The sequence below is a fragment of the Moschus berezovskii genome, chromosome 7, assembly GCF_049115385.1.
Source record: "Moschus berezovskii isolate FMDL1 chromosome 7, NW_MosBer_1.0, whole genome shotgun sequence".
Taxonomy (NCBI): Eukaryota; Metazoa; Chordata; class Mammalia; order Artiodactyla; family Moschidae; genus Moschus; species Moschus berezovskii.
The window spans coordinates 108,095,183-108,239,361 of record NC_142466.1 but is presented as its reverse complement, the minus strand read 5'-3'; the positions used below and the strand labels follow the sequence as shown (position 1 = coordinate 108,239,361).

The 144,179-nt window shown below is 41.2% G+C and overlaps 2 protein-coding genes and 1 pseudogene across 4 annotated transcripts; 2 read left to right on the top strand and 1 right to left on the bottom strand.

Annotated features, from left to right (window-relative positions):
* Positions 1-280: 280 nt before the first annotated feature.
* ZNF483 (zinc finger protein 483) lies at positions 281-14,615 on the bottom strand. Its single transcript, XM_055427733.2, has 6 exons — positions 14,563-14,615; positions 12,382-12,905; positions 11,836-11,924; positions 8,971-9,097; positions 8,489-8,584; positions 281-1,845 (listed from the first exon to the last, which is right to left on the bottom strand). Exons 2-6 carry the CDS (start codon positions 12,767-12,769, stop codon positions 281-283), a joined length of 2,265 nt encoding a protein of 754 aa, XP_055283708.2. The 5' UTR covers positions 12,770-12,905; positions 14,563-14,615.
* On the top strand, positions 3,722-6,111 carry LOC148777496 (large ribosomal subunit protein uL15 pseudogene; annotated as a pseudogene).
* Positions 14,616-31,670: 17,055 nt separating the features above from the next.
* On the top strand, positions 31,671-142,679 carry ECPAS (Ecm29 proteasome adaptor and scaffold). Of its 3 annotated transcripts, XM_055427577.2 has the most exons (50): positions 32,247-32,552; positions 40,824-40,927; positions 57,384-57,514; positions 66,500-66,616; positions 68,134-68,252; positions 69,552-69,701; positions 72,433-72,601; positions 75,238-75,377; positions 80,106-80,187; positions 82,462-82,581; positions 89,557-89,642; positions 89,878-89,956; positions 91,769-91,818; positions 92,832-92,898; positions 92,993-93,115; positions 95,881-95,984; positions 96,378-96,501; positions 97,968-98,048; positions 99,046-99,271; positions 99,701-99,792; positions 102,537-102,671; positions 103,461-103,623; positions 104,065-104,237; positions 105,730-105,831; positions 109,297-109,420; positions 111,147-111,292; positions 111,714-111,768; positions 112,693-112,807; positions 113,369-113,437; positions 114,152-114,269; positions 114,550-114,717; positions 118,542-118,621; positions 119,290-119,395; positions 120,191-120,238; positions 121,785-121,906; positions 123,585-123,735; positions 125,647-125,712; positions 127,018-127,107; positions 127,871-127,937; positions 128,633-128,724; positions 128,804-128,870; positions 129,156-129,347; positions 130,237-130,445; positions 131,296-131,339; positions 131,438-131,630; positions 133,131-133,269; positions 135,776-135,881; positions 136,087-136,175; positions 138,784-138,855; positions 142,381-142,679. In XM_055427577.2, exons 2-50 carry the CDS (start codon positions 40,906-40,908, stop codon positions 142,518-142,520), a joined length of 5,523 nt encoding a protein of 1,840 aa, XP_055283552.1. In that variant the 5' UTR covers positions 32,247-32,552; positions 40,824-40,905; the 3' UTR covers positions 142,521-142,679. The 3 variants fall into 3 exon arrangements, with proteins under 3 accessions (XP_055283554.1, XP_055283552.1, XP_055283551.1); XM_055427579.2 differs by lacking the exons at positions 32,247-32,552; positions 40,824-40,927 and adding an exon at positions 31,671-31,930; XM_055427576.2 differs by lacking the exon at positions 40,824-40,927.
* Positions 142,680-144,179: the final 1,500 nt, after the last annotated feature.

Here is a 144,179-nt window from a genome sequence, read left to right as displayed (position 1 = left end):
CTTTCCACAGACTTTACCAACCCTTCATCACTCTCTACCAAAAGTTGACATCCTTGCAAAGAAGAAGGGTAGATGACAAAAAGATACTTTTCCTAGCTGCCAACCCACCAAAGCTGCAGCTACTATACAATGCTGTGGCAGTATACACCCCAGGTTTTTAATAAGGGATCACTGTGACTAAATTTCCTATTAATCAATGTGGTGGTAGTTTACACCCTAGGTTTTTAATGAGGGAGAATTGTGTAAACCCACACCCCACACCTTACTATATTTCCAAGAATTACTCTGCAGAGTGAAATCCCCGATGCCTGATGAGGCCAGAATTACTTTTGAATGTCTTCTCACACTCATTGCATTCATACTCCCTTCTTCCAGTATGAATTTTCAGGTGTTCTACAAGGATTGAGCTCCGGCTAAAGGTTGCCCCACAGTAGTTGCATTCATAGGGTTTCTCTCCAGTATGAATCCGATGGTGTTCGTTGAGAGATGAACTCTGACTGAAGGATTTTCCACAGTCCTTACATTTATAAGGCTTGACACCTGTGTGAATTCTCTGATGACGGCTGAGGAGTGAATGGGTAGGGAAGGCTTTCTCACACTGGGTACACTTGTAGGGTTTTTCTCCTGAGTGAAGTCTCTGATGATAAATTACAGATGTAAAATGGCTAAAAGTCATCCCACAGTCATTACACAAGTATGGTTTTTCTCCAGTGTGAATCCTCTGATGTCGTGTAAGGCAAGAATTCTGCCTGAAGGCTTTCCCACACTCACCACATTTATAGGGTTTCTCCCCGGTATGAATCCTCTGATGTTTGGAAAGGGATGAGCTGTGACTGAAGGATTTCCCACAGTTGTTGCATGTGTAGGGTTTTTCTCCGGTGTGAATTCGCTGATGCTGAATGAGAGATGAACTGTCACTGAAGGGCCTCCCACAGTCTTTACATTTGTAGGGCTTTTCACCAGTGTGAACTCTCTGATGTTTAATGAGGTGGGCGCTTAGGGTGAAAGATTTCCCACAGTCATCACACTTGAAGGGCTTCTCTCCACTGTGAGTTCGGTGGTGTGGCGTGAGAGATGAGCTGTCACTGAAGGCTTTTCCACACTCGTTGCACATGTAGGGTTTCTCCCCAGTGTGAATTCTCCTATGCTTGGTCAGTGAGGCGCTATAGCCAAAGGCCTTTCCACATTTGCTGCATTTATGGGTTCCTTCTCCAGTCTCAGTTCCCTCATCTTTATCTACGGCTGCATCTTGACCTAAACCTTTCCCACATTTTTCACACGTAGAGGAGTTTTTCTTACTGAGGGATGAGCTTTGAGTAAAGGCTACTCCGCAGTTACTACACTTCTGAGACTTCTCCCCCACACGGCTTTTCTGATGTTTCTGATGTTCAGTCCGAGAAGAAGAGTGACTTAAGGCCTTCCTGCCTTCGTTACATTTCCTTGGCTTTTCACCACTGTGTTCTTTGCGGTTTGGAACAAGGTCTGAATGAAAACTAAAGGGTTTCTTGCCTTCATTGTACCTTCGAGATTTCTTCTTCCTTAAGTAGACTCTCAGATGTTTAATTAGATCCGAAGGTGGTTTGAAGCTACTTCCAAAGGGACTCCTTTCTGGATCAAATTCCTCACCCTTACTGCCTCTCCCATGAGTTTTCTTCTGTGTGATCTGTCCTTGTGAGTGTTCCCTACTGCTACAACCATCCTCGAATCTGCCATAACGTTTCCAGGATTCTCCCATCAAGTCACAATCACCACTCATTAGATACCTTTCTATTATTTTATCTAAAGTCGATTCTTCAACATCTTGACTTCCGCCAGATTCCTTCAATCCACCACCAAGTTCACACTCTGAAAGAAATAACAAACAGAGTATTTACTGTTTGCAATAAAGAAAGCTGCTGCATTTGGGACTAGGAACAGAGACAATGGAAACTGTAAGAAACAGGGCCCGGAAAATTTTCAGTCTCATAAAGCAGGGAAGGGAAAAGTGACATGGGGAAACTGGGGGAAAATTTAGGAAAGTTTAGGAAAGATACTGAGAGTTTAGGAAATGTACTGAGGAAGATGATAGGTTTGTGCTTTATAGTTAGAGAGCCAAGTTCTCATCCTTGTTTCAAATTTCTGTAATAGGTTCAAACTTACTCTCCTTACATCACTTTATTCTCTTTCCAAATAGTCATATGACAGTGCAAGTGTTTATTGAATAATTACCAAATGCCAGGTTCCATACCAAGCAATTTACTTGAATGTCACTTAATTTTCACAATAACCCTATGAAGTGGGATCTGTCATCATCCCTGGTTTATAGATATGACAACTAATCACACAGAGTGAGCATAATTAGCTTACCCAAGGTCACATGTAAGTGCTAGAGCCACCCAGTCTAACATCAAAGCCCACTCTTTTGATCCCTATACCACATTGCCTCTCTTCAAAGCAGCCTAATACCACTAAATTTATAAACAATGTTAATCACATTACAAACATGCAACACCACCTATGTTAGACTTTCAAAGGTTACCACCCATCTGGCCCTACCAATCTTGTTTAGTTGCTAAGTTGTGTCTAATTCTTTTGCACCCCATGGACTGTGCTCCTCTGTCCATGGGATTTTCCAGGCAAGAATAATGAAGTGGGTTTCCATTTCCTTCTCCAGGGGATCTTCTCAATCCAGGAACCAAACCTGAATCTCCTGAATTGGCAGACAGATTCTTTAGCACTGAGCCACCAGCCCCCTACCAAACTAGCGGATACTCTAACCAGGCATCTACTTACTGTTCATGACAGGACTGCATTTTCAGTCCTGTTTTCTCAGTCTTAATGCTTCAGACTGCCTAGAATTCAACCCCGGTGCACCTTCACTATCACAAATATAAAAATCTGGTAAGGTCTAGGGTTCAAGTCCCAGAGTCTCTAACACCATACTCTCAAGGTGTGTGCTCCTCTCTGAATCTTCAGTTCAGTTCAGTTGCTCAGTTGTATCTGACTCTTTGCGACCCCTGGATTGCAACACAAAAGGCTTCCCTGTCCATTACCAACTCCCAAAGCTTGCTCCAACTCATGTCCAGAGTTGGTGATGCCATCTAACCACCTCTTCCTCTGTTGTCCCCTTCTCCTCCTGCCTTCAATCTTTCCCAGCATCAGGGTCTTTTCAAATGAGTTAGTTCTTCACATGAGGTGGCCAAAGTATTGGAGTTTCAGCTTTAGCATCAGCCCTTCCAATGAGTATTCATGACTGATTTCCTTCAGGATGGACTGGTTGGATCTCCTTGCTGTCCAAAGGACTCTCAAGAGTCTTCTCCAATACCACAGTTCAAAAGCATCAATTGTTCAGTGCTCAGCTTTATGGTCCAACTCTCACATCCATATATGACTACTGGACAAACCAAAGCTTTGACTATACAGACCTTTGTCAGTAAAGTAATGTCTCTGGTTTTTAATATGCTGTCTAGGTTGGTCATCGCTTTTCTTTCAAGGAGCAAGCATCTTTTAATTTCATGTCTGCAGTCACCATCTGCAGTGATTTTGGAGCCCAAGAAAATAAGGTCTGAACCTTGAATTCCTTTATTAATTCCTTTATTTATCATTCATCTTGGCTCTTAATCATGAGCTTCCAGTATCAATTTCATAAGACTGATTTTTAACCAGACAACAATAAAATACAAAACGCTGGACAGCTCTGAAGACTTCATGGGGGCTTCCCTCTATGGTCTCAGTTGCTGACATGCCATCCAGACTAAGGAAGATCTGGAAACTTAAGGGCCACATGAGCCATAGGCACAGCAAACACTAGAAACCTGGAGGCCAGGGTAACACGGATGGCATGTGTCACCACAGGGTCAATTTTGACAAATATCACCCAGGTAACGTTGGGCTTCCCTGGTGGCTCAGACAGTAAAGAATCTGCCTGCAATGTGGGAGACCCAGGTTTGATCCCTGGGTTGGGAAGACCTCCTGGAGAAGGAAATGGCTACCCACTTTAGTATTCTTGCCTTGAGAACTCCATGGATAGGGGAGCCTGGTAGGCTACAGTCCACGGGGTAGCAGAGAGTCAGACACGACTAAAGGACAAATGTTACACTACACTAATTTTGGGAAAGTTGGTATGAGGCATTACCATTTATCAAGGAACCAGAGCTTTTGCCCAAATGTCAACCTGGATAAACTACGGACCTCACTGAGTGAGTTGATATGGTAAATGCTGGCAAAAACAAAATTGGGAGTTGCTCCTATCATGATGTGGTACACTGGGGCTACTATATTGAGTTCTGGGGAAGAGAAAGCTCCCAAAGCAGCCTATCACACTGAAGGCCAAATTCTTTAGCAGAAGAGCTGAGGAGAAGATTAAGAGGGGTGGGTGCTGTCCTGGTAGCTTGACGTTACATGGATGGAGGTTCATTAAGTGCTAACAAGTGCTTTTCAAAAAAAATAAAGAAAATAAAATACAAAATCCTATTACCTGGAAGTTAGCCATTATTAAAAATTCTGATTTTTTTCTAGAAATTTTCTACATATTTTAGGATAGAAAATCTATGTATATAATATGTAGTTACTTTTTTCATAATTCTATCCCATCTCATTGGTTAATTCTTCATAAAGATAATTTTTATGAGTTATAGAATAATCCATCATATCAATGTTATTACTAATTATTTCTGCATGGAATGTTTATCAAATGATTAATATTTCCTCAGAAGTGAATCATAAAAGTGACTGAACCAAAGGGTAGAAAAGTTCTATCACCAGACAATACATGATTAGAAGTACCTGATTACTCATCTCTGGTCAAATGCTTTTTCTCTAAACTTTGCAAATTTGATTCATAATAAATAGTGTTATTCTTTAAATGTAACTTACATTGCTAACCAGTGACTTGGAACTTTTTTTTCATGTTCATACCTATTTAAAGATTCTTTCTATCAGCTATTCGGGTCAGCTATCTGTTGAAGTTCTTTGCTTATTTTTCAAACAGACTCAGGGTTCCTTCCTGATCTGCATGAGCTTTTTATAAATCATAGCTATTGATTATGGCTTTGTCTGTCAAAAACTTTTTCTCCAGTAAGTTATAAATGACTTTTCATCCGGTCCCATCACTTCATGGCAAATAGATGGGGAAACAGTGGGAAAAGTGGCTGACTTTTATTTTTTGGGGCTCCAAAATCACTGCATATGGTGATTGAAGCCATGAAATTAAAAGACCCTTACTCCTTAGAAGGAAAGTTATGACCAACCTAGATACCATATTAAGAAGCAGAGACATTACTTTGCCAACAAAGGTCTGTCTAGTCAAGGCTATGGCTTTTCCAGTATTCATGTATGGATATAAGAGTTGAACTATAAAGAAAGCTGAGTGCCAAAGAATTGATGCTTTTGAACTGTGGTATTGGAGAAGACTCTTGAGAGTCCCTTGGACTGCAAGGAGATCCAACCAGTCCATCCTAAGGGAGATCAGTCCTGGGTGATCATTGGAAGGACTGATGTTGAAGCTGAAACTCCAACACTTTGGCCACCAGATGCAAAGGGCTGACTCATTCGAAAAGACCCTGATGCTGGGAAAGATTGAGAGCAGGAGGAGAAGAGGACAACAGAGGATGAGATGATTGGATGGCTTCACCGACTCAATGGACATGAGTCTGAGTAAACTCTGGGAGTTGGTGATAGACAGGGAGGCCTGGCGTGCTGCGGTTCATGGGGTCGCAAAGAGTCAGACACGACTGAGCGACTGAACTGAAATAAATTGAACATCTAAATGATACTTCTTTTACATAAACAGTTTGGGGGGAGAGGCATGAATTTATACCAATACTGCTAAATTTTACTCAGAACAGTTTTAGATTCCATTTTCAAATCTACTCTCCCAGATGTTACTTAAACATAAGAAGACAACTGCTTTCCTTTACTCGTGTAATTACACTGTAAACAGCCAAGAGGTTGACTTAAATGAAGGGCTAACAAGATGGACTAATTGTGGAGAGGGTACTGTCAGTCTATGAGCCCAGCAGGTACACGGCTCTGGCCCAAGGTCTGGTCCTGGAGGCCCAGGGCACCCCCTGCACCTGGGAATGTGGTTGGCATCTCCCCAACAACAAGATGGCTTCTAGGGATGACATCTAAGTCTTCGTCATCTTCCTATGAGGGCCAGGCAGTTACTCCTGAGGGGGTCAGCCTTGAACCTCCCTCCACTATCCCAGTTTCTCCAAGCATACGTCTCTCCCAACCCAAATTCTAAAGCTGTTTTCCTGACCTTCTTTACTGGCAATTTAACTGAAGAAGGGGGGTTTCTCTGATAGCTGAGTTGGAAAAGATTCTGCCTGCAGTGCAGGAAACCCCGGTTCTACTCCTGGGTCAGGAAGATCTGCTGGAGAAAGGATAGGCTACCCAATCCAGTAATTTGGGGCCTCCCTTGTGGCTCAGCTGGTAAAAGAATCCACCTGCAATGTGGGAGACCTGGGTTCGATCCCTGGGTTGGAAAGATCCCCTGGAGAAGAGAAAGGCTACCCACTCCAGTATTCTGGCCTAGAGAATTCCGTGGATATACAGTCCATGGGCTCGCAAAGAGTCAGACACGACTGGGCAACTTTCACTTTCATTGTAACTGAAGAAGGGGTGCCGGTTATATCCAAAATTACAGCTCATAGCAAATAAAAAAAAGGAAGATGGACTACAGAAAAGTGTTGAAGAAGGCTCTTGAGAGTCCCTTGGACTGCAAGGAGAGAAAACCAATCAATCCAAAAGGAAATAAACCCTAAATATTCATTGGAAGGACTGATGCTGAAGCTCCAATACTTTGCCCACCTGATGCAAAGAACCAACTCACTGGAAAAGACCCTGAGGCTGGGGAAGATTAAAGGCAGTAGGAAATGGGGAGGAAAGAGGATGAGATGGTTGGATGGCATCACTGACACAAAAGATATGAGTTTGAGCAAGCGCCAGGAGATGGTGACGGACAGGGAAGTTTGGCACGCTGCAGTCTGCGGGGCAGCAGAGTCGGACAGGAATGAGCAACTGAACAACAAAAAGCAAAGTAAATTATTGTTTTTTCCTGAAGTATTGATATACAGTGAAAGGGTAAGTGTTAGTCACTCACTTGTGTCCTACTCTTTGATAACCCACGTACTGCAGCCCACCAAGCCTCTTTGTCCATGGAATTCTCCAGGCAAAAATACTAGAGTGGATAGATTCCCTCCTTGAGGGGATCTTCCTGACACTGGGCTCAAACCTGGGTCCCCTGCATTGTAGGTAAATTCTTTACTGTCTGGCACTAGGGAAGCCACTATTATCATTTATTATAGTTTTTAAAAATCTAGTTAGGATTTATTATTAAAGTTTAAGAAAAAGAAGAATAAAAAATGTAATTCCTCAAAGATAACCAGTATTAACATGAATGCTCTCCAAATATTAATAGTAAAAACCCATATCTATACATTTAGAGATACATGTATATGTACGTTTTTTCTTCTTACAAAACTGGATTATACTAAACATGCTATCCACTGGATGAATTCCTACTTATTTTTCAAGATTCAATTGTTAATTATGCCCTTGCTCCTGTATTTTCCCATTGCTCCTTATACATGCCATCATTATAGCATACATCCCATTATCAACACATTTTGTCCTGATTTCTGTATCTATAATATCCATGGAAATTTGCCCTTCAAATCTCCTCTGGGGCACTTACTTGATAGTCCCTGTTGATGCTTATTGACTCCACCACAGCATCACACCAAGGCCACTTCACCAGAGGTGCTCCCAGTCAAGGACAAGAATGGCAATTACACTCGGGCCCATTTCTGCGAGGCATACGACTCTGCTAGATGACTTTGGCTGCTGCTGCTGCTGCTAAGTCACTTTAGTCGTGTCCGACTCTGTGTGACCCCATAGACGGCAGCCCATCAGGCCCCCCCGTCCCTGGGATTCTCCAGGCAAGAACACTGGAGTGGGTTGCCATTTCCTTCTCCAATGTGTGAAAGTGAAAAGGGAAAGTGAAGTCGCTCAGTCATGTCTGACTTGTAGCGACCCCATGGACTGTAGCCTACCAGGCTCCTCCGTCCATGGGATTTTCTAGGCAAGAGTACTGGAGTGGCTTGCCATTGCCTTCTCCGAGATGACTTTGGCAGGGAAGTTCATTTTTGGCTTTGCTAAAATCTTCTCAACCTGCACTTCAATCTAAGACTCTTCCTACTCAGCCTTCCTTCCTTCCCTCTCCCCGTCACAGGTATCAGACCTGAATCACATTCATAGCAATCCCAGCCTCTTCCAGTCCCTGGAATTATTCCCCCCAGTAAGTCTCTGACGCGGCCAATCTTGGCATCCTTCTCAGAGGACCCAAACTGAGTGTCTCTCCTATTAAAATGAACATTTCAGGAAGGCAAGGCAGAAATTTTCATCATCTATGTTAGCACCTAGCCCACCCAACATTTCACAACCTCTTTCAAATGACTTGGTAGGCAACTGTTTCAATGTCCTTCTCTATTTTTCACCAACTCACCTGGTCTACAGCCTTTGGAGACTTCTTTTTGCAGCAGCCGTGGTAGTCCAGCCCACTTCAGCTGGGAAACCAAATCTAACTTAGAAACTGGAAAACCTATTCAGAGAAAATAGAAAATGTCTTTTTTTTTTTTTTTTTGTCTAGAACAAAAACATTCCAACATTCATAGCCTTTAGTTTTTCAGGGAAGAGAAGAAGTTGTCAAAAATAGACTTCAGTACTGGAATTTGAGGAGAAAATTGGGGAAGGTATGGCCTTGATGACAGCAAAATGATGCTCAACATTTTCAGTTCAATGGAGCAAAGACACTTTTTTTTTTGAGAAAACACTACATAAAAGTACATTTTTAGGACCCATGCTAACGTTTACGCATATGACTCCTGCAAACTCAGACAAAACCTTTAATAGCACGTATCTTTCAATGTAAGTAGACAAAAAGATACTCAGTTTAGACACTAAATCATGAAGAGAAGATGTCTTTACCTAGAAATTCTAGGTTCCTATAGTTCTCCAGCAGCACTTCCTTATATAGCTCCTTCTGAAAAGGCTCCAGTTTCCTCCACTCTCCTCTGGAAAAGGTGACAGCCACATCTTTGAGTGTCATGGATTCCTAGAACACCAAAGACAGCCTGTGTGCATTGTGTTACTCCCAAACAGATCCTAAGAATTCAGAGATAATAGATGTGATGGTTTTCAAGTCTTTAAGAATTTGCAAGCAAACTACAAGGTACCTATTTTACGACCATAACAAGTGACATAAAACAAGATTATGACACAATCCCCTCCTTTTCTATTCAGTCCTTGGTGTGAAATGCTATACAAGGATTCTCTGGAATGACTAACATTGATCAAATTTGCCCTAACTGATTTCTAGGATTAACAGAAAATATTAAATGAAGAACACAAATTACATTTCCCAATCCCAAAATATGCAGAATCAATGTAAATTCTATAGGCTTTAAATTAAACATGGAAGAGTAACATCACTCACTACATTTCAAATTATAATTTTCAGTTGATTCTGAAAGGTTGCTGCTGAACAAAAAGACGCTGGGATTCTTCACCTCCGGAGGAGAAGAATTCAATCTGGGGCCAGAGATGAGGCTTGATCACTCAGAGCTTTTGTGTAATAAAGTTTTATTAAAGTATAAAGGAGATAGAGAAAGCTTCTGACATAGGCATCAGAAGGGGGCAGAAAGAGTAACCCCCTGCTAGTCTTCAGCTGGATGTTATATAGTCACTAAGAGTCTGTTAATGAAAGAAAGGATTGTCTTAAAACTCAGAATGGCACCAGGCCCCTTATCCATAAGATGCATTTTGGGATAATCGTGGTACCAGATGATTCATCCCGGGCCATAAAACGACTGACTTGAATCTTGTAAAAGGGCAGATTACCATACAAATAGTTTCGTTTACACAGATTCAGTTCAGTTCAGTTCAGTCGCTCAGTCGTGTCTGACTCTTTGCGACCCCATGAATCACAGGGGTACAATATCTGAGTATAACGTACTGGTTTGTCAAGTAGGTTCTGAGCCATTAGGCGGAACCGACTTGAAGACAGAGTCTGGGGTAAATGCACAGTACATTAACATAGCTTAAGACAAACATTTCCATAAGAAAAATGCATTGGTTAACTCAAGGTTTGAGAATAGTTAACTTCAGGTGAAACCAGGTGTCATTATGGCAACACAGTATTTTAAGAGAAACCTCCTTGTAAATTTGTATAGAGAAGGAAAAAAATATCACTAGTTTGTTTCCTCCTGCTGCTTAAGAGATAAAAATATCTGACACTTGCAGCCTATTTCCTCCATTTGGAGACCCTAGGCCTTTCTGCCTGTTACCCTCTCAATTCTAAGTAGCAATTACTTTCTATCACAATCAAACAAGGATCTGTGTTCAATAACATACACTTACAATTACTCTAAATTATAACAAGCACAATTAGTCATTAAAATACACATTTCATAGCATCCTCTATAGCAACACATTTTGAGAGGCAGTACAGCGGAGTGGCTGTTAGCACTTGTAGTAGCTTTCCTGTAACAAATTACCATAACTCTGGTGGCTTAAGAAAACAGAAATTTATTTTCCCAAATTCTGGGGACCAGAAGTCTGAAATCCAGCTGTTGGTGGAACTGGGCCTTCTGAGGGAGAATCCATTCCTTGCCTCTTCCAGGCTCCTTCGTTGCCAGCACTCCATGGTGTTCCTTGGTTTGCAGCCTTATCACTCCAATCTTCACCTCGCTTCCTCCTGTTTCTGTGCTCAAACTCTAAGTACACTTTAATGCCACTGAGGGCCCACCCATACAATCCAGAAGAATGTCCTCATTTCAAATCCTTATTTTATCACATCTGTAAAGACCTCTCCTCCAGGTAAAGTAACATTCTTAGGTTCCAGAGACAAGGAAGTGGATCTACATCAGGGAGATATGTACCTGACACGTGTCCACTCAGAGCCATTACCTGGTAATCAGAGCTATTACCAGGCTACTAGAGCACTATTATTTATCACTGTGAATAAGAAATTTTTTTCCTGAAAATTATTGGTATATAGAAAACACTGATTTGTAATCAGCTACTTTCTGAGCCACTAAATGAATTTCAGTACATGTTCATTTGATTCTCTGAGGTTTTCCAAAAAGACTACATTATCTGTAAATAATATACATCTTCTCTCATATCCATACTTACCTCATTTGTTTCTTATCACACTGGATTGGCTAAAATATTCATTAATACAGTAAGGTGAGACATCCTTATCTTTTTAATGGTATTGTGAGGACTGCTTTTTATTTAGCAACACTATCCAGATGTGTTTTTTTTTATCATGTTCAGGAAATATAATTCTATTTCCACCTGACCAGTCTTATGAAGAATAATTGCTGGATTTTAGTAAATAATTTTAAGCATATTAGAGTCAGTTCAATTCAGTCGCTCAGTCGTATCCGACTCTTTGTGACCCCATGAATCACAGCACGCCAGGCAGACTTATGACCAATTCTGATAACTGAAGTAAAATAGCATTTGAAGAATGAGCCCTAAGAATGTGAAGACTGAGAGGAAAAGGAGATGGTCTTAATTAGTCTAGTGTCTTTACACCACCCAGGAGGAACTCAGTGAGCATTTACTTAAAAATGAAAGGTCTGTAGCCAGATATGGTAATATATATTAAGCAGACTAACTGTGGTGGTCATTTCACAATATACACAAATATCAAACCATTACATTATATACCCAAAACTAACACAATGCTGGGTGTCAACTAGACCTCAATTTAAAAATTAACTTAAGAATGAAAATTTATGGTTAACAAAAGAAAAGAATGAAAACCAGTGAAAGAAAGCTTACCTGGGACTCCGTATTTGGAAGAACAGAAACTGCTTTATCTTCTTCAGGGTTCTCCTCTTGGGAAATAACAGACTCTTGACAGACTGGTTCTATGAAGGGGAAAAAACAAATTCAGCCTTTCAAATGGGCTCCTCAGACTAAAAATTATTATATATGTCACTCTGGAGAAAAAGATCAGATTAAACAAAGAAAAAGTTTCTCCTACACTCTTAAAACGCAGAGGACAGCCACACATACAGTTTCTTACTGAAACCCAAGCTTTCCCCTACTACCCTCTAAAATATTCTTTCAATTTCTAGGCCCACAAAATCTGATTTTCTTCATTCCATATACCTACTACTTTAATATATTTACTTTTCATAATAATCTTTAAAATATTTATGAGATGTATTAAGGTGGAACAGCATATGTGTAATATCATATAGTAATCTGCTTCTTTCATTTTGCACAAAAGTCACTTATTGAATGAAAACACTCTTCTGGGGAGTTTACTGTCATATCTTGAGATGATCTCTCCCACTTCCCCCCTTCACCTATTAATCTCACCTTCCTTTTCTTCAAGCACTTGGGTCAAACCCTCTACTAGGGTCACCACTTCCTCACTACTCTCAGGATGTTGTGATTTGACCCAAATCCTGATTTCCCCAGGCAAGATGGTCAGGAATTGCTCAAACACCAAAAGCTCTAGAATCTGTTCTTTCGTGTGGATGTCTGGTCTCAGCCACTGAACGCAAAGCTCCCATAGCTGATTCAGGGTTTTTCTGGGTCCAGCCTCTTCAGAGTAACAAAACCACCTGAACCTCTGTCTGAAAGACTCTGTGTCAGCAGTGTCTCTTCTCATGAGAGCTTCTGGATTCCCTGGAGTCTCCATCCTAAGGACTTTGTTCTGTTCACTTGAGACTAGAGTGTGAGGATCTGGGGAGACAGCTGTCATCTTGTTTAGGCTACTCCCGTTTGCAGTGTGTATCACCAACAGAAATCCAGTCTCCTTTAGACTAAATGTCAGCACAGTCCACCAACAGGCACTCTCCAGCAAAATACCACGTGTTCCAGGGATCCACTTTATGGTCCTGCAGAAACCATCAAGAAACATAAGAGACAAAATAAGTGAAGCAAATTGTGAATCCTAAAAAAACACTGTTCTTGATTTGGTTCTGTTATAGATACACACACACATTTTCAGAGGTGTAGAACTGCCCTGCCCAACTACTGTATTAAAAGAATGATTTTCTCTGTAAGTGAAAAGCTGAGAAGTTACTTGAGGGTAATTAAAGGTATGCACCCTCCAAGAAAACAGTTTCTTCAGATACTCCTCATCAGCAAAATGTATCAAAAAAGGCTCACTGCTACAAGAGGCTCCAAACTGACTCCACTCCTGCCCTCTCTTGGTGAATGGCCACAGTTTCCCACCAGTTGCTCAACTCAGAAATCTGATTTCATATTTGACTCTCAAATTTCTCAACAATCAATAACCAAGTTCTGGTGACTTTATTTCCTAAGAACCTCTCCATTCTCTCCTACTAAAATTACCTAAGGACAGCCTCATTCAATTTCAGTCTTACACTGAAGCCTAAGGGTTTCTTCTAATATGCAAAATACGATCTTATAATTCCCCAACTGTCTCAAGATAAAATTCAAACGCAAAAGTCACACATGATGATCTTGAAACCCTGTCCTGATGACCTCACCTTCAGCTGCAGCTTCCCCTGATGGACACTGCAGCCATAAAGAAGTATCTCTCCATTTCCAGTAACTCTACCCCCTTCCGCCTTTGCACTAGAGTCACTCATTCCCTTTCCTTGGAATGCTGCTTTTTTTTCCTCTACCAAAGTTACTCATTCTTTAAAACCCGACTCCACTGCCACCTCCTGTGTGAGGCTTTCTCTGATCACCAAGCATTCTTCTGCGCAGTCTGCCCTGTGTTGAATGCGTTCTCATTCCATAAATAACTGACCATCTACAACGATCTGGAACCAGGGACTGTGGATTCAGACGTGAACAGGTCAGCCGGGACCCCCCACCCTCACAAAGCACTCAAGAAATGACAATACAGTTTTAGATGTCTTAGATGCGCTGCACTGCGACAAGTGAGAACACTCTCCTCCAGCTACAACGTCAATTAATTACCCACCTCCGAGGGGCACAGAGCGCCGCACACACTATGCATGACGTCATTTATTCCTCTGCCAAATATTAAGCGCCCACCACGTACCTAGAGCCACTCTAGACACCTGGGACTCTGCAGTGGCTAAGACACTCGTCCCGATCTCCAGGGAGCTTACAATAAAGGCTCCGTGAAAATGTGACGCAGGCAGAAGGAAGTTCGCAAAGGAGGAGGAGGGGGGATTTGCCCCACGGGGTGCGTTCGGCAACGTCTGAAGACGTTTTGGTTATCACGACTGGGGAGGAGGGATGCTGCTGGTACCTAATGAGTGGAGCTGGGGATGCTGCTAAACATTCCGCAATACTCGGTACAGCCCCCCCACCCTCAGGCACACACAATGACTTTTCCCGCCCAAAGTACCAAAGTAGCGAAGTTGCAAGACAGTGGGCTCAGGGAAGAGATGGAGGAAAGCTCCATCCAGGAGTGCGCTTATCTCCCACAGAAGCTGCAGTGCTGGGAGTGCACAGCGAGACTGCCCTCGAACCCCACCCCGCCCCAGGTACGCCCTCGGAACTGGTAACCTGGCCTCGGCCCCCAAACTAGGGGCCAGGGGCAACCGCTACCTGCGTCGAGACCCGCAGCCAGGACCAACGCCACCGCAATGAGCTTCTAGAAACTGGTCCTGCAGGAGCTGCGCGCGCAAGGCGGCGGGGAGCTGAATGCGCCTGCGCAGGGGCGCAGAACTACGATTCCCGCGATGCGCTTGTCCAGCTTTGCGAAAGGTCTGTGGTTTCCATAGGCTCCCACCCCGGCCTGTTGCGCATGGTCTTTGGGAAGTGCTGGTGGTCTCAGCTGCGGAATTATTGCTGCGCCAGAGGCCTAAAGGCCTAGAGTCATCTCAGGTTTTCACATCTATAATGTTCTGTTTCCTTGGTAACCTCAAAGCATCCTTCCCCTCTTCCTTCCTTACCCTTCCCTGAAATCCAGACTGGAAAACCCCCACCGCAGAAGCATATTAGCAATGCATTCAATACAAGTCGTAATGCCGCAACTTGAATTAAACAGATATCAAATGTATTACTTTTACACCTGCCACCATGATTGTCCAAACCGCCATCATGCCTCGCCTGGATTATTGCAATGGCGTCTTGATTTCACTTTTCTTTTGTCTCTTCACATTGCAGCCAGAGAGATGCTTAAAAAACGAAAAACATCTTATGAACTTCCTCTGCTGAAAACCCTGAAAAGGTTTCCCATTTCACCCAGGGTAGAGTGAACTCCGGGAGTTGGTGATGGACAGGGAGGCCTGGCGTGCTGTGATTCATGGGGTCGCGGAGAGTCGGACACGACTGAGCGACTGAACTGAACTGAACTGAACTGAACAAGGCTGATGGACTCTGGCCACTCATAAAATCCCTGACCTCTTCCTCTACTTGTGCGTTGTCACAGTGACCTCCTCGCTGTCCCTCTGCCTCCAACCTGCCTGGTACTTACGGCTGACTTGCCACCTGCCTAGGTATCTTGTATGGCTCATGTTCCCACCCTTTCATATGTTCTCAATGAAGCCTTGGGTCAGGAAGATCCCCTGGAGGAGGAAATAGCAACCCACTCCAGTAATTTTGTGGGGGAGAATCTATGGACAGGGAAGCCTGGCATGTTGCGGTCCAGCGGGTAGCAAAGAGCAAGACACGACTGAGCGACCGAACAACAAGAACAGCAGAGTAGAGCCACTTTATGTGTTTCCGAACCTGGAACCTAGAGCCCAGATAATAAGAATGGTACCACATGTACTCTGTATATAGCTTCTTTCACCTACGTTATGTCTCCCAGATTTATCATTATTGTTGCCTGTGGTTACAAATCAATGAAAATCATTTATTTTCATTGCTGCCTAGTATTCCCCTATGACCTTTTATGTACACTACAGTTTCCTGTTCTCCCAGTCCCTTGCCCAGCTTCCAGGCCATATCTTAGATGGAAGTCAGGAGGAAGTTTGTGTGTGTTAAGGGGTGAGTCTGTCTGACTTTTCTGCTTCCTCTAAAATCACCCCACACTAAAGAAATTGAAAAGCCATGGTCATGCCTGCTTGTCTCCACCCCTAGTTTTACAGAAAATGACACCCAGTGCAGGGAAGGGGCTTGCCCAAGGTCACTCAGCTGGTAAATGGCAGAAGACTTGGCTCTGACCAGAAGCCTCTCAGGAGGAGGAAGCACATTTTCCTCTAAAGCTAGATGGAGGAGGGCAGCTGAGGCTCTGATCAAGAGTCTCAGACAAGAGTTTTGAAAGTTGTTTAAGTGCCAAACTGTATGCAGAAGGAATTCTAAAAGTGAAAGAGGAACACTCTTGATTGAAACCCTGGGTTCCCGAGGCAGCCTTCGAGGTGTCTCCTTAGGATTCTGGGGATCTCTGAGCTCCTGCAGCTCTGTCTGAGCTGCCTCAGGGATATCAAGACCTTGTTTCCAGGTGCCTATGGCCCTGGCTTAGCTGGTACTCCAAGGATTCAAGAGTCAGAAGAGGCCATGATTTCCTGTCTGGAAGTGCTGACTATTGCCTGAAAAGAAAAAAAAAAGAAAGAAAGCTCTCCTGCTTAACCAAATGTACTTAAAAAATTAAATATAGACTCACTATCGGTTCATTCATTTTAGTAGCTCACTAGTGTCCGACTCTTTTGACTGACCATACCCCACTCCTAGGTATTTACTCACCAGAAATGAAAACATATGCTCACAAAAAGAACTGTATGAGAATGCTTATGGTTGCTTTATTAATGCATATGCCCCAAACTGGAAACTATTCAAATGTGTGGCAACTGGTGAACAAACTGTCCTACATTCACATAATGAAATACTACTCAGTAACGAAAAGGAGTGAACTGCTGAAATATACAGCAGTATAGCTGAATCTCAAAAGCTATAAGTGAGAGATACCAGACAAAAAAACAGTATATCCAATGCATGAGTCCATTTACATGCCATTCTAGAGAGACAGAGCTACAGGGACAGACATGAAATCAGTGGCTGCCAGTTACCAGGAGTGGAAGGAACTCAGGGAACTTGTTGGAGTGATAGAAATACACTATAATTTGATTATGGTCATCATTACATAATTGTGTATGCCTGTCAAATTATATGGGCCTCCCTGGTGGCTCAGATGGCGAAAAATTTTCCTCAAATGCAGGGGACCTGGGTTCAATCCCTGGATGGGAAAGATCTCCTGGAGAAGGGAATGACTATCCACTCCAGTATTCTTTCCTGGGAAATCCCATGGACAGAAGAGCCTGGCCATTATATAAATAGACTTGTGCCCCTTAAATATGTAAATTTTATTATAGATAGAATTTAATTTAATTATACATAGAATTATACCTCAACATAAATGAAAGCATAATTTTATGTGACTGTTCACAGCAGCTTTTTTTGGTAATAGTTAAAAACTGGAAACATCTTAATGACCAGCAAGTGATGAATGGCTCCAAAATAAACAATAATGGGACAGCCATACAATGGAATACTTCAGAACAATGAAAGGGAGGGTTTATTGAAACATGCTACATCCAGATAAATTTGCTGCATATTGAGTGCAGCACTTTCACAGCATCATCTTTCAGGATTTGAAATAGCTTAACTGGAATTCCATCCCTTCCACTAATTTTGTTCATAGTGATGATTCCTACCTAAGGCCCACTTGACTTTGCATTCCAGAATATCTGGCTTTAGGTGAGTGATCACACCATTGTGATTATCTGGGTCGTGAAGATCTCTTTTGTACAGTTCTTCTGTGTGTTCTTGCCACCTCTTCTTAATATCTTCTGCTTCTGTTAGGTCCATACCATTTCTGTCCTTTATTGCGCCCATCTTTGCATGAAATGTTCCCTTGGTATCTCTAATTTTCTTGAGGAGATCTCTAGTCTTTTCCATTCTGTTATTTTCCTGTTTCTTTGCATCGATCACTGAGGAAGGCTTTCTTATCTCTCCTTGCTATTCTTTGGAACTCTGCATTCAAATGGGTATATCTTTCCTTTTCTCCTTTACCTTTTGCTTCTCTTCTATCCACAGCTATTTGTAAGTCCTCCTCAGACAACCATTTTGCCTTTTTTCATTTCTTTTTTTGAGGGATGGTCTTGATCCCTGCCTCCTATACAACGTCATGAACCTCCGTCCATAGTTCTTCAGGCACGCTGTCTATCAGATCTAATGCCTTGAATCTATTTGTCACTTCCACTGTATAATCATAAGGATTTGATTTAGGTCATACCTGGTGTTCACTGGAAGGACTGATGCTAAAGCTGAAACTCCAATACTTTGGCCACCTCGTGCGACGAGTTGACTCACTGGAAAAGACTCTGATGCTGGGAAAGGTTGGGGGCGAGAGGAGAAGGGGACGACCGAGAATGAGATGGCTGGATGGCATCACTGACTCGATGGACGTGAGTTTGAGTGTACTCCGGGAGTTGGTGATGGACAGGGAGGCCTGGCGTGCTGTGATTCATGGGGTCGGACAGAGAGTCGGACACGACTGAGCGACTGAACTGAACTGAACTGAAGTGGTCTAGTGGTCAGTTTTCATTCCAATCCCAAAGAAAGGCAATGCCAAAGAATGCTCAAACTACCGCACAATTGCACTCATCTCACATGCTAGTAACCACTCCAGTGTTCTTGCCTGGAGAATCCCAGGGATGGGGGGAGCCTGGTAGGAGGCTGTCTATGGTGTCACACAGAGTCAGACACGACTGAAGTGACTTAGCAGCAGAAGCAGCACATGCTAGTAAAGTAATGCTCAAAATTCTCCAAGCCTGGCTTCAACATTACGTAAACTGTGAACTTGTAGATGTTCAATCTGGATTTAGAAAAGGCAGAGGAACCAGAGATCAAATTGCTAACATCCACTGGATCATCGAAAAAGCAAGAGAGTTTCAGAAAAATATCTACTTCTCCTGTATTGACTATGCCAAAGCCTTTGATTGTGTGGGCCACAACAAACTCTGGAAAATTCTTCAAGAGTTGGGAATACCAGACCATTTGACATGCCTCTTGAGAAATCTGTATGCAGGTCAGGAAGCAATAGTTAGAACTGGACATGGAACAACAGACTTGTTCCAAATAGGGAAAGGAGTACATCAAGGCTGTATATTGTCACCCTGCTTATTTAACTTCTATGCAGAGTACAACATGAGAAACGCTGGGCTGGAAGAAGCACAAGCTGGAATCAAGATTGCCGGGAGAAATATCAATAACCTCAGATATGCAGATGACATCACCCTTATGGAAGAAAGCGAATAAGAACTAAAGAGCCTCTTGTTGAAAGTGAAAGGGGAGTGAAAAAGTTGACTTAAAGCTCAACATTCAGAAAACTAAGATCATGACATCTGGTCCCATCAATTCATGGCAAATAGATGGGGAAACAGTAGAAACAGTGACAGGCTTTTATTTTCTTGGGCTCCAAAATCACTGCAGATGGTGACTGCAGCCATGAAATTAAAAGATGCTTGCTCCTTGGAAGAAAAGTTATGACCAACCTAGACAGCATATTAAAAAGCAGAGACATTACTTTGTCAACAAATGTCTGTCTAGTCAAGGCTATGGTTTTTCCAGTAGTCATGTATGGATGTGAGAGTTGGACTGTGAAGAAAGGTGAGCGCCGAAGAATTTCTCTTTTGAACTGTGGTGCTGGAGAAGACTCTTGAGAGTCCCTTGGACTGCAGGGAGAGCCAACCAGTCCATCCTAAAGCAGACCAGTCGTGGGTGTTCATTGGAAGGACTGATGCTGAAGCTGAAACTCCAATACTTTGGCCACCTCACGGGAAGAGTTGACTCACTGGAAAAGACTCTGATGCTGGGAGGGATTGGGGGAGGGAGGAGACGGGGACGACAGAGAATGAGATGGCTGGATGGCATCACCGACTCGATGGACATGAGTTTGAATGAACTCCCGGAGTTGGTGATGGACAGGGAGGCTGGCGTGCTGTGATTCATGGGGTCGCGGAGAGTCTGACACGACTGAGCAACTGAACTGAGCGGAACTGAAGATAGCTCACATATTCAGAACCTAGCTTGTTAAGCTTTTTTCTCATTTCCATACCAGTTCCTCTACCTTGATTTGTTGTTGTTCAGGGGCTCAGTTGTGTTCAGCTCTTTGTGATCCTGTGGACTGCAGCATACTAGGCTTCCCAGTTCTTCACCATCTCCAGGAGCTTGCCCAAACTCATGGCCATTGAGTTGTTGATGCCATCCAACCATTTTGTCATCTGTTGTCCCCCTCTCTTCTGCCTTCTGTCTTTCCCAGCATCAGGGTCTTTTCCAACGAGTCAGCTCTTCACATCAGGTGGCCAAAGTATTAGGCACGAATACTGGAGTGGATAGCGGTTCCCTTCTCCAGGGGATCTTCCCAACCTAGGGATCAAACCCAGGTCTCCTGCATTGCATGCAGATTCTTTACCGTCTGACCCACCTGGAAAGCTCCTACTTTGGTTAATGATATTAGCTACTCTGTCACTTCCTGGAAACTTTCCTAAACTGGAAAATTCAGGATTAGTCTTCCTGTTCTTGAATCTATCTTGAATTGTCTCTTGAATTTGAAGCTCAATTTTCCATCTCTATTACTTTTCATCTGGAATACTGTAATAGCCGCCAAAATAGTTGCCTCCCTTTCTTTCAATTTATTTCCATTTATTAAATATCTGAGTATACAAATGAATTGGTATGTTATGAGTTCAATGCAACAGGACATTAACAATCAAGTAAATCACAATGGGTTATTTAATTCTGATTGTCTCATAAAGACAGAATAGAAGTTTCTCTGAGATTCAAACTTTTTCTTGGTACCAAATTATAGGAAAAGCTATTCCTTGGATGAAGGACACTGGAAAACATAACAGTCAATTTCTTCAAATGGATTTTCTTTTTAGAAATGAAAAAAAAAGTGAATAATGAGGGAAAGTAGCTCTGGAAGCCTAAAGCAAAGTCTTACCTTTGAAGGCTAGTGGATTTAGCTGAGCTGAAGGAAATAAGGCATTTTGGAAGGTAGAAAAACATTGAGCAGTACCTTCAAAATTATGAGGGGAAGATATTTCCAACTTAGAATTCAATTGCCATCATTCTGGTTGTTAAAGTGTAGATATAGATGTTTTCAGACATGCAAGTCCACACTGTTCACTTGCCAGACTCTTTTTTTCTCAGGAATCTCCTAAATGAGAGGCCAATTTTGAGCCAGGCTGCTGTCTTTGTAAATAAAGTTTTACTGAAACACAGCCAGGTTCCATTGTTTACAGCTACTCTCAATGTTATAATGGCAGGGTAACTCAGAAGCTGTATGATCCACAAAACCTATTTACTAGCTAGATCTTTACAGAAAAAGTTTGCCAATAAGGTGCATTTTATCTCAATTATAAATGAGAAATCTCTGGTAATGAGAGGAACAGTTGTGATCTTTTTCAGGCTAAAACGAAGAAGTCAGAATGCAAAAGATGAAAGAGAGGACTTCTTTTTACCAAAAGATGTGTTTAAAATAAGTGGACTAAAGCAAGGTATGGAGACGAAGTGACAGATTAAAGCTTTTTTGGTTTTTTTTTGGGCCACACCGTACAGATTGCAGGATCTTAGTTTAATCCATCACCCCATCCCCTCCCTGACGTGGAAGTCCCAGTCCTAACCACTGGGCTGCCAGGGAATTCCCAAATAGAGCTATTTTAAGGAGAATGAATATTTGCTCTTTAGACTAGTGGGATGTGGTTATTATTGCTTGTTTTATTATTCAATTTTCCCATTCCCTATCACAGGGTGGATCAGTGATCTAAACTAAATCAATCAACTCTCTTGTCCCAAGATTTTAAACTCGACACTGTCAAAGAAATGAATCTTTGTTTTGTGTTTGAATCAATTAAGGTGATTTTAATTTCTATGGCTATGAGAAAGAGGAATTCAGAATACCCTTGGGCTGATAAAAAGTAGCCACGGAGTATATACAGTGCCTCCAAGGTTTGTGAATTCATTTGTGATATGAATGAGAAAATTCAATTGCTTAAGACAGGAGTCTCTTACTAGGTATTAAAGAAACTATAATAACAAGAAATAGAGCTGACATATGTTGGAAATTTAAACATGATCTTTGTCCATTTAAGAGTTAATCTCTTATTCATTGTGCTCTTCTAGTCATCAGAATGTAACTTTTTCTAATCATCTCTTTTGTTATTGAGAAATATTAGACCGACAGAGTACCTTGGGTTTTTTGTTGCTTTGTTGTTTTGACTGCACCTTGTGACATGTGAGATCTTAGTTCCCTGACTAGGGATTGAACCTGTGCCCCCTGCAGTTGATACACAGAGTCTTTACTACTGAACTACCAGGAAATTCCTCAACAGAGTACTTTGGGATTCCAAGAGAATTTATGTCAACAATACATAAGTCTCACCTATTATCATTTCAACCTATGGTCTGTTTTAATTTCAACCAAGGTTGAATCAAAGTTTGGGATTTATGATTCTTATTCTGCAACATCTGGAAGTGAAAGGCTGTGTTGTTGCGGGATCATTTGGGGGCAGTTCCTTGAGGGATGATCTTCAAGTTTCTGTTATGGAAATCCTGAGAACTGCCCAGTTTCTATCCTTCGTGATGTTTAGTTTTTCTTTGTTTCTGTAAACTACTCCAGTGCTGTGTGTGCTGTGCTTAGTCACTCAGTCATGTCCGACTCTTTGCTGCCCCATGGACTGTACCCCGCCAGGCTCCTCTGTCCATGGGATTTTCCAGGCAAGAGTACTGGAGCAGGTTGACATTTACTCCTCCAGCGGACCTTCCCAACCCAGGGATCAAAGCCATGTCTTTTCATCTGCATTGGCAGGTGGGTTCTTTACCACTTGTGCCATCCAGGAAGCCCAGACTACTCTGGGACTCTTCTTCACATATTGCTGTACATACGTGAGCTTTTTTTCTGTACCAGGAGCCAGAGAAACCCCAACTGATACTACTTAGCGACAATTTGTAGATAGTGAATAAAAGTGAGAGAGAAGATAGGATTATAGGCTACTCCCAGGTCTCTGGTTTGATCAACTGGATGCTGGATCCACACAGTCTAAGGGATACCAGAAGAAGATTTGAGAAAGGAGATGGAAACTCACCTTTTAATACTGACAAACATGTAGGACATATAGGTAGAGATGACTTAACTGGAGAAGGAAATCAAGGATATTTAGTAATTGAAGATGAGGGAGTAGGGATTGCAAAGAAGAGCAGGTGGAGTGAGAAGAGGTCTGTGGTTAAAATCCCCAAAAATGGTGATTTTGAGAGGGTGGCAGAGAAAGAAGACAACAAAGGTAACTGATTAGAAAAGAATCAGGAGAAAGTGGTGAAGTAAAATCAACAGAGGAGAGTTTTGAAAGGGATGATGGAGTCAATAGTACTTACTGAGGTTGGAATGAAAAGTAACCACTGGAGTTTGCATTTGGCTGGTCTTCAAGAGATCAGTTTCAGGGAAGTCTGGGTGGTTAAGGAAAGAATAAGATGCGGCCTGGATATAAGAATGGAAAGAAAAGTATTGGGATATGTTATTTTTTTAAGGGGAGACTTGGAGACAGACTAGGATAAGAAGGAAGAACACTGAAGGTGCATTGTTCTGGAACAAGGGTCCTCTGGGAGAACATGATTTTCTTAGGATATAGAAACATGGATAGTTTTAAAAGACTCAATCTCTAGATGATATATATTCTTCCTTCAAATTGCTTTGCCTAAGAATGCCTCTAAAATCAAGGTTTCTATTTCACAATGGCCCTTCTCTCACTTTACAAAAGCAAGCCATGCCTCTTAGCCATCTCCCAGTTAACTAGGATTGTTTGCATTCAGAGGGGAACAGTTCCATTACTATCATCAAAGGGATAATTGGATATATCAAATTAGGTAATAAGGAAGTGAATGAAGGCAACTGGTTATCTTTTTTTTTTCCTGTCAAAAGTTCCTGTTTTTTTCATTGAGATACGTTTTCAATAATATTTTACTTTTTATGTTTAATAACTCAAAAGTTGTAACATTAAAAATATGTTAATCAGTAATAGTTGAAGCCTTAAAAATGTTTGTAATGTATTCATGTTGTTTTCATAAATTGTGAACTATTAATTATGATTACTTGGTCATAATAATTTTTAAAAAAACTTTAAATATTCAAATTTATATACATATTTTTGTTGAAGAAAAGGATGACAAAACAAAAAGATTTTCAAGATTAAAACTATATTGCATTAGTATAAATTATAAATTGCTTCCAATGCAGGGGATATGGGCTCGATCTTGGTCAGGGATTTAAGATCCCATGTGCCGTGAGGCCAAAAAAAATTGCTAAGAATAACAAAGTTATTCATGAGTACAGTGAGCTTTTAAAGTAAATAAAATTCCATGAGGAAATGCAATTATGTAAAATTTTCTTATTACTAGGAATATATTCATGTATTTTTTAAAACAGATGATGGTGAACATCAAATCAATATCTTATGTAGAAAAAGATCTTGTTTAGAATCTATATTTTTTAAGTGATAGAAGAGTACTCTTGCCTGGACAATCCCATGGGCAGAGGAGCCTGGTAAGCTGCAGTCCATGGGGTCTCAAAGAGTCCGATAGGATTGAGGGACTTCACTTTCACTTTTCACTTTCATGCATTGGAGAAGGAAATGGCAACCCACTCCAGTGTTCTTGCCTGGAGAATCCCAGGGACAGGGGAGCCTGGTAGGCTGCCGTCTATGGGGTTGCACAGAGTCGGACACGACTGAAGCAACTTAGCAGCAGCAGAGCTTTTATTTTAAAATGGAATTATTTACAATAGAATCCACTGTTAAAATTCTTTATTTTCAATTCTTTAAGTTATGAGAGAAAGTTTTAGCTGCCAGTTGAAAAATATGTAAATGGGTTATACTGTTTTCCAAAATTTTAGGGGGAGTGGGAGAATGTGTACAAAAACCTATGAAGTCACTCTTCTAAGGAAGTAAGAGGAGATAGACTCATCTGGTATAGGGATAAAGCCTATCCCTAGAAAATAGGTTGCCTCATTCTCTAGAATGCAAGGTATGGTATCCTCCTGGACCAGGTCAACTTTTTGCCTTTTCCCAATGGTATCTGGGAGGGAAAAATAAAGTGAATGGTGGGGCTTGTCCAGGGTTGGGATTGATTGTCACCTTCTGTAAGATAGAAACCAAGTAAAGAAAGACTTGAATGTTCTAATAAGAATTCATTGCCATAAACAGAAAGTGGTGAAAATGTCTGAGGTGAGAATGAGGATCTAAAACATACTCTATGTCCCTAAAAATAAAAGCTTAAACTAATTAGGATTTTCTCTTTCTCATTCAATAACAAAATTGGAATCAGGCTGACCATAGGTTATGTGGCAGCTCCCACAGTATTCAGGGACCTGGCCTCCTGCTATGGTTTGGCTTCAGTGGCCTTCAGTGGTAGGTACATCATGTTCATAACATGGTGGCTGGAGCTCCATCCATGTCCAAATTACCTGAAAAGGCAGGAATTAACAGAAAGGACAGGAAGCAAAAATGACATATTCTTTCTAAACAAATCATGGCTATTGCATTAGTTTCTAGATGCATGTGCTGCTGCTGCTAAGTCACTTCAATTGTGTCTGACTCTGTGCGACCCCATAGATGGCAGCCCACCAGGCTCCCCCGTCCCTGGGATTCTCCAGGCAAGAACAATGGAGTGGGTTGTCATTTCCTTCTCCAATGCATGAAAGTGAAAAGTGAAAGTGAAGTCACTCAGTCGTGTTCGACCCTCAGCAACCCCATGGACCGCAGCTTTCTAGGCTCTTCCATCCATGGGATTTTCCAGGCAAGAGTACTGGAGTGGGGTGCCATTGCCTTCTCCGTCTAGATGCATTTAGCCGTTCCACAATTGGAATTGCTTCAAATATTCCTTTCCCACAGTTTTCTATGTTCTTTCCACCTAGTCTTCCAATAAAGAAGTTTGAGGCTTCTGTATTTTCAGTTCATCTTTTTTGTATTTTCCTCCTCTTAGATTGCCGGGAGAAATATCAATAACCTCAGATATGCAGATGACACCACCCTTATGGCAGAAAGTGAAGAGGAACTAAAAAGCCTCTTGATGAAAGTGAAAGAAGAGAGTGAAAAAGTTGGCTTAAAGCTCAACATTCAGAAAACTAAGATCATGGCATCCAGTCCCATCACTTCATGGGAAATAAATGGGGAAACAGTGGAAACAGTGGCTGACTTTATTTTTTTGGTCTCCAAAATCACTGCAGATGGTGACTGCAGCCATGAAATTAAAAGATGCTTACTCCTTGGAAGGAAAGTTATGACCAACCTAGATAGCATATTAAAAAGCAGAGACATTACTTTGCCAACCAAGGTCTGTCTAGTCAAAGCTATGGTTTTTCCGGTGGACATATATGGATATAAGAGTTGGACTGTGAAGAAAGCTGAGCGCTGAAGAATTGATGCTTTTGAACTGTGGTGTTGGAGAAGACTCTTGTGAGTCCCTTGGACTGCAAGGAGATCCAGCCAGTCCATCCTAAAGACCAGTCCTGGGTGTTCACTGGAAGGACTGATGCTGAGGCTGAAACTCCAATACTTTGGCCACCTCATGTGACAAGTTGACTCATTGGAAAAGACCCTGATGCTGGGAGGGATTGGGGGCAGGAGGAGAAGGGGACGACAGAGGATGAGATGACTGGATGGCATCACCGACTCGATGCACATGAGTTTGGGTGAACTCTGGGAGTTGGTGATAGACAGGGAGGCCTGGCGTGCTGCGATTCATGGGGTCACAAACAGTCGGACATGACTGAGCGACTGAACTGAACTGAATACTTTTGAAAGACATACTTTTAGCATTCCTCTATCTCAAGTTGCTACTCCTCTAGTTTTCTGTGTCAAGTCTACTGTTTTCTTGGTTATTAAATTAAAAATAAAATTTTCAGTGACTAAAAAAATGTACTCCAAATCTACAGGAATTAGTAAAACAGGAAAGATTCTATATGGTGGTTAGAGATTGATGTTTCTGAGCTTGAGTTTTAGAAAGTGGAATGTTTTGAATCATGACATGGTTTTATGTGCAGTGAAATATGTCTTCAATCAATAACCGGCTGAAAAGAGCAAAGATGAAGATCATTAATGTTGGACCTCTGTTGGCAGATTGGATCCAGTCCCTGACTTTTTCAGCAACCTAAACGAATACCAGATGAGTCTTATTTATTTACATAGAATTTTGGTTTGTCTGGGACTTTGGGAATGGATAACTGAATCTTTTAGTGTAGTTGGATTTTCTAGATAGTTTAGAATTAAATCTTTAAGGCACTAAAATTGCTTACTTATAATCATTTTAGATGAAAATGCTTTGTAAACTATCCTAATTCCTTGATTTTTGATGCATGAAATTAGACATCTTTTTTTTTTTTTCGGCCATGTCACGAAGCTTGTGAAGTCTGTTTCCTGACCAGAGATGAATCTAAGACCTCCGCAGTGAAAGCATGGAGTCCTAACCACTGATGTGTGCGTGCAAAGTCATTTCAATTGTGTCAACTCTTTGTGTGCAGTCATTTCAATTGTGTCAACTCTTTGCAACCCTATGGACCATTGCCCGCTGGGTTTCTCTGTCCATGGGATTCTCCAAGCACGAATACTGAAGTGGGTTGCCATGTGGTCCATCCTCTAGGGGATCTTCCCAACCCAGGGAATGAACCTGTGTCTTTTATGTCTCCTGCATTGGTGGGAAGGTTCTTTACCACTAGTGCCACCTGGGAAGCTCCCCTAACCACTGGGACCACCAGGGAATTCCCTATTTCACTATTTCTTGATGTCAGGATTAGCACCATGAGCATCACTTATTCAAGTGAAATGATTTCAGGCTTATGGGCTGGGTAGCGCTTTTGGTACTTTATAAATAACCCCAGTATGCTTTGCTTTTCAAGTTCTTACAGCTTCTTTTCATAGTTTTCCTGTATCTTCCCTTGTTTTTAGGGTGTACGTTAGAACTTTTGTCATCCATGTACCTGCCCAGAAGAGTGCCCTCTAATATTCTGCTTCTAATCTACTTTGACTGACTATGGAAGCAAGTTTGTTTATGTTTACTGTCATAACTGTGCCTACATTTAGTGTGAGTAGGACCTAGCAGAAAGGAGAATGACTTCTAAGGTATAAAAGACATACATTTTTAGTTCTTGGGTTTAGTGATGCATTATCATTTTTTTTAGTGGCCTTTTCCTGGCCCCCTTCTTAATCTCCCCGAATTACTTATCTGACTTTTAAATACCATGTTAATTTCAAGTGTACGACATAGTGTTTTGACATGTGCATACATTACATAGTAAATGATCACCAAAAAAGGTCTAGTAACTACCTGTCCTAATGCAAAATTATTATATTATTGACCATATTCCTTGTGCTGCATATTATATACCTGTGCTTATTTATTTTATAACTGGAGGTTTGTACCTCTAAATCCCCTTCACTCATTTTACTGTCTATTCTCCTCCCCTCTGGCATCACCTGTTTGTTCTATGAGTCAGCTTTCATTTTTTCTTTGTTTTGCCTTTTAGATGACACATGTAAGTGAGGTCATACAGTATTTGTCTTTCTCTGTCTTATTTCACTTAGCATAGTTCAGTTCAGTCGCTCAGTCGTGTCTGACTCTTTGTGACCCCTGAACTGCAGCGCACCAGGCTTCCCTGTCCATCACTAACTGCCCGAGCTTGCTCAACTCATGTCCATCCAGTTGGTGATGCCATTTAACCATCCCATCCTCTGTTGTCCCCTTCTCCTCCTGCCTTCAATCTTTCCCAGCATCAGGGTTTTTGCCAATGAGTCAGTTCTTTGCATCAGGTGGCCAAAGAATTAAGAGTTTCAGCTTCAGCATCAATCCTTCCAATGAATATTCAGGACTGATTTCCTTTAGGATGGACTGGTTGGATCTCCTTCAGTCCAAGGTACTCTCAAGAGTCTTCTCTAACACCACAGTTCAAAAGCATCAATTCTTCAGCGCTCAGTTTTCTTTATAGTCTAACTCTCACATCCATACATGACTACTGGAAAAACCATAGCTTTGACTAGATGAACCTTTAGCATAAAGCCACCTATAATCATCCATGTTGTTGCCAATGGCAAAAAATTTTTAATGGCTGAATACTATTCCCATACACATATATCCATTTCTTTACACATTCATCTATTGATGGACACTTAGGTTGCTTCTGTATCTTGGCTATTGTAATTAATGCTTCTATGAACCTTGGGGTGCATATATCTTTGTGAATTAGTGTTTTTGTCTTTTTCAGGTAAATATCCATAAGTGAAGTTGCTGGATTGTATGGTAGTTCTATTAAAAAAAAATTTTTTTTTTGGCTGCACCGTGCCAGTTGTAGGATTTTAATTCTGCGACCAAGGATTGAACCCTAGCAGTGGTAACACGGAGTGCTAACCATTGGACCTCGAGAGAATTCCCCAATTTTCAATTTTTTGAGGAACCTCCATACTATTTTCCATAGTGGCTGCACCAATTTCCGTTCTCACCAACAGTCCATGAGGGTCTTTCTTGTCTGTTTTTTAAAATTGAAGTAAATTCTAGACAGGAAGTATCTCAAGGCTACTTTTCAAAACCAAAGTGCCTAGTAAGAGGATGATACTATTTAGTGGGGAAAATGCAGTATTAATAGTTTGAAGGGAGAAGCAACTATTAAAAAAAAAAAGCTTAGACACATTATAAACTGCTATAAAGTACAGTATATAATGAAATGTTAGAGCCATTTTCCCGCCTAACAATTCCAAGTCTACATACAGAAATGTGTGACTTCATAAAGATATAGGAATGTGTAATAGTAGCAATTTTGCAGAAACCTAAATGCTCATCAGTAGGGGAATCATTAAATTTTGTCATGTACTTATCATGAAGGTTTTCTTTTTTTTTTTTTGCAAGTCTTTGTAAAGAAGACTATCATGCAGTCATTTAAAAGAATAAGGTAGTTCTCCACATATAGGTCAGTGTGGTTAAGAATGCAAATTCTAGAGCCATGCTATTTGCGTTCAAACTCCTCCTTAACCACTTACTAGTTTCTGGCACTTTAGAGTCGTTCCTCAATCATCTTATCTCATAAAAATTCCTACTTCATAAGATCATTGTAAGGATTAAACAAATTCATCCAAGCAAAGCACTTTAAGTAGTGTCTGGCACAATTAGTTAGTATTAGCTATTATTACTAATAAAGAAGGATACCTGTGATATATTGTTTGAAAGGTAAAGTTACAGAACACACATCATAGGATTCCATTTTTGTGAGAATGAATATACCTATATGTGATTTGCACACATGTGGGAATCTGGAATTTCTACATGGGAGGAATTTATAAGTTGCTAACTGGCCTTGTTTGGAAGTCAAAATTACAAAAGACTTTTTTTTTAAACTTAGATTCTATACTTTGGAGGTCACAGAGAGTCTGATACACTGGTGATTGAGCACACACACTTATACTTGGGAGGAGGGGAAGCTTTAAAAGGATCTACTGGAGGTTTTGGGAAGTGAAAATTTCCCCATACTAGTCCTTGGTAGTCATGCTATACATTCATAGAAATGATCCGGAAAGGTTGTATACACCAAGCTGTCAACAGGAGTTATCTCCAGTAGGTAAGATGAGGGGATGGTGAGCAGGGAGGTGGGGGACAAACTACTTCATATCTTCAGTATTGTTTTGTTTGCAAATAGTTCATCGATTTTCATGTCACCATCAAATAAAAGAAGCAAAACGTCCTCAAAAAAAGGGAACATACTATGAAGTAAGTCATCAACAAAAACAGTGGTTGTGGTGTAGAGCTTTTTGAGTTAACGTGGCACAATGTTTACAGGTGAAAAACAGCGATACAGAACTTTTACCATGAATCTGAACTCCCTCCCCACCTGTTTATTTTGGGGGCTTTAGACATGTGTATACAGATACAAGGCCTTGGAGGATGCACCCTCAAGTGTACCCGTTAACCTGTAGTTTTCTCTGGGGAGTGGGATGGTGGGACGGCGCAAGGGCTTTCTTTCACTTTCAATTTTGAATTCTGAATATTTAAAATTTTTGCAAAGATCGTGTGTAATTTCTATAATAAAAGCAATAAAGGACATACACGTCTTTACTATTGTGTAAGTATCTTGTACTTGCACAAGTTACATCTGGAATGGTACGTATTCATTTTTCAAGACATTAACTAGGTTTTCATAGATTTCTTTTAGGGATAACTCATTTAGGATCTTAATTTCTTCTTATACACACAAAACCTGTACCTGATCTTGTACCTAATTTGTTCTGCCAGTACTCTCACTTGAAGTAAAGCAATTATGCAAACGCCTTAACTAAGTGACGTCACGGACAAACAAGGCGTAAAGTTTAAATCACTATAGTCAAACTCAGTCACTCGGGTTACCAAAAAGAACGTAGGGATTACAACAAAAATGTAAGAAAACAGCTCCTGTGAGCATAGAAACTTGCATTTGAACTTAGAAAATCCTAGCTTATTGAACTTTTACTTGGAGTAGTGATCTTCCCTCACTGGGAGTCCTAGTTCCTAACAGCATCAGAAACCTACACGCTACGACTGCCTTCAAGTATAAAAGCAGCCCAGCGAGCAGGGTCGTGGCCGATCGCCGCGCCGGGGCTCGCCCGGGACTGAGTCAGCGGCAGGGCTGAGAAGTTCGGCGGGAGGCGCAGGGCGGGGCTTCCTCCCGCCGACTCCGAACCCAGCTCTACTTTCCCGAGTCCACGTCTCTTCCTTTGGACGGGCGTGTTTCTCCAGGTCGGGATCAGCCAACGTGACAGCCACAGACCTTCCCAGAAACAGCTCCGGCCCGGCCTCGAGGAGTCCCCCCGGCCGGGGCAGCCCGGGCCAGATCGGCCAAGCCCCTCGCGGACGGCGGCGCGCGGCTCCCCGGGGGCCGAGCCCGCCGCTCGCCTCACTTGTGGGCGCCCGCGCTGCGGCGCCGCGCGCAGCATCCCCGGCATGGAGACCGGCTCGGACTCAGGTCAGAGGCCCGCGCGTCTGCTCCGCTCCGGGGCCGCCGCGGGCTCAGCGGGCGCGGAGGGGCGGGCGAGGGAGCCGCTGGGCCGGGCCGGCCGCTGGGCCGCCGCGTGCCGGGTCCGCGCGGGGAGCGCTCGCGGGGCCGGCTCCCGCGCGCGGGGCGGGCGGCGGCAGGTGGGCAGGACGAGCCGCGAGCGAGCGAGGGCGGGCGGGCGCGCGAGGGGCCCGGCGGGGGGGCCGCTGGGAGGATGGCTCAGCTCTTTCTAAATATAAAACCGGCGTGAGTCGGGCGAGCGCGGCGCGGAGCCGCAGAGCCGCCGCGCGGCCTGGGCGCACGGGGGACTCGGCCGACGGACGGCGGCGGCTCCGCAGAGGCGCCGGGCTGCGGGAGCGCTCGCGCGGGGCACGGCGAGAGCGACGCGAGCAGCGAGGAGGACGCAGGCGGCGGCGGGCGGGCGGGCCTCGCGCGGCCCACGCCGAGCGACCGGAGGCGGCTCCCGGCCCCCGCCGCACCGCGCGCGGCGAGCCCCCCGCGCCGCCCGCCGCGCCCTCCCCCTCCGGCCCCTCCCTCGCTCCCCGGCGCAACATGGCTGCGGCCGCCGCCTCCGCCTCCCAGGACGAGCTGAGTAAGTGCCACGGCCGGCCCGCGGCCGCGAGCCGGAGCCGGCGCCGCGCCGGGGGTGGGGGGCGGCGGCGGCCGGGGCCGGCCGGGCGGGTCGGGTCGCCGGGCCGGACGGGCGGGCGGGCGGCGGCGGCGGCGGCGTGTGGGGGGCTGGGGCGCTCGGGCCTGGTGGGCGGGCGGGCCGCCGCCGCCGCCGCCGCCGGCGTCTGTAGGCCTCAGCTTTGCACCGTCACGTTGCGAAATTGAAACCGGAGCCCCGGGAGGAGCCCTCTGTGCGCGAGCCGCCTCGGCTCGGTGTGGAGCGGGGGGAAGCCCAGCCCCCCTGCCCGCGGGGGCTGCGCTGGCGGAGCGGCCGGAGCCCCAGGGTGGCGGGCCGTGCCCACCGTCCCGCCTGACCCCTCCGTGGCCGCCTCCGGCCCTGACCGTGGGGCGAGTTCTGGAAATAGCGCTTTCGCGAAGGGGGAGAAGGTGCCGTGTTGTGACACTCTGGAAATCGGCGGAAAGGTCACGGATAGGCGGTGACCCTCAGGCGGAGCAGGAAGGACGGGAGGGCAGAGAGGGTCGCGGCGCTAGCTGCAGGGGAAGCCTCGGGGTGACAGCGCTCTGGGAGCGGAGAGCCGCTGCACACTTGACCTTAAACGCTGCAGTTTTCCGGGGGACGGCGATCCACGTTCGGGGAGAGCGGTGGTCACCCTGAATCGCAGGCCGCTCCGCCCGCCGCCCGGGTTCGCCTCGGTGCTTTGTGGGAAGTGTAGTTCCCGGGCGCCGCAGGCCCACGCTGGGGGTCAAAAAAAAAATCGAATTTTCCTAGGACCTGTAAGATAATTTCTGATTGCGTTTGGGGGTGTTTGGAGGTGAAGCTTTAAGTTGAAGTGTTGGGTTTCTCTGCGTGTCCTACAGTTTATGATCAAAAACAAGAAAGGTATTATTAGGGATGCTCTGAGTTTTAAATGGAATGAAACCTGGGACAGGTGTCGCAAGCCTTGGGAAGTTTCTGTTGTTACAGCCCCCTCTCTCAATTTCCATATGAAAGTAGCTGTACACATAATAATAATTTCTGTTTCTTTGGTCTTTGGCTGTTTAAAGCTCCTTTAATATGCATGATCTCACTTTTCCCCTCGTAACAGCCTACTAAAGCAGGTAGGTAGAAATTATCCTTGTTTTAAAGAAGAGGCGAGTTTAGAGAGTTAAATTTCCTTGCTGCTTTGACACAAAACTGGTGTAGCAGCAGTGGTGTTTGGTCATTTTGAAGCTGAAATAAAGAATTGGTGTGACCCTGGGTAGGATGCAGAGTCTGGGTAGATAAGGTCTCTTGCGGTGGTTAGAAATAGACAGGGGCTGATTATCACAGAGTTGATTGCTTGCCTGTTATTGCCAAGCTGGAGCACCACCAGGCCTTCTGGGGAGGTCAGCTCCCTGATCTTTTTTCTTCCATTTTTTGTTATTGTGGTAAAATAAACGTACCATGAAATTTACCGTCATAACCATTTTTAACTGTGCAGGCCAGTGGTCTTAAGGACATTCATATTGTTATGCAACCATCACCACCATTTACCTTGAGAATACTTTTCATCTTGCAAAACTGAAGTTCACTGCTCACTAAATCCCTCCTCCTCCTCCTCCCAGCCCCTGACAGCCTCCATTCTACTTTCTGTCTCTCTGATTTTGACGTCTCTAGGTATCTCATGTAAGTGGACTCATACAAGATTTGTCTTTTTGTGACTGGCTTATTTCATCTGGCATAGTATCCTTAGGGTTCATCCATGCTGTGCCATGTGACAGGGTTTTCTTCCTTTTTAAGGCTAATGTTCCATGGTACGTGTATATCATATTCTCTCATCCACTCATCCGTCGATGGACGCGCTGGTATGTTTTCTCTGTTGTGACTGTTGCTGCTGTGAATATGAATGTGCATGAATCTCTTTGAGATCGTGCTTCCAGTTCTTTTCTATGTGTACCCAAAAGTGGGATTGTTGTATGATGTGATAATTCTATTTTTAATGTTTTTGGGAACTGCCATCCTGTTTTCCACAGTGGCTATATCATTTTATGTTCCCACCAGCAGTAAACAAAGGGCTCCAGTTTTTTCTAGAACCTTGCCAACACTTGTTATTTTCTATACTTTTGATAGCAGCCATCCCAAGGAGTGTGAGGTGGTCTGACTTTTTAACTTGTTCCACTGCAAGATACCTGAATTCATGTTATATCACTAAACACATTAAACTGTTAATTACTAGTTGGAATGGGGAACAAAACTTGAGGAAGAATTGGATCTCGTTCTTAAGTGGCTTGATATTTTTGTATACATGCAGTGTACTCCTGTACATCAAGTACCTGTTAAGATGTTTGTAGTTCTTCTGGTTAAGGAATTTTTTGGCTTTCGCAGCTACTGGAAAAGTTAGGAGGAAGTTATTGCAGTCCTTGCCTTTTCATTGTTCTGTTTGGTCAAATCCCCAGTCATTGACCACAGATGTCTGTTGACTTGGTTTCTGTATTTAAGGAGAGATTGGATACTTGGTAGTTGATACCTTAGAATAATTTACCTTGAAATCACAGTCATACATACTGCATATATATATAAGGAACTTAAATCACTTTCAGTTTCATAAAGGCTGTAATAAAAGGAGAGATGGCTTTTAAAACAAAGGAGCTAAGTATCTGAATATTTGCTGGTTGTTATTTATGACTAGTAGATGATGTGTGTGCTGTATGCTTAGTTGCTCAATCGTGTCTGGCTCTGTGTGACCCTATAGACTGTAGCCCACCGGGGTCTTCTGTCCATGGGATTTCCCAGGCAGAAATACTGGAGTGGGTTGCTGTTTTCTTCTTCAGGGGGTCTTTCCGACCCAATCGATTGAACAGCACATCTCCTGCATTGGCACACGGATTCTTTACCATCTGAGCCACCAGGGAAGCCCCAGTAGATGATAATAAAAGCAAACTACTGGATGCCAGCATTGTTCCCTCCCCCCCTGTATTTTATTATAAAAACTTTCACAAACATACAGAAAAGTTGAAAGTAAACCTTCATATCCCACTACCTAGATTCTACATATGATATTTCTCTACTGGCTTTATCACATATCTGTCCATTTTCAAGCCACATTTTAAAATGTTATTTTAATTATTTTATTAATTTTGTTTAAAAAAAGATTGTGGTAAGATACACATACGTAACAAAATTTACCGTCTTAACCGTTTTTAAGTGTACAGTGGCATTAAGTACTCAATCCATCTTATCTTTATGCATTTCAGAGTGAATTGGAGACAGCAGTACACTTCAGTATTTCAGCACTAGCATTGTTTTAAGTGCTTTGAATATATTGTTTTGTTTGTCAATATAATCCTAAGAGGTAGGTGAAGTTATTACTGCTGTTTTATGGCATGGAAAACAGGCATTTTAGAGTCCCAAGATCCCACAGCTCGTAGGTGGTAGAGTTAGAGTTGGATCGCAAATGGCTCACGGGTATTGGTAGCCAGCCTTTAGACCGTGTACCTCGGTGTACCTTAGAGCAGTAAGCCTCCGCCTTTTGGGCACCTGGGACCGGTTTTGTGGAAGACAATTTTTCCATGGACTGGAGGTGGGGAGTGGTTTTGGGGTGATTCTCCTAAGGAAGGAGCACACTAGATCGTTTGCATGCACAGTTCACAGTAGGATTTGCACCACTTTGAGAATCAAATGCTGATCTGACAGAAGGCGGAGCTCAGGTGGTAATGTGAGCGATGGGGAGTGGCTGTCAGTACAGATGAAGCCTTGCTTGCCTGCAGCTCACCTCCTGCTGCGTGGCTGGCTTCCTAATAGGATACTGGAGGTTGAGGACCCCTGTCGTAGAGTGTTCATGCTGATGAAGAGATGAAGTCAGATGCATTCCTAAATTCTCAGCTACATGTTACTTGAATCCAGTTATCTGACTGCTTTTTAACACTGCTATGGGCGACAAAAGAAACATGAAAGTCTGCTGATGGAATTAAAATACTATTGAGAAGAAAGAGGAAGCATCCATGTAAAGAGATAAGTCAGGACCAAACTATATGAGTTGTTATAGATTATACTAGAGTAATATTAACAGGTTTGGTCCTCAGGTTTGTTATTTTGAGATGTGTAGCTGGTAACACTGCCTTTCGATAGATTTTAAATCATTGCGTTTTACCATTGCACTTGAAGTGATATGCATGTTAAAAATTTAAATGGAATCTGTAGCTGCTCTCAGTCGTATCTGCTCCCACACTCTAGGAGCTCCTGAGGAGGAGAACTGGTGGGTAGGCTTGTCTTTTACTCCTCTCTTTCTCTTCTCTTTTCTTTCTCCTTCTCCCTCTCTTTCTTTTCTTCCGAGTAGTGTCATGGAGTGGTATCATGTATGAAGGTTGCCAAAAGGTAAGCAGGATAATCTTGGGTTGGAATTTGTTAAAATTTTTTATCCTTTCACAAATATCCTGTCATTGTCACTTTGAATCAGGTGATTGAAATAGAACAATGGTAAAGCTAATGTTTATTGAGAGCTTACTGTTGTGTTCTGATCACTTTGTATGTATTAAGTGATTGAATCCTTACAACCCTGTGACTTTAGTACTATTATTGTCTGGTGGAGCTGTCCTCATATTACAGAGCCGGGGCTTGAACTCAGATTCTTTGATTCCCGAGTTTATGTTAATCCTGTGCTGCTGCTGTACTGCTGTCTCTGGAAGGGAAAGTACAGTTTATAAGAAGATCAGCATGCCTTCTTCCCCGATGCCTTGCTAGCCTCCAGAAGAAACCTCTTATAGTGTATAAAATGTTATAAGATTCTGATGTTCATTGAATATGACATAATAGATTTTTGGGGAAGATGCTGAAATAGAGAACGATTATTTCTGACTGTTAAAGGCAGTTCTGAAATCTGGTTTGTAAATTACTTAAGATCACAGTCTGTAGTTTTCTTTCTTTATATTTAAGGTAATGTAACTGTTTGGAATGGGATGAAATTCAGTGCAAGGCATGTGGACTAGTTTTTCTTCTAAAATTATCCTCTGCCAATGCATGGAAATGTTGACGTTGTAGTTATATTTTAGCAGTGGGTAGGGAGATTTCTGACTGAGGGGAGGAAGCATTTGAGACTTTTCACCTGGTCAGCTGTTTCATGGTTTCATATTTTGGCCTGTATAATTCTAAGGCATCCTTAGAACCTGCTCTTCATTGGGGTAAAGGCAACTCAGGAAGGAGCACCAGCCTGGACTCTCAAACATATTGATGCTACTCAACTTGACCACTTGACACAGCCACTTTAGTTTTCAAACATTGGCTAGATAGTCGTCATGTCATATGTCTTCTGAGAGAGTCTCTGCCAGTGCCAGGCATCTTAGTGGCTGTTTTAGGGAATGAGACGGGGAGGCTGTATGTGTAGTTGTGTAGGTGAACATGAGTCTGTGAGCCCCCGAGAGATGGCTGTTTTAATGGCAGCCATGCATGCAGCTGAGCTGAGCTGTGTAAACAGGCTAAATCAAGCTTGTGTCATCTCCGTTTTGGTTACTTAGCCAAAAAGGAAGGTTAGAATGGAAAATAACGATGGTATTTCTGCTTTTTATAACTTGTCGTTTTTCACTTCTACCTCATCTTGTTTTAAATTCTGCTTGCAGTAACTTGTAATATTTCATAAGGGCCAATGGAGGCGAGAATGATCGGCACTGGGCATTCGACTTTGTTCAGAAGATAGATGGTAAAAGTGTAGGCACTGCCAGTGGTTGATCCAAGGTGCTGATCTCTGGTTTCAGTCCTGACCAGTCTCTGCTGTGATGCTTGCTGTCTTACATGCCTTGTTTTCCCCACACATTTTCCAGTTCAATAAGCAGACTTTAAAAATGGAGTGACTAGCTTATGGTCCTGGCCTCACAGAGCTTATCATTCAGTGTAGTTTTTTTTGTTAGTTGCTCAGTCATGTCTGACTCTTTGCGACACCATGGATTGTAGCCTGTCAGGTTCCTCTGTCCATGAAATTCTCCAGGCAAATATACTGGAGTGGGTAGCCATTCCCTTCAGGGGATCTTCCCGACCCAGGGATCAAACCCTGGACTCCTGCATTGCAGGCAGAGTCTATACCGTCTGAGCCACCAGGGAAACCCCAGTGTAGAGGCAAGTTTATATATAAATGTAAATAACTGATTGGAAGTATGGAATGAAAAATGTCTAACACAATTCTTTAGAAATGTCAAGGGGTGAGAAATAGGAGTCCAGGTTAACGGAACATTACTTGAGCTAAGACACAGAGATTGAAAAATATGTATTTTTAGGGAAAGTTCAAGTGAGTCTGATACACGATGGCTGCATGAAGTTCTGGGAAAGGAGTTAAAGATTGGAGTTAAGAGACTTGGCCTTTTCTGCCTTTTACAATTTGAGATCTTGAGCAAATTGTATTACCTTACTAAGTTTCTCTGTTTCTTTCCCATAAGAAATTCAGTGTTGTTAGGCTTAATATACATGTTAATGCACAGTAAAGACAGTTACATTCTATACAAATTATTATTCTTGGTGAGGGATGGTGGTAGGAAGTAAAGCTGGGAAGATAGGTTGGGACTGGCTTGCATAGGAATGCCAACACAACTAGTCTGAACTTTGTTCTGTAGACAGTAGAGGACCATCAAAGGCTGGGATGTAACATGAGTAGATCCGTTTATAAGTTTAACAGGTGGCAGTGATGTTAACATTGATTGCAAGGGTCCAGAGACCAAAAGCAGCAAGACCAAAAGGAAGGTAAATATTACAGTAGCCAAGTTAGCGGGAGCTTAAGGTCTGAACTGGAACAGTGGAAGTGGATTCGGCTGGTAATATAATCTAAAATCCTGAAAATAGGCAGAAGCTATTGGCTGAATAGTAGGGAGTTATTCATTGGAGGAGTTAGAGATGATTCCAAGAATCTACCTGAGAGATTACAGGGAGAGAGACTGTAGCCTCTGGACAGATTTTGGGAGGTAAGAGTAGAGATAAGAGAGAAGAGGTTTGTGTTCAAGAAATAGTAAATCATTTGTTGAATGAATGGGTTAAATTATTGAGGCACTCACGTTGAGTTGTCTAGGGAGACTTGTTTTGAATAGTGACTAAAACCTCTGGCCTTGAAGTCAGAACTAGTTTTGAATCCTGACCTTGCCACATTTTATTTTTTTTTAATATTTATTTGATTGCATCAGGGCTTAGTTGCGACTTGCAAGCTTCTCTCTAGTAGCATGGCACAGGCTTGGTTGGCCTGCAGCGGGCGGGATCTCAGTTCCCAGACCAGGGAGCCAACCCGCATACCTTTCATTGAAAGGTGGATTCTTAACCACTGGACCACTGGGGAAATCCCTGCCACTTTTAAGTTTTAATGTCAAAGGACCTAACTTTTGGGCCTGGATTTCTCATTTGTAAAGTGGGATAATGGAGCTATTTTACAGGGTTGTTCTAAGAGTGAAAAGAGATGATATGTGCTAAGGACTTTGGTATAGTGCTGGGCGTATGGATTGTGTGGGAACTTTGATTCTGAGGCTTGGGAGACTGGGGGGATGTGGACACGTTGTCCAGAAGACAGCTGTCTGGGGGCTCTGCATAGATAAGGATGAGAGGAAGTCAGAAAGAGCCAGGGAAGGGGATCAAAAGTGTCAAAAGAGGGCAGAGGTTTCCCAGGGCAATGACTATCAGCCATTTACATTCTCAGTTGTTGTAATGTGTTAATAACATGTGTGCCCATCCACCAGTGCTCTTATAAAAGTATGGTATAAATCAGACACTTTGTTCTAATTTTAATGTAAAGTTTTGTATGTTTATGATCTATATGTTACACACACAATATGTATGTTTATTGGAGTTTTTTAGCCTTAATAACTACCAGTGTGTGTGTGTGTATGTGTATATATATAATATATAAAGTATTGGCGTATTACTTCTACACATTCAATTTTTCTTTAACTTAGCATACTCGATTTACAATGTTGTGTCTGGTGTACATCAAAGTGCTTGTTACACATATTCCTTTTCATGTTATTTTACATTACGGTTTATTACAGGATATTGAATATAGTTCCCTGTCCCGTACAGTAGGACCTTATTTCTACACACCAGATTTTATTTATGGACATGTTCCTTACTATCTCCAGTTTGGTGATGACTATAATTTCCCCCCTTATTCTGAATTTGTAAAAGCAGGGCATGCATCAAATTAGGAGATCTTAGCATAAAAATGAAAATTGCTTATTTTGTTCTTTTAAATGGTAGCTATAAATATAAATCTTTTAATTGTTTTTTTTTCCCCCCTGGTGTTCTAAATAATAGATTCTTTATACAATTGCATATGTACGAGTGGATGAACATACCATTGGTGATCCAGAGGATTTTTGTCAAGACTGGATAAACCATGTATCACATTGATTGTAGAGGTTAGTAGATTTAGTTCCTTAGGATGTGTGCATTTTTCATAGTAGCATTTAAAAATGCATAAATTATCAAGTAGCTTTCCCCCACAAGATCTTCATGGGTTTTTCTCCTCTGACTGTCCTGAGAGAACCAGTGAAGTTCATATTAGTTTTAATTTATGTGAAGCTTCTATTCTCTGTCATCACATAAACATTAACACTTAAAAAATTAGCAAGAAAAAGATAAAACTTAAAGGTGTTACTTAGCAGTGAGTGCAAGGAAAAGGGTATGGGTGTTAGTTCACAAGTAGTATTGTATACCACAACTATAAAAGTATGATTTTATGTGCTCCAGGAGTCTCATCATGGGTTTAATTGTTTTATTTATGAAAAGAGGTATTGAGAAAGGCATCATCATGGTAATTGGGCATTCCTAATTCTGCCACTTTGACATATACTGTGATGGAAAAGCCATTAATTCTACTTCATTCTGAGTCTGAACAAGAGTATGTGTCGGGTTCACTCTTGGGTGACATTGGATAGTCCTGTGATTGAAACTCTAAATTCAGATTGTAATTCCCTGATATTATGAGTTCAATATCCATGAGTACCTGAGATTTTGTAGCTTCAGTCCAAGGTACATTTTGTTGCTGTCTTTCAGTTTAAGTACTGGATTCCTCTTCACCCAGTTCATTCTACTGTTTCTTGGTGTATATGTTGCTGCTAATGGTGTATGATGCCTTAATTCATTTAGGTAGAATTTTGAGTGATGGAATGAATGGAATATTTTATAAACCAAAGTTCAACTTTCGAATAAACTTGAGTTTATTTTTGCTATTTCACATATTTTTGTTCCATAACAGAGAAGTGGAAAATTGAAAGGTTGGGGAAAGGGTTTAGGAGAATGAAATGAATTCATTATTTGCACCTAGATTCTTTCTTCAAGCTTTTGGGCCTACATGGATAGATGTGTTAATTACAATAGACTGAAGGCAAGCAGGTCAAACCACAAATGCTGGGATTTAAATAATGACTTAAATAAAATGCTTTCCAGAGTTTACACATCCAAGTGAGCATTGTCATAAGTAATTAACCGCTTTGGGTGGATCTCAACCAGCACACATTTGACTTTTATGCAGTCTGACCTCTTGCATAGTATGTATTGTCTCCTTTAAGGCGACTTTCATAAGCTGAACTAATCTTTCTGCTCATCAGTTTACTAACACTGATTTCTGACTGGGCCTCTGCCAGCGACTATCTCTGGGGGAAAGGGCCTCTTTGGGGGTTGGGAGTGTTTGTGGGCCTCAGTGCATCTGGAGTTTGCCACACATTCATTAAATCTAGGGTACAGGTGAGCACTGCTTTTTCTTCACTTGACCCAGCCCTGCAAAGCCAACTGTGATTTCTTCCACCCCACCCTCTTTGTGTGTGATGTTGCAGGGGTTGGTCAGCGGGGGAGTGAGGGCCTGTGTGTGTGAGCAGGGAGGGGATAGCATTGCTCTGCGCTATCATGGGTTGGTAGTGGGCTTAAAGTAGCCTGACATATGCAGATGGCTAGGACTTCTGAAGTAGCTGAAGAAGAAAGGCCCCTTTTTGCTTCCCTGGAAAGAGTCTAGTCACTAGTGCATCCTGATGCAGGGGTTTCCACATGGGAGTGTCTGCTTGGGCCCTGGGGGTATTTAAGACTGGTGGATTGGGGAACAGGGAGATGACTTGTCTGATTGCCTTGGTTCTGGGGCGAAGGTGTCTCAGCAGGGACTTTGTCAGCTGGAACCTCCTGCTCAGGACATCATTGCCTGAGAAGGTTCTTATCTACTGCCTGCTGGATTCTCTGCCTACTGCCTACTGGCTACTGCCTACTGGCTGCTCTGGCTGGAGGGAGGCAACTGCCGCAGGCACCATAGTGGATTATCTCCTTCTGGGAATGGATTCCGCACCTCCCACCTTTCCACTCCCCGCCCCCCTCCCCCCTCCCCCGCCCATCTTGCTGTATTTGTATTTACTGCTGGACTCCTTGACATTTTCCTTTTGGTACATTTGTGTTTAATGAGTTCCTTAACAAAAAAAGTGGGAAATAGGGGCAAGCCTCTCTTTAAAAACACAGAATGACATCACAGTTCTAAGCATTAATTCCCAAAGAAGTATCCTACTGACCTCATTTAGATTTTGCCAAGTATTAGAGTGACATTTGGTGACCCAAAATGGTATATAGAAATCAACAGATGTGAAGTTGTGTCTGACTCTTTGCGATCCCATTGACTGCAGCCCACTGCAGACTCCTCCGTCCATGGACTTTTTCAGGCAAGAGTGCTGGAGTGGGTTGCCATTTCTTTCTCCAGAGGATCTTCCTGACCCAGGGATCAAACCCAGGTCTCTCACATTGCAGGCAGACGCCTTACCATCTGAGCCACCAGGGAGTTTCAACTGATGATGTGGACTGTCACTGCCAGTTAGTATTTGGTTAGATTTTTTAATTCTGGTAGATTGATCTACCAGAAGAGATTGAGTATTACATACAAAATCTAGATTCCAGCTAGGGCGTCCTTGTTCTTCGTAGTTTTAGCCTTTATCTCCTAATTGCAGAGATTGTCAAAGTCCAGAGGGACTCACTGCACTACCCTTGCATTCTATCACATCCAATTTTTGTGAATTTTTTAGTTTAATTTAACTTAATGCTTTTCTTAGCTTCTGGGCCCCATTTCTGAAAAAAAGTGTTTTGGTTCCACCCTTGTCAGTTTGGACATGAGACCCATGTGTTTCGCTGGTGATACACACACAGACAGACACAGACACATACACACCCTTGTTAATTTGGACATGAAACCTATGGTGTTTCACTGGTGACACCCCCCCCCCCACACACACACAGATAACACACAGACACATAGACACACCCGTTTCCCCAAGCATTTCAGGAATTCACTTAGCTCTAAAGCAGCTCTTAACTCTTAGATGTAGTGAGTCATGGGGAAAGGCCTTGACTTTCTGCCCTTTCCTGGTCTGTCCTCCCCTTCCATCTTTCTTTTTTCCTTCTATCCTTCTCTTTGCGATAACTTCTGTACCCCTCCTTATTTGAAGCAGAACAGATCTGTCACCTTCAAACCTTCTGGATTTCTCTCCACCTCTTCTTTTTTTAAAAAAGCCTTAAGCACTTGTCACGATATTAAAAACATACAGTCCTTTTCCCAAGAGATTCTGATGTCATGTGTTAATAAGTGCTACCAATCCCTTCCTTTCCTTTGCTGCAGATGTATCAACCTAAATAGCTTTTCCAATGCATGAGGAATTAGTACTGCATACACCCAGCAGGCACTCGAGCAGCTTCTTTCTGTGAGGCACTGAGTTAAACGCTGGGATATCAGGAGCCTAAGTCACGCTGTCTCAGCCTGCGGAGTTCTGGGGACGGATGAACAAATGATTATGTGGAAGCACATCTCACAGCTGTGCGGTCTTGGGAAGGAAGATTGGCCAGCGGCAAAATGCGCAGCGAAAGATAACACGTGCAGGGGAGATGTAGAAAAGGGCTTTGAGAGTTTGTTGAGCCAGAATGGGATGTGTAAGTGTGAAGCGTGTAGCATTTGAGCTGGACCTCAAATGGAGAAGAGGTGCGTATGTGGAGATGGAGAGGTGGTCAGGAGAGGTTGCGAGAGAAGTCCTGGATGAGGGGCTAGGTCGATAACAAGAGTTGGGCAGAAAGAACACATGGCACACTTAAGCAGCTCTTGCAGTGTGGATGGCTGGTGGGGAGTAACGTGATGCATGGTCGAGAAGGTCCTTTGTGGCTGGACTGGTCCACTGTTGGGAAGGACTTCCTGTCTCCTTTGATATTCACCCCAGGCATATGCTACATGTTCTAGCTGCTACTTACTTTTTTAATGTCTTTTTTTCCCTAAGATTTTTTTTTTTAATGCCGACCATTTTTAAAGTCTTTTACTCTTACCATATTGCTTCTGTTTTAAGTTTGGGTTTTCTGGCTGTAAGGCCTGTGGGATCTTGGTTCCTTGACCAGGGATTGAACCTGCATCCCCTGCAGTGGAAGGCGAGGTCTTAACCACTGGACCACTAGGAAAGCCCGTTTTAATGTACTTTAATGGAAGTAGATCTGTTTTTTTTTTCCTCTTGGCAAAGACTGTTCATTTGCGTTTGGACCCAGTGGTAAGGTGAATTTCCCTGAGGGCTTCCCTGGTGACTCAGTGGGTAAGGAATCTGCCTGCAATGAGGGAGGCCTGGGTCTGATTCCTGGGTTGGGAAGATCCCCTGGAGAAGAGAACGGCTATCCACTCCAGTATCCTGGCCTGGAGAAGAATTCCATGGACTGTACAATCCATGGGGTCACAAAGAGTCGGACACAACTGAGCAACTTTCACTTACTTATCCGGTGGTAAGGTGGCGTAAGCAAAAATGAGATACTTACTCTAAGGAATCAGGGGGTCTTTTGGATATAAGAGGGACTCTCAGGAGGGGCTTGGAACTAAGCATTGGAGGTCCTCTAGGTCTTCCAGCTGCTCTGTACCTGAGGGGGTGACTGCGTTGGGGCCATTCCTGCTGCACTGGTGTGCTTAGGGCACACAGTCACGTTTACATAGCTGTCCAGCAAGGCTTGGTGTCATCCCAGCCCACTTTCTCCGCCTCAGCCTTGGAATTTAGCACTTCAGAAGGAGCCTTGGGTTTGCAGTTGGACCAGGAGTGTGAATCCGAGCCCTGCCACTTCCTACCTTTGTAATCTTGGTCAGCATTCTCAATGACTTCTAGGCTCTGTTTTCCTCATCTGTAAGTTGAAGTGAATATTACCTACTTCTGCTGCTGCTAAGTCGCTTCAGTCATGTCCGACTCTGTGCGACCCCATAGACGGCAGCCCACCAGGCTCCCCTGTTCCTTGGATTCTCCAGGCAAGAACACTGGAGTGGGTTGCCATTTCCTTCTCCAATGTGAAAGTGAAAAGTGAAAGTGAAGTCGCTCAGTCATCTGACTTGTAGCAACCCCATGGACTGCAGCCTACCAGGCTCCTCCGTCCATGGGATTTTCTAGGCAAGAGTACTGGAGTGGCTTGCCATTACCTACTTCAGTAAACAGTATTAAAACTTTACAGGGAGGTAGCTGTGTTCTCTTGTGCACTTGGAGGTTAAAGACCTCCCTTGGTTCAACTTGTGCCTCTCTGTCTTTAGCTTTGACCTTTGGCAAGTCAGTCAGGATCCTGAGCCCGTTTTTCATCTACAAATGCAGACAATAGCCGCTCACCTCACATGGTTTTCTGAGGCTCAAACTGCCATGTAAAACTGCTTTTTGACTGTAATATATTCTCATATATGTGAAGCAGAAGAAATTGAATGCTATTAGGGAGTCTGTCTGTTTCCTTGTGAAATTATTCTATTATAGTCTAGTGTATTTCAGTGGTAACTTGACAGATCTTTCTCAAAATATCTAGTAGTGCTGGAGTAATTGATTAATGGTGCTGTGAGCAGTGGTCCAAGTATTTTCAGCTTTCCCTTTCAATTTCAGCTTCCACTTCAGGCTTCTCAACCTTATTTATAATTTAAAATTTGCTTTCACATTCAGAAAAAAAAAATAATGTTGTTTGCAGAGAATTTAAACAAATGTAAAGAAATCTGAAACCTGTCCCCCTGGAATAACCATTTTTCTCTTTTTAATTCACACAAGTAATTCATGATCATGAAATACTGATAAATTAGTAATGACATAGAATTAAACCAGCAAGCCAGAAAAGAATCCTCTGAAATTCCACCACCTAGGGATAATTACTACCTTAAATATAGTCCTTGCCCCGGTCCTTTTGACAGTAATGCTTTTCTTGCATACTATCTAAGGAATGTTTTGATGTGTAAGTTGTCATGAAGAGGTGATTCATCTAAGGAAAGTGAGTTATTGCTTTTTCTTTTCTTCTCTCTTTTTCATTTTTTAAAATATTTTTTCCTTAAGTAATGATATGAGTGAAAGCCACCTTTTATAATTCTGTGAGAAAATAGCATTTCTTCCCTGACTCAGAGGCCAAAGTTATATTTTTTGGAGAGATACGAAGAATGAGTGATTTATCTGGACAGTTTTATTTCTCAAGGATAATGATATATTTTCAGAATTATCCATGACTAATGATGAAAGTGAAAGAGGAGAGTGAAAAAGTTGGCTTAAAGCTCAGCATTCAGAAAACTAAGATCATGGTACCTGGTCCCATCACTTCATGGGAAATAGATGGGTAAACAGTGGAAACAGTGTCAGACTTTATTTTTTGGGGTTCCAAAATCACTGCAGATGGTGATTGCAGCCATGAAATTAAAAGACGCTTACTCCTTGGAAGGAAAGTTATGACCAACCTTGATAGTATATTAAAAAGCAGAGACATTACTTTGCCAACCAAGGTCCGTCTAGTCAAGGCTATGGTTTTTCCAGTGATCATGTGTGGATGTGAGAGTTGGACAGTGAAGAAAGCTGATCGCCAAAGAATTGATGCTTTTGAACTGTGGTGTTGGAGAAGACTCTTGAGAGTCCCTTGGATTGCAAGGAGATCCAACCAGTCCATTCTAAAGGAGATCAGTCCTGGGTGTTCATTGGATGGACTGATGCTAAAGCTGAAACTCCAATACTTTGGCCACCTCATGCGAAGAGTTGACTCATTGGAAAAGACTGATACTGGGAGGGACTGGGGGCAGGAGGAGAAGGGGACGACAGAGAATGAGATGGCTGGATGGCATCACTGGCTCAATGGACATGAGTTAGAGTGAACTCCGGGAGTTGGTGATGGACAGGGAGGCCTGGCATGCTGTGATTGATGGGGTCACAAAGAGTTGGACACGACTGAGCGACTAAACTGAACTGAACTGAATGATAGATAACACTGAAATGAAGCCCTTAAACTTTTCCTGGGTTATTTCTTCCTTGAGGGTTAGGAGGAAGGAATATCCTTTTTTTCCCTTTAGCTGGAGAAATTAAAGACAGGTGAATAATAAAAATCAGAGAATTATTTAATGAAAAGTGAATGAATATATTTATTCTTTCAGATTTTTCTTTCCTACATGAATATAATAGCTGATACAAGCTAAACTGAAAGTTGTTCATTTAGGGATTTAAGAATTTCAGTGTTTCTGATCTGTTTCCTTTGATACTAAGTGGTTTTTGTAGACTTTTTTTAGGACAGTTTTCGGTTTACAGCAAGACTGACAGGAAGGCACAGAGGTTTCCCATATGCCCCTGCCCTACCCACCAGATGGTACGTATTTTACCAAGGATGAAGCTATACTGACACATCATAATTACCCATCTTCTGAAGTCTCCACCGTGGTTGACTCTCGGTGTTGTGTGTTCAGTGGGATTGGACAGATGTATGATAATACATATCCATCATTGTGATATCACAGAGTGTTTTCACTGCTCTGCAATCCTCTGTGCTTGTCGTATTCATCCCTCCTCCCCTCTTCCTCCCTGGCAGCTGCTGGTCTTTTTACTGTCTCCTTTTGCAGAACGTCCTGTAGTTAGAATCACAGTGTGTAGTGTTTTCATATCGGCCTCTTTCACTTAGTAATATGCCTTTAAGGTTCTTCCATGTCTTTTCATGGTTTGACAGCTCATTTTTGTTTAGTGTTGAGTAATATTTCATTGTCTGTGTGTACCAGTTTATTTATTCACTTGCTGAGGGACCTCTTGGTTGCTTCCAAGCGTTGGCAGTAAGGCTGAATGAATAAAGCTGCTGTAAACATCCGTGTGCAAGTTTCTATGTGGACATATGTTTTCCACTCCTTTGGGTAAACACCAAGGAAGGCAACTGGTGGATTGTATGGTAAGAGTGTGTTTAGTTTCCCAAAGTGGCTGTGTCAGTTTGCATTTCTAACAGTAAATATTCTTATTTTTGTTCTCCCATATTCTTTTAAGGCTCCTTTCAAGTTTTAAAATTCTGTAGTTTAAATTTCTTTACCCTTGAAACATGGATTCTTTTTAAAAAATTTGCTCTGTATGTTATTTTTCCTGAAAGAAATATATTTTTACTGAAGAATATTTGAACCGTACGTGAAAATATAAAGAAAAATTACTGATATATTTTCTTTTTATATAGTATCATAAAACAATTATTATGGTATGTATGTATATTCTTTGTCAACATAAAATATTTCAAGTATGAAGAAAGATACATTGAATAATCTTAGAAACAGTTATGTCCCCACTCATCTTTGTCAGATCCGTACGTTTTTTGCTGTTAGCTTCAGGTCTTTTATTTTTTAATAGGACTCAACGTCATTGATAGGATTCGAACCCCCGTGTCACCCCATACACATTTTCCTTGTTTTCTCTCGTCTCCCCTTCCCTTCTCTTTTACCTCAGGCTTGTCATTCCTGTGCAGTGTGTGTCATAGGCAACACACACACACACACTGAAAAACTTGACATGAGTGGAATTATAATGTACACATCCTGCAACTTGCTTTCTTTGTTTGGTCTTAGTTTTTGGGATTTTGTTGTGCTGGTCCATGTGACATGTGACTCTTGCTTGTTTTCGTTGTTATATGCGCCTGCCACAGTTTCTGTGTCCATTTTCCTGTTAACTGACGTTAGAGTGTTTCTGTTCCTTCGTGGCAATGAACAGTTTCTTTCTTTTTTAAAAGTTTTTATTCGTTTAGTTTTGGCTGTGCTTGGTCTTCGTTGCTTTGCACAGGCTTTCTCTAGCTGTGGCAGGAGGGGCTTGCCTTTTGTTGTGGTGTGCCGGCTTCTCCTTGCAGCGCTTGGGCTCTAGGCACGCAGGCTTCAGTCGTGGCGCGTGGGCTTAATTGCCCCGCGGCATGTGAAGTCTTCCTGCACCAGGGATCCAACCCATGTCGTGTGGTCTGCACTGGCAGGTAGATTCTTGTCCACTGTGGCACCAGTGAAGTCCCGGAGCAGTTTCTTACAGGTGTCCTTGTGCTTGTCTCTCCCTGGGAGTTTTTCTCCAGGACAGTGATACACAGGGTGTGGTCTCAGGGCTGGGGAATTATGTCTTGCAAATAGGGCACTTGTGGCAGAATGTAAATCAACTCTCACTGTTATTTTATTTAACATTTCTTATGCTGATAACACTTTTCCAGGGAAGGAAGATGTGTTCCTTCTCTCTTAGAGGGCTGGTGGACTAGTTTGACTAGCACTGCTCTAGAGTATATTCCTCTGGAGTAGGGTTGCCAGGTTGAAGGGATGTGCCTGTTGAGCTGCAGTGGAGACTGCTTAACTAGAAACTTGTTGATTGGAGATTGTATCAGTGTACACCACATGAACAGTGAGCCTCCGTTCCCCTTGATTGGTTTCCAGTCCTTGCCAACATTTGAAGATTTTTTCTAATGTAAAGTGAAAGTTGCTCAGTCATGTCCAACTCTTTGCAACCCCATGGACTATACAGTCCATGGAATTCTTCAGGCTAGAATCCTGGAGTGGGTAGCCTTTCCCTCCTCCAGGGGATCTTCTCAACCCAGGGATCGAACCCAGGTCTCCCACATCGAAGGCCAATTCTTTACCAGCTGAGCCACAAGGGAAGCCCATTTTTATAATGTAAAAGGTGGGAAATTGTATCTCATTATTGTGTTAATTTTACATATTCCTGATCAGTGCGATTGAGCATCTTTTTATGTGTTGTTAAATATATGACTCTCATCTCTGAATTGCCTGCTTATGTTCTTTTTCCATTTAAAAAGTTTGAATTAATTTGCTTTTCTTTGATTTGTAGGAGTTTTTAAAGTATGTTCTTTGCTCAAGTTCTTTTCATTTAAAAACATTGTAGCTATTTATAGCTTATTCTTTTACTTTATGGTGTGTTTTATGATATTTTAAAATCTTAACCTATTAGCCTTTTGTGCTTTGTACTTGAACTTTAGCGTTCCCTTTTCAGTTTTCTCTCTTTTATTTTTATTTTATTTTATTTTTTTATTTTAATTGGAGGCTAATTACAATATTGTATTGGTTTTGCCATACATTGACATGAATCCACCCCGGGTGTACATCAGTTTTCTCTTAAAAGCTTTAAAATCTTGCTTCTTACACTTGTGTCATTTATTTACCTGCTTGGACTTTTAAATTTTTTTGTTTTTAATACAGGCAAGCAAATTTTTTCCAGCGCTTCCTGACGAGTCCACTTTTTCTTTCCTTAGTTCTCATGGCCTCATACTCAGATTTCCTCCTGGTTTTGTGTGGTGCAGGTCCTTCCCTTTCCCAGACTCTGCCGTCCTTAAATGCTCTTGTCTCAGACCTTTTGTTGGGTTTTTTTCTCCTGCAGATACCGTGCATGTGTGCTCAGCGTGAACCCCAGCCTCGTGTCTTTCTAAGCTCCGGCCCACAGTAGGGTTTCGATTCATGCTGGAATGAGTGTGTGAGTGAACGAGTGACCTAGACACGGAGTCTGCTTCGCGAGGTGAAAGTAGCAGGGCGCTGGGCCTGGGAGGAGGAAAGAGTCTGGAGGAGCAGGCAGAAGGAGGTCAATAATAGGTGGACACATTTGGTCTTAGCTTCTTAGTCATAGTAATGAGCTTTCTCTGGTGGTGGTTTCTGACCTTTGAATTTGTACATTTTCCCATTTTCACAGATACCACCTGAATCTGGCAAATTCTTATGACCTTCCGGTGATTCTCTCAAACAGGGTTTCTTGGAGAAGGTGCAGTGTACAGGGACCCTGCCCTATAAAATACAGGTCATCATGGTAGACAGTTGCTCAGTGGTGTCTGACTCTGTGACCCCCATGGACTGCAGCACGCCAGACTTCCCTGTCCTTCACTATCTCCTGGAGTTTGATCAAACTCCTGTCCATCGAGTTGGTGATGCCATCCAACCAGCTCATCCTCTGTTATCCCCTTCTCCTCATAGGTAGGCATAGGTTTTTACACTGAATGTCAGAAGACCCCGTTCTAGTTCATCCATGGCTGTAATTACCTCTGTGATCTTAGGTGACCTTAAAATTCATGGTGCTTTTGAGTGTTCAACAGTCTTTCAGTCCTCTCTGAGTTGAGTAGAAACCTTTCTTTGTGCAAGTTTCAAAATAAATTTTTCTTCTTGACTTGGGCAGTAGTTACACAGGTGTTTATAATAGCTCAGTAAATTACACTTATATCTTGCACACATTTCTAAATGTTTTATTTCACAATGAAGGAGGTTTTAAAAACCCACAAAAGACAAGGCTTTTTTACATCCCTCATGAGCCAAAAAAAATTCAAGTTGGATTAAAGGCTTGGATATAGAAAGGAAAATCGTAAGAGCCAGAAGAAAACACAGATAAGTGTGTGTGTGTCGGGGTTGCCAGGACCACCCCCAGGCTCCGTGACTTGCTGGGATTCACTGGACTACACACTTAAACTTGTACTCATGGCTAATATTTATTACCATGAAAGGATAAAAAGCAGCAGTCTGGAGGAAACCAGGTGCACGCTTCTGAAAGTCCTCTTCCAGTTGAGGCACGTGGGACATGAGTAATTCTTCAGCAGGGAGTTAGGACAACTCACGCAAGTTATGACAACACGTGTGAAGTGTTGTGTGCAGGGGAGGTTCATTAGAGACTCATTACTGAAGGCTTTTATTTGGTGCTCTTCACATTGGCACCTTCTGCCTAACACATTCCAAAATTCCAGATTCTCAGGAGGAAAGCATGTGTTGAGCATACAGCATATTGTTTGCACAAACAGTTCAGACACAGCGAGTCAGTCTTCATCAGCCCTGGCAATGGTGGGAACCCTCCTGAAATCCAAGCTTTCCCATGGCAGCCAAGGACTGGCCTTGACTGACAAAACCTTGTAAGGACAGCAGTCTCAGGCCCACTGTGTTAACTCTTTCCTGTAGAATATAATATTTTTATAATCTTAGAGTTAAAAGGCATTTCTAAGCATGGCTAGAAACTCAGAAGCCATAAAATGAAGGAGTGGTACATTGATATGTGAAAAACTTAGATACGATAAGAAAAAAGTCACTAGGCATACTGGGGAAAAAAGTATTTTAATGTATGGGGGAACAGGCGGACATTTTTTTAATATTATATAAAAGCTTTTAGAACTTAGCAGGTCAAAAGAATAAGGAAATTCGCTGAAGAAAATATTTCGAATGACCAATAAATATTTGAAGAGGTACTTTACCTCGTAATAAAATATATATGAAACAGTGTTGTGGTTCTTCCTCATCTGTCATATTCAGCTAAGATGGATTACTTACAATCTTGGTAAGATTGATTAGATTACTCAGTGTAGGTGGGAATATAGGGAAATTGGTATTTACATGTACTGCTCGTGGTATAAAGGAGCATAAACTTTTGAAGGGCATTTTTCCAAAATCTCTTAAACTTGTCACTCCTACACTTTGCCTCAATAGTTCCATTTCTAGGGCTTTAGCTTACAGAAACCCACCCAAGTGCACTGATACACAGGGATAAAGATGTTCTTGGGAGCATTGTTTGTGGCACTGTAAATCTGGTAATAGCACACATAGTTGCATAAATCATACTGCTTCTAAAGTTGCTGTTATCGATTTGATCTTTATTTAGTGCCAAGTGACTGAACTGGACTGATGGAAAGATACTTAAAATTTTATACATATCTCAAGGTTTTTTTGGTTTTTTTTTTGGTGTAATTCTTTTGATATTAAAACCTGACCCGAATGGATGTGAGGTTCTTTATAATTGACTATCCCACACAGTAAGACATATCCGTATGTCTTACTGCAGAAATCTGAATGTATCTAATTATAAGAACTGCCCTAGAACACACAATGCGGTTGGGGTTATTTGAAATACAAAGCATATACACTTTATTTTAATTAAAAAATCTGAGAAGCCCTGAGACATGCATTACTCCATGTGTTTGTGTTAATTAAAAGGAAAAAAAGACAAACTGTAAAATAGTATGTGTTATATTTCCAGTTTTTAGGTTAAAATAATAGTTTAGAATATATTCCCCACATTGAACAGTGATGATCTGAGGGTATGGTGATGTCAGTGAAATTAAGTCAGTATGGGTTTGAATAAGAGGAATAACATCACCGTTGATGGAACTTGCTCTTGACTCTAGAATAATGTCTGTCATACCTCAGATGCTTTGGTGATGACCTGGAGGATCTCAGTTCCTACAGCTGAACACTAAGTCCTTGCGAAGGGTGAACTTGAATGTTAGATTCCTCTTGAATTTTCAGAATGTGTGGTTGCACTTCTTGTTTCTGAATAGTCACGTTTGGGGTTAGAGGCCTGTTTCTGAATAGGCACGTCTGGGGTTAGAGGCCTGTTTCTGAATAGGCACGTCTGGGGTGAGAGGCCTGTTTCTGAATAGGCATGTCTGGGGTGAGAGGCCTGTTTCTGAATAGGCACGTCTGGGGTTAGAGGCCTGATGCGGACTGTCACTTTCACGGGGCTCAGTGTCCAGGGTTGAGGGGAAAGGCACAGGTTCTCCTCCTCTTGCGCCTCTGACAACAGGATTCAGCCTCCATCCTGTTGCCAAATGTTTCCCCCTATGTTGTTGACTTTGTAGGCTGAAAAGATCAGTGGTTGATTATATCTGCATTTTTATTTACATTTCTTTTCATAAAGTTGAACACAGTTGATGATGGTTTATTGAAAGTACCACTGTTACTCAGAATGATGCATCTGTGTGACACTGACCTCCTCGAAGGGTGTACAGGCTTTGCCTTCTTAAGCGTGCTCGACTTCTCTAACAGGGACCCCCATGTGATGTCCAGTGCCCTTTCTTTCCATTCCCACATTCCCATCAGCAGCAATTTTACTGTGTAGGGATGTTATCTTTTCCTTTCTAGTGAGGGAGAAAGTGTTCAGTGCTCTGCTGGGCATGCAGAAGCAGCACCCACATGAGTGTATGAAAAATGAAAGGGACCAGACGTTACTTGATTTTTTTTTTTTTTAAGCCTTTGGCACAGGTTCTGCAGATCAGTTTCTTATGAAGAATCTAGCCCTGCCTTCTTCCACAGAACAGTTCTAAGTTTTTGTAGCTCAGATCTGTAGTTTCCACTGCCTGAGATCTCCGAGGCTCTGAGGCAGGGCAGAGACGCCTTATCTCTGACTTCCACAGATACTGTGGATTGAATCCATTGTTCTTAAGCTCTTACAGCAGTGTTTCAGCTGCTAGCAAATTGAAGTTTGCTCTGCTCATCTGAGTCAGCGTGCACACCTCTCCTCTAGTCCTTCCTTTACGATGTTAAAAGCTGAACTTGAGACTTTGTTTGGATTTCACCAGTTTTTCCACTAATGTCCTCTTTCTGTTCTGGGATCCAGTCCAGGTTGCCACACTGCATTGAGCTGTCACGTCTCCCCAGACTCCTCTGGTCTGTGACCGTTTCTTGGTCTTCTGTTTCACGATCTTGAAAATCTTGGGCAGTACTGGCCATGGATCCTGTAGGATGTATTTTGACTTGGTGTTGGTTTGTTTGTGTTACCCCATGTCTGGATGGAGGTCGTGAGTTTTCAGAAGGAATACCGCAGAGGTGAAACGCCCTTCTTGTCACGTTTGGGGGCCTGATGCCCACCATGGCCTCACCTGGTTATCCAGTTGTACCACTGTGGAGTTAACGTCTTCCTCATCCTCTCTTCTGTTCTTTGGAAGCAAGTCGCTCAATCTAGTCTACCCTGCAGGGGTGATGGGTAGAGGCAGGAAATAAGGTCTGTCTCCTGTAGGGGGAAGTACCTACACATATATTCGTTGAAATTCTGGTAAGAAAGACTTGTCCCTCTCCCTCCGTGCGTGCAGCCATTCAGTCGTTTATTTATGTCACTGGGTCGTGTGGATTTCGTTTATACTTTGGGCTAGAATCCAGTACTGTGTTCTTAGTTCCTCGGTGTGTTCCAGCTGTGACTGAGCCGGAGCTCTTTCAGGGTGGTTCCTGCATCCTTCTGACTCATTCCAGGCCCCCTTTCCTATCTGGCCCCCTTTCTTTTCTGCAGGATGCTTCGGGTCCACCTGGTTTTTCCCTCACCCTGGCCCTAGAGTTGGGCTCCTTTGCCTCGAGAATGTTTTTAAAAACTAAGATCTGGGTCCTGGGTGTGCTTGTTGCTGCTAGATTGTGCCAGGTTGTCATTGCCTCTAGGCTCCCCATGGAGATACATATCTGCATATCTATATTTATGTATCTGTATCTTTGTGTGTGTGTGCGCGTGTATATATAGATAAATCTTTCTCTGAAAATTATTATGGAAATTTTAAGTATACACTAAAGCACAAATTCTCAGTATCTATCCCATAGCTTATACAGTTATCAACTAATGACCAATCTTGGTGTCATTTATATGGCTTCTCCCTATAGCTCACCCCAGCACCCCCAATTATTTATTTTAAAATGAGGACTTGAATGACTATTTTTATTCATTTTTACTTTTTGAAATAATTATATATATTTAAGGTGTACAACATGATAATTTGATATACATTTACATAATGAAATGAATAGTTCAGTCAAGCCAATTAAAATATCTTTCTCACAGCTGCCTTCTTTTTTTGGTGAGGTAAACACCTGAAATTTACTCTTTCAGCAGATTTCCAGTACATTCTCGATTATTTGATGTAAATCTAAGTTGCTGTTTTATTTCACTTGTAGATATTTCAGTCTTTATCTCTGGAAGGAAAGAACTCTTAAATTTTTAAAATTTTTAAATAACTTTTAAAGTTGAGGTATCGTAGAGACAGTAGAAAATATAGAGCTTGTGACTTTTTATAATATATATCTTTGTAATCACCACTCAGAATGTTAGATGTAGGACATTTTCAGCCCCTTCAAAGGCTCCCTAATCACTACTGATCATTTTTATATTAACCTCTCAAAAAAGAAACATAACCACAATACAGTGATAACATCTAAAAAATGAACACTAATTAACAGAAGTCAAATATCCAGTCATTTGCCGTTGGTAAATTCCCCTTTCACTTCTCCCCTCCCCTGCAGCGTATTGATTGAACAGATGTAAACTTTGAGTGTGTTAGTTATTTATGCTCTACTTCATCACAGACTGGGTTTTGCTGAAAGCATCCCTATGGTGTTAAGATGTTTCTCAGTGGCTTTCTTGGTGGAAATTTATCTTTCACTGTCTGGTTGGCTAATTCCAGTAGGTAGTGGGCAGTGATTCTGTCTTTGCAGAAATTGCATTAGTAAGAAATGGTTTGGTTTCACCAAAGATCTGTTATCCCTGGTATGTGATTAAAGTTCTCCTCTCTCTTATCTAGAAGGTTTCTTAAAAACTTTTGTATCTTTTCTGGTATCCACATCCTTTAGAAACACTGAATAGTTTTGTAAGTAGGAGAGAAATTTAGCCTTGTTTTCTTCCCTTCTAGAGGTTAAATGACCAGGACAGTTCTAAGACAGTATAATGAGCTAGTAAACCTTTTTAGTGTTGTTTCACAGTGGGGCCAAAATCATCCACAGGGCTAGCTATGCTTAAAGTTCTGACTGAAGGATCTGCGTATAGAAAAAAGGATTAAGCAAGAAAAGTGACTAGTCTCGATCCTGTTTGATTTGCTAAGTTCTCCTTTTTTCTTTTTATGTTATAGATCAGCTTGAACGAGTCTTTTTACGACTTGGACATGCTGAAACAGATGAGCAGTTACAGAATATCATATCTAAATTCCTTCCTCCTGTTTTGCTCAAGCTGTCCAGCACCCAAGAAGGCGTGCGCAAAAAGGTAAGCGTGCTGGGACTCTTGCAGGGGAATTAAATGGGGAATACATGGATGTATTTTATGAAGTGAGTTTTCTGTTCCTATTATCGAAATCTAGCTTCATGAACCCAGTTAAGGCCTTTCACAAATGGACAGTAAGTCCATAACCTCCTTCGGTGATTTCAGAGTACCTTTTGAATGCTTAGCACAGCTACTTTTAGCTCCAGCTGTAAACTTGGCATCAGTAGTAGATAATAATAGTTGAGATAATTGTTCTGGAATGTATGGAGGCCTGATCTAAAATCCATGCTCTTGAGTCCAGTATGAAAAGTGGTGGTTGTTCAGTTGTTAAGTTGTGTCCAACTCTGCGACCACGTGAACTGCAACACGCTAGACTCCTCTGTCCTTCACTATCTCCTGGAGTTTGTTCAAATTCATGTTCATTGAGTTGGTGATGCTCTCTAACCATCTTATCCTCTGTTGCCCCCCCTTCTCCTTTTGCCTTCAATCTTTTCCAGCATCAGGGTCTTTTCCAGTGAGTCAGCTCTTTGCATCAGGGGTGCAAAAATCTTCTTTAATCATTGGCTATGAATATGAGCTTAATTTAAAGGGATTACCAAGGCACCAGGGATTTCCTGGCGAAGGGAATGGCAACCCACTCCAGTATTCTAGCCTGGAGAATCCCATGGACAGAGGATTCTGGTGGGCTACAGTCCATGGGGTCACAAAGAGTCAGACGTAACTGAGCAGCTAAGCATGACAATGAATATGAACTTAATTTAAGGTAAGCAAAAGAGATGTTTTTAAAAGCAAGGCACTCTTGCGTAGCTCCTGTTTTAGGATTTTTGTAAAGAACTATACTAAAGGTTGCATAACTGTGACATCAAGATGTTCTTTTTTAACCTGATGTTCTACAGGGAACATTTGGACTCTTCAGTTTAAAATAGTTCATTAGTCTTCCCGTGTATTTATACTGGACTTTCAGGTTTTTGAGCTATCATCAGATTTCATCCCTTGGGCCACTCTAATTGATTGGCAGTGACCTTCCTGGAGGTCTGCCCTGAGAGGGATTTTGAGGCCTGGTTTGAGTTCAGTAGAGAAAAAGTATCTTTAAAAATGTCTGTTATGTTTACAGGAAGGAATAGGACATTCTTATCATATATTAATATTTGGCATGCCTGTTGTTAATAACTGCTTTGATGAGATAAATATGTGTTTATGTCATTTTCCTATTTAAAACTCTCCTATGGCCTTTTACCCTCAGAATAGCAAGGTATAAAAGGCTTTCATGCGTTGGTTTCTGTTTCCTTATTTAGTCTCATCATTCATTTGGCAAATATTTGCTGAGTACCTTTTATATGCCAGGTGTTAGGAATACCTTGGTGAAGGAAAGAAATGTCTAGTTAGGGAGACCAGTATTAAACCATCAGGCAAATAGTATAGAGTTAAAATTGCAATCAGTGCTAAGATGGAAAAGGAGCCTATGAAAAAATATATTTGGGGACTTAAGTTAAATGTAGGGTGTAAGGAAGGCCTCTGTGATGTGTCGGAAGTAGCTAGGCGGAGAAATGGAGACCAGTAAGGGCAGAGAAGGCCCTGTAGAGATTCTGAACTGGAACTGAGCATAAGGCCGGCAGGGAGCTGAAGGGGGCCACGGTGCTGCACCCAGCGCATCAGAGGAAGGGCTGGGAGGTCAGGCACGGGGAGTCCAGTGGCAGTTTGCCAGGGGTGTTGGCGGTAGTGACACCATCACTCTGGCTGTGGGGTGAAGAAAGACATGCAGTGGAGACCAGGAGAGGAAATAGGAAGAAGTTTTTGTGTTAGTCTAGGTTTCTAGGCTGAGTATTTTCAGTAAGGTGTTTTTTTTTTTTTTTAATTTTTTAAACTTATTTACTTAGGATTTTTACGTTTCCGTGTGTTTTTATCTTTTATAGAAAATCATTTATCTCTAACCATCTATATGTTTGGTTGTATATTGTTCACCTCTATCATACTGTTTCTCTTAATACTCTTTTACCATTCAAGTGGAGAAATTCCATTCTTGTTTCTACTTTTTTTGTTGGTACCAAATTTTTTTTTTTAAAGGACAGAGAACACCTTTTTAAAAGGAATTTGCAGTCTTTTTTTAAGAAGTACCTGTTTGTTTGACTGCATCGGCTCTTCGTTGGCGCCACGCAGGATCTTTCGTTGTGGCACAAGGGCTCAGTAGTGCTGCAGGCAGGCTGTCTCTACTTGTACCTGAGCTTAGTTGCTCTGTGGGATGCGGGATCTTCGTTCCCCAACCAGGAATTGAACCCTCGTCCTCTGCATTGTAAGGCAGATTTTTAACCAAGGACTACCAGGAGAGTCTCAGAAAACAGCTTTTAGAATTTTTTAAAAGTGTATTTTTCTTCTGTTTGTATTTAAATTATTCCTTTTTTTGTTTTCCTTTAGTATATTTTTCTCACATAAGATTTCAGTTTATATAGTAATGATAAAGGTAATTATGTGCCAGGAAAAGTGCTAATAATAACTTAAATCCTCACAAGATTATGTGAGGTATAAATATGATTTTCATTTTATAGACAAAAGTGAGACTTGGAATGATTGTCACTTGTTTAAGGTCACATTAAAAAATAAAGAAACAGAACCGAAAACGGGTTCAGCTGAAGATTTCTTTTTGATTACTCTTTTGGTTATACTCTTTGGGCTTCCCTGGTAGCTAAGCTGGTAAAGAATTTGCCTGCAATGCAGGAGACCCTGGTTCGATTCCTGGGTCGAGAAAATCCCCTGGAGATGGGAATAGGCTACCCACTTCAGTTTTCTTGGGCTTCCCTGATGGCTCAGTTGGTAAAGAATCCATCTGCCTGCTTTGTGGGAGACCTGGGTTCGATCCCTGGGTTGGGAAGATCTCCTGGAGAAGGGAAAGACTACCCACTACAGTATTCTGGCCTGAAGAATTTCATGGCCAGAGTAGCCTGGCAGGCTGTAGCATGGGTTGCAAAGAGTCAGACAGAACTGAGCGACTTTCACTTTCACTTATACTCCATTGTTATACTGATGAGCAGTATTAGGTTATTTTAATTTTGACTTAATAATTAGTTTATAAGAATATTGTTTTTAGTTTCAAAATTGTGTAAAATTTGCATGGATTTATTGCATTCTGATTGGAAACCACAGTGAGCAAATGCCCTAATCTTTTAAAGTATATAATTTCTGATCATAAAAACTATTCATAAGATTAAAAAAATAGTTCCTTTGTGTGGAATATGGGAGCTCAGTGCATGGAGAGGCCACTCAACACTGTGCTTTCATTTCTCTAGAAGCCTGTCTTCTAGTCCTGTTGTAAACTGATAGTGAATTACAGTCTCCTACTACTGTTGTAAATATTCTGATTTTCTTTTTAATAATTTCACCTGGATGCCTTTTGGTGCACAAATTGAAGATCTTGTCTTTCTTAGTAACTTATAATATGTTACATGCTTTTCTTATTTTTTAAATCCCATTTAAAGTTTTTTTTTAACCCCATTACCTCTCATTTGAGATTGGTATTGTAACCAGTGTTTTCCTTCCTTGTAGGTTTGATTGGTGAATCTTTGGCTCAGCTAGCCAGTTTAACTTTATTTACTCTGGCTGCATCTCTTCATCGATATAATTGACATGTCACTTTTTTTTTGAGGTTTGGATCGAGGGCATTTTATGTCGGTCGTTCTGGTCACTAACCTCACTCATCGCTCATCCGTTCTCAGTCTCTCCACCTCTCCCTGTCCTTCCTTACTGTCTCATCCTCATTCTCTGTGTAGGCCTTTGATCACCTGTATTCTGTTTTAATATAATGATTAATCAAACCGATCTATCCACATTCTTAACATTTCAGTCATTAATTTGTATCTGAGTAAACAAAATGTTTTACTCAGTTACCAGCAAATAAATTATTTTTTCTTGATCAAATTTCTTCCCTCTCCCTCTGCCCTTCTATTTCTTACCTCTTTGGAAAGCACTGAGGATCTGAGCTGTTTTGTGGTTGGATCCTGTCTGAAGCTTTGAATCACTTAACTGTTGTTAGAATTCTAAGCAATAGCCGCCTCTTTTCTTCAGTTTACTTTTTACATTTGTTCTCTTACTGCCTCCCCACTCCTCACTGTGTGTTCTCCAAGATATTTATCAATAAAAATATGTAGGTTAAAGATCTTTTCCAAAGAAGGCATAGCTGCTTCTTTGTTTTTCAAGCTGTAGAATTCAGGAAAAAATATTTCATTTTTATATTGCATTGTGTAGCATGTCAGGTTTTTAGAAACTTGTTAATTTGAAAATTGACCTTTGGAGCTTTTTCCCTAGAAGTTTGCCTTTGATTTTCTTATCATATTCCAAATAATGCTGACTTTGATCTATTGGTGAATTTTTCTAACCTTTTTACAAAAAGCTTAAAGGAAATATGTGAACATGTATTTACTTTGAGTGATGAGTAGTACAGGTGATTTTTTTGAAAACAACTTTGAATCCTGTGGAATATTATGCAACTATTAAAGAATGAGTTAGGTCTGAATTAAGAAGCTTATATATTTTTAACTGGAAACAAAGTGGACTCTATGCTGATGTTAATGATATATAGCTCATTTTTATAAAAAGTAAAGATGTAAAATCTAAAGATGTAAATATGTTTGTAGAAGTTTATGTGACTGCAGAGAAAGAAGTGAGGAAGAACACTGGACTGTTAGCACTGATGTCTTCGAGTGGCTGTGAATGGACTAGGGAAAAGGGATGATTATAACTGTTTTCGATTTATTGTAATAAATGGGTTTTTCTATTATAATTTTGAAAAAGCAAAATAGAATAAGTATTAAAGATATAATTATTGTGTATTTTGTTTTATATTATAAAATATCTATTTTATTTGCTTTTTTTTGCATATCATTTCTGTTGATAAAGAGGTTTTGCTGTTAAGTAAGTGTGAAAACTTCTGGCCTAAGGGAAAAGAGATTTAAGAGCTGAGATACCTGTTTACATTCTAAGCATTGTGCTAGACTCTGACATATCTTTTCATTTAATCCTCACAATGGCCTGTGAAGTGTTATCGTTTGATTTCTGCAAATGAGGAAAAGTGGTTCTGAAAATGATAATCATGCAAAGCATTCACTGCCTATGTGATCATTGTCTCTCAATTCATTACAGCTTAGTTAACAGCTCTGCGGGGTATAGATGCTCATGTTATTCCCATTTTATTGAGGAAAAAGCTGAGGCTCAGAGAAGCTAAATAATTAGCTTTGTGGTACATGGGATTTTATACCTGAGAGATGATCCCAAACTAAGTAATTTCTGCCAGGCTTTGCCTCCACTTGATGGCAAACATGTTCTTTCTTTCTCTTACGTATGAAAGTGAATTCAGTACCTGAAGGGTCAGTGAGTGAAAGCTGGGGATGAAAGAATGACAGAGCAGTAACATAATTTGCCTGCACGTTGTTTTGACTCCGGGCTTCCCTAGTGACTCAGCTGGTAAAGAATCCACCTTCAGTGCGAGAGACCTGGGTTCGATCCCTGGGTTGGGAAGATCCCTTGGAGAAGGAAAAGGCTACCCACTCCAGTATTCTGACCTGGAGAATTCCATGCACTGTTTGGTCCATGGGGTTGCAGATAGTTGGAGACGACTGAGCGACTTTCACTTTATTTTGACTCCAGGTGGTGGAGGCTTGATGTATGTTTCCCTTTTATTTGTTTTGAAGTATTAGCTACTTGGTCAGATTTTTAATTATTTTGAAATATGGCTATCTGGTCAGACTTTAATGATATGTACAGTCCTGTGCTTATACTAGTGGGCTTCCCTGGTGGCTCAGAGGTTAAAGCATCTGCCCGCAGTGAGGGAGACCTGGGTTTGATCCCTGGGTCGGGAAGATCCCCTGTAGAAGGAAATGGTGCTTATACTAATACCTTTTGCAAATAGAACCAATATAATAATTGGACTTTTGGTTATTATGTAATTGTTAATAAAGGATATAGATATTTGTCACAAATCTAGAATGCAGTTATAAACATTAGACCATTTTTATCATAAAAATAAGACTTATATAAAAGCAGAGTATTTTTTAGTAAAAGCTTATGTATAAATAGTTTCAGCATGTAAAGTTTTATTGTCAATGAAACTCAGAGTTAGTTCCCGACCAGGGATTGGATTTGGGCCATCTCAGTGAAAGCTCCTAGTCTTAATCACTGGACCAGCAGGGAATTCACAGGAGAAATAAGTTTTAGATTTCTACTGTCATATCATTAGAGTACATTTCCTGTTTTAAGGAAAATGGGATATGTTATGTAGAATTCTAGTTTTCATAAAATTAAAATTAAAACTGACCACTGCTGGTGGGAGTGTCCGTTAGTATAACCACTTTGGAAAACTGCTTGGAAATATTCTAAGGTTTATCATATGTATATTTCATGACCAAGCATTTCCAGTCCTGGGTTTATATACAATAAGAATGTATATACGTGTGCACCAAAAGACATAACTAAGAATGTTCTTAGTAACTATTCCTAATGGTCCAAACTGGCACTAATCTAATGTCTATCATGATGGAGGAGAATGGATAAATTCTGGTTTTCTTCCTAATAGAGCAGCGAAAGTGAGCAGCACGGTATGAATATCAGATTAATACAGAATGAAAACACATGAGTTCATCCTGTTTTGTTTATATAAATTTAAATCTGGTTTTGGAAGTCAGGAAGAGGCGTTAGTGAGTTGGGTGCAGGAACTTTGTACTTCTGGTGTTACAAAAATGTGTTTCCTTTGTGAAAATTTATTAAGCCATACACATTCTTAACTTTGCTCTTCAGCTATGTGTTATACTTCCATTAAAAAGTTTACTAATGAACAAATGAATTTAAATGAATGGGTAATAAGAAGAACTGATAGAGACAAAATATTATACACCCATGGCTAGTAATTCTGGAGGTTTACTGACAGGTTAACTGTTGTTGATTTTAGCTGGGGGAAGGACTGGTTCAATGGATTTCTTCATTTTTATGAGTTTATAAACGGTTCCAAGCAGTAGATAGTCACATTTGGAAAGTGAATCAATATTTAAGGTGACAATATTGCTAGAAGAAAATTGAGTAATTACTTGCCTTAAAATTTTAAAACTATGATAAACAAGAGAGTATGTAATTCTGGGCACTGTTGTTTATCTCCATCAGGGATGATTTTCCGTTGGGTCCTTATAGGAATCAGCCTAGCTTAGATTGTCGGAGGAGGGTTGTTTCCTTTGGCCTGTCTCCTCCTGATTTTTTTCCCTGTCATCCAGCTGAATCACAGATCTGAAAGGGCAGGAGGTTGGGTGAGGTAACCATGGTAATGTAGAATTCTCGGTCTTTGCAAAGTACCAGAGTCCTGAGACTGTCTCACAGTGACAGATACTTTAGATGAATTGAGCTCAATTGTCAGTGTGTCTGATAAGGTTAAAAATACAGATCCTGAAGTCAGATCTTGACCATGCCACTTGCTGTCTCAGTAAATTTGAGCAAGTTACTTCAATTCCTGAACCTCTGCTTCTTCCTGGGTCAAATGGGAGTGAAAATAGCACCTCTCCCAGTTGTTTTGAGAATCACATGAGACAAGGAATGCAAAGTGCTGTTCAGCATGGAAACTGCTTGATAAATGTCAGCTATTTTATGATTATTATTATCACTTGTTTAACGAATATTATTAGATTTGTTATTCTTAAAATGCACTTATTTCATGGTTGCTGTAAATAACTGAACTTTTGCTTTGAACATCCCTATAAGCTCTCCTTAATACTTGCTTTGAAGCTAGAGCTCAAATTTCAGAAATGATGGAGAATAGTGTAAGCCGTGCCCTCTGAAATAGTCTCACTTTAAATTCTTGAGTCTTTAGTTAGGCTTTCTATAAATCTTATATCTCAGTGCTCCTTTCTTAGTTAGATAAAGTGGTGTTATCTCACTTTTATAGGAAGACTGGGGTCATTTGACATGAGCCTTTGTAGCTTCCTTTCTTCCCATGAGAATCGTTGCTTGTTGACCTCGGTTTCTGCCGTCTTTTCCCACTTAACGGAGAGGAAGCTTGGTATTACTTACTTTAAACTCTTTAATAGAATCAGATGATCTTCAGAATAAAGTAAAAACTTGTCAGCATTTTACCCAAATCCTTTATCGCCTAAGCCCCGCTTTTCTCTCTTCCCACCTGTGTTTCAGTCGGACTCACTGCACCGTGCTCGTTCAGACCTCTTACACCTGCTTACAGCTGATCTTCTGCTCGGAGTTCCGTCTGCTCTTTGGGACTTTGTTTCCTGTCACTTTCTCCTTGAAGTCCTCCTTGATCTTGGCAGACACGGTTTCTTCTTGAAACTCACAGTACCTTGAATGTGTCTCTTTCTGTAGTACTCTTAGTCTGCAGGGGCTGCTATAACAGTATACCACAGACTCTATGACATAAACAGCATTTATTTCTGACAGTTTTGGAGGCGGGAAGTCCATGACGAGAGAGCCAGCATGGTCAGGTTCTTCATCAGGAACTTCTCATGGTTTATACAGGGCTGTCTTCTTGCTTTATCCTCAGCTGACAGAGAAAGGAAGAACTCCGATATCTTCATCCTCTTATAAGGGCATCCATCCCACCATGGGAACTCTGCCCTCGTGACCTCATCCAAACCTAATTGCCTCCAGATCACAGTGGGGATGACAGTTGCTGTAAGAGTTTTGGGAGACGCAGATGTTCAGTCTGTAGCATGGCGTGTCACAGTCATTTGCTCACCATCTTCTGGGGGACTGTGCCTCAGTATAGGCCTCTGTGGGATCTCGACTTTAATCAACTTAAAGGACATTGTGAAATACACTGCGTAGTAAAATTCTGGTGTATGATTCTTGGGGATAGCATTTTGGAACACGATTCCAATATTCTGTACTCCCTTTCTGGGATGCCAAATTTACATCCTTTACAAGAAAAAAGTAAGATAGGTAATACTTGAGAAATGAATTTGTTTTTGAAATATGATCAAGAATTTCAGCTGACGCCTTCCCCTCTTTTAGGTGATGGAACTGTTGGTCCATCTGAATAAGCGCATCAAAAGCCGCCCCAAGATACAGCTCCCGGTGGAGACCCTGCTGGTTCAGTACCAGGATCCCGCTGCAGTGTCCTTTGTCACGGTGAGTGCTGTCTTGGGCTGTTTTCTGGCCTCCAGTAAGTCTTCCTTCATAATGTCTAGTAGATGTTCGCAGTGTACTGGCCAGCCCAGAATTTCATCCCAGACTGTTTCTAAATGAAACATGAGATGTTTTTCTTCAAATGGACACACTGTTTTTCCATTGAGTATTGACCTGGAGGAAAAGGTAGGAACAGGATAACGCATGACCGTTTCACACAGGGCAAATGTTGGTGTAGTGAGTGATGAGTCAGGTATGTTGATCTATAAAAGAATGATTGATTCTTGGTAAAAGATTATGAGACGTTGGTATGAACAGAAAGAGAAGGGTTATGTAGCATAGAATAAGTAAAGGATGATAGAAGAAGAAAAGTAAAAAGGCAGGAAGAGATAGGAAGGCTGAACTAAAAATAATATATTTGATATATATATATATTATTTATTTAGAAAGATATTCTTTTTAAAAGTGGAGTAAACTGGGGCTGGTAAGAAATATTCCTATTAACTGTTTTCTTCATGAAAATGAAATGTAAAAAATATCGATGCTATGTAACGGCAGATGATGTTCTTTTCTTGGTCCTTGTGGTTCTTAGCGTTGAGGCAGAATCTGTTGGGTCTTATCTAACATCTGGATTCCAAACCTTTGGAGCCACCTGCTGGCCCAGGCATCTTGTCTATTCCTGCTGTGGGCATACAGCTCCGTTATACGTGTCTTCCTCTAAGCAAATAGGGGCAGTGTGTGCCAGTACAACTGCCAAATAGGATGTCTTCAAAGGAATAATTTTATGAAGTCTGTTCTAAAGTCCTTGAGAAAAGCAAATTTCTATCTTATGTGTAAATCTGGATATGCATTTATGGGTTTGCTTAAAATGAGGCATTCACATGGTTTGTATTGATGCTTGCACACTGACCGCACTCAGCTTCCCCTTGCTTCATCATCCATCGTTCAGATGCTGGAGTGAGGATTCACAGTGCCGCAATATACTGAGGTTATTTTAGTAATTGACCAGCTGGGAAGTGACAGTCTGGAACTTAACATGGGCCTCCTGTTAGCTTGAAAGGATTAATGTAACAAACTGGGAGATCTGTTACTGGTGTGTAGTATGTTGATTTAGGTAGGTCAAAGGATTACTTTTTTCTCTTCAGTGAAAAGTAACTGCGCATGTGAGTACCTAATTCCCCGCCCGCCCCCCCAGGTTTATTGAAACATAGAACTGACAAGTAGAATTGTATATGTTTAAGGCTTATAGCAGGATGATTTGATATATGTTTAAATGCTGTAGACTAGGTCATGCTCCCTCCTGTGAAGCCTGTCTTAAAGTAAGCATTTTGAGTAAGTGGGCTGGAGTTCTTCCTGAGACAGACTGGTTGGCCAGGCTGTAATAGGTGATAAGCATGAGGAAGAAGGATTCAGTTTCTTCATTATAAGGTAACTACCTAGGCTATCAACCATATCAACGTTTTTATTGAAATCCTTGAATATTTCTTTTATACTAACTTGCCTTTCTCTCATTGTGTCAGAATTTTACTATAATTTATGTTAAGATGGGCTATCCTCGGCTACCGGTGGAGAAACAGTGTGAACTGGCTCCTACGCTTCTTACTGCCATGGAAGGAAAGCCTCAGCCCCAGCAGGACAGGTATGCTGTCCCCGGTTACCTGGTTCCCCACCTCTGAGAGTCAGTGCTGCCGTTCAAAAACAGATCCACACGTCTGGTTTCACCCGGCCAAATACAAAGGCTTGAGTCGAACTCTTTCAACCGAAATTGCGGTGTTACCTCAACATGACTGTTTGGTTAATTTTGTTAATTATAAAATATCTTGTGAGCATATGGGAAACTGTGCAGAACCGTTAACATTTTTTTCACTCTAAATGCATTTTCAGTTTGGTCAGTTATTTTGAAGCAACTGATTTTCTTGATTGCAAAAATTAGAGCTTGTGATTGCAAAAATTAGAGTTCTAATATGCTTTTCATCAAACCTTTCTGTCTTGGAGGATATAAAGTTTCAGAGCAGTTTTCTTAAGAAACTGATCACTCGTTTGTATTCATGTGGGAATTGAAGAGCTGAAGAGGTTTAGACTGTCATCCTTAGTTTCTCGGTTTAGCCCAAAAGTTCTGTATCCTAGCCTGGTGGTGGGAAGCATGAAGAGAAGCTATGGAGGAAAGAGTTAAGTCATGTTTTCAGTTTGCTTTTCAGAGCATCAACATTTTTAAAAGATCTTAATGCTCACCTTTACAAGTGAAAAAAATTTTTCTTTGGGGATCATGTGGTAGAATCCCTTTAACGTCTGTGTGCAAGCATGTAACAGGATAACAAGGTGCAGACAGCAGTGTTCTGGTGGTAGCTGGTGCAGAAAGCCTTCCTAGAAGTAAAATTAATAGACATTGTAAGCACTGTTTGAAATTGTTTTCATAGCAACAGGTATAGTGAAAGAAAGAATTACTGAAACTGTGTTACTTAAATTCATACAGTGGAAATTTAATATTATATTCCAAATATTGACATGATTCATGTTTAATTTCTTTAGCTTTAGAATGACTTTATTTTTAATTAAACATGAAAAGGAAAAAAAAATGATTGACAGGACATATTGTCAGTTGAACTTTACCTAAGGTTTCATGTTAAATCTCTTGTGGTAATAGATACTAACATTGAGCTCATATTATATACATTTTTCTCAGGTGTTTTTCTGATGAGTCAGGTTGGCTAAAATGTCACTTATCACTCAATATACTGAGCTTTCAATAAGAAAGAAATAAGAATGAAGTCTAGGCCAGTCCCTAGACTTTGTAAATGAGTAATTTTGAAGGTGAATGGTTCTTGCTACGATTGCCATTTTTTGTCATGTGATTTTTTGTTGTTGTTTTGTCTGTTATTTGCATGTATAAAAAACCCTTATTTTTAAACAGTTGCAATAAATGTAATTGTTTTTTCAGCTTAATGCATCTTTTAATACCAACCCTTTTTCACATGAAATACCCTGTTGAATCATCAAAATCAGCTTCTCCGTTTAATCTTGCTGAGAAACCAAAGACTGTGCAGCTGCTTTTGGACTTCATGCTAGATGTCCTTTTGATGCCTTATGGGTAAGTAAAGCAAAACAAAACAAGTGACCTTGTTCTTGACTGCTTTTACTGTGTGGAGTCCAGTCCTCTTTTCAGTGATTCAACTTTCACGTGAAAATGAGTGTGTCTCAGCTTCACTGCGGTGCAGCCCTGACCTCTCCCAAACTCCAGCCCCACTGCTTACTGATCTTAACGGCCTGGAGCTGCTTTTGTGCTTTCAGACATGACCCATCCAAGCTGAAATCAATCTTTCCCAGTAAACGTAGTTTCTCTCCTTTAATTACATCAGTGCAGTGATGGTTCTCTTAGCCATGAAGGCATACAATTAGAAGTTGCCTCCAGCTTTCTCTTCCTGGTTGCTTCAGTGTCAATTCCATAAAAGCGGCTACCACTGCCTCCATGTGCCCTGGAGTCATTCCCGTTGCTTCCTGCTAGTTCTGGCTCTCTTAACCTCTCTTCACATTGCTCACCAGCTTCTCTTCTTCAGTACTGTCTACACTGCCACAGAGCTTCCTGATTTTTGAAACGCAGATCTTACCAGGTTCCACCTTAAAATCCTTGGGCTGTTGTTTTCCAGTCCTTACATGCGCTTTTGCATTTCACGCACTCTATGCCCTCGGTATCTCCTGGCCTGTCTTTAAGAGCATACAGTTCGCTCTGCTTAGAATGCTTCCCCATCACAAGAGAAAGGAAGAAGGAAAGAAAGAAAACAACAAGAAACTACAGCTAAAAAAAACCACTTTGAAAAGCCTCACAAAGGAGCTTAGACATCAGCTCTATCATCTCCGAGGTAGACCCCTTGCCCGAGGCCGAGGACACTCCTTGTCCGCATTACGCTAAGCACCCATCTGCAGTGCCACTGGGTGTTGAGTACGGTGTTGACATTCCCTCTCTCCTGCTAGACTGGGAGCTCTCTGAAGTCAGGAGCTGTTTGCTCCGGTGCCCACGTTGTGATTTGCTTCCAGCCTGCTCATTTTTAGGTTGTCCTGCTGCCAGAGATATTTTCCTAGAATACTGCTTCCATTGTGCTTCTTTGGTAGTCTACACCAGGAGCGCGGTGTGCGGGGCTCCCCACCCTCTGTCCCTCCCTCAGCCACAGGAGACTTGACGCTGTTCACTTTCCTCTCCCGTTTGTTCCCCTCCTACCCTTCTGGTTTGGCGGTTTTATTTTTCTGGACCTTCCACTACCTCTGTAATGTGTGTGCTCAGTTCGCTTATGACTCTTTGTGACCCCATGGACTGTAGCCCGCCAGGCTTTTCAGTCTGTGGAATTTTACAGGCAAGAATACCGGAGCGGGCTGCCATTTCCTCTCCAGGGAATCTTCCCGGCCCAGGGATCAAACCCACAGCTCTTGTGTCTCCTGCATTGGCAGGCGTGTTCTTTACCAGCTGAGCCACCAGGGAGGCTACCATGGAACTTGTGTCATATCATTTCTTACTTCTCTGCAGTTTCTTTGTCATCTGATAGCATCCTGTGCTGTTGCGTGTGTTGTATTGCTATTTTCTCGGCTTGCTGCAGTCGGCAGACACTCGGTCTTACACCTCCTGCTCTTCCCCTGTCTGGTGTTCGGGATGGTAGTCTACAGTATTAGCTGTTCAGTAATTGATTGGCTTACTTCCTGTGTACTGCCAGTCTTGCTGTAACTTAGAAATAAATGAAAATCTCCTTTTATAGTTGTTAAATCTGGAGGCAGCCAGAATTGGCAGGTGATGATGGCTTCAAAGTCCAACTTTAACTTAGGCACACAATATACCCAAGCCAGTGGTCCCTCACATTTTTCTTCCCAGTGAGAATTTGCATTGTTTATATATAGATATTAAAGTGGTTCTTCAACAAGTTTAAAAAAATTAGATGAATTTAGGAATGAAATGAATATGATATATAGTAATGTGGAATAGTTTACTGTGCTGTTAAGCTCCTAGTGTTTAATTTTTACTATAACGGATATTTTAATATCAAGTCTGGGAATTTGTCAGCTTAGAATTTCAGATTTCAAATGGACTTGAATCATTATTTATATCAAAATTTTCATTTTGTAGATGAGAAATGCTTAATTGGTTTAAATGTTTAACCAGTTTAATTAGTTCAAAATGAGTTTACCAGAAATCTTATTTTTAATCTATAGAAGCTAAAAATGAAATAGCCTGATAAATCAATAAGTATCTGTGACGCTATATGCTTTGAATGTATAATAGAAAAAGCTGGTCCTTATGATTTTTCTTCTTTGGGTCCTTTTGAATTTTTTCATTTTGGGGGCATTATATGCTTGTGTGGTGAGTGGTTTGGAGGTTTCAGTGGGTGTTCTGATGGAGAGATACAAGAAGTTTAAGGAGAATTGAACAGAAATGGGAATGAATATAAAATTATTCTCTGCTTTGGGTATAAAACAATAGCTTTTTTTTTTTTTAACTTCCATTACAGTCAATAAAATGTAGTGGGTTCATAGTGACTTTTAGAACAATAATTTATGGATTGAGCATGAACAGAATACTTATATTAATTATTGGTAACTGTTATGGTTCATTTGTAGTCAAATTGAGCAGATATACTCTAACGGTTAATTTGCTGAGGATGTGGATACCTTTTAAAGATACCTATCTTTAAAATTCTCCTTTATGATGAAATTTTAATTTCAAGTGTTTATTCTTCAACAAAAATTCTGTGGAAGGAAAGTATGTAATTGAATGTATTACATATGCATGTGTTCGTATGTGTTTTTATAGAGGGGCTAAATTCCCATTTCCTTTCCAGATATGTGTTAAATGAATCCCAGAGTCGCCAAAATTCATCTTCAGCACAGGGTTCTTCTTCAAATAGTGGGGGAGGTTCTGGAATACCACAGCCTCCCCCAGGAATGAGCTTTTATGCAGCTAAACGAGTTATTGGAGATAACCCATGGACACCTGAACAGTTGGAACAGGTATCACACACTGTGTGTTCATATGGAGCTTAACCCTGCACACTTGCCCCTGTGAAGTCAGTCCATGGAAGCATGTGTCAGAGAATTCCAGTCATTCAGGCTGTCTAATGAAATACATTTGAGAGGCGCGACTGATGTAATGTGCTCACATCATCATGTCATTTATTGGTTAAAGCCCCAGGGAGAGGGAGGAGTGGGAAAAACTCTTCAGTTTTTCAAATGTTGCTTCCATATATCACATGTAAAATACACCCCACTTACAGATTGAATGTCTTTAACTTCTTTCATTTTAGTTTTTAATTATAGGTGTAATGTTTAGCTGCTTTGGTGCAGTTAAAATGCAATTTACCTTATGTTATTCAGCTTTTTAGGGCTGTAGGTTTTGAGTAAAATGAGGAACAAGTGACCATGTGGGGGAGAAAGCATGACGCCCTTTTATATTTCTTCCTGGGAATTGAAAAATTGGCATTAAGAATTTTATTCTGGATTTAAACAGGACACAGATGTTCTCTGAGCAGCTTTTAAAAAAGACTGGTGCTCTACAGAGAAGGTGCCTCACTGTGTCTGTGCCATCAGGCACCTCAGGGAAGAGCAGATGAGATCAGTATGTAATTATTTTGGAATTCAAGCAACATGGGTTAGTCTTCCAATCCTTCCTTTATCTCTCCATGGCAGTCTAAATGATGTGGTCCTTTTCTTTCTGGCAATGTAAGTGATCACTGATCAAAACAGTGTTCCCAGGAAAGGGAAGAATTCAAGTGAGCATTCTTGCCACTCACAAATTTATAGAGTGATTTGTTCAGCAAGGGTTCTATGTGATTAGATTAAATCTGCATATTTTATAAATCTTTTCTCTTCTTAAACTATGATGTAAGAAAGAAAGAAAGGTAAATACTAGCTGAAGCTACTCTTTTAAGTGTGATCTCTGTGACAGGCACGATACTGAGTACTTTGAATACATTATTTCATTTAATCCTCACAGCAGAACTGACAAGGCATAGAAATTATTGGTTCTATTTTGTAAAAAGAACTGAGTTTGGAGATTCACCACAGTCTCACTCCTAGCAGGAGGCTTTGCATCTAGGTCTCTCTGAGTGCTGAAGCTCTCAGTGCTAGAGAATCACTGTTAACATTCAATGGTAATCTTACGTTGGTCATGATTTGCTAATTCCTAAGGGCTTCTGTATGCCTTTTGTCCATTTCTTGTTCGAGCCTTAAAGAGTTTGGTTTCAAGGATGAAAGCTGTTTTCCTCTAATTTTTAAATATCCCTTTTGTTTTTTACATTTTTTCTTTCAGATGAAACAGCTTTTCTTTTTTTCAAATGATAGTATTAGTGATAGTGTAAATATTCAAGTAATACAGAACATTATAACAAGAAATTAAAAATTACTTGGAATCCCACCACCCTAGTTTGTCATTCACCTTTCACCTACTCTATATATGTGTGTGTGTACACAAATGCAATTTTAAACATTACATTTATATATATATATAGTATACTATTTGAACTTCATTTTTTTAAACAAAATGTCAGGTTTTAAAATAATGTCTTTTTAAATATCTGTATTAAATAATGCATAAATCACATATGTTTTAAACTAGTCTCCTATTCCTAGACATGCATATTGTTCTCAATTTCCTTTGAACACTTTTTCTGTAAATCTTTATGTAGTGACTCTCATAGCTGCAGTGAATGCTTGCATCTTCTCTGTTGTAGCTCTTGTTGCAGGTCAGTTGTATTGAACACACAGACGGAAGGCAGGCATTTTTATGATCCATTTGTCTGCTTTTTAAAATTTATCCTTTGTCATTTTGTATTAATAATTGTAAACTTTTATCGGTCCTATTTCATATACATGAGAACTGTTATGTAACTGATTTTAAAGGTAAAATTTCATTTTTCAGGTACATTTATTCTAAATGCAGTTATTGGTGTGAAATTCATAGCTTCTTCATGTTGCCTGAAGTTCTTAGCAGAATCTAAGAATCTTTTCTTCAGCCTGTTTCATTTTAGCCAGTTAGATTGAATACTGTTTGATTAGAATTTTACTTACGTTTGAAATTCTTGCATATGTTTGAAATCATGTTGTTTTCAGTATGTAAGAACATAGAGGGCATAGTTAGTATGTTAGCAGTAGAATAGAACTCCATGGACGGTGTTTTCTTTCTTTTTGAACTGTCACAAGAATCCATGGAGTACTTCACTCCTGATGTACCACACTCTACCTAGAGGCTCCAGATTTGGACTTCAGTTCAAGGCTTCACCATTCTAGAGAGGCTTTTCACCCAAATAGGAAGGCTTTGTATCATAGTGGCCTTGGAGTCTGAGAGATTTGGGTTTGGATTGTGCCTTCATCATTTATTAAATGTCTTAATCTCTTCAGCCTTGCCTCAGTTTTCTTATCAGAAAAATGGGTGTAATGATACTCATTTCGTAGATTGTGAGGGTTAAATGAAATCATGAATATATATGGTTTAGTATGGTCCCTGGCACACTGTAAGGCTAAATAGGAGTGGCTACTGTTGTTCTATTAGTCTTTGGTTTATGACCATAGTAATATGTTAAACAGATACTTCAGGTTGGTGGTATTTGTTCCTCTGATCGGTATTTTTCCTTCCCTTCGTTTATCTACAGTGCAAGTTGGGTATAGTGAAATTCATAGAAGCTGAGCAGGTGCCTGAGCTCGAAGCTGTTCTCCACCTGGTGATTGCTTCTAGTGACACACGCCACAGTGTAGCCACCGCAGCAGACCTAGAGTTGAAAAGCAAGCAAAGGTGAGCTCCTTCCCCCTTTAAACTTTAAAAATTGAAAAGATGCTAGATTTCTAAAAGCTTGCTCAGCACATATTCTTTTCAGCTTTTGCATAATGAGGCATTCAATTTATGAGATTGTGAAATATACCTAATTTATATGAAAGACAGTTTGCTGAGGAGCAGAATTTTATATAAGGCAAAGAGGAAAAGCAGTTTGGAGAAGCAGTTTAAAATTGGAATGGATAAGGATAATTACCATAAGAACTGAAACCTTTGTTTAGGTAAACGAACTTAACTAATGTTAAGAAAAATGTCGAAACCCAAAAGTTACTCATTTTTGAATCTTCCTCTGAAATTCTTTGAGATGGCTTTTAATAAAGGATATGTAGGTATTATGGTTAATATGAAAATCAGGTCCCATGAAAAGAGATACTGAATAGGTCTTAATATACACTAGAGAAAATACGTATAATAAATAGACTCATAGAAAAAATTGTATATAAGAAATCAAATCATGCACAGTAAAACAATAGTATGCCAACTGGCAAATAAAATTGTGTAACTGCGATTACTCCATTTAAGTTTCTGTTGAAACTGCTGTGCTTATACCCTGTTGATTGACACTGTAAATTGAAATAATTTTTGGAAAGCAGTTTGTAGTAGGTAATGAATCATAAAAATACTTACAGTCTTTTTTTATCTGAATCTTCTGGAATTTTATCCTAAGAGAATCATTCAAAAGAAGAGAAATATCATATTTAGAAAAATGTTACAGATTCATTAATTGTATTATTTCCTATAATTGTTAAAAAAGGAAACAAAATCAGATTTCTACAGTGGGTAAATAGTGAAATTAAGTACGTGACCTATATAGAGTATTATATCAGTATAGGTATTATTATCTTCCCAAATAATTATAAAAATAATACAGCAGCATGTAAATTGCCCCAACATAATGGCAGATGAATAACACATAATACAAGATGATATATGTACTGATTTTTAATAAATGACATGTGCTGCTGCTAAGTCACTTCAGTCGTGTCCGACTCTGTGTGACCCCATAGACGGAAGCCCACCAGGCTCCCCCGTCCCTGGGACTCTCCGGGCAAGAACACTGGAGTGGGTTGCCATTTCCTTCTCCAATAAGTGAAAAGTGAAAGTGAAGTCGCTCAGTCATGTCCGACCCTCAGCGACCCCACGGACTGCAGCCTACTAGGCTCCTCCATCCATGGGATTTTCTAGGCAATAGTACTGGAGTGGCTTGCCATTGCCTTCTCCAAAATGACATGTGCAAAGACTGGAAAATACATGAAGAATTGAAGATACTTTGTTTAAAAAAATAAGATTATGGAATACTTCATTTTTGAATTTATTTTAATGCTTAATGTAATAAAAGGACCAAGGGATGTGGGTAAGATGATAAAACTTTATAAAGGTATATATCATAGTTTTCCCTCTCCAAAGAAATATAAGTAGGTGTCACAAGATAATGAAATTAACTTCATTGTGTCTTAATTTGCTTGTTAAAATATAAGTGAGCTGTGTCTGTGTAGTGGTGGTTGGGAATGCATGTCTGTCATGGAATTAATTCTGGTCCTGCCTCTAGCTGATTGTCTGAATTTGGAAGACGCAGTTACCCTCACTAGGCCTTGGACTCTGTAAAATGAGAAATTTGCACCAGATTGTACTTAACATTCCCCACCAAGTCTAAAATTCTTTCATGCTGCTATGACTGTGTCTTCCTGGTATCTCCTTCAAGAAATTTATTTGGTTTTGAAGTGTCAAAAAACCTTGTATAAAAATTTTATTCAAGCATAGTTGATTTACAGTGTTGTGTTAATTTCTGCTGTACAGCAAAGTGATTCAATTATATATATATATTTTTATACTTTATAAAAATATAAAATATGTTTTATATATATATCAGTTCAGTTCAGTCGGTCAGTTGTGTCCGACTCTTTGCGACCCCATGAATCACAGCACGCCAGGCCTCCCTGTCCATCACCAGCTCCCGGAGTTCACTCAGACTCAAGTCCATCGAGTCGGTGATGCCATCCAGCCATCTCATTCTCTGTCGTCCCCGTCTCCTCCCACCCCCAATCCCTCCCAGCATCAGACTCTTTTCCAGTGAGTCAACTCGTCGCATGAGGTGGCCAAAGTATTGGAGTTTCAGCTTTAGCATCAGTCCTTCCAATGAACACCCAGGATTGATCTCCTTTAGAATGGACTGGTTGGATCTTCTTTTCCATTATGGTTGACCACAGGATATTTAAGATAGTTCACTGTACCATACAGTAGGACCTTGTTATTTATCCTTTCTATGTATAATAGTTTTATGTATTTTAAAAATTTTAAAAATTTAAGTATAGTTGATTATAGCGTGGTGTTTATTTTCTGCTGTACAGCTAAGTGGCTCAGTTATACATTCTTTGTCATATTCCTTACTATTACAGGATACTGAATATAATTCCCCGTGCTGTACAGTAGGACCTCGCTGTTTATCCATCCTGTGTATAATAGTTTGCACCTGCTTATCCCAAACTCCCAGTTCTTCCTCCCTCCTCCCCCTTGGCAACTGCAAGTCTGTTCTATGTATCTGTGACTGTTTCATAGATATGTTCGTTTGTGTCATATTTTAGATTCCACATACAAGTGCTATATCATGTGGTATTTGTCTTCCTCTTTCTGTCATACTTCACTCAACATGATAATCTCTCCAGGTCCATCCATGTTGCTGCAAATGGCATTATTTCAGTCTTTTTTGTGGTTGAGTAATATTCCATTGTATGTATATGCCACATCTTTATTCATTCACCTTTTGATGGACGTTCAGATTGTTTGCATGTCTTCATGTCTTGTCTTTTATGAATAGTGCTGCTGTGAACATAGGCATGCGTGTATCTTTTTGTATTATTGTTTCGTCAGGATGTATACCCAGGAGTGGGATTGTCAGGTCCCACTGGCAAGTCTTTTTTTCTTTTGAGGACCCTCCAAACTGTTTTCCAAAAATACTTCCTTTAAAACTTCATTGTGTTTGGACTGGCTCCATTCTTTACACCATGCAACAGATTGGATTGTTGGAGATATAAATGTGGTGCTGAAGTATTCTAATTAGTTTTGGTTTTGTTCATTGAAATAAGTATATTTTCCAAAAAAAAAAATAGCATAACATTGTTTAGAGGTAAAAAGTGAGTTGAGAACAATATGTAGATATACCATTTTGTTAAATAGAAATCCCAAAGTATCTCTTCAAGCGATCCTTCTCTTTATTGATCTGTTTCTATCTACCTGCCATACCCATCTAGCTGTTTTATGTGCATAGGAAAGAAGTCTAGAGAAAGATACACCAAAGTTAGTGGTTATTGAAAAGAAATGGAGAGGGTTAGGGTGCAGAGTATAAGGAATTGTATTCTCTATGTTAATAATTTTTGAGTTTTCATAAGCGTGTAATCAGAAAACTAAAGCTAGAAAGGTGATAGGAGAAAAGTAGAAGAAACAGTGAAAGTTATCCTTATTAGTTAACCACTGTTAGGTTTTTTGTTAAAGTAAGTGTGTTTTGTCAAAAATCTATAAACTTGAAGTATTTATAGAAGAGAAACAAAGGTGGAACTCAAGTATTAGTTAGTAGAAATCAGCTGAGGAAAGATACAGGTAAATATAAGTAGGATTGTAGGCTGTCTTTGAGGATAGTGGAATTGTGGACATCCAAATGAGGTAGTTTGATAAGAGATGAAAGAAGAGATGGATTAGGAAAACAGTCTAAGCACCGTGGTAACTTACATTTGCACAGATACAAGATAGTTTGAAAGCAGAATCGAGGTCAAAAGAGAGAAGATAGTGAGGTTAAATCTTACTATTTCAAGTGAAATACAGAATTGCATTATTACTTGGTTTATAGAATGACTGGCTGGCGGCTGCTGCAGAGGGTGGGTGTACATCACCAGTCACATTATATTTCTAAGTCAGGGGTCCCCAACCTCCACACCATGGGTCAGTACCTGCTCTCAGATCAGCAGTGGCATTAGATTAGAAATAAACTGCACAATAAATGTATTGCACTTGAATCAGTCCCAAACCATCCTTCCCTCTACCAGCCCATTGTCTGTGGAAAAACTGTCTTCCGCAAAATCAGTCCCTGGTGCCCAGAAGGTTGGGGAGTAATGTTCTAAGTCACCGTGTTGTGGGGCCCAATTAGGAATAAGTCTTAACGACTAAATGGCAGCAGGAGGTGTCAAGACCGCAAGTGTGTGCTGGGGGACCAGAGGGGGATGCTGGCGGCCACAGTGACACAGGATTTGAGAAAGGCCGTGGGCTGCAAGCTTCCTCGGGTTGTGGCTTTAATGGGTGAAATGTTTTTCTGGTCACTTTCCATATCACTTTTGAATTTCCAAGTGGCTAAACAGAAGAATCATGCCTCAGGGCTCTTGTAGTATGGCTCTGCTGGACCTGCTCCGTGTCATTGACCCTGAGAGTGGAATACAGTCCAGATTTCTTGAGTAGTACTAAATCGGGCCACTGGCTACAATGAATCATGGTGGGATAAGGGGCTTTTTTTTTCTGTTTGAAAACTAACTTTGATAGAAATTAATCCCTTTCCTTCTCTTCTGCAGTGTCAATTACCTTCTCTTCATTTGTATATTTATAACATTTTTCTTTAGTAATGTATTGAGGTTACGATATTTTGAAATTATTGAAGTGGGAGAGAAAAATAATAATTTTAACAAGCTTTGTTGGAACTCTCTGTAGCTTGATTGACTGGAATAATCCTGCCATCATTAATAAGATGTACAAGGTATACCTTGGAGATATACCACTGAAAACAAAAGAGGTAGGTTGTTTTGGTTTATTCTTACATCATCATAAAAGCATTTTATTGACATGGTGATACTTGAACATTTTCTCCAGGTTATTTTGATTTAGGCTGAACATATGTTATAGGAAGTACTAGTTTTAGGCTGTACTAGTGTAGGTAGATTAAAATCTCCTGAAGTAGCTTAGTTTACCTGATGTGGTGTTTTCTATTCAGCTGCCTAGATTAGGCGTCAGTAAACATTTTCTGTAGATATTTTAGACATTAATGTCTTTATAGTTCTGAGGCTGCAGCTACTCAATTCTGCCATAACGTGAAAGCTGCCATAGAAAATAACTGAATGAGCATGGACATGTTCCAGTAAGACTTTATTGATAGTGAAATTGGAATTTCTTATTATTTTGTGAAATACAATTTTACAGAATATTGCTTTGATTTTTAAAAAGTCATTTGAAAATGTAAAAACTTCTTTTAACTCACAGACCTTACCAAGACAGACAGATGTTGCTTAATAACATAAGTTCTTTTTAGTTCTCTGTGTTTAGAAGTATTCCAAGTCTAAACCTAGACATACAAAATTGTTTGCTTTCTAAACCATAAATAGTTGTTTTAAAAATCATGTTAACTCCTGTTAGATTAAATTGAGTGTGATAGGAACTTCCCTGGCTGTCCAGTGGTTAAGACTCCCTACTTCCACTGCAAGGGGCTGGGGTGTGATCCCTGATTGGTGAACTGAGATCCCTCATGCTGTGACACAGGCCTCCTCAGCCCCTCCCAAGAAGAAAATGTTGTGTGCAATGTAGCAGAAAGAACAATGAGTTGGGAATTCTCACCCCACCCTGATTCTCCTCCTGAGTGGATGCACATAAATGTCTTGGAGAGGAGAGATCTAGCTAATTGCACAACCTTTCTGGGCATCATGTTCTTCATGTAGAAAACGAAGAGGTTGAACTAGGTCAGTGGTTCTCAGAGTGTGGTCCATGCATTGGTCACAGAGGATCTTTTAGAGGTTCACAAAGCCAAGACAGTTTTTGCCTTTTTTTTTTTTTCCTGTGTTGAATTTTGCACTGATGGTGCAAAAGCAGTGATGTGTGTCACTGCTGGGACCTTAGCATGAATCAGAGCTGTGTCACTAAATATTTATTAGGAATCATTCTGTTCCTCACTGTCAGCACTCTTGGTTAAAAAGGAGAGAGGAAATAAAACTCAGCTTTCGAATATCCTTGATGAAGCAGAAAAAATTATTTTATATTAAGAGTAGAGAGACAAACTGGTTATTAAGATGGGTATTTGGCATGAATTTTCTCTTTTAAAAATGAGGTTTCAAGAAAAACAGTTAACATGCTCTGTTGACAGTGGTGAAAGTTGAACTTCTAAGCAAAAATTAGAATTTTGGGAAATTTGTATTCATTGTGTTGAGCATGACAGCCTGTCAGTATTTATAGAGTTTTCTGATAAGATTGGTCATGATATTAATGTGTGATTTGCGTGTGCGTGGATGTTTTATAATGAAATATTTGTATAACTCAGTGAGCCAATATTTTCCAAATGACCAGTGTTGTTACAGAAGCATACAAGGGTAAGGGAGCCATTTAATATAATTTAATAGAGTGGTGGAATTTAGTATACTGTAACAGGGTATGCAGAGGTTCCATTGATACATTTTCCAAATCCACATGACAACCTTTAAGAAACTATTGTGTATCAAGTTTGTGGAAGTTTGTGCATGGTATCTCTATTTAGAATATCTGTAATTAAGAATATCTGTAGTTACCTGAAAAACCTAATAAAATCATCACCATTTTTCCAGTCACATATCTGTGTGAAGCTGGTTTTATTTTTTTTTAATATACTGAAACCAAAGTAACATATCACAACAGATTAAATGCTGAAAAAGACACAGGAATCCAGCTTTCTTCTATGAAAGTGGATAGTGAAGAGATTTGCAGAAAAAACAGTACCACTCTCTCAGTGCAGTTTTTTGTTTTGAAAAATGTAGTTTTAAATTTTTCTTAAAAGTATGTTATTTATGAAAATATCTCATGGCTTTAATACTATTTTTAAGTGACTAAGTACTTAAAATTTTTTCAGTTTTAATTTCTAATATAGTAAATATTCATAGATATTCCAGCATAAAAGAAAGATCTTTGGAAGCTTCAGTAGTTTTTAAGAGTATAAAGGGATCTTGAAACAGAAGTTTTAGAGACCATTGATTTAGATGATCTCTCATGATTTCATATCAATATTAATTGATAATAATTTCAAAGTGCTGAATTATGATGTTTTCAACAGGGAGCAGTTCTAAAGCCAGAGCTGAAAAGGGACCCAGTCAGCACAAGAGTCAAGTTAAAAATTGTCCCCCACCTTCTTCGTTCTAGACAAGCTGCCGAAACGTTCCCAGCTAACATTCAGGTAACTGATTTTTTTCAAGGGAAATATGACCTGTTTACAACTTTTATGTCTGTGTAACTGGAGAAAGAACTCCATTAATGAATATTCAGGAGGTAGGTTGATATGTATAACAAGATTAATGAGATTCTTTTTTCTCCCTGAAGTTCAGCTGTAGAAAATACTTAAAAATTTTTATTATAGAGACTTCCCTGGTGGTCCAGTGGTTAAGACTTTGTTTTCCAGTACAGGGGGTGCAGGTTCCATCCCTGGTCGGGGAGCTGAGATCCCACATGTCTTGGAGCCAGAAAACCATAACATAAAACAGAAGCAGTATTGTAACAAAATCTTATCAGTTCAGTTCAGTCGCTCAGTCGTGTCCGACTCTCCGCGAGCCCATGAATCACAGCACGCCAGGCCTCCCTGTCCATCACCAACTCCCGGAGTACACTCAAACTCATGTCCACAGAGTCGGTGATGCCATCCAGCCATCTCATTCTCTGTCGTCCCCTTCTCCTCCCGCCCCCAACCTTTCCCAGCATCAGAGTCTTTTCCAATGAGTCAACTCGTCGCATGAGGTGGCCAAAGTATTGCAGTTTCAGCTTTAGCATCAGTCCCTCCAATGAACACCCAGGATTGATCTCCTTTAGAATGGACTGGTTGGATCTCCTTGCAGTCCAAGGGACTCTCAAGAGTCTTCTCCAGCACCACAGTTCAAAAGCATCGATTCTTCGGCGATCAGCTTTCTTCACAGTCCAACTCTCACATCCATACATGACCACGGGAAAAACCATAGCCTTGACTAGACGGACCTTGGTTGGCAAAGTAATGTCTCTGCTTTTTAATATACTATCAAGGTGGGTCATAACTTTCCTTCCAAGGAGCAAACGTCTTTTAATTTCATGGCTGCAGTCAGCATCTGCAGTGATTTTGGAGCCCAAAAAAATAAAGTCTGACACTGTTTCCACTGTTTTTCCATCTATTTCCCGTGAAGTGATGGGACCAGATGCCACGATCTTTGTTTTCTGAATGTTGAGCTTCAAACAAAATCTATAAGGCCTTTAAAAAATGGCCCACATGAAAACATAGTAAAGTTTTTTGATTATAGACTATATCCCCTCTGTGGTCACCATGCGCTCTAAACGTATGGTGATAACCCCTTTCAACCTATTGCTTTTCTGAGCCGTGTTTTTCCAAAAATGGTAGCAGCAGAAGCTTGTTCAGTGGAGTGGAATAATGAGTCGTCCTTGATTGGAGCCCCACATGTAGGCAGTGGCCACAGCCTCTGAGCTCTGCCGCCTGGTTTCTTCGTCTCCCTAGGGCAGGTGCTGACGTTACCGGAGATCGTCACTTCTTGTTTTGCTTGTCACAGTTGTCTTCCTTGTTGCCCCATCTTGCCCAGAGCCAGTCTGTTTTGTGTGTGGCCACCAGAGTTATTTTTGCACTTGGAAATCTTTGTACTCTTTTGGTATGGGATATGAGCCCCTCCGCAAAAGCCCTTGCCTTTCATTCAAGTGATGACCAGTCCAGCTCTAGAGACAATTTATTTGAGCATGGTTTTGTCGTTAGTTACTTGCTTTTGATCTTAAATAGGGCTTCCCTTGTGGCTCAGTGGTAAAGAACCCACCTACCAACGTAGGAGAGGCGGGTTCGATGCCTGGGTTAGAAAGATCCCTTGGAGAAGGAAATGGTAAGCCAGTCCAGTGTTCTTGCCTGGGAAATCCCATGGACAGAGGAGCCTGGCTGGCTACAGTCCATGGGGTTGCAAAGAGTCAGACGTGACTTAGTGACTATAAACAACAAATACAACTTTTCATCTTAAATAAACCATAGAATTTTCCCCTGTTTTTCTTTAAACATTAAAAAAAAATCTGTAGAATGGGTGTGATGATAGTGGATAGCTCATAGCAGTGTTGTAAAAACTTGAGTGGGATAGCTGATAGAAGATTGAGAGCATGCTGCTAGCACTCATTCAGTGAGGAAGTTCTCAGTAAATGGTGGAAAGGCAGCAGTTATTTCCCGACTGGTCTTGTATCTCAGCACCCCTCGCCCTGTGCCTTACATACCAGCAAAGATCGTGGCTCTTAAGTGAGCCATTTTCATGGCTCTGTTTCATGACTCCTGGTGTAGTGCTTCCCTGGTGGCTCAGAGGTTAAAGCGTCTGCCTCCAATGCAGTAGACCCGGGTTCGATCCCTGGGTTGGGAAGATCCCCTGGAGAAGGAAGTGGTAACCCACTCCAGTATTCTTGCCTGGAGAATCCCATGGACGGAGAAGCCTGGTAGGCTACAGTCCACGGGGTCGCAAAGAGTTGGACACGACTGAACGGAACGGAACGGTGTAGTGCCCCTCAACATCTGCTCCGGTTTCAGGATTTTCTCTAGTGGGCCCCCTCCCATCTAGAATGTTCCTATTTCCTGCCTCTCCTCCCTTTCAGTACCAAAGTAAGAACACCCTCATCTTGCTCACTGTATGTATATGGTGGACATTGACTTCTGTCTTCACGTCTCTCCCTCTTAAGACTTATTTCGGTGGCTGCTTCCTCTTCCTAACTTCTGTCTTCATCTCTCTCCTTCTTAAGGCTTATTTGTTCTGCTTCCTCCTTCTAGGTGATACAACTTTTATTCCTAGTATCTGCTCTCCAATATTTAGTAGCAGCAGTGTTAGTCACTCAGTCGTGTCCAACTCTTTGCAACCCCATTAACTGTAGCCCACCAGGCTCCTCTGTCCATGGTATTCTCCAGGCAAGAATACTGGAGTGGGTTGCCATTTCCTTCTCCAGGGGATTTTCCTGACCCAGGGATCGAACCTGGGTCTCCTGCATTGCAGGCAGATTCTTTACTAGCTGATTCTTTACTATCAGATTCTTTACTATTATTCTTTACTATAGGGAAGTCCTTGACTGATGTCAAATACTGTGTTCTGTGTTTCCATAAACATAAAATAGTCACAGTGCTGCTTCCATTTTGCTTACTAGACACTTTTCCCTGATAGTGGCTTAATAATTTTGGTTCAGAAATGGTGGTGGTAGTAAGGCTACGTTATATAATAAGCAGCTAGAATTATGTGGCAGAATATTCATAGACTTCTTGTAGGTGTACACTTTGTCATTCAGCTCAGTTCAGTTGCTCAGTTGTGTCCGACTCTGCGAGCCCATGGACTGCAGCACGCCAGGCTTCCCTGTCCATCACAACTCCCGGAGCTTGCTCAAACTTGAGTTGGTGATGCCATTCAACCATCTTATCCTCTGTTGTCCCCTTCTCCTCCCACCTTCAATCTTTCCCAGCATCAGGGTCTCTTCAAAAGAGTCAGTTTTTCGCATCAGGTGGCCAAAGGATTGGAGTTTCAGCTTCAGCATCAGTCCTTCCAATGAATGTTCAGGACTGATTTCCTTTAGAATGAACTGGTTGGATCTCCTTGCAGTCCAAGGGACTCTCAGGCTGAGTCTTCTCCAACATCACAGATCAAAAGCATCAGTTTTTTGGTGCTCAGCTTTCTTTCTAGTCCAACTCTCACATCCATACATGACCACTGGAAAAACCGTAGCTTTGACTAGACGGACCTTTGTTGGCAAAGTAATGTCACTGCTTTTTAATATGCTGTCTAGGTTGGTCATAACTTTTCTTCCAAGGAGCAAGCGTCTTTTAATTTTATGGCTGCAGTCACCATCTGCAGTGATTTTGGAGCCCAGGAAAATAAAGTCTGACACTGTTTCCACTGTTTCCCCATCTATTTGCCATGAAGTGATGGGACCAGATGCCATGATCTTTGTTTTCTGAATGTTGAGCTTTAAGCCAACTTTTTCACTCTCCTCTTTCACTTTCATCAAGAGGCTTTTTAGTTCCTCTTCACTTTGTGCCATAAGGGTGGTGTCATCTCCTTATCTGAGGTTATTGATATTTCTCCCGGCAATCTTGATTCCAGCTTGTGCTTCTTCCAGCCCAGTGTTCCTCATGATGTACTCTGCATATAAGTTAAATAAGCAAGGTGACAATATACAGCCTTGACGTACTCCTTTCCCAGTTTGGCAACAGTCTGTTGTTCCATGTCCGTTCTAACTGTTGCTTCTTGACCTGCATACAGATTTCTCAGGAGGCAGGTCTAGTGGTCTGGTAGTCCCATCTCTTGAAGAATTTTCCAGTTTGTTGTGATCCACGCAGTCAAAGGCTTTGGTGTCGTCAATAAAGCAGAAGTAGATGTTTTTCTGGAACTCTCTTGCTTTTTTGATGATCCAGCGGATGTTAGCAATTGGATCTCTGGTTCCTCTGACTTTTCTAAATCCAGCTTGAACATCTGGAAGTTCACAGTTTATTTACTGTGGGAAGCCTGGCTTGGAAAATTTTGAGCATTACTTCGCTAGCGTGTGAGATGAGTACAATTGTGCGGTAGTTTGAGCATTCTTTGGCATTGCCTTTCTTTGGGATTGGAATGAAAACTGACCTTTTCCAGTCCTGTGACCATTGCTGAGTTTTCCAAATTTGTTGGCATATTGAGTGCAGCACATTCGCAGCATCATCTTTTAGGATTTAAAATTGCTCAACTGGAATTCCATCACCTCCACTAGCTTTGTTCGTAGTGATGCTTCCTAAGGCCCACTTGACTTTGCATTCTAGGATGTCCGGCTCTAGGTGAGTGATCACACCATCGTGATTATCTGAGTCATGAAGATCTTCTTTGTACAGTTCGTCTGTGTATTCTTGCCACCTCTTCTTAAAATCTTCTGTTAGGTCCATACCATTTCTGTCCTTTATTGTGCCCATCTTTTCATGGAATGTTCCCTTGGTATCTCTAATTTTCTTGAAGAGATCTCTATCTTTCCCATTCTGTTGTTTTCCTCTGTTTCTTTGCATTGATCGCTGAGGAAGGCTTTCTTATCTCTCCTTGCTATTCTTTGGAACTCTGCATTCAAATGGGTATATCTTTCCTTTTCTCCTTTGCCTTTTGTGTCTTTTTTTTTTCTTAGCTATTTGTAAGGCCTTCTCAGACAACCATTTTGCCTTTTTGCATTTCTTTTTCTTGGGAATGGTCTTGATCACTGCCTCCTGTACAGTGTCACAAACCTCCATCCATAGTTTTTCAGGCACTCTATCAGATCTAATACCTTGAATCTATTTTTCACTTCCACTGTATAATCATAAGGCATTTGATTTAGGTCATACCTGAATGGTCTTGTGGTTTTCCCTTCTTTCTTCAATTTAAGTCTGAATTTGACAATAAGGAGTTCATGATCTGAGCCACAGTCAGCTCCGGGTCTTGTTTTTTGCTGACTGTATGGAGCTTCTTCATCTTTGGCTGCAAAGAGTATAATCATTCTGATTTCGGTATTGACCATCTGGTGATGTCCACGTGTAGAGTCTTCTCTTGTGTTGTTGGAAGAGAGTGTTTGCTATGACCAGTGCGTTCTCTTGGCAAAACTTTGTTAGCCTTTGTCCTGCTTTGTTTTGTACTCCAAGGCCAAATTTGCCTGTTACTTCAGGTAAATACTGACTTCCTACTTTTGCGTTCCAGTCCCCTATAATGAAAAGGACATCTTTTTGGGTGTTAGTTCTAGAAGGTCTTATAGGTCTTCATAGAACCATTCCACGTCAGCTTCTTCAGCATTATTGGTTAGGGCATAAACTTGGATTACTGTGATATTGAATGATTTGCTTTGGAAATAAACGGAGATCATGCTCTCGTTTTTGAGATTGCATCGAAGTACTGCATTTTGGACTCTCTTGTTGACTATAATGGCTACGCCATTTCTTCTAAGGGATTCTTTCCCACAGTAGTAGATATAATGGTCATCTGAGTTAAACTCACCCATTCCAGTCCATTTTAGCTCACTGATTCCTAAAATGTCAATGCTCGCTCTTGCCATGTCCTGTTTGACCACTTCCTGCTGCTGCTGCTAAGTTGCTTCAGTCGTGTCCGACTCTGTGTGATCCCATAGACGGCAGCCCACCAGGTTGACCACTTCCAATTTGCCTTGATTTATGGATCTAACATTTCAGGTTCCTATGCAGTATTGTTCTTTATAGCATTGAGCTTTACTTCCATCACCAGTCACATCCAAAACTGGGTGTTGTTTTTGTTTTGGCTCCATCTTCATTCTTTCTGGAGTTATTTCTCCACTGATCTCCTGTAGCATATTGGGCACCTACCAGCCTGGGGAGTTCATCTTCCAGTGTCTTATCTTTTTGCCTTTTCATACTGTTTGGGGTTCTCAAGGCAAGAATACTGAAGTGGTTTGTCATTCCCTTCTCCAGTGGACCACATTTTGTCAGAACTCTCCATCATGACCCATCTGTCTTGGGTGGCCCTACACAGCATGGCTCATAATTTCATTGAGTTATACAAGGCTGTGGTCCATGTGATCAGTTTGTGATCTTTTGTACTATACTTTGTTCTTCAAAATTAATGCAGTGTCTTTCACACAAGTATTCTAGCTGACGGCTGTAGGACGCCAGCAAGTAGCTTCAATAAACCGTCTGCATAACAAACACAGTGGTTGATGGTTCAAGTCTGCGCTATTTGTGGGGCGACCACTCGGAAGCAGCACAGTTCATGCTGCAGTGGGCCACCACTCTCACGCAGAGGACATCAGCAGATTAAATGATTTGGGAGGTATTCAGTTCAGTTCAGTCGCTCAGTCGTGTCCGACTCTTTGCAACCCCATGGGGTTGCTTAATCCCATGTGAACTTATTTTGAAAACATGTTCTCTGTGTGAGTGGTGGCCCACTGCAGCGTGAACTCTGTGTTGCTTCCTAGTGGTCACCCCACAAATAGCACAGACTTGAACCAGCAACCACTGTGTTTGTTATCCTTATCCAGATTGTTAATTGAAGCTACTTGTTGGCTTCCTGCGGCCATCAGCTAAGATACTTGGTGAAGGAGAACTGCATTAATTTTGAAGAACAAAGTGTAGTACAAAAGACCTACTGTTGAATCCTCAGTCGTATTTGAAAATAATAAATTGCTGTTCTTCTTAATTGGTATTCTTGATGTTCTGTTTTCATAGGTGGTGTATGACGGACTCTTTGGTACAAATACAAATTCAAAATTAAGAACATTATCCCTGCAATTTGTGCATCACATTTGTGTAACGTAAGTTTTTTGCACTGTTTGTAAAGTTTTCAAGCCGTTCGGAGTGATGAAGGGATGTAAGAGTATCTTACCTAGCTAGAAAAAAAATGTGTTTGCTTACCTTAAAATATGTCACATTTTGATAGATTATTTAAACTTATATCAGTTATGTCTCTGTTTTAAGTAATAATCTGAAACAATACGTAATTACGAGATTCTTACATCTTGCTTTATGTATATGTCGTTTTTTAACAAGCTGTCCAGAAATCAAGATTAAGCCATTAGGTCCAATGCTTTTGAATGGTCTCACCAAGCTAATCAATGAATACAAAGAAGTAAGTGACTTGTTTTTTTTTCAATTTTTGTTAATATTTTAGTTTTTAAATTCTGTTAGAAACTTTCCTGGTCTGTATGTTGATACAGTTAAAGTTTGCTGTTGTTCCATCATTTCTTAACATTTTTAATTGAGGTGGTGCAAATTTCAGAAATCACCACCATCTTTTGCCCCTTTTTTGGGAAATAAACATTAAAAATTGATATGGATCTTCAGGTGGTCTTATCATTTCTTTATGTAACATTTTAAAAAGCTGGTACATTTTATTTTAGAAAATGTACAAAAATGGAATGAAAAGAATTAGATTTTATGATTTATTTCCATATAGGTCTATTTGGATTTGCTTGTATTGAGAAACTGTGTTAATTCTCAGAGACTGAGATTTTATTGATTCAAAACTGTCAAAACATGCATTCAGTAAATTTTTGATTCCTTAAGCTAAGTGGGATGAGGAATCCCTGGATTGTAGTTTTTCAAATCCTGTTTCTCCTTGCTGTATCACTCTTGCCATTTCTAGTTGTTTCAAGGGAATTGGCTAAAAAGAAGAAAGGTAAAGTTTTAAGAACTCTAGTTATAATGTTCTTTTCCTAAGTCTTAGCTAAATATGAATGCATGTTTGCAGTAGTATAGTGACCAGTATTTTGCCAGTTGGAGTTAGAATAGAGTTTGAATCCTAGCTTTGTTCCTTCGTGAGTAACTTAAATTCTTTGGACCTCCTTTCTTTATTAGAAGAATGAGGCTAATAGTATCATTTCATTGGATTATGGTGAAGATTAAATGATTATAGATGATTGTGAAGATTAAATGAGCTAATTTAGCACAGTGCAGGCGTGTTAGTAGATGTTATTATATATGAAAACTGTTCACTTGTTGTGCAGCTATGCTTTGGGGCAGCCCTTGGCCTGACTCTCCTGTTTTCTTCTGTTGCGTGAACAGAGCTTGCATAGTGCTTAAGGCCTTGGGAACCTTTCAGATTATGTTTATGTCTTAGATAAGTGCTTTGGATGGCTGGTAGAAATAAAAATGCTATATATTTGAGACTAGATTAGAGTGGCCAGATCATCTACAGGGCTGTAATTATCTTAACCTCCAGATGACACTTGCATGTCTTCCCAACAGATGAGCCAATAAGACAGGCCATGTAGGTGTGTGAATCCTTTGTGAAGTGTATAAACTTCAGCTCACAGAAGTGCTGCTGTATTCCGAGTAATGTCACAATCCTGATTTTCATAAAGCAGTGTAAAATTCTGTGTGTATCTTGAGTGCAACCCTCACTAACTCACCCAAATACTATGATCCCTGTAACTTTTTAAGGTGAAAGATATGAGAAGAAGCAATTTACTATAGTGCAGATTTTTAGACAGTTGCTCTCCTGCGTCGTGAAATTTGGGGTGAGAGGGTGAATCCTAGTCTGTTGGGCAGTGATGAATTTTCTAATAAGTTAAGCTGTCTTCCTAGTATGTTGGTGGTGAATTTTGGTATTTGCAGGTTACATAGTATTGAAAGGATCCTGAAGTTAGCATCAGTGGAGAGAAACTTTTGTATTGTATGACCTCTGCGTTTTCCTTTTGAAGTGAGTGGGGGATGGAAAGTTTTGTTTTGTTTTTTCTTTTAGTAGTCTGATGCATCCTGGGTTTGGACATTTTTATTTGTTTTGTTCAGATTCTGGTATCATGTAGTTAGGCACAGTGAGACTTAGGTTTAACAAGGAGTAAAATAATGCATTTCATTGCAGCAAAAAGGTTTTGCCGTTTACTGTGTTTTTGTTCTGTCTGCTTTTTTGTTCTTTTTTTTTTTTTTTCTTAATTTCAAGGACCCTAAGCTACTGTCTATGGCATATTCAGCTGTTGGAAAACTCTCCAGGTGAGTAAACTCCTTTTCAGTGAGAGATACCTTGTTGGTAAACTAAGAAAAATTGTGGCATTTAATAATGGATGGATAATAAATTTGTTATGATTCTGAAAGGAAATTATTTAATGGCCATAGGTTGTTTAGAAATGTCTTCCTTGTAGAAGGAGAATGATGTGAGACGTCTCAATTTACATTTGAAGATATGTTACCGTATTAAATGGCAGTCTTGAAATGAGATTTTGAGCTGGATTGTGTCCTAACGTGTTAGTTTTCTTGTACCCTGCATAGAGACATTCGATTGATCTTAAGTGTTCTTGTTACGACTTATTACTAGTGTTTATAATATCAATAATCAAGGGTTTTTCTAGTGATTCTCTTTTCTGATAGTGTTATGATTCTTGAGTTTCCAAAGGTGGATTTTTTTTTCTCTCCTTTGTTTAGTATGGTTTCCTGCACCCACTTCTTCCTGGTTTCCTGTTTCTTCACATATTTCAGAGCAGGGGGTGAGAGGATCAGCATCCTCAGTGGCCCTAACCGCTGCCTGCACCCCTGCACAGGTTCTGTATTGGCCTGTGGAGACTAGGCTGGGCTCTTCTGCACTGTGCATGGAAGGAGTTTGGGGCTCAGAAGATGGTCGTTTCATATCAGCTGATACAGCACAGCGCTGTCAACAGACCCTGTCCCTCGTGTGCTGGCATGCGGCTGACAGAGCTTCTTGTCACCATAGTCTTTAGTTTAAATATCATTTAGTCTCATCTCTTTTCTTTATTTCAAAATCAGAAATGTTAACTGAATGCATGGAATATTCTAGTGAGACTATCTGGATAACAAGTATATTAATCTAGAGTTACTTGGATTAGACAGTAGAATTAAATATTGACTTTAAAAAATGTTTGGTTCTTTGGGGAGCTCACATGGTGCCCAGAGGTGAAAGTGCAAGTTTAGGAAAATGTGTGTTTAGTTTCGTTTTTTTCCTGCCTTATGGAAATTTTTGATAGTAATGATGGTCTCACATTCTCTTGCAGTCGAATGCCACATTTATTCACTAAGGATATAGCTCTTGTGCAGCAGCTTTTTGAAGCCCTGTGTAAGGTAGGGAAACACCTGGCAAGTGTGTGCTTTCTGTTTGGACGCTCAGCCAGAAACTCAGCGGTGAAGGAAACACTGTTTTTATCATCTTTCACAGGAAGAGCCCGAGACGCGACTCGCTATTCAAGAAGCATTATCCATGATGGTTGGAGCTTACAGTACTTTGGAAGGCGCACAGCGGACTCTCATGGAGGCACTTGTGGCCTCGTATTTAATAAAGGTAGGTCCAACTGTGTGAACCACAGTGGCAGGTAGTGTGCACATTTTATATTTTTATGATCAAAATTTGAATTGCTTTTCTTCTTAATAATGAAAAAGAGTATTTGCTTTCCCCTGGACTGTGATTTATGATTTTTTTTTGCCCCTGTAGAGTCCTTTACTGTCAGTCTTGCCTTTCAAACCAAGATTTCTAGGCACAAACTAGGCATAGAAAATAGCTGTTTGAATGGAAAATTCTAATGTGATGTGTTTTTAATTCTTCGGTATGGAAATATGATTTTAGAGAAGGAGTAGTGATATGGACAGACGCCTTATGTTTAAAGCCTTTCTTGTTGGAGAACTGTTCTTAATGTCACGTTCTCCTGGTTGGAAGTGTTTTGTTTTAATTGGTAGTTGAGCCCTACAGTCCGTTGGAGTGGAGTTCTTTAGGTAACACTGGGGGAGAAGAGCAGAAGGAAAGACACATTTTATGTGTCAAAATGAGTCTGTAGGAAATAAGCCAGTACCATCATACATACTCTTCTTTCTTTTAGTCCTCTTCATCTGCCTGTTGTGGAAGTTTGTAAGATAATTTTTAATATCTATGATTACATACACATAGTGTTAGTCGCTTTGGAGAAGGCAGTGGCACCCCACTCCGGTACTCTTGCCTGGAAAATCCCATGGACCGAGGAGCCTGGTGGGCTGCAGTCCGTGGGGTCGCTAAGAGTCAGACACGACTGAGTGACTTCACTTTCACTTTTCACTTTCATGCATTGGAGAAGGAAATGGCATCCCACTCCAGTATTCTTGCCTGGAGAATCCCAGGGACAGGGGAGCCTGGTGGGCTGCCGTCTATGGGGTCGCACAGAGTCGGACACGACTGAAGTGACTTAGCAGCAGCAGCAGTGTTTGTTGCTTAGTCATGACCAACTCTTTGTGACCCCATGGACTGTAGCCCACCAGGCTCCTCAGTCCATGGAATTCTCCAAGCAAGAATACTGGAGTGGGTTGCCATGTCCTTCTTCAGAGGATCTTCCCGACCCAGGGGTCAAACCCAGATCTCCCACATCACAGGCAGACTTTATACTGTCTGAGCCACCAGGGAAGCCCAATATACTTATACACATGTGTATATATGATATATAATATACAGTATAAAATAGTATATTATGTATTGCTTTAGTCAGTTTTTTGACCTCTATTTCTAGGAATAGAAAGAGAGGGAGATTAAAGAGGGAAAAATGTCAAATATTGGTGAGATTAATATGATTTGCATCTTACTGAATGTGGCTTCCATATTTATATTGAGGGAATTATTAAAGGTTCAGAAACGTGTCTGGCTTCTGTTGAAATAGGACAGGATAATTATGAACATTCAGAAATCTTACTATACATAGAGTCCCGTTGTCAGATGCTCTTGTTGTCCAGTGTTCCTGGTTCATGGTCGTATAACATGAGCAAGATAGTCCAGGCTTATTTGGAAGCTCATTAGAATCACATACTTAAAACTCTTCATCAGTAAGCTCATAAGAAAATGGAATGCTTGTATAGTGCACATGGGTACTGGTTATACTTGTGCAGATCCAGTCACGTAACAATATTACCAAGTCATGGGTGGTTTGACTTGTTCTCCCAGACTACATGTAAGGCGTCCAGACTGAGTGCTAAATCATAGCGACTAGTCCTTAGTGTGTTGCCCATAAAGGGGATGCTGGGGAGTAAGAACACCTGAATGGAGGAGGTCGCACTTGTTTCTAAGCACCTCTCATCTCACGCTGTGGCTGGAGGACTGACCCAGAGGGAGGGTACGTGAGAATAAAGTCAGCATCGTTAGACTCTACCGCTGCTTTTTCTGGTTGGACTTTGTTTTTATAGACTGCAGTCTCAATCTATTTAAGTTAATTGAATATATGTGAAAGTGAAAGTTGCTCAGTCGTGTCCGACTATTTGCGACCCCATGGACTATACAGTTCATGAAATTCTTCAGGCCAGAATGCTGGAGTGGGTAGCCTTTCCCTTCTGCAGGGGATCTTCCCAACCCAGGGATTGAAGCCAGGTCTACCCGCATTGCAGACAGATTTTTTTACCAGCTGAGCCACAAGGGAAGCCCAAGAATACTGGCGTGGGTAGCCTATCCCTTCTCCAGCGGATCTTCCCTACCCAGGAATCGAACTGGATTCTTCTGCGTTGCAAGCAAATTCTTTACCAACAGAGCTATCAGGGAAGCCCCAGTTGGATATATGTAGGCAGCTGAGATTTTGCTTTGGAGTCATTTTTAACTTTAGAGCTAACCTGAAAGTGTTGGCTGTATTTTACTTTAAATTTTTAGGGACTCCAAATAGGCTCTGTTTGTGTTCCCTGCAAACTATATGAATTTCACTCATGCGACTGAGAGCTTGAGAGTTGAGGAAACAGAGGTGGTGGCCGGAAACTGCCCCTGTGACCTTGGTCCCGAGGTTGGGCTGAGGATAGGCAACTACAGAGATATTCTCTGACAGTGCTCTTGGTGGGGTTTCCTGCTTTACTTGGGAGATCCCCTTAGGTCATAAAAGTACTTTTTAAATAATGCCTTTGTCCAGAGACTTTTAAACAACATAGTTAAAGATCTTGACTAAAAAGATTTTTATTTATTTAGATATATTTATGGAAGTATCAACTTAAATTTTGATTGTTTACAGTTAAAATGACTTACCTTGACTGGAATGAGTTGTTACTTGAAATTTTTTTTAAATCTCTGTGTTATGTGTTTGTGTGTGTGTGTGTGTGTGTTTATGTGTCCAATAGCCTGAAGTTCAAGTTCGACAAGTGGCTGTGAAATTTGCCAGCACGGTGTTTCCCTCAGACCATATTCCTTCCAGATATTTGCTCTTGTTAGCTGCAGGAGACCCGTAAGTTTCAAAGGTGTTGATATGAACTTGGGTTTATTTCAAATTCAGTTGAAAATTGAATAAAATTTATGTTGTTTGTAGCATTAGTTTGTGGAATTTAGAGGCAATGTATTAGAGTTAAAAATATGGCCCCCTTGACACAGCATGCAGACCTGTAGTCATAGCCTGTCTTGTTATTTCCTGTGGGTAAAATTCGAAGATGCAAGCCACGTGACTAATGAAATTTAGAAAAAGAAGTGATTGCTTCTCATGTATTTTATGATTCTTTGCATATTTTATGATTCATAGCCAAGAATATACTTAACAGATGCCAGATAAAATTGCTGTTCTTCGTCTTCATATGATCATTCTCCAGTTGGTGAAATTTATTTATCTTTCTTATCTTTCCGGAAGGCGGGAAGAAGTTCATGGAGAGGCACAACGAGTTTTAAGGTGTCTTCCTGGTAGAAACAGGAAAGACAGTGCTTCTAAGCAGATGCCATCTTTCCCAGAAATGGTATATTATATCCAAGAAAAGGTACGGTATTTACTTTCATATTATTAGCTTGAGTCATATAGTGATGATGAAAATAAACATACCTTTTTTTTTTTTTGTAAAATGCTAATCACTAAATGCTGAATAGTAGTAAAGTTTCTAAAAATGTTGGTATTTACAATAAGAGGGAGGTACAAGATGAGAAAAATATAAATCTCAAATGTAATTAATCTGCCCAAATCTAAATTACTTAGTTTCTTCAACATTTTGGCTGTGTTTAAAATTGTTCCCCTTGGCTACTGCTGCTGCTGCTAAGTCGCTTCAGTCGTGTCCGACTCTGTGCGACCCCATAGACGGCAGCCCACCAGGCTCCCCTGTCCCTGGGATTCTCCAGGCAAGAACACTGGAGTGGGTTGCCATTTCCCTCTCCAATTCATGAAAGTGAAAAGTGAAAGTGAAGTCACTCAGTCATGTCTGACTCTCAGCGACCCCATGGACTGCAGCCCACCAGGCTCCTCCCGTCCATGGCATTTTCCAGGCAAGAGTACTGGAGTGGGGTGCCATTGCCTTCTCTGTTCCCCTTGGCAAGACATGCTTAAAAATATTAACTCTTATTTTTGTGTTTATTTTTTCAGTCCTGCCATGCAGCCTGTGGGATGTGGGATCTTAGTTCCCCTACCAGGGTTTGAACCTGGGCCCTCAGCAGTGAGAGCATGGAATCCTAACCATTGAATTGCCGGGGGAATTCCCCCAAATATATCTTTTTATTTTTAAGGGCATTATTTAGGGCACTGTAAATTTAAGAACACTTTAGGGAACAGTTCAGATTTTTTCCCCTGTGTTCATGAGAGAACATCATATCTGCTTTTTGCAAGTCTCCTGTTTTACTGGTAGATCAGGGAATTGGCAGTCACAACCCAGACCTGTCCGACTTTTTACATGAATGTTCCTGTAAGTGTGCTGGGGGACAGCTTACTGCCTTCATCTCTACTGGTAGTCTTAGCTTTTTGTGTAGACAGACATCTTATAGGTGTTGGAGGGCAGTTTGTGGCAACCATGTTTCACTTCCCTGTAGCACTGCCATAGTTGGGGGCAGAAGGTGCTTTCATGCTAATATTTTTCTTCTACCTTCATTATTAATGAAAATAGCTGGCATTCAGTGCCCTGGCGCGACTTTGTCAGTAGATGCCCGGAGTAGGTTTATTCTTTGAATTTTTGCTTCCTCCTGTGTCATGTTTGGAGCTTTTTCTTTTTTTCCTTTCTTTTAATTAAAGTGTAGTTAATTTGTAGGTTTCTTCTTTTTTAAGAAACCAGTCAAAAGGCAGCACATCTGTCACTTAAGGTTTGAGGTCTGTGCATGATCAAGCATGAATAATGTAAAAATGTTTGACTAGAAAAAAGCAGTAGCAGACAATAACGTAGCTAGAAATACAGTTATTTTTGAGTCAAGAAAAGGTACATGTGCTTTGGTTTTCAGTAATTGATTTTGGGGGGTTTCTTTTTATTAGGCTTCCCATCGAATGAAAACACCAGCCAAGTACATGACTGGGACCACTGTCCTTCCATTTAACCCAGCAGCCTTTGGAGAGGTAGGACATTTCTATTTTGCTTTTGCAGAATGTTCTTAAAGATAATGTCACAGTCAAAGAGATGTCCGTGGATTTTTTGTGTTCTAGGTAAAAACCCATACAGTGATGTCATTGTTTTATATCAGATTGTTTATTAGGAAAAACAGTGCTTGATAACTGGTATTGTTTTAGTTCACAGCGGAGTCAAGAAATAAATTTATCTCAGTGAGATTCTCTTCATGAGAGACCTAGGTACTTTACATTGATTGCTATTGGCAATTCACAGCAAATTAGATTTGAATTTTAAAGCCAATGATATATTGAGGTTATTTGGATTATCCAGCTTTGAAGGTTGGAGGGTTAGATTAATTTACCTCATTTACTAAGGAAAATTCTATGGTTTCAGTCATTGGCTGGAGATAAATGGCAAGAGATAATCTTGTTCACAGTGAGTGAGAATACTCACAATGAAATTGCTGCCAGTCCTGTTCTGGCTGTCCAGGAAAAGCGCTTCCAGAGGACTCCTGAGTAGCTAATTCGTGTCAGAGGTTTTTAATGACGTCGTAGCTACTCTTCTGTAGATGATTTGAACCCATTTTCTCAAATTCTTATGCATGTGGAGATTAAATTCATCTGGAGTTCCACAGGAATAGATTGGCCCTGGGTTTCTGCCTAATGTCTGTCTGTCTGTCTCTCTCTCTCTCACGTACACACACATATCTCTTAAAAAAAAAGATTTTCATTATACCTGTTTTAGACTTTAAAAGTTGAATGTGCATTTTAACTCCATTAAACTCTATTAAAAAGCACTCTTTGGATTATAAAAGCTGGTTATGTAAAATGATAGTTTTTTCAGTTCACATATTGAGTCATGTTTTCCAGCTACCATGAGGATTATTGAATAGCTTTGTGAAGGAAGGTGGGGGCATCAAAGCTGGGAACTGTCACTCTGAAGAACATCTCCCACCTTGATTTTTTTGAGAAGCTTATCTGGTGTCCTTCTTCCTTCCATCCGTAGATCGTCCTGTACTTGCGCATGTGCCTGGCTCACAGCGCGGGGGTCGTGCCCACCTCTCAGAGTTTAGCTGATATGCAAGACCACGCCCCAGCCATTGGACGCTACATACGGACTCTAATGTCAGGCAGCCAGGCGACACCCTCCTCGTCGTCTTCCAAGAGTGGGGAAACCAACCCTGTGCAGATCTACATCGGCCTGCTGCAGCAGCTGTTAGCAGGTGTTGGAGGTAGGAGGTCATGATGCCAAACACGGGTACTAAAGCACTTAAGTAAAAATCTTAATTTTAAACTCAGCTGATAATTTTCACCAAAATTATTTTCTCTCCTCTCTCCTATAACCGATGTGAGTCTTTCTTTTCTAAACTGTCTAATTTTAGCTTTGATACACTTTTTCTCTTTGCAGAAAGAAATGCTAACAATAGCTAATACATTTTTACTTTGGAAGTGGGTGTGAAGAACAGGGCATCTTTTTATAGACAATAAGGCTGTAAATTTGCTGTATTGAGTCACGTACTGTATTCAGGTTAACGTTTGTTTCCTAAAACTGGGAAATGCCTCCTAAAGATGGAACCTTATGCTTTGAAGGAATTTAGTGATCCCTGTATGTGTATCACTTTTCTTGAAATTAAAATGCTTCTGAACTCCTTCTTATTTAGGTTTGCCGGTCATGTACTGTCTGTTGGAAGCTGTCTCAGTGTATCCAGAAAAGTTGGCCACCAAATTTGTAGACAAAACTGAGTGGATAAAGGTATATACCCTTTGCCTGTGGGTCTCTGTTTGATTCTCTGTGTTTTAAACTTCAGTGTCATGATTTCGCCTTCCTACCAGGGCTCCTGTGACCTTTTCTGCCTTTAGGTCACTTTGAAAATTCTCATCATCAGACATTTACTCGGAAGCTTGTAGGTCAATGTGTGGCAGTGATCCATTTAGATGAGGGGGAGATGGATTGAGAATCATATAAGTAAAAAAGAATTATTTTTCTGCTTTAAATGTAAAAAAGTAATCATTTTTTATAGTTTAAATGAAACATTATGTAAAACATCTTTCTCTGCCTCTCACCTGCCCAGATTCCTTCAACTTCCTGCCTCTTCCTCTCTCGGCTGAAAGACATGTAGGTTATCACTTGTTTGTATACGATGTCCCTTCTAGAGTTTAGTTACACGTATAAATGCAGATGAAATCAGCATTTTAAATTTCTCTTCCTTTTTTCACACACAAGGTGTTACACAATACTTTTCCCCACTGTTTTATACCTTCTTTCCCTTGGCTTTAGAACATGGAGTTATTCCTGCGTGACTGTGGAGAGCTTTGTTTTAAAACTTCTTTATTTTCCACTCTGTGGCTGTGGAGTTATTCTTGTTCAGTCACTCAGTCGTGTCCAACTCTTTGTGACCCCATGGACTGCAGCATGGCAGGCTTCCCTGTCCATCATCTCCTGGAGCTTGCTCAAACTCATGTCCATTGAGTTGGAATTATTCTAGATCCTTATTGATGGTCATTTAGGGTACTTCCAGACTGCTGCAATGAACAGTCTGTCATTTTGAATACGAGAGGGTGTATTTTTAGTTGGATTCTGCAGAAATTGAGGGAATTGAGGACACATGGATGCAATTTTAATAGACAGTCCATGTCCTCCATATGAAAAAGTGAAAGCGAAAGTGAAGTCTTGCTCAGTCATGTCCAACTCTTTTGCAACACCCTGGACTGTAGCCTACTGTCCCTGGGCTACAGGCTCCTCTGTCCGTGGGATTTTCCAGGAAAGGGTACTGGAGTGGGTTGCCATTTCCTTCTCCAGGAGATCTTCCCAACCCAAGGATTGAACCCGGGTCTCCTGCATTGCAGGCTGACGCTTTACCATCTGAGCCATGAGTAGTTCCAATTCACACTCCCACCAACCATGTTGGAGAGTGTTTTGTTCCCATGGTCACACCAAAAGAGTTGCCAGGTTTAGCAAATAAAAATGCGGGATACTCAGTTAAATTTGAATTTCAGATGAGTAGAATGAATAATCTTTCTTAGTACAGGTCTGGCTTATGTAGTTTTGTGTACCTCTTGTGCTACATAATGCAGTTCTTTTTGGAAGGTACAGATTGAATTATGGTAAAATGTACAGATCCTTTTAAGTGTGAATGCGTGAATGTAATTTACCAAGGGGTGTGAGTTTTGCCCTTTTCTAAAAAATCTAGTCTCATGAAATTGAATCTAGTTCAAAAAGATTTTTTACTCTGTGGAGATTTGCTGATTTTAAAATGATTTTAGACCTTTGGTCTTGTAGATCTGGGGTCATTAACCTGCGGTCTGTGTGCCAAATCTGTCCTGTCTCCTGTTAGTGTGGCCTGCCAGCTAAGACTAGTGTTTACATTTCTTAAAGGTTGAAGGAAAAATCAAAAGATGAGTAAAATTTCCTGACATGTGGAAATTATAGTGTCAATAAAATTGTACTAGAATCCAGCCACACCTGTGTGTTGTTTGTGACTGTTGTATTAATACAGTGGCAGAGTAGAACTGCTGCATCATTTGGCTCTCTGTAGAAAACATGTAAACCTCTGTTTTAGATCAGCTGTATATTAATTCCACCTGTTTTATATTTTGTATCTTTGATGAAAATGTGCATGAGATTTTGGTCTACCCTGTGTGTGGTCAGTCATGTCCGACTCTTTGTGACCCTGTGGACTGTAGCCCGCCAGGCTTCTCTGTCCATGGGGTTCTCCAGGCAAGAACTCTGGAGTGGGTTGTCATAACCCTACTCCAGGTGATCTTCATGACTCGGGGATTGAACCCACATCCCTTATGTCTCCTGCTTAGGCGGGTTCTTTAGCACTAGCACCTTCCAATCAAAAAAAGAAAAAAAAGCATTTAACCTCGGGAAGGAGATCCTGGCACTTCCTGCCCCCTCCTGGCCCGTGCACAGGCTCTCCAAAGATGAAGGTGCATGTTGAGGCAAGGCACTCCTCTCAGAACGGGACGTGCCTGGCTCAGGCCTGCAGTGACTCACTGTTATTCAGAAATGGTAACATCAGAAGTCTGCTGGCCCCTTATCCTGCAGTGACATTCGGGTCCTTTCTTTCTCGAAGAGGAAGAAGTTCCCGGAGAACAGATTGGGATGGCGGGGGTGTGTGGTGTGTGGTCCTCTGTGCTAAGGACCCAGGGCAGTGCAGGAACCTGCCAGGAGGGAGAATGAATGCCCTTGTGGTCCAGAGGGCAGGGATGGTGCAAGGGCGCCCCCACGTGACCAGAGGTGCCACCTGCAACCACGTGTCCTTTCCCATGGGCTGTGTCCATCAGATGCCTCAAAGCTAAAATGGTCATTTTCATAAAGGGAGGGTAGCTGGGCTTTATTTTGTTTTGAAATAATAGGTTGTGTTCTTTTCTCAAAAATACTAATAACTTGAACATTGCAATGTATCGTGTATTCTTTTAACTTTAAATGTTAGAAGTTGTCAGCAGGGAGATGATCCTATATCATGTACATATTTCTTTCTCACTGCTCAGAGTCTGATGAATAGCAGTAAAGAAGAGATGCGTGAACTGGCAGCCTTGTTTTATTCCGTGGTGGTATCTACAGTGTCGGGAAATGAGATGAAGTCAATGATAGAACAGCTGATAAAGACCACAAAAGACAATCATGTATGTTATCAGTTTTGCCTTTATCTTTTTGTGTGTATGTGTGAAATAGAAGTTTTACAAAAGCATCTAATATATTTTTTCTATGTTCTTATTTGTAAAATGAACGCATGATTTGCTTGCTTTTATGATGGTAAAGATGAAATGAGATAGATAGCACCTGGGTTCAGTCAGCAAGTTTGAGTGCCTTGTGTCTCACAGGCACTGTGTTAGGTGCAGAGGGGAGCAGATACATGAGAAGCTTTAGGTGCTTGGTGCTCAGAAATGTTGGTTCCATTTTCTTCCCCATCTCCCGCCACCTCTCTTTGTACCTGTCCCATCCGGAAACACTGTTGAAGTCATGTGCTTTCAAACATTCTATTGCCTGACCGTGTTTGGAGGTTTTTGCAATTAGAAATAGGCTCTAGTTTATTGTATTTTGTTGGCAGTAGGGGAAAATCATGCTTGGAAATTATGATGGTATAGTTATAGAAGTGTTATAACTGAGAAGAAAGCGTATATGCTTATCAGAGCATTGAGGGAGTCACCTCACCAGAATTGAAGTATGGGATTAGGGAATCCAAATGTAAGTCACGACTCAACTCAACTTCTCAAAATTCTCTGTGTTTGAAACTCAAGGTTTCCCTTGTTCGCTAGCTGATTTATTAACATCCTGTGGAGCCTCTCATGATCACTTTATTCTTTGGCTTTGTGTTTTATGGGGGAGATGACTGTGATAAACACAGTTATTGCAGTGTATCCACACACATGTGAGAGGGAGACAGACATATGCTGTTGTGTTGTTAAATCCAGAGCCCGGAGATACAGCATGGATCCTTGCTTGCACTGGGATTCACAGTAGGAAGATATTTGGCTAAGAAGAAAATGAAAATGGCAGAGCAGCCAAATGTGGAGACACATGCTGATTTCCTGCCCGAACAAGAGGAACTCATTCAGAGTGCCACAGAAACTATTGGTAATTAATGTGTTTATGCTGATGTGGATGTCAGCATAAATGGGTTACAAGATTTTGAATGAGGTTAAAATTTATTGTAATATTTTAATTTCTTTTTATAGCATTGCACTCTAAACACAAGCTTTTTCACAAAATCTTGATGCTAAATAAATTCTGTTTTTAATAACACTGAAGGTATTCTCATTTTTCTATATATTTTTTCTATTTGTTTCTGTTTAACAGAGATGATTTCATTATGGGAAAAAACTTAAATGTCAAGAAAGGACCCCACTCCATGGTGTTTTCTTACTAAAGAAATGATAACAAATTATCAACTGGAAAATATATTGTAGACTTTTATTTTTATTTGCTGTCTTTAAGAAAATCTCAATTATGTTTCTGGTTGCTTTAGATTCCAAGGATAATAAAGTATAATTCTCTTTTGTGCAAATGTATTCACAGGCTCATTTTTGGACAGTACCTCCCCTCTCTTGGCGATTGCTGCCTGTACAGCCCTGGGGGAAATTGGCAGAAATGGTCCCCTCCCAATCCCCAGTGAGGGATCGGGCTTTACCAAGCTGCATCTCGTGGAAAGCCTGCTAAACAGAATACCCTCCAGTAAAGAAACAAATAAGGCATGTCTCTTCCTTTTACCCTTCTCTTCTAAAAACTGTTTAATTTTGAGTTGTGGGTGATTTGTGTATAGTCTTCGAGTGTGTGCCCTTTTGACCTAGTTACTCCAATTAAGGCCCATAACTTACTAAGATTTGGGTAAAGATTAAATGCATCAAGTTTATTCTGTCATGCAAAAGGTAGGTAATAAAGTGTTAAATAGTTATATGATTTTTATAATTTCAGACCAGATCTAAATCTTAGCCACCTATAATGAGGTAGGTTTTAAGAAGTTTGGGCATTAGTAAGCAGTGTGAGTCATCTCTGAGGAAAAGGACCTTTGAACGTAAATGTGAAAGTCGCTCAGTCGTGTCTGACTTTGCGACCCCATGGACTGTAGCCCGCCAGGCTCCTCTGTCCATGGGATTCTCCAGGCAAGAGTACTGGAGTGGGGTGCCATTTCCTTCTCCAGGGGATCTTCCCAACTAAGGGATCGAACCCAGGTCTCCTACATTTTGGGCAGTTTCTTCACTGTCTGAGCTACCAGGGAAGCCTAGAGGACCTTTATAGTATTTTAATTTTAGATAAAAACCTTCACAGACTTTAACATTTTTCTTTGGGATAAGAGTACCTCAGTGTTGAAATGTAAGATGATTTAATGAACAGAAAAAATCAGTTTACAGTTTACTGCAAGTTTAATAAATATGTAATCTTATTCTCAATCTAGCTGTTTTTTAAAACTTACCGAGACGGTCGCAGTGTAATTTTCATTAGCTGTTATTAGCCAGTCATTGGAGAAGGCAATGGCACCCCACTGCAGTACTTCCCATGGACAGAGGAGCCTGGTAGGCTGCAGTCCATGGTGTCGCTAAGAGTCAGACACGACTGAGCGACTTCACTTTCACTTTTTACTTTCATGCATTGGAGAAGGAAATGGCAACCCCCTCCAGTGTTCTTGCTTGGAGAATCCCAGGGACGGGGGAGCCTGGTGGGCTGCCATCTATGGCGTCTCACAGAGTTGGACATGACTGAAGCGACTTAGCAGCAGCAGCAGCAGCAGAAGGTCTAGTGAAGTAGGTGTGCTCGTCATGTCTGTTTTCCCAGAGGAAGAAATAACAGAAAAGTGAAGTAACTTGCCTGAGGTCACACAGACTCAAAGGCTACTAAAAATGGTCCAGCTGTGACCCGATCTTAGGTTCTTCTGGGCCCAGAGTCTCCATTTGTAACTGTTATGGTTTGCAGGGTACTGAGCTAGTTTTAGACTTTGTGCTTCCTTCTTTTGTAGTGGTGGACCCTTAATAAACTCAGTTTCATGCCTCTCAATCTCCAGTGTCTTATAGACGTAATTCTGTACAATTGGGTGCTTTAAAAAAAAAACAAAAAACTTGCACTGATGCATTTAGTTAGACAGATTCCTCCTCCCTGCCTTCTCATTTTTCTCCCAGAAAACATTTTTCTGGGACAAAGCTGTTGTATATGTCATTAAAAAAAAAAAAAAATTCTCTGTTCTTCCAGATGAAAGAAAGAGCTATCCAGACACTGGGGTATTTTCCAGTTGGGGATGGAGATTTTCCTCACCAGAAGCTCCTCTTGCAAGGTCTGATGGATTCTGTGGAGGTATTTATATTGCTATCTGATTGTTAGTCATTCAGACAAAAGGAATGTTGGAATCTTGCATGTTGTGAGGTTTTAAAATGAGATTTTATTCATTCATTCACCAAGTGTTTACTGAGTACCAGCTGTGGGCTGTGCTAGTCATAGCGTAGATTGAGTCACCTGTGTGGGGAAGTCCTTCTCTCATGGTTTGCTCTGTGAAGTGTGGCGCAAGGTGAGTAGAAGGGAAAATATCCCCAGTCAGCTGGGTGTGGGGAGTAGGTGCTCATGTTCGGTTGCTTGTGGGTCTGATGTCTTCTAGATAAACGTCCAGTGTGGCGGAGAAGACCTCCAAGCAGACAGCTGCTTGCCAGTGTGATCGGTGACTCAACACACTTGGCCCCAGTTGGGCTTCGGTTCTTCTCACTTATTCACACCTTCCTGCACCAGCCCCTTTGTGCGTCTCTGTTCTGAGCTTCTGAGAGACCCTTGTTTATTTGCTTCTTTCTCGGGCTGTTGCTGCACCTTTTTGAAAAACCTCCCCAGCCCTTCACGCGACGGTGGATTCGTTAGTTCTTTGTGCTTTCGTGCCTCTCCATATGTTTCTTCACAACATTTATCACAGTTTCTAATCGCCCACTAGACTGAAGGCAGAGTTTGTTTTGTAACCCTGCAGCCCATAAAACTGGGGCCCGCCCGGCAGTGTGATTGGTAGAGTCTCGATGAAGTATTTTTGAGGTGAAATTTTTTGACACAAAATTGAACTCATGTCAGATTCTCCCTGGATGTCACTGATGTTGTAACCTCTTGGGGAAAAGTTTGTGATGTCTGGTTTCTCATCCTTTTTCTTTTTTTAAAACTGTGATATAGATGGGTTTCTTCCAGTTTTATATGAATAAATAAAGGTTTGTCTCGAATCTTAACTTGCTACTGAAGACATTATAAGAGTTTAGAAATTGAGAAATATGAAGAGCTCGAAACATGCTGGAGAGATTAAAGGATTTTTTAGAAAAGAGCAAGAATCAGAAGCAAAATCTCTTCACAGTCAGCAAGGACCGAGTTCTAAAGGTTTTTTGTTGCTGTTGTTTTTCCTTTGGCTTTTTATTATGGAAAATTCCAGACATGCCCAGAAGTAGAGAGAATAGTAATGTAATCTCTATTCAACCACTCTTTATTTCTAGAATAGTTAGTCTAGATATCATCTTCACAGATGGAGTTAGGGAGTTTTGTTTTTGTTTGTAATGCCAACTACATTGTTATTAATATGTGAACATGTGAAAACAGGCACGTAAAATGAATCCCTGTTATGAGATCCTCTGTGTTGAGATAGCTTTTCTCAGTTTAGAGTTGGCAAGAGAAGCTTTTGACCAGGAAAGCTGTAAGACCAAAGCCCTTGAATCATTTTTCCTCAAAGAAGGAGGTGTGAGGTGTCAGCACTGATGCCTCAGCAAGCCTGAAGCCCTCGGCTGATAGAGCCTGTGTGTGTGTCTGTGTCGTTTCCGACTCCTCGCGGCCCCGTGTGTGTGTCTGTGTACGTGTGTGTCTCTGTGTGTGTGTGTCTGTGTGTGTTAGTCTGTGTCATTTCTGACTCCTCGCGGCCCCTTGTGTGTGTCTGTGTATGTGTGTGTCTCTCTGTGTGTGTGTGTGTCTGTGTATGTTAGTCTGTGTCGTTTCCGACTCCTCGCGGCCCCATGTGTGTGTCTGTGTACGTGTGTGTCTGTGTACGTGTGTGTCTCTGTGTGTGTGTGTCTGTGTGTGTTAGTCTGTGTCGTTTCTGACTCCTCGCGGCCCTGTGTGTGTGTCTGTGTACGTGTGTGTCTGTGTGTGTCTCTGTGTGTGTGTCTGTGTCGTTTCCAACTCCTCGCGGCCCCATGTGTGTGTCTGTGTACGTGTGTGTCTCTGTGTGTGTGTCTGTGTCCGTGTGTGTGTGTGTGTCTGTGTGTGTTAGTCTCTGTCGTTTCCGACTCCTCGCAGCCCCGTGTGTGTGTGTGTCTATGTGTCTGTCTGTGTGTTAGTCTCCCAGTCGTTTCTGACTCTTTGTGGCCCCGATAACTGTAGCCCAGCAGGCTTCTCTGTCCATGGATGATATGTGTGTGTGTGTGTGTGTGTGTGTGTCTGTGTTGGTCTCTCAGCCGTTTCCGACTCTTCGCGGCCTCAAGGTCTGTAGCCTACCAGGCTCCTCTGTGCATTGCAGGCGAAAATACTGGAGTGGGTTGCCGTTCCCTTCTCCAGGGGATCTTCCTGACCCAGGGCTGGAACCCGGGTCTCCGGCACTGCAGGCAGACTCTGCCGTCTGAGCCAGCAGGGATCGGGCTTGGAGCGGCGTCACTGCCCCCTGTCCCCACAGTCCCCCGTGGCCCCATGCTGTCTGTCCTGCGCTCTCTTCGTCCTCTCCCGCCCTTAAGTCTCCTCCAGTTCCAGCAAACGTGAGAGAGGGACGCCAAAGACTGGCCCAGTTCCTCATCAGTTGTGACTCACAGTTGTGAGGCGTGTCAGTTTCCAAATCTGATCTTTAAAATTTGGGTATATGTATAAAATATACATAGTTTTGATTTTTGAAATAATTTCAAATTTAAAGTGAAGTTGTGTGAATAATTTAAAGGACTCCTACATATCCCTCATCCACATTGACCAAATTACGTTTTACCTCATTTGCCTTTTGGTTCTTTGGGTTTTTTTCCTGAACAATTTGAGGTGCTGATTTAGTCACTAAGTTGTTGTGTCTGACTCTTGCAATCCCATGGACATAGCCCACTAGGCTACTCTGTCCATGGGATTTTCCAGGCAAGAATACTGGAGTGGTTTGCCATTTCCTTCTCCAGTGGATCTTCCCAATCCAGGGATCTAACCTGGGTCCCCTGCACTGCAGGCAGATTCTTTACTGACTGAGCTACCAGGGAACCCCCACAGTCATTTGAGAGGATCTTGCAGATATCATGTAATTTAAGTGTACAGAGAGGAGATGTCTGTCAGTGATAAAGGCCAATGTTATTGTGCAATTACTACCAATCAGGTGTCTGCTAGTCACCATTTGTATGTTAACCTTGTTTAATCCCTATGGCCTGAACGAGGTGGGTGATGGTATTATTTATGCTCATGTTATAAATGACATTGAGGCTCAGAGTTTAATGATGTTAAACTTAACTGCTGAGAGACAGAATTTCCATTGAAATGTGTATGGCTTCACAGTCCATGCCCTTCCCCCCAAGTGAATGATTCCAGTCTTCCAAAGATTAAAAATTGCTGCTTAGTGGTTCTCTGCTTAGGTGAAAAGTGCAACGCGGACTTGGGAAAAGATCTTCAAGTCATTCTTGGGCGCTCTGCTCCCTCACCCTGCCCCACTTTCCAACCATCCTGTTAGAGTGTTCCAGGCAAAAGAGTGGAAACAAAGCACGCTGAGAAGCAAGACCAGTAGCAGCCTGTTCATGGAAATGGATGTTTTTGGAAAATGTTCCCTCTGATCCCTGGCTTTTGTCCCCTCCATTGCAGGCCAAGCAGATAGAACTTCAGTTCACCATCGGTGAAGCCATCACCAGTGCTGCGATAGGAACCAGTTCTGTGGCTGCCCGGGATGCCTGGCTGGTAACTGAGGAGGAGTATACGCCCCCCGCCGGTACCTTATAGTCAACTAATTGGTTTATTCCCACCATGTAACCCTCTGCTGTTCTTGTTACCACCTCTGAAGCCAGAGAAAAAATATATACATTCCATTTTGACTCTTTTTCCAGTAATTGTGTATGTCTTCTGAGTTTGGCTCAGTCAAGAAAGAGCTGGTTAGAGACAGAGCACAAATTGAGCAAGAACCGTTTCTTTAGTCCTCTGGCAGGGAGGCCGAGGAGTTAGCTGTCAATTCCCTTCAGACCTGAGTTCTGTCCATGAGGATTCCTTGGGGTGTTTAGCTAGTGTCAGAGGTCAAGGCCTAGCAATCTCCCAAGTTTGTGTGCCCCGATTCTTTTTTTGTAATTTTCCTTTTTTTTAAAATTTATTTTTAATTGGATGAAAACTGCTTTATAATGTAGTATTGGTTTCTGCCGTACAGCAACGCAAATCAGCTATAATTAGACATACATCCCTACCTCTGGAGCCTTACTCCCCTCCCGCATCCCACCCCCTGCATCAGTAATTTTGTTTATTCTTGGCTGTGCCAGGTCTTTGTTGCTGCGTGTGGGCTTTTCTCTAGTTGGTGGCAAGCAGGGGCTCTTCTCTAGTTGCATGTTGGGCTTCTCTTGTTGTGGAGCACGGGCTCTAGGGTACTTGGGCTTCAGGAGTTGGGGCATGTGGGCCCCAGAGCACAGGCTCAGTAAGGCGCCTGGGCTCGTTTGCTCCTCGACGAGTGGAATCTTCCCAGCCCAGGGGTCGAACCTGTGTCTCCTGCGTTGGCGGGCAGATCGTTTCCACCGGGGAGCCCGGCCCCGATGCTTTATCACGCGGCGCCAATCACGCTGCAGGCACATGTCTCCACTCAGTCGCTCTGGCTTTCAGTGGCCGCGTAGGTGAAGGAGTGTGCACTTTCTGCCTGCACGTTACACATAGAGTGCCTTCACTTCTCTCGTATGCTGTGAGCGTCCTCCAGGGTACAGGATGGCTCTCCAGAGCAAGGTGTCCTGCTGAGGCTAATCCTGTCGGCCTGAGTGGTGTTGAGGCTGGGGAACTCTGAAGGGACAAAGGAAGGAGAACAGTGGTGTAGTGGCTGGAGGAGGAAAGCGAGGTTAATAGAAGTTGGTTTATGTGTTAGTTTTTAGATCTGAGATGGGAAAGATACAGCAGAGAAAGAGAAATTGTTGACACCAGAGAAAATGGGGATAATGAAAATTAAGACAAAATTAACACAACATTGTAAATTAACTATACCCCAATAAAAATTTAAAAACAAATAAAACCATTTATTTTAAAAATTTCATGTGCAGTTAAGGTTCAAAAGGGAATATGAAGGAGGGGAAATAACTTTTTTCCCCTACAGTCACGATTTAAATGAGTAAAATTACATTAGTCATATGGATATTAAAAAAAATAAGATAGTGTCTTAGAGAGAGAAGTTTGAGGTTCAGAGCAAAATGAAGACTAAGGTGCAGAGGTTTTCCACACCCTCCAGCACTGCGCATGCCTAACCTCCCACATGTTGGTGATAATTTTTCATTCTAGGAAACTAAAGGTGTCTGAGTACCTTTGAAGGGTTATTTATCAGTTCCTTCAGCAATTTATTTAAACACCTTATTCGTTTAGATATTAATATGCTGTAGGATTGTTCTGTTGAGTACATGTTGATTAAAATTTAATTTTTCAGCAAGCTCTGTCCAGTTATTTTAATTTGCTTCTTGTCATTCTTTGCTTTTCCCTAGGAGCCACAGTTAATGATGTGGTCCCCTGGGTGCTGGATGTGATTTTAAATAAGCACATTGTCAGTCCCAACCCACACGTGAGGCAAGCAGCGTGCATCTGGCTCCTTTCCCTTGTGAGGAAGCTGGGCACCCATAATGAAGTGAAGGTAGGCCGTCTATAAGGTGTGATCCAGCTCTATTGCACTGTTTATGAGATATTTGTGATAGCTGGTTGGGAGGAGGATTTATGGGAGTAAGGGCCATTAACCAGTAACACATACTTTAGGCTACACATGAAGGAATGAAGGCTGATACCTGGTATATATGAACTGGAGGATGATTCTTAACTTGAAGGTGTAAAGTCAGAGGAAGAGGTGAGGACGGGGAGGTTTGGACTGTGTGAATGGACTGCTGTCAGTGGTACAGCCTGCAGGTAACTTGGCCACCTTCAGAGACGAGAGGACAGCAGGGCTTTTGACCGCCTCACACTGGGAGACTCCACAGGGGAGGTGCACCCCGAGCGCAAGACTCTCAGTCCCCCACGGGGCCAGAGTTCCAGTGTTCTGAATGTCTCTTTTCTTATTTCAGTCTCACCTTAAAGAAATCCAGAGTGCGTTTGTTTCTGTTCTGTCAGAAAATGATGGTAAGTTATTGGTAAATATTTGATTTCCAAACTTGTTTAAACTTGTATCTTAAATTTTGAAAAATTTGAATTATGACCATAAGAGAAGACTACAGGAAACTTGATTCTTATGTACTTATTCATTGTGTGTTAGTTGCTCCGTTGTGTCCAACTCTTTGCAACCCCATGTACTATAGCCTGCTAAGCTCCCCTGCTCATGGTATTCTCCAGGCAAGAATACTGGAGTGGGTTGCCATGCCCTCCTCCAGGGTATTTTCCTGACCCAGGGATCAAACCCACATCCCTTGCATCTCTTATGTCTCCTGCATTGGCAGGCAGCTTCTTTACTATAGTGCCACCTGAGCAGCCCATTAACTTTATTCATTAATGAATCATTTATTCATCGGATCAGTTTTGCATTTGAAAGTGGAGCCGAGGCTATCTTTAACTTTCGTAGCTTCTACTAAATAATAGCTTTCTTCTAATTAGGATTCATTTTTTCCCTTTGTGATTTAAGCTAGGAGAGGGTGCAGATATATGTGTTAGATATTTAAATAGTAGCTTTGTTTTATAAATTGTTTTAAACGTGTGGTATAATATTGACCTTTCATTTAAAAGTCACCCGTGGGTTCTCCTGAAAGTGCCCCTCACCTGTGCACCTTGCACTGTTTGCCGCGGTGCACTGCATGCTGAGGCCCAGCAGGGTTGGCTTGACTTGTGAGTTGGATATTGTGTGAATGCAGTTCTCATTTACAGGGACTCGGCTGGTGTCCTGTCCACTTAGATGATTTAATACATTTTTTAACAAAATAGGTTGATGGTGTTTTCATATCTTTGCTTTGATACCATTTTTGGTTAATGTTACAGGTTTAAAGTTTTTTTCACTTGATGGCTAGAGAACAAATTTTTCTTAAAAGAATATTGTTTTTTCTGACTTTTGTGTAGAACTGAGCCAGGATGTTGCCTCAAAAGGCCTTGGGTTGGTGTATGAATTGGGCAATGAACAAGATCAGCAGGAATTGGTTTCTACTCTTGTAGAAACACTGATGACTGGCAAAAGGTACAGTGAACTTGAAAACTTCAGATTTGAACATGCAGGGCAAGTTTTGTACATACCAAGAATATGCAATGAAAGAAGGAAAGTTCAGCTTTTGATTTTCCTGTTTATTAAGCCTTTTCTAAATTGCAAGTCATCAGCTGCTATGCTGTGGATAGCAGTTTAATTATCCAGTGTATACTGTTTAGAAAGTAAACTAAACTACTGTTTACAAACATGCCAATAAGTCAGGCTTTGAAAACTGAGTGATCTCGGGACAGGTAAAGCATTGGATTACAGAAGTACCATAATTATAATTGGCTAAATGGAAATGAAGACAGGAGAGAGGACTTGCATGTCCTGCACAGTCTGATCTGTGAAGAGAATCTATTTGTTCTTCCTAGACTTCATTTTACAAAATTCTCAGGCTAATGGGAAGAGCGAGTTGACTTTTACATCTTACTCACTGTAGATACTTAATAGGGAATTTGATTTTATCAGTTTACAGCTGAAATGTATACATTAGTTGAATGGCAGTATGAAATTTTGAAGCTCATGTAAATTCTTGCTGTTGTTTTTGTTTAGAGCTAAACATGAAGTTTCCGGAGAGACAGTGGTGTTTCAGGGAGGAAGCCTTGGCAAAACCCCTGACGGGTAAGTGCGCCAAATCCACCCATCATTGGAGACGCCTTCCATCCAGTGGAGAGAACACTCACCAAGTTGATTTCCAGCCTCGTGGGAAGTGTTGTGTGTTAGCGGGAGAAGCCCCTTCAAAGAAAAAACATAGGTTTTTAGATTCAGTTTCCTGGAAACCAGCCTGAGATGGAACTCTGTGTGCTGGAATTTGATTGAAGGGGACCCCGGGGTCCTCACCCGGGGAGTGAGGGGGCAGGCCACGGCCAGGAGCCAAGAAGGAGCTGAACTGCTGCCCACATTTACGAGGTCCTGACCCATCAAGGAGCCCAGGACTGGACTGGGAGGGTGATTCAAAAAAGTGCTTACCACTCTAGCTTAGAAAAGACGTAGGGAAGACGGAAGTTGTCTTCAGACGGCTCTGTCGGGATCCGCAGACTTTGTTGCACAGTGCACTGAAGGCTTACCGCTGCCTCGGCGGTGACGAGGGCTCCACCCGCATGTGCAGCCCAAGTGCCTTAGGCCCCTCACCAGCTGTTGCTGAGAACTGAATCAGGCAGCTTCCTATGTTCTCTGTACCCTGGTTCTCTGCCTCTGTGGTAAAGAGATAACTCAGGGTTGGAAATTTAGTGACAACGTAATTTAAAAAGTCCTCATGATATTGGGAGTGTACTTCTTGTTAGTCTGGAGGTAGAGAAATATATTACTGCGTACTTTTTGGTTCTTGTTTTCAAGCCAGGGCCTCTCTACTTACAAGGAGCTCTGTTCTCTGGCAAGTGACCTGAGTCAGCCAGATCTGGTGTATAAATTTATGAATCTAGCCAACCATCATGCAATGTGGAACTCTAGGAAGGTAAGTGGCTATTGCCAGACAATTTTTTTTCTTCCCTTCAAATCAAACCTGCCTCACTGGCAGATGGTGACAATTGATAATACAGTGTGTTTTGTACAAGTCTGTGGTGAGAGAGCTCTGTCCCACCCCAGAGCTGGTATAGTATTGATGCTGGACACTCTGTAAATCAGGCTGTCTTCAGGGACACGGCTAGGAGGGAAACTTTCGTGGTATTTCGTGTGTTGATGTTTTATTGGAGTGTGTGTGTCTGAGCCACTTCATCCTGTCACTGTGTTTTTAGGGTGCTGCTTTTGGTTTTAATGTAATTGCTACCAGAGCTGGAGAACAGCTGGCTCCTTTCCTGCCTCAGCTAGTTCCGCGTCTTTACCGTTACCAGTTTGATCCCAACCTTGGCATTCGACAGGCCATGACAAGTATTTGGAATGCACTGGTCACTGACAAGTCAATGGCAAGTATCTGTGAACCCTTGTCCCAGACTACAGGTGGGATGTAAACCCAGGCTTACCTTCCTTTCTCCTCTGTATACCTATTTGTTTAAACAAATAGACTTTCTTTCATCTTCTTGCTTTCTTCCTCCTTTCAAGGTACCAAAGATGCTCATGGCAACATTTACTGAAACCCCAAAACTGGAAGTAAAGCAGTGTCTGGTGGGTGGATGGTTAAGGGAATGGCAGTATATCCACACCAGTGGAAAACCGTGTGTCGATGGCTCTGGTGCAGCGGAGAACAGGAGGTAGATGAGGAAGCAGGCAGTTACCGTGCGTGGCTGCTTCTCACGTTCTGTCTCATTGTTAGTTACTGGGATTTCTCAGGACTGGCCTCCGAGTGCCTTCTTCTCTCTCCACTTTCTACTTTGAGATGAGCTCTCAGTTCCAGGACTTGTAAATGTCACCTTGATTGTGATGGTTCCCAGTCTTACTCTTCTGACCCAGGCACGACTTGTGTTCCTGACTTGTATTGATATATCTCGCAGCCTGCTTGACATTGTCACTTGGATGTCATTTCAAGATATGTTAGACATAACACGTTCAGAACAGGACTTAAGAAAAACAGCCTTCCCTTGGGACTTCCCCGGAGGTCCAGTGGGTAAGACACTGTGCCTCCACTGCAGGGGATGCGGGTTTGATCCCTGCTCTGGGAACCAGGACCCCACATGCCACGTGGCCATAAGCAAAAACCGTCACAGCCTTCCCTCTCCCTTCTTGTATGCTCATCCATTTACCCACGCTGCAGAACTGGGCGTCATCTTGGTTACTGTCTGTCTCGTCCTCACCCTCAGTTGAATCTAGTAGCAAATTCTGTTGATTCTTCTTCCAAGGTATTTCTTTCTTTCTATTTTTTTGTTTTGACTGCACAGGGTGGTTTGCAGGCTCTTAGCTCCCTGACCGGGAATTGAACCTGAGCCTGTGGCAGTGAAAGCACTGAGTCTTAACCACTGGACTGCCATGGAATTGCCTGCAAAGTATTTCTTGAATCTACTCTCTTTCCTAATTCTTCCCTGATGAATACGTTGTCATGTTTCTTTTCTATTTGCCCTCCTTCATTTACTAGCAGCAGTAAAAGTGATTTTTAAAAATGCAAATTGGATTGTGTTTTGGGTTGAAATCCTTTGGTGGCTTCCTAGATCATTGTATTTTTTATTGATTTATCTTTTAAAGCAGATAATATTTTAGCTGCTCTTTTTCCAAGGATGGGGGTAGGTCAGGGAGTGTTCCATGGTGGAAAACGTGGAAATATCATGGATTAAATAATACAGTTTCCTTCTGTTATTGATTATTAATGTATTATTATTTATTATTATTCCATTATGATCAAACACATTTTGTATGATTTCAATCCTTTTAAATGTTTTGAAACATTTTATGACCTTGCAAATAGTGACCCTGGAGAATGTTCCATGTGTACTTTAGAAGAATTTGCATTCTGCTATTATTGAAAAAAAAAAGTTCTATAAATGTCTGTTGGATCTAGGTAGTTGATCATGGTGTTGATCTCCTGTCTAGTTGTTCTGTTCTTTTCTTTTTTTCTGTTTTGTATTTCTTTACGAACTTTTAAAATTATTTTCAGTTGGAGGTTAATTACAAGATTGTATTGGTTTCTCCTGTCAGCAACATAAATCAGCCATAGGTATACATATGTTCCCTCCCTCTTGAAACTTCCTCCTACCTCCATCCCATCCCACCTCTCAAGGTTGTCAAGGAGCACTGAGTTGAGCTTCCTGTGTCATACGGCAAATCCTAGTTCAGTTAAGTAAACCCCATGACCCTTACTGGTGTCTTTCCATCCCTAAGCATGGTGCGGCCCATTCCTCTCTCTCCAGTCTGATGCTGGAAGGCACTGGGGGGTTTCACTTTGAGGGTTCAATGAGTTCTGTTTGCTCTAGGAGAGTACTTGGTACAAATGAGTCAGCCGAGATCTCGTAGGCTGAGTTCAGGGCCCGGGCGTAGGCTCTTGAGATGTGAGTGTCATCTCTCTGTGCATGGAAGGTAAAGCCACAGGTGTGGATGAGATCACTGTGGAGACCGTCTAGAGACATGGGCTTAGAAAGACATCAGTTTCTTTAATCTTAGATGAATTATTCCCTTCCTCTCTTGGTTTTCTTGCATGTCAGTGAGGATAACAAAACCTCTCTTACCTGTGAGAATAGAAGTGGAAAAGGCGTAAGTTTTGAAGTTCTGTTATTGTTGTTTAGTTGCTGAGTCCTGTCCGACTCTTGGCGACCCCACGGACTGCAGCATTCCAGGCTCCTCTCTCCTCTACTATCTTCCAGAGTTTGCTCAGATTTGTGTCCACTGAGTCGGTGATGCTATCTAACCATCTCATCCTCTGCTGTCTCCTCCTCTTTCTGCCTTCCCAGCATCAGGGTCTTTTATAATGAATCGGCTCTTCATATCAGCTGACCAAAGTATTGGAGCTTCAGCTTCAACACCACTTGTTCCAGTGAATATTCAGGGTTGATATCTTTCAGGATTGACTGGTTTGGTCTCCTTGCTGTCCAAGGGACTCTCAAGAATCTTCTCCAGCAGCACAATTTGAAAGCATCAATTCTTGGGTTGTTTGCCTTCTGTATGGTCCAACTCTCACATCTGTATATGACTACTGGAAAAACTATAGCTTTGACTATACCGACTGATGTTTGCAAAGTGGTATCTCTGCTTTTTAGTATGCTGTCTAGATTTGTCATAGTTTTCCTTTCAAGGAGCAGGTGTCTTTTAATTTCACGGCTGCAGTCACCATCCACAGTGACTCTGGAGCTCAAGAAAATAAAATCTGTCATTGCTTCTGCTTTTTCCCTCTTCTTTTTTGCCATGAAGTGAGGGGACTGGTTGCTATGATCTTAGTTTTTTGAATGTTGAGTTTCAAGCCAGCTTTTCACTCACCTCTTTCACCTTCATCAAGAGGCTCTTTAGTTCCTCTTCACTTTCTGCTGTTAGGGTGGTGTCACCTGCATATCTGAGGTTATTGGTATTTCTCCCGGCAGTCTTGATTCCAGCTTGTGATTCATCCAGCCCAGCATTTCACATGATGCACTCTGCACATAAGTTAAGTAAGCAGGGTGACGATATACAGCCTTGTCCAAGTATTCCATTCCCAGTTTTGAATCAGTCAGTCAAAGTGAATCTGCTGTCAGAGTGTTGTTATTATCAAATGGAGAAGTGTATAGCAAAGCTAAAAGGTTAAATTCATGTTCATTCTGAGCAATCAGATCCTTCTTCATGTGCCAGACACTGTGCAAGCTACCAGGGAGGCAAAGACAAGTGAGACGCTGTCCCTGCCCTTGAGGTCTCAGGGCAGGACCGTTACTGTGCCATCTGATATGATGCACTTAAGCAGGTGCCGTGGGCATATGGGGCGGGATAGATGATTCTTGTCTGTGAAGGTGGTGCCCGATTTGAATCTTGGACAAATAGAAGTTAACCAGGCAAGTAGGTGATAGAAGAGCTCGAGGTAATGTGTGCCAGGAAGTGGAGGTGAATGGAGGTGAGACAGGACATGAGACCGTGGGAGCCAGAGAGTCGCAGGAGGTCTTCATAGCCATCCTTGGGTGACTGGCCTTTATTATCACACACTGCGGAAAATAAGAGATCATGCTTGCATTTTAAGATGATCGGTTGGGCAGCTTTTAGCAACCAAAGTGGGGAGAGAGTTGTGGACTGAAAGGCCTAGAGAGACACTTAGGCTGTTACATATAGAAACACAGGGTGGTAGAGATGCATCATTTGATTATTGATGGACTTTGCATTTTTAATTTTATCCTTTTACTCTCATTAGGTGGATAAGTATTTGAAGGAAATTCTTCAAGATTTGGTAAAGAATCTAACCAGCAGTATGTGGCGAGTTCGAGAATCCAGGTATCAGTTTTGGAAATACAACTAGTCAAAACTGCATTTTTTTCCCCTTCAAATTTCCAAGTTTTATACCTTGTGCAAAAAGAATGAGTTAAAACCACTAGAAAGCCTGTTTCTGGTTGGGTTAGATCATTAAAAACATTTAAGCTATAGCCAGTGGTTTTCTTAGTTGTCTTAGTTTTTCTAAGTATGATTTATTGGGTTGGGCAAGGTTTGTTCAGATGTTTCCATGCCACCGTACCGAAAAACCTGAACGAACTTTTTGGCCAGCCTGATTAAAATAGAAGATCACTTGTTAAATTCGACCTCAGGGTACATTTATATAGTCTCATAACTTTGTCGGGTAGCATTTATTTATACATAAATAGTTGAGGCCTACTCAGTGTCTGCTGTGTGCTTGGTACTGCGTGCTAGGTTCTGGAAGTATAAAATGATGATGTGTCATCTGGAAGAGATTATATTATAGTTGTGGGACAGACATTTGATGGTTGAAAGGCCTTATGCCTGTGGTATATCTCAGGCATCAAGGAGAGAGTACTTATACCTATCTTGGAATAAAGGGGTTAAGACTACAGGTACAGCAGAAACCATATTCTTTTCTGATATGAATATTTTGTAGTAAAAGACAGCTTTTTTGATCATATACTTGAAACTAAATTGTTTATTTTCAGCTGCTTAGCTCTGAATGATTTATTAAGAGGAAGACCCCTAGATGACATCATTGATAAACTTCCAGAAATTTGGGAAACCCTCTTTAGAGTACAAGATGATATAAAGGTACTGTATAAATAAACCTGCATTTATTTGTAGGCTAGCATAAATTGGAATTGTTAAGATATGTATGTTACATATTTCAAAAGTCAGTATCCAGACTATTTTTTAGAAGACCAGAATTTTCTGAATTGTTCTCCAAATTTTCAGTCTTGATCTGTCTGTGAAGTGGTAAGGTTAGGTATCTTTAGGTCTAAATTTAATTACCCTTTTTTTTTTTTTTTTTTAATAAAGGGTAGCTACTGCTTGGTTTTCTTTCGGTAGAGATCTTGCGTTGTTATTGATGAAGGACAAATAATAGTTTAGAAATAATCCAATATAACTCTACTTTGATCAGTTTCATAAGTTGGATCAGTCATTCCCAAATAAAGTGTCCAGTTTTTCTCTGAATTTTGCTTTGGCAATCTAAATTTTAGATTTTTCAATCTAACAATTAAAATTACATGCTTCTCTTTTTTTACTTTATTCATCAGAGAGATTTTTTTCAGGTCTTTGAGAATCTTTACATATGTCTTCACACAGTTGCTTTTATAATCAATTTTAGTTTCTAAGCTGTTATACTTAATATCCATATTTTTGTATGGTCAAAATAGGTTGTATCTATTTTAAAATATAATAGTCCATCATGGTAATATGCTCCTTGATGGGCACAGAGCCTAGTGAAAAACTGTTTTTACTTGTTAATGTAAGTACGGTTTTTCATCAGTTTGTGTAGATTGGGAAGCAGTTTAAATGCACGTTTGGGGGTAGATGAGATGGAAACTGACTTGTATGATATCAGACTTCTCTTTTTTTTTTTAGGAATCTGTACGAAAAGCAGCAGAACTAGCTCTGAAAACTCTGAGCAAGGTGAAAACTCTTAGTCTTTTACTGGGGGTGAAGTGGGGCAGGATTCTATGTGACAATGAAAATAATAACAATTTTTTGTCATAAGTGACATTTCGTTGCATTGTAATTGACTTCATGTTACAGGCTACTGTTCTTAACAGTGAATGGGAAAGTGAAAGAAAGTGAAAGTCACTCAGTCGTGTCCTGACTCTTTGCAAACCCATGGACTATATAGTCCATGGAATTCTTCAGGCCAAAATACTGGTGTGGGTAGCCTTTCCTTTCTCCAAGGGATCTTCCCAACCCTGGGATCGAACCCAGGTCTCCCGCATTGCAGGCAAATTCTTTCCCAGCTGAGCCACTAGGGAAACCCAGTGAATGGGAAACTGGGTGCTATTACATTAGAATACAAGTATTAACAAAGTTTATCTCTGGGCTCTTTAAATGGTTGGCTCCTCTGGGCCTTTATATAAGATGTGACTTTCTCTTGACTCTGAAGCATACATTACATTTAGATCAAGCATCTGTTCTCTTCGTTATTGCTCTGTTGATGTGTTAACCTGCCTTTCACAGTTACGAGGTTGGCAGCGTTTTTGAAACTAGTTTCCCATTTGCATTTTGTTCTGTGGTGTATTGGGGCCTTCTCGTGTTCTAGCTGTATACGCTTTGCTGTAAGTCACATTATTCACTTCAGTTCAGTCGCTCAGTCGTGTCCGACTCTTTGCGACCCCATGAATCAGAGCACGCCAGGCCTCCCTGTCCATCACCAACTCCCAGAGTTCACTCAACCTCATGTCCATCAAGTCGGTGATGCCATCCAGCCATCTCACTCTCTGTTGTCCCCTTCTCCTCCTGCCCCCAATCCCTCCCAGCATCAGACTCCTTTCCATTGAGTCAGCTCATCACATGAGGTGGCCAAAGTATTGGAGTTTCAGCTTTAGCATCAGTCCTTCCAATGAACACCCAGGATTGATCTCCTTTAGAATGGACTGGTTGGATCTCCTTGCAGTCCAAGGGACTCTCAAGAGTCTTCTCCAGCACCACAGTTCAAAAGCATCAATTCTTTGGCGATCAGCTTTCTTCACAGTCCAACTCTCACATCCATACATGACCACATCACATTATTAGTACATTATTATTAGTCACATTATTAGTACGTAGTAAAACTGGATTTTAAACCCAGGTGTTTCTTCTTCCACATTTGTGTTCTTGACCTCTGTGCTACGCTGCCACCCAAAGTTATTGATGATCATCATGGTAACAATACCTTAAGCCTCTTCAGAGTGCTTAAATGGTTTCTCATTTCATCTTCAGCTGTTGCCTGTTTAACAAATTAGAAGACCAGAGCTTAGAAAGTAAAATGTGTTACCAGATTTTCTGTTTAGTTATTGGCAGCCCTCGGACTCAACCCCCGATCATGAGGTCTTTTTCTCTCTGTGGAATGGTAGAAAGTGTAGCATCACTTACTCTTTTCTGTGGCTGTAGGAAGTAGGAAGTATTTTGTCAGATGAACGCTTTATCGGATGAGAGGTCAGGTTCACTAATTTCTATGCTCTTTGTCTGTGAGGTCTGTGTGAAAATGTGTGACCCTGCCAAAGGAGCAGCTGGCCAGAGAACTATTGCTGTCCTCCTGCCCTGCCTTCTGGACAAAGGAATGATGAGTCCTGTGACAGAAGTTCGAGCCCTCAGGTTTGAATCAGCCGATGAGATGAATATACTGGATTTACTTAGTTCTTAGCCATCCAGTAGAAATTGGATTTCTTCAAAGGTTAAGATTCTGGAACATATGGAGAAGGGAGTTGAGGAGAATCCATTGGGGTGACCCAAGAGCATGTGTGAGAAGTAGCGAGTCAGAACATTTTTGCAGAGACATTCTCTTTGGAACCTTGATTCTGTCTAGCGTTCTGCCACTCTGCCTCAGCCTTGAGTGAAGTGTGTTCTTTTCTTGTCATTGGCCTCTGCCCCCAGCAGGCACATCTTCCTGGTATGTTATGGCTTTGTTTAGCAAGGTCTTGGGAAGCTTGCTTGTTGATTATACTACTTAGTAACACCAATTATTAGATTATTAGATTTAAAATAAGCTGTTTACTATCTGTGAAATATTCAAGAAACACGTATTTAGATATATATGGCTCTTCTAAGTTAAAAGTCAGTAGTGAAAGATTCTAGCTTTTTTTTAAACTAGAATACTATCTAGAAACTTCATGAATTCCATTTTTATTTCACTGTTTATATTAGATCAAATTAATAGTATCAACAGTGTTTTGTGGTAATCAAGTAGTTGGTTTGGGAAAGTTATTTTTAGAAGGATTCAGCTAGCAAATGCAGAGGAATGATAAAATGAGGAGGATACCACCATTTTGCTGCCCTCCGTAGGATGACCCAGGTAATGATCGTAAGTGGCTCTAAGTCCACTGGTGAAAGGCTAATGGGGAGAGGTACAGTGAATGGTTGGTTTGTGCTAACCAGACTTGAACCCTCTGATCACTCTTAAGAGCACAGAAAAAGATAAGCATCCTAATGTGATGGGCTGGGCTAGGACATGACAGACCACCTGTGAAAGATTCTTATTAAAAAAATTTTTGAACTAAACTTGATTTAGCCTGGAGATCTGTATAAGCTACAGAGGAACATGTTAAATGATACCATCAGAATATGATCAGTGAAGACAAATAAATTATAAGAAAAAAAGAGGAAGGAGGGCACTGTGAAAATTCAAGAAATGCAATAAATTGCAATGTGTGGATGGACTCTGTATTCAATTCTGTCAAACCAGTTGTTAAGGACATTTATGAAACAATCAGGGAAATTTGGATTTTAGATGATATGAAAAGAATTCTTAATATTTTTTAGGTGTGAAATGGTATTTTGATGATGATAAAGAGTCCTGCTCTCTTGGTGACACATACTGAAGTTAAGTTAGGGATTATGCTTCAGAATACTACGAATAATACTACGGCAGGGGTCAAAAGTATATGTATGGTCTGTATGTATGGTGGATGTATAAGTGAGACAGAATTGGCCAAAGGTTGTTAATTGTTGAACTGGGTGGAGAACATAATAGAATTTCATTTATGATCCTCTCTGCTTTCATGTATTTGTGAAATTTTCTTTAATCAAAAGTAGAAACAAAACCAATACAATATTGTAAAGTAATTAGCCTCCAATTAAAATAAATACATTTATATTAAAAAAAAAAAAAGTAGAAACAAAACCCAGAAAAACAACACAGAGCTAAGACCAGGCTCTGAACCCAAGGGAGTATGTTCCTTAATGCAGGAAACTGCAGGATAGCCTCATGATTAGACTTGTAGGGCTTCTTCCTTTTGTTAAAAGGACTCAAGAGTTGTGTTTTGTGTGTCTGTAGTATCAACACCCTGGTGAAGATCAGCAAAAGTGCAGGAGCCATGTTGAAGCCACATGCGCCGAAACTCATCCCAGCTCTGCTGGAGTCCCTGAGTGTATTGGAGCCCCAAGTTCTCAATTATTTGAGTCTCCGGGCTACAGACCAAGAAAAGGTGAGTTGACAGCACATGCGTATTGATGATTATTGTGAAGGGAGAGCCCTGTTAAGGTACTGAACAGGCCCTCCAGGATCCTTGGTCAAACTCCACGACTTAGATGATACTTTCAACACTCTCGAAACAACTTGACTCCTATAACCACATGTGGTGGTTTTTTTTTTAGTAGCAGAGTGGGCAGGGAGAGGACTCGTACACTATTATGTGAAGTGAATGTAAAATGACGCTTCTGTCCAAAAAAATATATCAGTGCATTGATTTAACAGAGTTTTTGGTACATGTTTGTTTATTTTTTAAGGGTTAAGTCTATACCCTCAGAGTCTTTTTCTATGAACCATTCTTGCCCTACAAATCAAGAGGATTTCTAGCTAGACTTTGGCATCGTTCAAAAGTAGTTTGCTTTTTAGGTATACTGTAGTTCCCTAGTCTCTTAATCAGAATGTGGGTTTTTTTTTTTTTTTTCCTTTAAATTACAGATGAAATACATTTCTTGTGAAAAATTAAAACAACACAGAAGTGTAGAAAGTACTCCCCCAGGAGTCCCCTCTTCTCTGGCAGCAGAGTGTCATTCCTGAGGAGTACACGCTGTCAGCAGTTCCCTGTGTCTTCTTTCAAGTTCTTTTGTAGTCATAGGCTACAAAATCAACAAACACATTAATTTAGAAATAGAATCAAGCTACAAATGTTGTTCTGCAACTTGATTTGTGTTTTTAACAAAATATCATGTGTGTATGTCAATCTGTTTCATTCTTTTTTAGAGCATGTGTAGTGTTCTATTGGAGAAGGAAATGGCAACCCACTCCAGTGTTCTTGCCTGGAGAATCCCGGGGACGGGGGAGCCTGGTGGGCTTCCGTCTATGGGGTCACACAGAGTCGGACATGACTGAAGTGACTTAGCAAGCAAGCAAGCAAGTGTTCTATAATGAGGTTATTTTGAACTTTTGTGCGGGAGATTTTATAATATCAAAAGTTATGAATGTTCTGTTTTCTTCCACATCTGTGCCAGCACTGAATAATATCAGTGTGATAAGAATCTCATTCTAATTTGCAGTTTCCTGTTATTAGTGTTGTCCATTGTCTTTTCATATTGTATTAGCCATCTGTATTTATTTTGTGAGTTGTGTTTATTTTGTGAGTTGTATTGTTTCTTTTCCATGTTTATTTTTCACTTGTTTATATTTTTGCATTTGCCTTTATTAGAACTGTCAAACTCCTGTCATGTGATTGTGAAAGCTTTCTCTCCGTTCAGTGTTTGGTTTTTAACTCACCTAAACTGTTCTCTTCTCACTCCCTTTGCCTCTGAGACTGCTGTTTCTTCTTCAGTCATTCTTCCCTCTTTCAGCAGTAATCTTGCCCTTTCCTGTGTTCCCACCTAATAGGTGTTGAGAATGAAGAGACGTAAATTATAGTTCAAACTTTGCAGCCGTAGGCAAGTCACTTCTGTATGCCTAATTTTTCTTGTTTATTATGTCTGGATAGTGTTAGCCTCTCCTGCTCCCTAGTTCTTGGACTAAAATACCATATGAGGGCCCTTCCCATAGTTAAAAGGAAAACATGTACAAAAATTAAAAATCATGCCTTAGATGGAAAATTATTTAATCTGTTTATTTACTGGATGGAGAACCTGAGGCTCTGGAAGCCTGGATAACTTGCTCAGAGCCATACTGGGGTGTTTTCTAGCTGTGGTTAATACTGAACTGTCGTCTGCATTTCTAACCTGTGATGAGATGTTGCCTCTACATATCTATGGTTGAATGCAGGACCGAAGAAGTTATTTAGACTTGTGTTTTAATTTGTTGTATCTATATATTCTTTTAAAAAATATTTCTTAATTTGGCAGCCTCACCCAGTGGGAGTCTGCGGAGGCTCTTCTTAATTGATCGACTGTCCTTGTATTTGTGTTCTCAGGCTGCGATGGATAGCGCCCGACTCAGTGCTGCCAAATCCTCTCCCATGATGGAAACAATCAACATGGTCAGTGCCTCCTATAATGAGAACATTTGTTGGCTTACTTTAGAGTATAATGTTCAAAGTCTTCAGGCTACAGGCATTGAATGAACTAGAGATTTAAGGGACGAATCAAGCAGCTGTTGTGACTCTAGTTTTTTCTTAAGAATTCTTTTTTCTTCTGTATTGCTAAAGGAACACATACTTTCCCCAATACTAGACTCCATTAGTCCAGATTTGTGTTAGGCAAGGAAACAATATATTAAAAGATTTCCCTGTAAATCTGTATCTATATATATTTTGGCCTGCCTGTCTAAAGAAAGGTTCAGGTATTTGTCTCCGCCTGAGCACTGTCTTGGGGACCTAGGAAGGTGTAAGCTGGAGGTGTTCAGAGAAGTAGACAGCAGAAAAGATAGGGAGAGAGAACTGAGCACCATTGATAGGTTGTTCAGTTAAAGGAAGGGGATTTGCAGAAAAGGGCTGCTTGGCACCAAGTTTCAAAGTTCCAGTGTTTGTGGAGTCATAGATTAAGAATCTCTAAGGTCACAAAAGCCGACTGTCCTGTGCCTGCCCTGGAGTGGTTAACTGAGAACTCATGAGCTACTGGAAGTTGTGGTGCTAGGCAGGTCACAAGATTAGACAAGAGAAGAAGAAATTTTTCTAGTGCTTACTGGGGAATTATTACCAAAATTTGGTCTAAAGATGTTATAATTTAGTTGGATGATGGGAGAAGAAAGCTTAAAGAAATAGAAATAGTTAGCAAACTTCTTATAGATATGTTCATCAGTAATAGAACGTAGTGGTTACACTTTCAAAAACAGTATCACAAATTCAGCCTAAGAAGTCAACTTTAATAAGATGACTTGGTAGGGCAGGCCTCCTGAAGAAGGTCAGTTTTAATCTGGATTGATAAAGAGGAAGTAGACCTAGAGAGATCCTTTCTTCTTGGGTGCTCATTATTTATCTTCTCCTTTATAAATTGGTGCTTTTTATTATTTTTTGTTTCTAATGTTGAACCATTGATAAATGGCTTTCTTGTGTGTAGTATAATGGTAGTTTTAACACTGAAATTAGAGCACAATCAAACCAGTAGCTTTTCAACTTCATGTCAAAACCAGTTGGGTGCATAGTTGACATGGGCAGTTTTTTTGGGGGGAGGGGCATGGCTAGTTCCCCGACCAGGGATCAAACCTGCTCCCTCTAACAGTGGAAGCTCAGAGTCTTCACCACTGGACCACCAGGGAAGTCCCGGGCAGTTTTTAATTGATGATGTGGTACTGACTGACTTAATTATTTCCCTAAGTTAACTTTATATTTATTCTCTTCCCAAAGTGCCTGCAATATCTTGATGTGTCAGTGCTGGGTGAGCTAGTTCCTAGATTATGTGAACTGATCAGAAGTGGTGTAGGTCTTGGAACCAAGGTAAGCAAGTGTATTTTTTTTACCAGAGAAATTTGCATCTTCATTAGTTTGGGCCACAAACATAGAATAGACGTCATGTGTGAAATACATTTTTTTTCTTAAAACCTAATACTCTTTTACATTAACTATTTTGTTTCTGTGACTGCATTAGTAACTTAAAACATGTAACTCATTCAGAATATAAAACGTGTGACTTACTCAGTTAATATTGTCGCCTCTGTCCATGGGAATTCTCCAGGCAAGAATACTGGAGTGGGTTGCCTTCTGGTCTCTCTGTGTGCGTGTGTCTTACACAGTGCCCTCTTTAATGGCCACATGATACTTGATATCTTGTGTGGCTGGAACATCATTTATTTTAACCTGTCAGGGAACATCTGATTGGTTTTCAGCTCTTTTGATTCTCCACAAAGCACTGTGATGAATGTTCTTGGACACATCTGAAGCTGCTTCCTTTGGTTAAATTCCTAGAACTGGAAATGTTAAGAATGGACAGGATGGCAGGTTGCCCTCCCGAAAGATCGTATGAGTATCCCTCCTCACTTGCAATGTATGAGAGCAGTGTACACTTGTGCAACAAAGGTTCCTGCTGGAAGTCTTGAAGAAAATCTTCATGTTAGTAATTTAAAATAAGAGTTTTTCCTAGACAGTCTCTTGGAGGGGCTGTTAGGCTTTGCATGTTTCTTTAAATCTTTGACTCCTAAAACAAAGTGTGATAGAATACTGTGACCATCAGATTTAGACCTTTGCCTTTGTAACCCTGTAGGGAGGCTGTGCCAGTGTCGTTGTATCATTAACTACTCAGTGTCCCCAGGACCTAACACCTTACTCAGGTGAGTTTGTCTAAACCATGTGGGGCGATGTTTTCGTCTGGCCATGTCTTGTGTGACAAGGTTTTTAAAGGAAAAATAACGGTCATTGAGCCATGCTTGAGATACTGTGTACTTCTTCCCTCAAGCTCCCCTGCCTCTACCTTTATCTCTCTCTGCAAGAGGTACAAGATGATCAAGTTTAGCAAGTTTTCACTGGTTTACAGATTTTATTTCTTGCTGGTATAAAGAGGTGAAAGTATCTCCTCTTCTGTAGGATTTTTAATTTTATATCAATATTTTTATCTTTTTGGATTGGTTTCTAGGTGGGGCTGATGGACTTTTATAAAAGTACCTTGCTGTCATTTTTTCAGCTTTCCCCCAGTATTTTAGACACAGATTATTTTTTTTTTTACTTATGTATTTCTTGGACACACTGTGCCATATGCAGGATCTTAGTTCCCCCTGGTACCTCCTGCATTGGAAGCATAGATTCTTAACCACTGGACTGTTAGGGAAGTCCTGATGCAGTTTAATTTTTAGTTTTACACCAAGCAAAGAGAACCAAATGGATAGTGCAGATGTAGCGTGCAAGGGCTCTAGACTACCATGGAATGAATCAGATACTAACTACAGGTTTAAATTTGTTTGGGTCCTGGGAACAGAGCAGAGCATTGGATCAACCAGGTGTCAAGATTTTCCTCCTTTGTTTGCGCTAGGTAAACTCATGAGTGCTTTGCTTAGTGGCCTGACTGATCGGAACAGTGTAATTCAGAAATCCTGTGCATTTGCCATGGGCCATTTAGTTCGGGTGAGTTGAATTTCTTACTTAGTTAAGTAAGTATAGTGGCATAATTACAGAGAAATGACTGGGATCGTTTCTCTTTCAGACCTCACGGGATAGCAGCACTGAGAAACTCCTGCAGAAGCTCAATGGCTGGTATATGGAGAAAGAAGGTACCTTTCTTTTCCTACTGCTGCTGCTAAGTCACTTCAGTCGTGTCCGACTCTGTGTGACCCCATAGACGGAAGCTACTGTTAATTTAGATGTAAACAGCCTGATGAAACAGGACAAATCAGGTCTTACCCTTTCTGATTTTATGTGCTTTGTGAGGAATATTGCTGGTTGCTTTTACTGGTTTGTTTTATTGTGTTACAAGTCCTGCAGCGGTCTGTTTCAGCCAGTTACTCTTAAAGACAGTACATGTCATGAAGATTGTGGGCTTTTCTGCTTCTTTTTAGAACCAATCTACAAGACCTCTTGTGCTCTGACTATTCATGCTATTGGACGATACAGCCCCGATGTACTAAAGAACCATGCCAAAGAAGTTCTGCCTTTGGCATTCCTGGGCATGCATGAAATTGCTGATGAGGAGAAAGCAGAGAAAGAAGAATGTAACTTATGGACTGAAGTGTGGCAGGAGAATGTTCCTGGTTAGTAAACAGTGTCTATGAGTTAAACCTGTTCCTTGAGAACCACAGTTGAAATTTATTTTTCTCTTTTTTAAAAAAAACTTTTACTGGAGTATAGTTGAAATACAATATTGTGTTAATTCCTCCTGTACAGTGAAGTGAATCAGTTATACATATACCCCCTCTAGTTTATATTCTTTTCCCATGTAGGTCATTACAGAGTATTGAGTAGAGTTCTCTGAGCTGTACAGTAGGTTCTCATTAGGTATCTGTTTATATTCAGTAGTATATATATGTCAGTCCAGTCTCCCAGTTACCCCTCCTGCTGTACCCCTCCAGTAACCATATGTTTGTTTTCTGCACCCACTGTTGGAATTTCTGGCTCACGTTTCATTTGCAGACTTCTGTAGTTACTTTCCCGGCACCTTAACAGTGTGTGTCCTGTCGGGTTCTCAGCCTGTCCAAATTGCTGAGTTCTCAGGTTTGCGCTCAGAGCTCTTTTCTTTCTTCTCTCCTTGCTGCCCATGTGAGAGAACAGAAACCGCCCTGACACAGCAGAACTTTGCATATTTCAGTTGAGAGTGAACAGTGATTTTTCTGTTGCTCTGAGTAATATTTTAGAGTAGTGCTTCTCCACTCTGCTTTTCACCTGGACACACATTCATGGGTGACAGCCCCCCTGTGGGTGTGTCCAGGTGCATAAAGTCATGCTGCTGTGAAGACTCCTCACACCCCTATTCCCTTTCTCTTCCTTTCAGAGAGTGATGTGGTGCAGTGTCACTGTTGACAGTCACTGCTTTAAACTGATGTTCACTGACTTTTATTCCAGACTTAGGGAAAAAAAAATCCATTAGTTTTGGGGTTGTTTGGTTACTTAAAAGTTGCTTTAATTTCGCTTTTCATCACCTAGGTTCCTTTGGCGGCATTCGGTTATACCTGCAGGAGTTGATTACCATTACCCAGAAGGCTTTGCAGTCTCAGTCCTGGAAAATGAAAGCACAGGGTGCAATTGCTATGGCGTCAATTGCAAAACAGACCAGCTCCCTGGTACCTCCATATCTAGGCATGATACTGACTGCATTGCTACAAGGCCTCGCTGGGAGAACGTGGGCAGGAAAGGTAAAGGAGCCACTCAGGCCCAGTTAGATTTAAGGTGTCCTTAAAGGACTATGACTTCATCCTTCACGTTTCATTTTCTATAAAAGTAAAAATGTTGTTTTGTGGGACAAAAGATGGATTGTTTTTGTGAACCAGACAGATTTCCTAGGCAGTGGGAAGCCTTGGGTAAACTTTGATTAAATGTGATATTTCATCAGAGTATAACCCACGTGTCCTTGAACAGTGCACAGTAATGCTGTGGGTTGATTTTTATTTATCCTGTTCAACTTTCCAATATAAGTCTTAAACCAAGTGGTCATCCTTTTGTCCCTGTTGACCATCACGAGCAGACCATCAGGAGTAGTGTGAAATTGAGTGGCCAGGCCAGTGTGTCTAAACCCCCGAGTGCAGGATGCATGTCTCTGGGGCCTGTGAATTGCTCATTTTTTATAGACGGTTGATGGTAGGTTACACACGATGACTGTGTACTGGGGAGCGTGAGACGGTGGCATCACATGTAGTCTGCTTGACTTGGTAGAAGCCCTGGTGGCCCGTGCAGAGCTGTAGCTGAAGTGGGGGCCTCGGAGTCAGAGCCAGTTCTGATTCCACTGTTAGCGCTTCTGCCTCTGTGCCCTTGGGCAAGTTGGTTCTCTAGGCTTCACGCAGTGGAGATGAGGACAGTTATCCAGCTTCCATGGTCTGGAGCAAAACTCTGTGGATGTGCTCGTTAAACGGTCAAGTGTGTTAAAGATGTGGTGACTGGTTCATTTTTGTTGCCATAATTTTTAGATACTTCTGAGGTAGTTGTAGTCATGTGCAAAGAATGTAAATGACACATGGGTGCTTATCTTTTCCTCTTTCAACCCTTTAGGAAGAACTTTTGAAAGCCATTGCCTGTGTGGTGACAGCTTGCAGGTAAATGTTCCTTCAGTGAATCAGACGCCATTTCTTAAACTGAGCCGGAAAGCTGCAGCCTTTATTAATTGTTTGGTGCTTCCGTGTGGGTCTTACAGCGCAGAGCTGGAGAAGCCTGTGCCTGGTCAGCCCAGCACGAATGAAATCCTCCAGGTTGTTCTGAAGGAGTGTGGCAGAGAGAACCCCAAGTACAAGATGGTAGCAATCAGTTGTGCAGGGGATGTCTTAAAGGCCACCAAAGAAGACAGATTCCAGGAGTTTGCCGACATTGTCATACCTCTCATCAAGAAGGTAATGACTGCCGTCTTCTTTCAGGTCTCGTTTATACTTTAAAAAATTTTTAAAAAGAAGGAAAAGATTTCCCTATGTCCTCTTTGCACATTTTGTTAGGATTCATGTAGCTGCAAACTGTAGAAGATCCCAAAATATCATGGCTTTAAACATGATAGACGTTTGTCTCTCACATACTAGTTTTGGGAGTCTGGCTCTTTACAGCTCCCAGCTCTGCTATCCCTGGGGGGTGGCCACTGTCTTCACAGTCCACCGTGTGTGTGCGTTCCAAGTGGGTGATGGCAGGGGAGATGGAGAAAGAATGAAAGCTCAGAGTAGGCACATCAGATCTCTTTTAAGGGGAGCTCCTAGAATCTGTGGCAGGGCCTTTTCACTTCTCCCATTGGTCAGTGCTTAGCCAGATTGCCATACCTGGCTGCAAATGAGGTTGCAAACAGTAATCTTCATTTTAGGTATCCATTTCCCATCCGTGGGAGAATGGTGGATTTTTTTTTTTTTTCCAACAAAGCAGAGGACTTCCCTGGAAATCCCGTGGTTAAGTGCAGGGGGTGTGGATTTGATCCCTGGTCAGGGAACTAAGATCCCACATGCCATGTGGCATGGCCCAAAAGAAAGAAAAAGAAAACAAGGCAGAAAGATGAGTTAATTGCAGAGATTTCATCCTGAGAGCCAGGAAACTTAGGACTGTGGGACCAGTGAGTTTGAGAGTCTGGTGTTGGAGTGGACGAATAGTCTCTCTCAGGGTGGTAATGAGATTTGCGTTGCAAGTCTGTGCAGCAGCCAGCCCAAGCATCCCAGAGTGAAGACAGGGAGCTCAATGTGCCACTGTTGACTGCCTTTGCTACAGATTGGGGGATTTTGATCAAAAATGGACCTTGATTTCTTTTGGATAATGAAGTTCTTGTTTTTAAAGGTTGGATACTGCTTCAGAGAAAGAGGGGTATGGTTTACCAATTTTTTTTTTTTTTTTTGGTGAAACACAAAATATTTTAAATAACATTTTTATTTGGTTTCTTGTGTTGCTGCTATTTTGCAGTTGTAAAAAAGTTGTTTAAATAATTTCTGTTATGTACATAATGGTAGTGTATGGATTTGGGAGACCTGTATTTTAAATGCATCATTTCACCAGCCAGCTGGACAAGTGACTTCCCAGCTTGTTTCCTTGTCTTATCAAGATGGAGTTTGGATTTAGTTCTTTCTCCTTTAATTCCATGATTGTAATGCCACATTTTCTGTGTTGTGCTCAGAATACTATATATACGATAGGTTTTTTCACCTTTGCCCACAGAGTCCTTTACAGAATCACCCAGATTTATTGGAGAGATGTAGTCTTCCTGTTTGAAATTTTTTTAATGAATAGGGTGACCCATGGTAGAGAATTTAGCATTTAATTCCTGGTTAACATCTCATACTCTGGTACCCTGAATGTTTTAGTAGTATACTTGTAACTTAAAAGAAAAACATTTTTTTTAATTTGCTTTCTTTTTCTTTGCCTTTCAGAACTCACCTGAAAGCATTGGAGTCCGGACAACCAAAAATGAAGATGAGAAGGAGAAGGAAAAGGAACTCCAGCTGGAATCTCTGCTGGGGGCCTTTGAGAGCCTGGGCAAAGCCTGGCCCCGAAGTGCGGAGACCCAGCGTAAGCAACAGAACCTGCATTTCCAGAAGTGCTGCTGTAGTCAGGAGTTTTACTTCATGAGAGCAGAGGCGTTCTGTGTGATGATTTATAGCTGCAGTTTCCTGTAGAGCCTGACTGATGAATAGAGAGGATTATCCAATATTAATCTTACTTCTATGTTGACAAATAATCTCATTGACTATTAATTTGGTACGGCTGCTGTAACATAGTCCTGCAGACTGGGTGGCTTCTTTTCTCAAAGTTTGGAGGCTAGAAGTCTGAGATCAAGGTATCAACAGTGTCGAGGTTTTTTTTGGGCTCTTTCTCCTTGGCTTGTAAATGGCCATCCGTGTCCTAATGTTCTTAAAGCTTATATACCAGTCATCTTGGATTAGAGCCCTAATGGTCTCTTTGAAAACCGTCTTCCAGCCCAGTCACATTCTGAGATACTTGGGGATAATTATTAGGACTTCAACATGTGAATGTGTGGGAAATGGCAACCCATTCCAGTATTCTTGCCTGGAGAATCCCATGGACAGAGGAGCCTGTCAGACACGACTTTGCAACTAAACCACCATAACAACTGTGATACATTTTATGTAGATAATTTGACTATAAAAAGAATTCTGTTGGTCTTGTTTATGGCACTATATTCTGAGAGATCCATGGAACTTATTACTGGGGTCTCTGTCTCAAAATTAATGGCCTTGTTGCTCAACCTTCAATAAGCAAATGAAATCTGTCTGCCTGAGAAACTCGTAATTATCTGAGAGATTTTCAGAATTGAGCATAATCTTTCCAAGTGAAAAGTGAAAGTTGCTCAGTTGTGTCTGACTCTTTGTGACCCCATGGACTATACAGTCGATGGAATTCTGCAGGCCAGAATACTGGAGTGGGTAGCCTATCCTTTCTCCAGCAGATCTTCCCAACCCAGAAATTGAACCGGGGTCTCCTGTATTGCAGGCAGATTCTTTACCAGCTGAGCTATCAGCGAAGCCCAAGGTTTAAGTAAATGGTAAACCTTTACTCGCGGGTTAGGTTGTAGTTAGTAAGAGTTTGCCTTGTATTGGTTCTTGCAGTGCATCCTACATCTGAATATTCCTGAATCTTATGAAAAGCATCGTTGACTCTGAGATTCAGTTCAGTTCAGTCGCTCAGTTGTGACTCTTTGCGACCCCATGGACTACAGCACACCAGGCTTCCCTGTCTGTCACCAACTCCAAGGGACTCTCAAGAGTATTCTCCAATACCACAGTTCAAAAGCTTCAATTCTTTGGTGCTTAGCCTTCTTTATGGTCCAGCTCTCACCTACATACATGACTACTGGAAAATTCATAGCTTTGACTAGACGGACCTTTGTTGGCATAGTAATGTCTCTCTGTTTTTTAATGTTTTGGATGTATCTAAAATCACACTGAAGAGTATCATAGAGCCTTGCCATCCTTTGTGTGAACTTCAGAAAGTATATTTGCTATGTATAGGATGGGTTTTCCCAGAGATACAGATTTGTAAGAGGTTTTATTTCTTGGTGTTATGTTTGGACTGCAGTGGAAGCCCACTTATTTGATTTCATTAGGACTATTAACTTTTGCTTGATAGGTGGATGAAATTCAAATGGGGAGTTATATAAAAAGATGATACGTATACAAGGCAGTCTTAGTGTAAGGAACAGAGATGTACATTCATATGTCAGTTACAGGGGAAGCAAAGGCCTTTGAGAATTTGTTCCACACTGGCTTCTCGTATCCATCTTACTCATAATATATCATCTTCAATTTCTGATTTTATTTCCTTTTTTTCCTTTTTGGTTTTATTTCTTTATAGTGGAGAAAGAAAGCACAATTTCTTAGGAAGCGGTTCAAATGCAGATTCTAGATTCTTAACCCCTGTCCATCTTTACATTTGTGAACTTTACTAAATTCTGCAGCATTTAAAAGATAACTACTCTGTTGAGTTTTATGCTCCTGTTTCATCACTTAGCAAAATATTAATTACATAATTATAATAAGAATGCAGTTGGCATAACAGATTTGGAATAAAGCACCATTGACTCTAGTTTTAAAGTCTGCAATAGGCATAAACTTGTGAGTGTCCAGCAAGGAGCCCCCAGCCTCCAGAGTCCTGCTTTCTTTGGCCGTCATTCAGGGTATTTTACAGGGAAAAACGCAGTGTGACTGACTCTCTGTCAGTTCTGTAGAGAAGGATATTGCCTTGACAGTGAATAGTTAACCTTTGAACAGTTATATATGATTTGAGGGTGGGGGGGGCACATTTCTGATCAGGGAAGTTTGTGGGAATTGAACAGAGTCATGCTGAAGTGTTTTTGAAATTTCATGGCTTTAATTAAAGGCATTTGGTGTTTTGTGTTTTTTTTTCTCTTTTTCCTCTTTGCCTCTCTCTTCCATTTACCCCCCAACCCCACCTGCTCTCTGTCTGTCCCTCTCTGTTCTTTGTTTGCTCACTTGCTCTGTCTCCTGCTTCTTCACACTCTCTGTCCTGCTCTGTCCCAATCTGTCTTTTTTCCCAGGTTGTTATCGTCAGGAGTTGTGCAAACTGATGTGTGAACGGCTGAAACTCAGCACATGGAAGGTGCAGCTGGGAGTCCTGCAGGCAATGAATGCCTTTTTTCAGGGGTAATTTGCTTCATAGTTCAGTCGTTTGTTTTACTTTCGCCTTCCCTTTAGCATTGTGTGTACAATCAGTGGAATTCTTTTAAATTTCAAAATGCTAAAGTGACGTCATAAAGTATTACATACAGATAGGAATTGTTTGTGCCAGAAAGGCTTTAGAATGTTTGTGAAATAACGGTATTTGGATCTTGCTTTCTGATTTGTACAGATTAATGCTTTTAGAAGAAGAACATGCAGATCCTGAGGCTCTGACTGAAATTCTCCTTGAAACTTGTAAATCAATCACATATTCTTTAGGTGAGTGGTAAACTGATATGGTAAAAAGTCTGCCTGCAGTGCAGGTGACCTCGGTTGGATTGCTGGGTCAGGAAAATCCGCTGGAGAAGGGATAGGCTACCTACTCCAGTATTCTTGGGCTTCCCTTGTGGCTCAGCTAATAAAGAATCCGCCTGCAGTGGAGGAGACCTGAGTTTGATCCCTGGGTTGGGAAGATCCCCTGGAGAAGGAAAAGGCTACCCAGACCAGTATTCTTGGCCTGGAGAATCCCATGAACTATAGTCCATGGAGTCCCAAAGAGTCAGACATGACTGAGCGGCTTTCGCTTTTACTTTCAAACTGACACGGATAATGGGGTTTTCATTTTAAAGCTCAAGGAGTTAAAGTTCAAATATTTCCTACCTTGTGCTGGGAACTAAATTCATGGAACCAACTACTGAACTCTTCTATTTAATAGACTCAATATGTGTCCCCAAACTGGAATGTATTAACCTGAAACTAATTAGGATTTCAACACCTAGATTAGAAAAACTTTTGTGATCAGTATTTTTTAAAACCTTGTATTTGGAAATAATTTCAAACTTAGAGAAAAGTACAGTAATAGTGCATATGATACTATTATATGCTTTACCCAAAGTTACCTGTTAACATTTTGTGCCAGTTCCTTTGATTTGCCTTCTGTACACATATAGTACTTTTCCCTGAACATTTGAAAGTATATTGCTTACATCCTGCCCCTTTTCTCCTAAGTTCTTGAGTGTGCCTGCTTTTACATAATCATAGTATAGTTACCAACTTTAGATAGTGTAACGATGCAGTATTTTTAACCATTCATATTCTAGGTTTTCAGTTGACTCAGTAATGTTTTTTATATAATTTTTTCCTCCTCTCCTTAAGGAATCTGGTTCAGAGTCACTTAGTGCATTTACTGATAGTTGTCATATCTTTTTAGTCTCCTTTAATCTGGAATGCTTCTTCAGCCTTTTTCCATCTTACATGACATTGACAATTTTGAAGAAAAGCCTCAGCTTCCCTGCTTTAAAACTAGAGTGTTTCTTATTTGCCGCTTGTCTGATGTTTCCTTGTGATCAGATCCGGGTTATGAATTCCCAGTTGTGCTTCTCTGTAAGTGATGTTGTGTCCTCTCCCATCAAGAGGCACACGGTGTCCATCTGCCCTCATTGGCGAGGTTAATTGTGATGATCCAGTCAAGGTATCACTCATTTTTCTCTGCTGTATGGTTACCGTTTTTCCCCATTCTGGCTGGTAAGCAGCCTGCGGGAGAACATATTTTAAGACCATTTGAATAACTTGCTCCTCTTCAGAACTGTGTCTTCTAAGCAGTCTGGGAGAAGACACTTTAAGACCACGTACATGTACTGCTGGTTTTCAGAATGTCTCATCTAGATTCAGCATGCATTGATAGGTTTTCCTGAGCCAGCTTTTACCAAGAGGATTTTCCAAGTCTAGCACTTCCTCTACATTTACCCTTTGACAGCTGATATCCTCTCACAAGCCAGGTCCCTCTCCCGAACTCTTTATTAATCTGTTATCCACATTGTTTCATGCATCCCTTTATTTCCCTATTGGTTTATAATTACTTTCCTGAATTAATTTGTTGCTCAAATTATCCCAAATTTTTCCAGTGGAAGCCCCTTTGAGCTGACTCCTGTGTCTGGTTGTCAGCTCACCACCATTTTTTAAGCACTTGTGTACTTCGTTTTGGAGAAGGCAATGGCAAGCCACTCCAGTACTCTTGCCTAGAAAATCCCATGGATGGAGGAGCCTGGTAGGCTGCAGTCCATGGGGTCGCTAAGGGTCAGACACGACTGAGCGACTTCACTTTCACACATTGGAGAAGGAAATGGCAACCCATTCCAGTGTTCTTGCCTGGAGAATCCCAGGGACGGGGGAGCCGGGTGGGCTTCCGTCTATGGGGTCACACAGAGTCAGATACGACTGAAGTGACTCAGCAGCAGTACTTCGTAGCACAACAACCTGTTATAACCTCATTTTGTTCTTTCTTTGACACAGGTCTGGTTATGTGTTAGTTTTTTCTGTAGACAGTTTCACTGTGAGCTAGATGCTTCGTGTAGAGTAGACACCAAGGAAGCATATTTCAGTGGTGATCCTTGGAGGTAGCCACATGGTTTTGGATAAAGAACTGGCAGCTTAAGAAACTAGTCCTTATAGGGTCAGGTCCCAGCTAGGTGTCCCTGAGTTGGCTCTTTACCCCTGGGTTGTGTCATGTTCTTTGCTAAAATGAAGAGGTCATGAAAACCTTAAGACTTTGCTCAGGTATCCTGTGAAGTCAATATGTGTTTGAGATACTGTCTTTTGATTTCTGACTTGTAAAATGGGTCCTTTAAATATTGCCATTTATTGTGGAGATTGGTATATTTCACTGATGGCTTTTTTTTTGAAGTAAGGAATGTGGACTTGTAGCACATTTCTAGTATTTCATGATAATTGGCAAAGGGACGCTTACTTAAGAATAGGTATATCATATCCTTTCCTGAATTTAAAATTTCTGAACGTCTTTTTTTTCGGTAACATTAACTTAATCTTAAAAGTACTATTTGTAAGGCATATAAAACGAATAATATGAACTATTTGATTTCCTTCTTAGAAAATAAGACCTACTCATCTGTGAGAACAGAAGCTTTATCTGTGATAGAATTGCTGCTTAAAAAACTTGAAGGTGAGTTCTTGATACTTCTGATTGGAGGACCAGAGAGCCAAGGAGACTTTATGGCAGATGTTTTAGGAATTTTTTTAAATTTTCTGTTTTTATTTTTAATGAAGCATATACTCCAAAATGTAAATTAATATATTTGTACATGAAAGTTGAATATACATAGCTAAAACCTTCAAACTTTATGAAGTGTTAAATTCGGTACACTTCTATTTTATATACTTTTAATGAACTGTGGTTATTTCAATAAAGTCTTAGTTTCCAATACAAAAAACCTCAGATAGCCAAAGCAATCTTGAGAAAGAAGAATGGAACTGGAGGAATCAACCTGCCTGACTTCAGACTGTACTACAAAGATACAATCATTAAGACAGTATGGTGTTGGCACAAAGACAGAAATATCGATCAATGGAACAAAATAGAAAACCCAGAGATAAATCCATGTACCTATGGACACCTTATCTTTGACAGCAGAGGCAAAATTATACAGTGGAGAAAAGACAATCTCTTTTACAAGTGGTGCTGGGAAAACTGGTCAACCACCTGTAAAAGAATGAAACTGGAACACTTTCTAACATCATACACAAAAATAAACTCCAAATGGATTAAAGATCTAAATGTAAGACCAGAAATTATAAAACTCCTAGAGTAAAACATAGGCAGAACACTCTTTGACGTAAATCATAGCAAGATCATCTATGACCCACCTCCCAGAGTAATGGAAATAAAAGAAAAACAGATGGGACCTAAGTAAACCCAAAAGCTTATGCACAACAAAGGAAACTATAAGCAAGGTGAAAAGGCAGCCTTCAGAATGGGAGAAAATAATAGCAAATGAAATAACTGACAAAGAATTAATTTCCAAAATATTTAAGCAGCTCATGCAGCTTAATACCAGAAAAATAAATGACCCAATCCAAAAATAGGCTGAACTAAACAGACATCTCTCCTAGGAAGACATAGAGATGGCTAACAAACACATGAAAAGATGCTCAACATCACTCATTTTCAGAGCAATGCAAATCAAAACCACAATGAGGAACCACCTCACACCAGTCAGAATGACTGCCATCAAAAAGTCTTCAAACAATAAATGTTGGAGAGGGTATGGAGAAAAGGGAACTCTCTTACGCTGTTGGTAGGAATGCAAACTAGTACAGCCACTATGGAGAACAGTGTGGAGATTCCTTAAAAAAGTGAAAATAGAACTGCCATACGACCCAGCAATCCCACTCCTGGGCATACACACCGAGGAAACCAGAATTGAAAGAGACACGTGTACCCCAGTGTTCATCACAGCACTGTTTACGATAGCCAGGACATGGAAGCAACCTAGATGTCCATCAGCAGATGAATGGATAAGAAAGCTGTGGTACATATACACAATGGAATATTCTCAGCTATTAAAAAAAAGAGTGCATTTGAGTCAGTTCTATTGAGGTGGATGAGACTGAAGCCTATTATACAGAGTGAAGTAAGTCAGAAAGAAAAATACCAATACAGTATATTAATGCATATATATGGAATTTAGAAAGATGGTTATGATGACCCTATATGGAAGACAGCAAAAGAGACACAGATAAAAGAACAGACTTTTGGACTCTGTGGGAGAAGGTGAGAGTGGGACAATTTGAGAGAATAGCATTGAAACATGTATATTACCATATGTGAAACAGATGACCAGTCCAAGTTCAATGCATGAAGCAGGGCACTCAAAGCCAGTGCCCTGGGACAACCCAGAGAGATGGAGTGGGGAGAGGTTTCAGGATGGGGGGACACATGTACACTACACCCGTGGCTGATTCATGTCAGTGTATGGCAAAAACCACCACAATAGTGTAAAGTCATTAGCCTCCTCCTGAATATTCATTGGAAGGACTGATGCTGAAACTCCAATAATTTGGCCACCTGATGTGAAGAGGTGACTCATTGGAAAAGACCCTGATGCTGGGAAAGATGAAGGCGGGAGGAGAAGGGGACGACAGAGGATAAGATGGTTGGATGGCATCACCGACTCAATGGACATGAGTTTGAGTAAACTCCAGGAGTTGGTGATGGACAGGGAGGCCTGGTGTGCTGCAGTCCACGGGGTCACAAAGAGTCCGACACGACTTGAGCTGCTGAACTGAACTGAACTAAAATTAATTAAAGAAAAAGGTTTAGTTTCTATAGTGACTCGAGTTAATCTTGGTTAATTACAGCACGCGGCTGACAGTGGCAGGGCAGAACTCACTGCACACATGTCAGTAAACAGAATGACACACTGAAAAGTGAAGTTAACATTCAGCAGTTAACTCCCTGAGTCATCCAATTTGATCACAGTTTTCTTAGTTACTGTTTTTTTCTGTCGTCCTTTCTAAAAGCCGTCTTACACAGAGGCGATTTATCACTGGTAACAGAAGACGGTAGCATTTCTCCAGTAGTGTATCTCTGCTGACTTCAAAAGGGGCCTCTTTTCCCTGTTTCCTGTTTTTTGTTACTTAGCCACACGAGTGAAGGATGCGGACGGTGGGGCAGTTTCTGTGGGGCCCTATGTATTTGTTGCTTCTCATTCTGTCTGTGTCCTTGCCTGGTAGTTAAAGCACCTCTCAGGGCTCCATACGATAGGCTGTTTAGATTCAGCAGCATTGCACTGGAGAAGGCGACAATCCCATGGACGAAGGAGCCTGGTGGGCTGCAGTCCATGGGGTCCCTAAGGGTCGGACACGACTGAGCGACTTCACTTTCACTTTTCACTTTCATGCATTGGAGAAGGAAATGGCAACCCGCTCCAGTGTTCTTGCCTGGAGAACCCCAGGGACAGGGGAGCCTGGTGGGCTGCCATCTATGGGGTCGCACAGAGTCGGACACAACTGAAGCGACTTAGCAGCAGCAGCATTGCACACCTCATAATCCCATTTTCCTTGTTGAAATGAAAGCTAGGAACTTAGATATATCCCTGGATTCTCACATTTGCCACATATGTATGAGTACATTCTAGATGACGAAATGAGGCTAAACAGTCAACTATCTTGCTTGAAACTCCATCACCAGAACATATCAGAACCTCGTAAACAAGATTTAGGATCTGAGATACTTTCTGAATTTCTAAAATTTTGAGCATGCATGTAGTTCTTCTGTCCTTCTCTTAAAGGTGTAATAAAGTATCATCTGTTCAAACTGTCTCTACAATTTTCAGATGTATTGAGGATTTTTTTTTTTAACTGAGCTTATCTTGCAAAGATACATTCAGCTCAGTTGCTGCAGTGGCTTTTTGTCACCGTGTGCCCTGTCTCCTGTGTAGCTTGAGTGTCCCTTCGTTCTCTTTGTCCTAGCAGCTCTGGAGGCAGAGGATGAAACCCCCTGATAGGCCCTCAGGTTGTGGTCAATAATCAGATTCTGAGACAGCTATTAAACCTATAATCATTATATGCAGAAAAGTCATTGCATTTACTTCAGGGATAGGATGTGTGGCATAAAGGCAGAAAGAATAGTTTTGGGTTTTCCGCTTGCTTCTATAAGGATTCTTTCGTGTTTCTTCTTTCCATGCAGAATCGAAACAGTGGGAAAGTTTGACACCTGAGTGCAGAGTGGTCCTGATTGAGTCTTTAGGAACCATGGAGACAGACAGCAGACCTGAGCTGCAGGAGAAAGCATCGTTACTGAAGAAGACACTTGAAAATCTGGAATAAGTTAGAAAGGGAAGAAACAAAACAAGTGCCATGTTCATTGGGGTTTGAAACGGTGGTATTCTTTGAAAAACCAAGTGGGGAAAAGTAAAGATTAATCTGTAGCATGCATCATTCCTTGGCTGAAATAAAAAAAAAAAATGCCTTAAATTTTGTTCCTTATTAGCTTTATTTTACTTGATGTTTTAAAAGTGTCTGGACTGGATAAGCTAAATGGAACCTTGGATGATATTTGAGAGGTGGTTGTAGGTGAAACTGCCAGAAATAGCTGTTGAAAGAATTAGAGCTGTTATTAAAGGAATAGACAAAGTTACAGAGGAACTTGCATAAAAATCTTTGAACTGCATCCAAATTTTATAAAGTCCTTTCAGGAAGAGGGGCTGTGTAAATCGCTTAGTTTAACCCCCTTCTGTAACCTGAAGAAATAGGATATGAGATGATGTAGTTTCCTTTCGGAGGCCTGTGCCGAGGCTGGAACCTGCATGTTTGATGACCTACCCAGGACACTTTTCTTTTACACCCTGCTGCCAATCAGTGCTAACCTTGACCTACCTGAGAAATTCCCAAGATGAGAAGGTACCGCAGTCCTGGCACCAGAACTGGGCTGACCTGTTATGTAAGCACTCTTGGATTCTTGAAGTTCAGAAGCTGAACGCTTGTCTTATCATTTGTTTAGGTGGTTGGCTTTTAGAATGGTTATCTACCAACCTTATAGATTGAAAGGGAGGGGAAATTCAGTTTCTATGTGATAATTCTAATCGTCCTCCTTTTACAAGCAGATGAAGGTAGATTAGGACAAAACTGTTTATTCTGTGGTGTGTATTTTGCAAAACTCCAACCAACAATGATATCGTAAGTGCTTTGGTTTAGATCATTTATAATCTCAAAACTGTAAAGGCAAATTAAAGTTTTCTACCCACTTTTATGCTAACAATATGACTATGGGACAGAAAGAGAAGCATTTTAATTAGCCATCTGGGAATAACATGATATCATTCAAAGTAAGTGATTGCAGCTAGGGATTCTTTCTTTCCTTATACTGCTCATACTCCTGCCCAGGGATGTCAGGTAAGGGGGAAAGAAGTTTAAATAAGTGTTTATTAAGGTGAATGGAGAACCCTCTAGCTCACCTTGGATTCCAAGCACAAAATTGACTTTCACTCAATTCTCACCCCTTACTGATGTTAACAGCAGGGTGGAAACTCCATGTTGTTATTTTGGGGGGCCTCTGTTAACCGAAGTGGAGCTTCCCAGGTGGCGCTCATGGTAAAGAATCCATCTGCCAATGCAGGAGATGCTAGAGACATGGGTTCGATCCCTGGACTGGGAAGATCCTCTGGAGTAGGAAATGAATTTTCTTGACTGTGACCCATAGTCAAAGTAACTTTTTACATCATAACCCAGAACTCAGTGTGTTTGTATGTGTGTGTGTGAGACAGAGACAGAGGATGAATAGAAAATCTTTAACTTAAATAAAATGTTTTGTGAAATGATATACTCTAAGTGTGATCTGCTTTGATCCCTCCCCACCAGCTCCCCACCACCACTCTGAATGCCCTTCAGACCCACTAAATTCATTTTCTGACTCATAAGTGGGTTGTTATTTATAGATGGAAAAACACTGCCCTAGATAGTAGCTAAGCCTAGCTGTATATGCTATCT

Bases quoted from the DNA above. Each gene is read 5' to 3' on its own strand.
- ZNF483 (XM_055427733.2), bottom strand. From the start codon at position 12,769: ATGACAGCTGTCTCCCCAGATCCTCACACTCTAGTCTCAAGTGAACAG. The intron at 8,585-8,970 runs GTAAAGACATCT...TTCTCTGAATAG, and splicing joins TAGGAACCTAGAATTTCTAG to GTTTTCCAGTTTCTAAGTTA. The intron at 1,846-8,488 runs GTGAGTTGGTGA...TATTTCTTTCAG, and splicing joins CTCCAAAGGCTGTAGACCAG to AGTGTGAACTTGGTGGTGGA.
- ECPAS (XM_055427576.2), top strand. From the start codon at position 32,513: ATGGCTGCGGCCGCCGCCTCCGCCTCCCAGGACGAGCTGA. The intron at 66,617-68,133 runs GTGAGTGCTGTC...TCATTGTGTCAG, and splicing joins CTGCAGTGTCCTTTGTCACG to AATTTTACTATAATTTATGT. The intron at 69,702-72,432 runs GTAAGTAAAGCA...TTTCCTTTCCAG, and splicing joins GTCCTTTTGATGCCTTATGG to ATATGTGTTAAATGAATCCC.